Here is a 144,179-nt window from a genome sequence, read left to right as displayed (position 1 = left end):
CTCAGTTTCCTTTAAAATGACGATGCCAGCGGTGAGGGTTAGGTGAGGCAATGCCCGGCACGTCCTAAGTGCTTGACTGACATTCACTGCAGTTAGGGTATAATTGCTGCTAGGATGGCTGAGCCAGGGCCTGTCAGAGGCCGGCTGGGGTTTGGAGCCTGGGACACACATCCGTCACTCACGCCTGCGGGTGGCCCGGCGCCGCAGCCGGTACGTGTCCTTCCCATTGCACAGGTGGTAGATGAAGGAGCCCAGAGCCTCCTTGTCACTGACAAGCTCCGTCACCACCATCTCCTCCTGGATGATGTACGTCTGTGGGAGGTAGGTCCCTCTCTGCAAAACGGAGGAGGTGGGGGGAGTATGTCAAAGCACGGCCCTCAGGCCCCTCCCACTTTCCCCTGGGGCTCCCCCACACCCCTGTGCTACATCTGAAATGACCGCTGTCCAACACACTGCTTTCTCACTCCCAGGAGCCCTTTGCTAGCCAACGCTGGCACCTGTCCTGTACTGTGGTGAGCTTTGGCATGTGCGCATGTCTGGCCTCCCACTTTAAGGGAAGCGCTCCTGGAGATAGGGCCTGCATCCACTGCCCTCACTACTGACCCAAAGCATGCATCTGAATGCCAACTCACTTGGCATTCTGTGAGTTGGGGAGAGGAAAAGAGGAAAAGAGGACGTGGCTAGAGAATGGCGGAGAAGTGATCCTTTGCGGGTGCAGGGACATGTCCCAGACTCCCCCTTTAGGCTTGGTCTCCTCAGGGGAGGGGACAGGTGTGAACAATAAGAGGCTGCCCACCTTCACATTCATGAGGAGCTCCCAGAAGTTTCGAGGGGGTAGCACAATGGTGGTGTTGAGTTCGATGACGTAGCACTTGTCCAGGGAGATGTCGTGGTAGGCAGTGAGACCCTGGGAGGGAGGGAGCATCCGTCAGTCTCTGTGGAAGGCAAAGGCCTGGACCAGGCCAGCCTGCTGAAGGTTTTCAGCCAGCAGAGGTCTGAATCCTACCGGGCCATCAATGGGGTCTGGGATCTCAGGAGTGGTGCCCTCCCCCAAGTTCCTGGACATCCAGCTAGGGAGTGCCTGCTCCTCCTGCTCCTCTCTAGGCTGGTGGATGTGCCACTTAACAGGCAAGAGCACACTGGTTGTTCAAGGCCTCCGTTGCTACAAACGGTCTTTCTGGGGTTTGCACAGCCAGGTGAGGTTAAGGGCACACGATTATATCCCACTATGCATTTCATCAAAATGGTGAGGACTAGCTGTCCTGGGGGAAAAAGGACCCTTATGGGACATAGGAGCAAGGTTCTGGCCACCTCCAATCCCCAGCAAGGTCCCTTGCCTCAGGGAGGCACGCTACACCCCAGGGATCCAGAGGCCACTGCTACAGAACACTCAAGGAAGCGCTAGGTTAACACAGATGCTTGGAAGGCCTAGGGGAGAAGACTGAAGCCTATGTCTCACTGATCTCAAAAGCGGCCGGGGACAAGAGTGGTGACCTCAAGGAGGAAGGAACTGATTGGAAAAAAGCAAGAGGGAACCTTTCTGAGTGCTGGCGGGGAGCCTGACTTTACCTGGGTGTTGTCACACAAATGGACACCCGCTTGGCTGTACACTGTGATGGTGGCTGTACAAATGCAAACAGATCCAGGACCCTTGGCCTCACAGGGACAGCTGACCCCTGTCACTGTCAGACAGCCCAGGACAAAGCAGTCCACCCCGACCCCAATCTGCCACTGGCAATAACCAACAGTACTACCTTCATAATAAAAGCAGATCTAACGGCCAGTTACGGTGACCAAAGACACCTGCCGTACAGTGTACATACGACCCTTGTTGTTCTTACTCCTTGCTCTGGGTCCCCAGAACACATTCTACTGCCCCACCCCAGATCCCAGTCACCTACTAGCCACCCTCAATCAGCCTCACCCGCTGGAAGTCATGGATAATGTCTGCAGGGTCCCCACCACCAAACTGGGGCACAGGGACATTGATGCGTTCATAGTTCTCCTCAAGATAGATTTTCACATCTTCCTCCAGTTCCATCCGAGTCCGGATCTGGGAGGACAGGGAGTCTTCGTAGAGCACGCCACAGTGGAAGAGGTTATCTCGGGCCAGCTGCACAAGGTGAGGGGAGAGACACAGTCACGCAGGGTGGTGAGCAGGCAGGGTGGAACCTAAGACTTTCCCAGAGATGGGGAAACAGAAGAATGGGGAGGTAGGTCAGAGTCCAGGTCTGCTAGTAAGGAGAGAGAAGCTGGATCTCAGAGAAGTCACTTCAGCCTCACAAATGGAGGGCAGGATAAACAGGTTCCTAGGTGGAAGACTACTCTGAGCCTCAGTTTCCCTATCTGTAAAGCATAAAATCCCAAAGGCCTACCTGGTCTCAAAGTCTTAGATCTGTGAAATGGCCAGGCAAATAAGAAGAGGACCCACTAGCCCCGTGGAGGGACAGAACAGTAAATCCTATAGAAAGCTTGAGTAGGCAGGAGGGAGAAGCTAAGGGATGAACAGGCTGGGCCTGTGGAACACCACCAGGGGGTGCCTGCCTGTAGACACTTGGGTAGAAGATAAGATGGGTAGGTGAAGAACTCCAAGACAATGCCACTCCATACCCATGCTCTTCTCATGGATAAATCTCACCCCACTCCTGGCCTTGCCAGGCAGATGGCTCCATCGCCCATCATCCAGGGGAAGTAAGGTGGTATTATTCGTGATAAGGTCACCACCCTGTTTTCTCTAGAAACTCAGAGGCTCCTAGGGACTCCATGACATGTACTGGGCAGAATTCCACCCCCCTTCTTAGTCTGAGGAGAGACTCTGCTTGGATGATGGAACATCCCGGCCACATGGGAGCCCTGAAGGCTTGAGGAAGCCAGAGGGAGACTAGATGCCAGGGCAGACCCGACATGGCTAGCAGGCCAACCGTAGACTGTCCCGAGAAGTGGGGTGGGGTGAGGAACCCTTCAAAAGCACACGTAAGGTCTGGGAAGAGAGGGGACAGAGCAGAGGCCCTGCAGGAAAAGGCCAGGAGAGGGTCCTGCCCCAGAGAGCGAGGACACACCTGCAAAAGGCTAGCCTTGAAGGTATAGTTAGTTAGCCTGCTTTCCGGGGAAGTTCCAAAGGTGAGAGAGATGTGGGAATTGAAGTCCCCAGGGCGCGAGTCCACAGAGCACAAACTCCCGGGTAATGTCTAGTGTGGGAAACTAGGTGACAACAGCCTTAAAAGCTTAGAAGATGCAAGGGTCAGCTGGGTCCACAGTGACTGGAAACCCTAGACTGTAAGACACCCTGAGCTTCCCTGCTGATCCATCCATGTTTTACCTCTCAAGCTACTTATACTTCAGTTCAGTTCAGTGCTCAAGTGTGGTGACCCTTCCTCTTCCCCGGGTCTGGGTGATCCAGCTTTGGGCCTCAGTCTCTAGTGGGTATGTGTTGGGGAAGACAAGCGAGCTCCCCTGTAGACCTGCCATTCCTTGAAGCAGGCTGTGGTAAACCATGCATAAGCTGCCCAGCACTCAAATCCAAATGTCCACACAAGGAAATTACAACCCCTAGATACAAGGTCTGAGCTCCTGGGAGATTCAAAACCCCCAACCTCTCTCCTGGTGACAGTGCTTCAGAGCAACACTGGCCATTGGTGGGGGTAGGAGTGGGGTGACTGGATCCTTGCTTGACTCTCTCCAGAATAGGAGGTGAGGCAAGTCAAGGGAACACTGGGAAGGAATGAGGACTGTCTTCTAGGCATGCCTGGGCCCGGGTCTTCCTGCTCTCTCCCTCCATGTGACCCCCATGCCCTCAGCAGACTTCCTTTACCCATGTCTTGGTGCTAGCCTTTCCCCATCCATCTGCCTGGCTCCTCACCTGAGCAAGGAAGAAGTATCTGTAGATGTAGACGGAGGCAAAGACAAGGCCCATGAGCAGCACCACCATGCCCATAGACAGGTAGCACACGCCACCCACGGAGCCCCCTTTCCTGGAGCGCTGGCGAGGGGGGCGTTCCTCCTGTGAACAGAAGTGCTGTGGTCAGCGAGATGCCCCAGAGGGTACCACTCTTCTGAATTCTTCATCCCCTGGGGCGGGGGTGGGGGACAGAAGGACAACACAGATTGTCTGAAAGGAGGAACCAGCGGCAGGGGCTGCAACAACGGCTTTGCAATGGCATCCTGTGGTCACACGTGACCCAAGAAAGGTCTAGTGGCCCGGCGTGGCGGCGGCACACGCCTTTAATCCCAGCACTCGGGAGGCAGAGGCAGGCGCATCTCTGTGAGTTCAAGGCCAGCCTGGTCTACAGAGAGAGATCCAGGACAGTCAGAGCTGTTGTTATACAGAGAAACCCTATCTTGAAAAAAAAAAAAAAAAAAAACCAAACAAACCAAAAAGGTGCCTAGCTTAGAAGCAGGAACGATTGCCCTTGGGGCACAATACACCCCAGGACCACACTGTATCTATGTGGTTGGCACACAGCCACTGGGTCCAGAGTAGGGACGGGCAGGGACTACCAACAGGACATCCACCCCGAGGTCATCTGAGGTGACCAGCCTCCAGGGATTAAAAGAGACAATGAACCTGAAAGCTCTTTGTAGAGGACAAAGTATGGGATAAAAATAGTAGCTCAGTGGGCCAAGCCTTCCCTTTTAGGCCGCCATTGCGGCCAGCTGTTGAGGCTGCGTGGGGGGGGGGCATTCTTTCGCTCTTGTGTTTCTGGAAAACCAGAAAAGCTGGCTTTGGAGAGCTAGCAAGGAAATAAAAGAGAAGTGGGGGAGGGGCCCAGCGAACTGTGAGAAGAGTGTGCTGTGCACATGAAAACCACAGCCGAGCTCAGGCCTTCCAGCCCTGCACCTGCAAGCTCTGGCTAGTCCAGGTCCTCACGGACTTGGGGAGGGGGTGGACACAGACTTCTCGAAGGGAGGTAGGGAGAGGTCAGTGAGGACTTGGCAGGCAGGAGTTGAGGCTGCAATGGCCCCAGGTGAAGGAAGAGTGGTCATGTGTAGATCTGGCCAGGACCCTTGACTGGAAAGACTGGGGATCCCCTCATCTTACCCAGCTTGGGTGGTAACTATATACATTTAGTAGTCAGAACAATGAGGGGGATGAAAATATTCCACTCTCAATATCTCAATATATTTCTTTGATGGATTCACAGACCTGGCAGATGTGGGCGGGCTCTGAAAGCTGTTCTTTTTCTAGAAGGAATTGACATCCATCTGCACCAGAGGAGTGCCCAGAGGCCCTGTCTCTCAGATCCCATGCCTGTCTAGGAAAGATCTTCGGGCAATTGGGCAGCAGGGACTGAGCTCAGACACCCAGCTTGCCCTGCTTGGTCTCCCTAGAGGTAACTGTTACCTGGGAAACATTTTCTGAAGATGTTAACCTTGCCCCCATGTGTTCTCATCCCCTCCATGACTTGCATGGCCCCTCACCAGCTGCCTCAAATCCCTGTTTCTTCCTGTAGCTCATTATATTAAGTAAGCTTCAGCTATCTGGCCTTTTCTTTAAGCCTTCACCTTTGTTTATGGCTCCTGTATTGATGCATATATAAAATTTAGTTTGTTTTTCCTGTGAATCCGTTTCCTGTCAGTTCATTTCACGGTCTAAAATTATCCAACCCTTCAGAGGGGAAAAAGGAACGCGTAAATCTTCCCTGTGCTAACGATGGCTCTTGTTCACCTCTTGTGACACAGAGCTGGCGGCTCCATCATCTCACTGCCCATCCAACGCTGCGGCCTGTGGAACCAAACCCTCAGGAACACGGGCTGGAAGTGAGGGTTGGCAAGGAAATCTCGGATGTCTCCACTTGAGGATAAAAAGCCCAGTGCTGCTTTTGTCTGCGGACAGTCAACGCCAGGGCTTAACTTCCAACCCTGGAAGGCTTGCTGTCCCCACTGGGGGGTCACTGTAGACTGTGATCTCACACAAGCTGAGACCTTTGGAGTCGAGGATCATGGGGTAGCAGTGAAGGGTGGCCAGCTAGCCTTCTGGTGGGGATAGCCTCTACTCTAGCTGCTTCCCTGCCTTGCCCTGCTGCAGACCAGAGAAATGTTGCTCTCCCTCCCCCATGGAACATTTACCAACAGCCAGGCACTGGGGGGCTTCCCTTTAGAAAGCGGAAAGATGGTGCATAGTGTTTCCAAGGCAACAAGCCCTCTGAGCAAAATGCCTCTCTGCACACTCATGTTAGGGATGTGAGCCAGACGTCTGGGGACCCGAGAGGGGCCTGGGCCTCAGCCTTCAGGCTTTCCTGGAGCTTTCAACAGGGCTCGTAAGATAATTAGCAGAGCCAGGGGCAGAATGGATAGAAAACCACCAACTGAAACATAGCTCAGCTGAGATACAGTTCAAAGGAGATAGCTCTGTCTCCTGCCCCTCAGTAACAATGCCAAAATACAAGTGGATTTTGCTACAATTGAAGGATACTTGGTGGGAAGCAGGGAAGCACGGAGACATGGACTTTGCAAGCACAGATGAAAGGCTGAGGACTGTCAAGCGGTCTCCACCCCAATCCTATCCTTGGCATTTTCTCTTTCCTAGGCTGCAGGCTGCTGTTCACAGAGGCAAGGATGCCAAAGGGTGTGTGTGAGACAGACCAACAGACAGACTGAACCCTTGCTGGGGGTGGGAGGCGGGCGAGTACCCACTGTCCCTGAGCACTAGTGCACGGATGGTCAAGAAGCAAAGTCATCCCCTGAGTATACGCCACGCATCGCCAAGGCTCAGAGGTTTCTCATCAGAGACCTCCCACCCCTACCCACTCCAGTCTGAGGCCTCCGGGGGCAGGCTGCAGCTATGAGGATCCCTGTGTCTGGCTGGACCCAGAATTCTCTCTCCTCCTCCATCCAGACAGTGCAGGCTTCTCTAGAAAACAAAGGCTCAGAAAGGATCTGAAGCAGAAAGAAACAAGGCTGGAGGCTGGAGAGCTCTTCTCACTCACAAAGAACCGGACTCCCAGGACAGAGGGGAAAGCCCAGCTGTGTGGCTGAGGTTTTAATCATAAACATTTTTCCCCCTTGGGAAGAGAAACTCCCCCTCATAAGCAGTCTGCTGACAGCCTTGAACAGCGGAGCCAGGGGAAGACAGAAAGGAGAGGGAACCAGCAGGGGGAAGGGGAGTGCAGAAAACACCCGGCAAGGCAACAGGGCAACTCTTCTTTCTGGAAGTTCCCACTCTGCTAACATGGGGAAGGACACGGGCTGGACTGCCTCTTTGAAGGTCATTATGGCCCAGCCCTCTCAGCCAGGAAGACCAGCTCTCCTAGCTGGCAAGGGACAGACAGACCCTTCCTCCTGCCAAGAGCCTGAGGACAGGGACGACAACACACACACACACACACACACACACACACACACACACACACACACACATACACACACACAGAGTGAAATCTGACCCACAGGTATGTGGGCTGAGGGAGGGGGTACTCAAGGGCCATTAATCAAAGACAAATGCCACCGAGAAAATTACAGAGCTGAGAAGACGGCTGAATTGAATGGGTTTCCTTCTGTGCAGCCCCCATGCCTGGGGCCTGTCTGTGTGCACACATGTGTGTACAGTCAGCCGGTGGGAGAGGGCCGAGAGTGGGCCTCCAGGGGAGGAGGGCAGGAGGGTCTCAGACACATGCTTCAGTGACCAGCTTCCCACTGGGGCCATGCCATGGCTGCAGGTTCCTCATTACTGAAGTCTGACTGACATGTGGAGATGCTGGGGAGCTGTAGGTCCAGCTGGCTCCCCAATCCCACCCCTCCCCCAAACAGCCTAGGAACTTCCTTCTAGTCTGAGGTCTGGGGACAAATCTTGTTTCAGTATTTGCTCAGGAGGGGCAGGTCTTGTGGGGAGGCTGCCCTGCTGCAGCTTTCCCTAGCCACCCCCCCACACACACACACACACCCGGCCTGGACACAGGCGGCCAACAGCCCGAAGGCTCAGCTCCCTCATCCCCTGAGTGGTCCTTTTGGGGACCACAGGTGTTGAGTCAGTCAGAAGGAGGGACTCCAGGGTCATTCACAGTTAAAAGAGACCTTCTTCTAAGCTGTCTCACGGCTGTCATCAGTATGGGACAAAATCCAAAAGCCCTGCCTTGATAAAATAGCTCCTGGGCCTCTGCATCCACCGACCTGCCCCTCTAGCCTCCCGGCTCACGTCTCGGGGCACTGACAGTGGCTCACGTTCCGTCCTGAACTACAGCTGTGCGACCGGCCTCTGCCTGCTCTTACTGCCATGCCAGGCACCGGGCAAGGGGAAATACGCCTGCTGGCATGGGAGAGCACGAAGAAGCTTGCCGGAGTGAACTGTCTTTCACGGTCCTAGCAGCAGCCGAGATAGACAAAGCTGACACTCAATATCAACGGCCCCTTCACACCAGCTCAGAGCTTGGGCAAGCCATGTAGTGTGAGTTTTGTCTGAAAGTGTAGGTATTTTAATCCCTCTTCCTGACTGCCCAGCCCGCGCCCTCAGCTCCCTCCAGCCCAATAGTGATAAAGGAGGCTGCTGGGCAGGCTCCAGGCCATGACTAACATAGCACACAGGGCAGGGCAAGGTTGACATTTCCATTTCACGCTGGGTGAGGGCAGGGTGGGCTGCTGAGCTTCAGGAGTCTGATAAAAGCAAGAAGCTGGACATTGGTTGTCGCTTGCGTTGTGCTGGTGGGAGAGATCAAAACCAACACGCTGCCTATCGGGAAACGGCTATCGAGAGGGGCTGCAGATGTGGAAACAGCATTGAAAAACCGTTCTCAAGGGGAAAAAATGGCACGAAGAGCTTTTCAGGGATACAGGCAGGCACGCTCCCCCTCCCCTGCCCCAATGAGGAAGGAAAGATCTTTTCCTAAGAAAACATTGGAGTGGGCGCTTGCCCACAGAGACAACCATCGGTGGTCTTTAGAGGGTTGCTGCCAGGGAGGTTTTGCTTGAATAATAAAACCTCTTTTGTTCCTGGGACACCTTTCTTTCCCTCACCTAGCCTCTGATCCCTCACACTACATAAAAACCAACTGCCTGGTCCTTCGAGGCTCATATTTTCTGTATGGCTTCTTCATTATTAGCCTGTGTTTTGTGTTAATCTGTAGACTGCCATCTTATTGCACAGACTTATATAACCAAGTCTTCGGAGGTTAATGAGAAAACTTGTAATTTCCTCACACTGGGCTCAGCCATCCTATCCACACCATCAGCAGGCTGCCCTAGCATGTGCCCTGGGCAGAATCCGCTGGGACTTCCTTCTCAAGGGGTGATAATGACATTCTCAGAGCTGTTCGACTTAGTCCTCCCCCTCCTCAGAGCTGTGGCATCAGGCAGTTGGGTTCCAGTTCCAGGTCTCAACAATCTGCCACTTAACCAGTTCCTGGGGCCCCATACCCAGACTGAAAGGAAAGGAGGGCCCCTCCCTGAAGTAGTAAAGGAGGCTTAAGAGCCTGGGGCAAACTTTTAAATCTGCAAACCAGTTCAAGTATCTAAAGACTCCATCCAGTCTTCAGACGAAGCTGCTCATGTGGGGGTGTCCAGGGACCCAACCCCGACCTGGGTGCGGCCCACGTCCCAGTCATAGTCTGCTCGGACTGGCCACTTCTGCATGACCCTCTCTTCTAGATCATTCTCCAAACGCTCGCTAGGGCAAGACTGAAACAGAGCTTCAAAACTTGATCTGTGGAGGAGGAAGTGGAAGAGCTTTCTTAGTTCTGCCTGGATGGAAAGGCCGGGGCTTGGTGTGCCCTAGAACCGCTTGGGGGCGTGTGCAAGTGGCCAAGAAAACACCCTTACTGGAGCAAAAAGAAGCTCAGTCAGGTCAGCGTTCCTTCCCCTGTCAGTGATTGCCGTCAGTGATTGTCCCCACGACACAATCCACACAGCAGACACTTTTCCATGGCGGAAACAAGTGGGGCCCCCTCAGCCAGGGGAAGGCGGGGCACACCGAGGCCACTCCGCACAAAGCCAGCTGAGTGGCTAGGGATGCCGAGGGCACCGGGCAGTGGGGACCCCACGCAGCGGAGAGAGAGCGCAGCTGCAGGCCGGAGAAGGAAGCCGGGCCCGCAGGTGTGAAATGGGAGAAGGTTCATCACGTAAGGTCTGCCAGTTCCAACACCATCCCCCACCCACCACAGCCCCCCTCCCCCCGTTTGGGGACCAAACCAATGTCACCTCCCCTTTTGTTACTAACCGGTTTCCCCAGCTAATTCCCCAACTAATGAGGTCCCATCACCCCACTTTAGGGAAACTAGGCTTAGCCCTCCCATCCCCCACCCGGGGACTGGCTTCCCGGCCCCTCCCCCTTGATTGGAACCAGACGCAAACCCCCATCAACATTCTCCAAACTTTCACGGGCCCGCCACCTTCCTTTATCTTGGAACTGGGCACCGCGGGGCCCTCACATTTGGAGGAGACCCGATGTGCATCCCCACTTTAGGACTGCTTTGCTTTCGACTGCCGCTTTGGAGAAGGACCCACGACCCTTTCCCAGTTAGGAATAGGCCAGCCTTTTCAGACCTCTGTCCCCGACTCCGCTCGTGGCTCCGGGGTCCCTGGGGTCCTCGCGGCCACTGGGGAGTGCCTAGATCCCTCGACACCCCACCCCCCAACCTGAGACCCTGTGCGTCTCACCCTCGCTGGCGTCAGCAGGATCTCCGCGGCCGGGGCAGATGCCGAGGCCGGGCCAGATGCCGCTGCCTTGTCGGCCTTATCGGCCTTGATGCCCGCCACCGCGGGCTGGAAACTGATCTTCACCATGGCTGCGCTGACCGGCGCCTGCTCCCTGCAGCCTCTGCCTGTGCAACCTCGAACAGTGCAGCTGCCTCTTGCTGCGCTGCAGGCACCGGAAGTTTAGATAGCTCCGGAGTCCTAGCCTCTATCCCCGCCCCGAACCCGCCCAGCCCCGTCCTCCACGGAAGGACCTGGCGCCTGCGCCGAGCTGCATCGCTCAGCACTGTAGCTGAAGAAGGTTGGGGCTCCTTCCACCTCTAGTTCATATTCAGTCAGTCAGTCGTCGCGCAGGAATTTGGTCCCCTGCCTTCTCTCTGCCTATGACCAGCATCTCCACATGTCGGTCAACACGGCGTTGCCTGGCAACGTGCTTCTAACAAACTGCATCTCCCTGCTCCTCTATATAGCCTCCTCTCTGGAGATGCTGAGGCTCCCCACCCCCCACCTCCCATAACTGCTCTCATGTTTTCCTCCTCCAACATTTGTTAGGCAAGAAAAGGGATTTCAAACCCAGGCGCCTAACTGCTTGCCTCTATCGTGAAGTCTGCATCCATCCCCTCCCCCTTAATTCTCCACCATGCCTCTTTATCCTTCATCCTGCAAAAACTTCAGGGGGACGGGGTAGGGAACTTGTAGTGCACAAGACCAGTGATGCCTCGCAGGAGCTAAGTCGTGACTTGAAGACAATGAGAAGAATTACATAGGGCTGGATCAGAGGTTTGGGGTTCTATGCACGATTCTGCTCTTGCAAAGTATCATGGGTATTGGGGAGAAGCCAAGGATTGTGTTTCAGGGCCATCTCTTGACATCAAAGCCCTGGATCTTTTCTCACTGTCCCTACTCCAGGCCGTGAAAGCACCTAGCATGCGGTACTTGGTGTCCATTCTGCTATGGTTGCTGATAATGGAAGGCAGGGCATTTTGCCAGCTTATTGAGGACAGTTCAGTAAGTTCCGCTGACCTCACCTACCTGTCAGGGCTTGGACAGTTGCCTTAGGCCTTTGGTGCCCAGGTGCTAGAATAGTATATCTTGGTTTAGATCTTGTATAAATCAGGCAGTCCGGAAGACAGACTGCTTAAGGCGGTAGAATATGGCCCTGGAGGAATTGAGAAAGAGAATGGAGAGGTGTATTACATGCAGGAAAGGCAAAATCCATAACCAGAATAAGTATCTACCCCAACCAGGACTAAACATTACCCTTTCCACGAAGGAAGTTGTCCAAAGTAATTAACCTGCCACTGGGGTGCTGGCTAGTTACGCCAGGGAATGGTGCTCAATGTTGGTCCCTGCTTCTGGCATATCTGGCATTCAGCCACAGCTGCAGCTAGATTGCTTTGGTGAGTGGAAGTCCATGTGGCCGAGTCCAAGCATAGCCTCCATCTCTGTCACCATGGCCACTTTGTTCATGGGTGGGCCCATTGGGCATGGACAGGAATGTCTGGGTGTTGAAGAATATTATTTAAGGTGTGTTACTTTTGTTTATGCTTTGGAATGTTTGTTTAATGATGTAAAGATGTGTTTAATTAACTGAAATTCACCTATGGTTTGAAGGTTGAGTCTGCAACTAGCTGACAGGAAGTGGTAGGGAGGAGCCAGGTGAAAAAAGGGTTTATAAGGAGGGGAGAGGAGACGCAGGAGGCCTTTTGAAGGATGAGAACAAGGAGAGGAGGTGAGCGACTTGCTATTCAGCCTCTGAAGAGCGGAATTCCACCTTAACCTTTGAATCCTGAGCTCTTTAGAGGGGCAGAGGTTTAGTTCCCTTCTTAGCTGTGGAAGAGTCGGAGCCTGAGGGAACGGAATCCCCTCTGGCTGTGGTTTTTACAGCCCGACCCTGCTGGTAGCTGCCGAGTTGCAGTTGCTGATTTGGACAGCCGTGGCTTAAAAGGCAGCAGCAATTTAAAAAAGGACAGCAGCTGGGGGAAGAGGCTGGCTGTCCACAGAATGGGTCATCCTAGCTACTAGATTACTGAACTCCTCCTCAGCTGAAGTCACCTTTTGATGAGCATTTACATGGAGCATAAGTATCTTCACATGCTTTGTCCATTTGGAGAGATCTATCTACACACTTTTCCCCCAGATGTCTCTCTCACCAATTTCCCAATCATGCTCTTTCCAAGTCCCTGACCATGCAGCCGATCCATTGGCTACAGCCCATGAATCAGTGAACAATCACACATTTGGCCTTTTCTCTTCCCAAACAAAATGTATGACCATGTGCACTGCCTGAAGTTCTGTCCTCTGTGAAGATTTCCCTTCCCTGGCATCTTTCAGAGTTGTCCCCAAAGGAGATGTAATGATGCAGCTGCCCACTTCTAGTGCCTGGATTTCGTGGAAAACTGTCGGTAAACAAGACGGTACTCATCTCTTCTCGGTCTACCTGTCACAGGACACCACTGTAACTTGAGTAAGTTCGCCCTCTGGAGTCCACTCCAAGATTAAAATCACTAATGATGCATTATCCAGATGTGTTCCTATTGCTGTGTGTGGCTTTCTGAAATTTCTAGGGCTGGTTTAACAAAGTATCTCACCAAGAGACAGGAGAGCATTAACAGACACATTATGAGCCTAGATTATTTAAATTTTTTTTCATACACATGAATCTCATGGTATGTGACTTTTGTGCACGTGTTTGGATCCTGAACACTAGGATTGTGGGAATCTTTCATGTAGTGGGAATCAGTAGCCAGGTCATTCTCATTGTGTGATATTCTAGTATGCTCCAAAATTTGTTTCTCAATTCCAGAATTGGGAGGTGTTTGGATTGTATCTAGGTTGAGACTACCATAAAAATGCTACCACAGACAGCTGTCACAGCTGGCCCTGGTTATCAATGAACATTTGGACAACTCGCTGTGGGGCTCTTACCTGGGAACAGAGTCTCACTTTGTGACAGATGTTCCAGGCAGGTTTGCAGGCCTGGGTGACAGAGCAGGCTGCTCACACTTCCCATTACCATCTTGTCACACACTGGTCTTGCGGCTAATCCGCAGAGCTAGGCATGTGACTCTGGACTATCTGGTAAAAAGGCTTTAGAGAGGCAGATACGGTGGCTCCCTGGAGATGGAAGATCAGATCTCTATACCCACCACTTCCTCACACAGGGGCCTCCTCATGACGTTTCTTAATCTCCCCAGAAGGCTGGCCTGTAGCAGTGATAGGCAACAGTCACACTGACCCCCGTTGCTCTGGCATATACCATTGGTACCATGAAGCTGGAAAAGCCTCAGGCAAACAGTTCCCTTCACAGTGACTGTGAAGGTGACTACAATGTAACATTTCTTGGAATTGTTTTTATTTTATTTTATTAATAAGTGGGGGGGGGCTATATGCACACGAGTGCTTGTGTGTAATACATGTGGAGTATACGGTATGAATATATGCAGAAGCCAAATATTGACCTTGGATGTCTTTCTCTATTACTCTTCCCTATTCTTTTAAGGTGGGATCTCTCACTGGACCTGAAGCTGGCTGATCAGTGAGTTCCCAGGAGTCACCTGTCTCTGTCCCCTCCACTCAGATACTGGGTTTACAAACACACGCAGCGTTTCACACGCGCTCTGGGGTTTTACACTCAGGTCCGGATGCTTGCATAGCAAGTGCTCTTACACACTGAGCCATCTCCTCAGTCCAGCAACACACTTTATACCTAAGTGTTGTTTTGTTTTTGATTTTTTTCGAGACAGGGTTTCTCTGTGTAGTTTTGGAGCCTGTCCTGGAGCTCTCTCTGTAACCCAGGCTGGCCTGGAACTCATAGAAATCTGCCTGGCTCTGCCTCCTTCATACTGGATTAAAGGCGTGCATCACTGGCTTCTAAATTTTGTTTGTTTGGGTTGGTTGTGTTTCTTGTTTTGGTTCTGTTTTTTAAGATTTTGTTGTTGTTGTTTAAGACAGGATCTCTCTGTGTAGCTATGGCTGTTCTGGAACTCACTCTGTAGACCATACTGGCCTTGAACTCACAGAGAATAACCTAAATTTTTAAAAGGCGCAAAATTCCACCAAGGATTTATAATACAAGTGGGTGGAGAGATACCACATTCTTGGAAGGGAAGAAAATAAAATTGCTATCTCTCCATCTCAAAATAAGCAGATGTGATCAAAACTCTGAAGGATTTGGAAGGACAAATAAGGGGAGAATGGGAATTCTGTCTTGAAAAGCCACACACTACAATTGTCAGGAACTGAAAGAAAAGAAATTATGGTGGCTATTCTTGGTTGTCAGATTGACTACATCTGAAATTAACTAAAACTCAAATGACTGGGCATACCTGTGAGGGATTTTATTTCTTCATTAAATCTTTGGAAAAGGGAAGACCTATTTTTAACCTTGATGTTTTGAGGCAGGAAAATCTATCTTTAATCTGGGCCACACTATCTGCTGGCAGCCTGTATATAAAGGATATAGAAGAAGGAAGCTTGCTCTCTTTGCCTGCTTGCCCTCACTCTAGTTGGAAAATCCATTCCTTCACTGGCCTTAGGACTATTTCTTTGGGATTCTGGTGTACACTGAAGACCAGCTGAGACATCCAGCCTTATGGACTGAACAACTACTGGATTCTTGGATCTTCCATTGTTAGACAGCCATTGTTGGATAAGCTGGACCCCAGCCTGTGAGCTATTCTAATGATTCCCCTTTATATGTGTACACACACACACACACACACACACACACACACACGTATGTATATACATACATACATACATACATACATATATACATACATACATACATACATATAGATTTCTCTAGAGAACCCTGACTAATGCAGAAGTATTGATGGCTGGAAATGCTGAGGTAACCAAAGCAACAGTGTGAGAAGGAAATGCCAAGAAGATAAAACACACACTGGGGACTTTCCAGTTTTACCAGAACTCATCATGGACGCTTGAAGTCTGAATAGTTAATACCGTGTAGATGTAGTTTAAAGGTTCATGTGCTGGAGGCCTGGTCCCCCATATGGCAATGTTGGGGGGAGGGGTAGGACTTTTAGGAAGTAGGGTCTGGTGGGAGGTATTTAGGTCCTAACTGGGGCATTACTCTTTGTAGCTGGAAGTTTCTCTGGTCCCCCTGGTCCTGCCTGGCCCCACAGTCCCACTCAGCCCCACGGTCCCACAGCCACCTATAAAATAATCACTCAAAGGCTTATATTAATTACCAACTCTATGGCCTATGGCAGGCTTCTTGCTAACTAGCTCTTTAATCTTAAATTAACCCATTTTTATTAATCCAGGTATCATCACGTGTTCTGTGGCTTTACTTGCATCCCATTACATGTTGCTACTTGGATGGCAGTCTGGTGTCTCCCCACACGCTTTTTTCTCCTCTCATTATCTCTCTTGGATTTTCCCACCTGGCTCCATCCTGCCCTGCCATAGGCCAAAGCAGCTTTATTTACTAATCAATGGGAACAGCATATATTCACAGCATACAGAAAGGCATCCCACAGCACTTCCCCTTTTCTATCTAATAAAAAAGGAAAGTTTTAGCTTTAATATAGTAAAATTATATATAACAAAGCAGCTATCAAGTAATAATTACAGTTACAATATCTAGTCTATTTATATTTGGCAAAATTAGAAAATATTTTACCATCTAAAGACCAAAGTTTAATGTACAAATTAAGGGTGTTATATTAAAAAAAAACAAAAACAAAAACAAACAAACAAAAAAAACAGCCACCAACCATTCAGGCTGTATACAAACAGAGCACGACTGTTGTTGAACTCTCAGAAGTACCAACAGCCTTACCTTTAAAATGGCTAACTGATAAACCTGTCTGGGTTGGACAATGGCCTATGACAAAAGAGAAACTAAAAGCTTTAGAACGGCTGGTTCAAGAGCAGTTAAATGCTCAACACATTGAAGAAACTACCAGTCCTTGGAATTCTCCTGTATTAAAAAGAAGTCTGGTAATTGAAGAATGCTGACAGATCTGAGAGCCATTAATAAACTAATTCAGCCTATGGGCTCCCTATGGAGTGGGATGCCCTTGCTCTATTACCCAAGGAATGACCTCTTATAGTTATTGACTTAAAAGTTAAAGACTTTCTTTACCATACCTTTACAAGAAAAGGATAGAGAAAAATTTGCCTTCAGAGTTCCTAATTATAATTCCCAGCCAGTCAAGAGATGTCAATGGAAGGTCCTCCCACAGGGAGGGTTAAAAAGCTCTATCCTGTACCAATATTTTGTGCAAAAACAATTGGAAATAATTCATGTGAAATTTCCATGATCTATAATTTATCATTATATAGATGGTATCTTATTAGCTGATCCAAAGTTAGGTACCTTAGAAAGCATGCTTGAAGAAGTAAAGAAAGTTTTACCTCACTAGGGGTGGTGCTTCAAGGTTGTAGCTAAAACAGCTACCCACTACAGCTCTTAGGGGAATTTAGGTATTTCTTATGAGACCCTCATCCTTTCTCATGAGAAGGCTGTCAGGGAAGCCTGAACCTGGCTCTACTCAGCCTCTCTGGCTTTGGGTTTTCAAGATGCCTAGGTGCCCAGGAAGCTCTCACCATGAGCAATGTCAGTGCCATGCCCGTGATTCTCCTTTCTTTATGAAATTAGCCTGCCTCCGGTATTTTGTTATGATAATAAAGAACAGACTAATGCAGTGGAACACTGGAAGAGCTCATAAGTATACTGGAGATGGAGTTCTTTTGAAAGAATCAACAAAAGAGATAATCTCTAGGAAATATAATTAATAATGAGAGAAAATGTCAATACAAAGAGAATGATTTTAAACCATAGATATGGTTTAAATTATAAGGTCCTTTTACATACAGTCCTCTCTAATAAACAGAAACATTGTAAAGTGAGTGATTCTTTTTTCAGAAAAGTATAAATGGCCAAAATGGACTAGAGAAGAAAAAAATCATAATGGCTTATAGTTGAGGAAACTATTGAAAAACATTCAGGCAATTGTCTCTTCCCAAATGGCTCTGAACAGGCAAGCCATTTAGCTGGATGCCTCTCTCAGAAGAGAGGAACAGCTAATTCTACTGATGTGCCAATTAATTTTAGGCAAAGATACATTCCGACAGAAAAATCCGACAAATACAAAAGAAAAACACCAGCCTATCGCTGTAGAGAGTCACAGTCATTGGAGCAGGGAAGAGCATTAAGCAGGTCTCCTCCAAAACATGGCCACAGACTTCATGTTTGAGAGTCTGAGTGGGGAGAAGCATTAGGATAAAACCCACAATAGCACTGTTTATAACACCTCATTGTTTTCCAATTAAAATTAAAATATTTTGAGACAGGTTGCATTTGCCCAGGATGGCTTCAAACTTGCTAAATAGTATAGAATGACTTTGAACTCAAAACATTAAAAGAAATTTTTTTACTATTTTATATGTATGCATGTTTTGCCTGCATAAGTCTGTGCATCGTGTCTATGCGGTGTTGGAAGAGGCCAGAAGTGTGTTGTTTACCCTGGACTGGGGTTACAGACCTCCTCGAGGATGCTGGGAATTGAACCCCATCCTCTGGAAGAGCAGCTGATGCTCTTTGTTTGCTTGTTTGTTGTTGTTTGTTTGTTGAGGCAGGTGAACCGCTGTGAGTTTGAGGCCAGCCTGATTCACAGAGCAGCCAGAGCGCTCTTAACCGCTGGGTTCTCTTCAGTCCAAACGTTGAATTTTTTATCTTCTTGCCTCTCTACCTCTTGAACGTTCGGAAAACAGGTGTGCACCACATATCCAGGTTTTGTGTACGCCAGGGATTGAACTCAGGACTCCTGCATGCTAGGTAAGCGCTCTGCCAACTGGGACGTGTCCTCAGCCCTCTCGGATATTTTTAACTCTTTCCCCATCAGCATGTGTTTGTACACTGTTTTTAATAGTGTGTGTGTGTGTGTGTGTGTGTGTGTGTGTGTGTGTGTGTGTGTCTGTGTGTGTGTGTGTGTGTGTGTGTGTGTGTGTGTGTGTGTGTGTAATTCCCATCTTGGGGCTATTCTGATCTCCCCCATAGAGGGCACTTAGCGATATTTAGACATTTTCAGTTGTCTCATCTGGGATGTAATATGAATTAATTATCTCTCATGGGTAGTAGCCAAGAACATTGCTGAGCATCCTATAATGTGCAGGATGGTCGCCAGAGCAAAGAATCATCCAGTCTAAAATGTCAATAGCTCCAAGGCCAAGGTACTCGGATCAATCTCTTGGTCCGTTCCTCTGTAAGATGTCTCAGCCTCACCCGTGTCCCTGCCCCACTCCTGTCCATGCTCGGCATGCTCCTCTTCCCATGCTGCACTCTCTGGAGCCTGAGAACTGGTTACCTAACACGGTGGAAAACTGCGGATGTCATTCACTCATGAAATTTAACAGGAGGCGAATAACCTACTGCAGCCAGGTGGATTCGCTCTTACCACACACACCCCTGAGGGCAGAGAAGCTTCTCTGGCTACAGTGAGGGACAAGGCAGAAGCCAGAGCGGGGAAGCCTGAGGGCTTCAGGCTGCATCACCTATGTGAAGATGGATCCAGCAGATGAGGGGTTGGAGACACACTTGTCCAAGTGTGGCCAGAGGCTACTCACTGACTCCTGGGAAACTGGGCATCCATCACAGGCTTTTAAATCAATATTACCATTTTCATCTTCAGGAATCTTTCTTCTTCTTCGTTGGTTTAGCTTATCACCATATTTGGTGACACAATTTAAAATACGCATTTGTTAGGCATAGTGAGGCATCAGTAGTCCCACTGCTCCAGAGATTGAGGTAGGAGGATATTTGACCTGGAGCTCAGGTATGAGCTCTGAATCTGCATCCATGTAGTGGGGCTTCCCTGGAGCAGGGACCCCAGGTTGCCTAAGGAGGGGTGATAAAGTCAGAAATAGAGCAGGTCAAAACATGCCCTTCAATCTGACAAGTTAGAACGTATGCTGCTGTAATCCCAGCTAGTTGGGAGACTGAGGCAGAAGAATTGAAAATTCAAGGCCTGCCTGTCCTACAGAGTCCAAAGCCAGCCTGGCAATTTAGTGAGATCCTAGCATGTGCAAGCCTTCTAGGGTGTGAGCCTGTGTCACAAACAAACCAACAGACAGACAGACAGCAAACACCCCTATCGATATTGTACTACTTCTGTTTTGTTTGTTTTAGAGGCAGAGTTTCTCTGTATAACAGCCTTGGCTGTCCTGGAACTCACTCTGTAGACCAGGCTGGCCTGGAACTCACTCTGTAGACCAGGCTGGCCTGGAACTCACAGAGATCCTCCTGCCTCTGCCTCCAGAGTGCTGGGATTAAAGGCGTGTACCACTGTGCCCGGCTGTGCTTTGTCATTATTTTTTTTAATTAAAATATATTTAAAGTGCCAGATATTTACAGATTATGTGTGTGGGTGTGTGTGTGTGTGTGTGTGTGTGTGTGTGTGTGTGTGTGTATTTAAAACCAGTTTGGAGATTTATTGATTTTCTTTTCTGTTTTCTACAATTACTTCAGTTCTGCCTAAAAATCTAATTTTTTTTCTTTTATCTTCTATTCTTTTTTTCCTAATTTAAAAAATTGTTTGGAGGGATGAACTTAAAACAAAAAATTAAACACACACACACACACACACACACACACACACACACACCATGTTCACTAGGTCTCTGTTTACAGTCTGAAGAAAACATTTCTTATTTCATGAAATAGTGGTATTAGCATTAAACAAAATAATAAAGACCATTACGAGATGGGTCAGCAGGTAAAGCACCTGCTGCCAAGCCTGAGGACCGGAGTTCAATCCTCCGAACCCACAGTGGTGGAAGCAGAGACCGGACTGCCACAAGCTGTGCTCTGCGCTCCTCACAACGAACAAATAAATGTAATAAAATGTTTTACAAGGAAGGAAGGAAGGAGGGAAGGAAACAGGCATTAAAAAAATAAACAGCATAGAACTTGGAGGTTTAATAACCCACATAACTTCCTGTGTTGGTGTCTAGTTTTCACTATTGTAAGCGACATTGCTATGACAGCCTCATTAACCTTCACTGAGAGCGTCCTGGCAAACCGCGCACACCTCTGCTGCTGCTGGGCTAGTTCCTTCCTATGCGTCCCTCCCCCTCCCCGGAGTGCTGTGAGTCTTTTTTTTTTTCCCCCAATTTGAAACATTAAAAAAAACAAAAAACCTGCAATTTTTAGATACTGCTCAGAAAACAAAAACAAAACCAAAAACCACCCACAGGTATGGAAATTTAAAATACATTTTGAGGCAAGTGGTATTTTGGTTTCTTTTTTGTTTTGTTTTGTTTGTCTCCTTAAGTGAAATTGGAGGACTCAATTTTAAATTAAAAATAATATTTAAATGGAAATAATTTCTTTTTCTGTGGATCAATTAAATGAGTGCACAGAACAGACTTTTCAGCCGATGTGGAAGTCAGCTTACATTGCTGAAGGCTAACAGGAGGGCAAGTCCACAGATCTGCAGACGGGGGTCTGTGTTCTGGAGTGCAAGCAGGGCAGGTCCTTCTCTTGCCTCTCGGGAGCCTCTCTCCCAGACCTTCCCACTGGAGTTGCCAACTGTGAGTCCTAGGTGTTGGTGTGAAGCAGAGACCCCTTGCCTCCATCGTCATCCTCCCGGGGTGTGTCTGGGACCCGCTTTCTTCAGAACCTCGGGTTGGGTTCAGGCCTTCTCCAAGACGACTTTTTAAGCAAGGGCATTTGTAGTAACTTTTCCTAGGGCACTCAGGGGTCCTGGGGACTAGGACACCAGCATAGGACCTGGGTGTTGGGAGAGAACTACACAGTGAACTCATTGCCTTACTCCCAAGGATGGCTGCTGTCTGCAGCCTCGCTTCACAGCTGCCGGGTTTTCTTTACACGCCTCTGCCCACTTAGTCAAAAGAAACTGCACAGTTTCTCTCCCCTCCCACCCCCATTTCTTCCTTCTCCACCCGTCCTCGTTTGTGTTTGTTTTCTTTTGTTTGGGACAGAAGCCGGCCATGTAACCCAGGCTACCTCAAACCCACCGTCCTCCTGGCCCAGCCTGCTGAGCGCTGGGTTTACAGGCATGTGCTACCAAGCTGGGCAAGTCTCTCCATCTGCTTTTGTCCCGTAACTCAATGTTCTGAACACTGTCTGTCGTCACACGTGGACTCTATTTTAATGATCGTTCAGGCTTCTAATTTTTGATATGCTGTATTTTGTTGACTTGAAGAGTGTCTATGTTCTCCCAAATGCTTTCTCTGACAAGCGGAATAGCTGTGGAGATACCTGTGAACACGTCATATTCCTTTTTTTCCCAGTCTGCTGTTTTCCTAAGGTTTAAATTGCTGTTCATGGGTTCTAAATCAGGATCTTCATGCTGGAGAGACATCCCTTTAGTGATAAGCAGTGGCACAGAGTAGAAATGAAGGTTTTATTATTTATAGGTCCTGGGGTGCACAGCGCCCATCCAGATGCTTCATTTATGTGTGCACACACAATGAGGTCAGAGAGTACACAGGAAAGGTACCCTGGGCTTTCCTGGGGTCCCGGAGGGAGAACATTAGTCAGGGGAGCCACCCAGTGGTTTGAAGCAAGCTGACAGAAAACCCTTTCCTGCTAGGGCTGTTATCTTGAAATCCAACTGGCCTTGAGGCTGAGCATGTGAGTTCAGAAAGAGAGAGATGGAAAAAAAAATCTAAGATGATAGCTCCACAGAAAGCAGATGCCAGTGCAGCGAGTGTTCCAGAAATGCCAGTACAGGGCACATCTTGCAAAATATCTGACTGGTGTTGATGGCATGTTCTTCAGAAGCCTTGGCTCGCCACACTCGCCTCCACTGAAGTCTTCCCCTCCACACCTGCTCCTGTCTCCACCTTCCCTGTTTTAGGGATCCGGCTGGGCTGCTCTAGCAAACCTTGATGTAGTTCTTGCCGCCTCTGTCTCCCACTCTCCACTCAATCTCCAAGCCTGTCTCCTGGACTCCGCCTCTTCCATCTATCCAGAGCTGCCCACTTCTCACATCTTGGTCTTACTACATCATCTCTCTTGGATCATCTCTGCTGTTGTAAAACATCTCCCACCCAAAGCCTGTTCTTCTTGAAGCTGGGGGCTCATTCTAAAATGTAATTCAGCTCTGGGTAGATAGCTCTGTCAGAAAAGCACTCACCTGGCGAGCATGAGGACCTAAGTTTGGATCCCCTAAGACACACACAAAGAGCTGGAGGTAGTGACAGACTCTCGCAATTTCAACAATGACAGGGTGGGAGGTAGGGGCGAACAGATCCCAGGAAGCCCACCGGCTGGCTAGTCTATCCTAGCCGGCAAAGTCTAGGCCAATGAGAGACTCGGCCTCATACAAAAGCTAGCCAACACCCAGCCGCCATGGTTGTCTTCTGACCTCTGCATGCACACACAAACCCACCTGAAGGGAGATCCTGCACAGCAGGGACTCCCTTCCAGACCCCGGATCAGACACAAACCCCTCCCAAACACCTGTTTGCTGCGGGCCGCAGGAATATATCATAAAAACTCAGCTGGTTATGGCAAAGTCACTACTTGGAGGGATCAGGGAATTCCTCCAGAGGAAGCCAAATCCCAAGGAGTTTTTGGTGTTACTTGGCTTGTTATATATCAGCTGTCTTCTGTTATGAAAATCATGTGTGCCTTCATAGTTTTCCCAATTGACTTTTCCCTAAGAAGGGCTAACAGTGTGGACTGATCACTCTCTGGACATACACATTGCAGGTATTTGGAGAACAGCCTCAGGAAAGGCTTTCTCTGGAATCAGATTATCTTCCTGGCCACTTTCAAGGACTACAGGAAACACCACCCAGTTGGGCGCCCATTGTTAGTCCCAGGTGGACTAACAATGATAACAGCCCACATACAAGTCTCCTGACTTACGGTAAATTCCACAAGGAGACACCGCCTAGGAGAGGTGGACATTAAGTAATAGCTTTACACAATTTAGCTCGGACCCTCCCTTTATATACGGAGACTTTCAGGGCACGAGAGGAGAAGAGAAAAGAGAATGGAAGAACTAGATGGGTAAGAACTTGAGAGGAACGAACTGAAATGGGGAAGAACTAGATTGAAGGGCTAAAAGAGAGGACTAGAGGAACGAGATGGAAGATGAAGAAGATCCAGATGGGGAAGAACAAGATGAGGAAGAGCCAGATGAGAGAGAAGGAGATGGAGAGGAGCTGATAGGGGAAAGAACTAGATAGATGAGAACCTAGAAGGGACAGAACTAGATGAAGGAATTAAGATAGAACCTAGAGGGGACAGTAGATAAATATAGAGAGAAATCAGGCAAGAAAGGAGCTAGACATGAGAACAGAACTGAAGCTGTGTATAAAGGATATTATGCCAAAGGAATTAAAGTAAGTGGACGATAGAGCTCTGTGTGCTGAGATTCTATTTCCTGAAAATAGTCCTCGCCGTTAGTAGTTCTCTCTCCTGAGCCCCTGGGATGTATAATATTAAGGCTGGTTCCTCTAATATTATACAAGACCTGTTTTCACACATTATTTATTAAGCAGGAAGAAAACTTAAAATGGCTGCTTTCTGACTCAGGAAGAAAAACAGCAGCCAATGACCTTGCAGGTGTCATTCCTGAGGGGAGGAGAAGAGGAGGTCTGTGTTAGGATGGGCTGGATGCAGTGGGAAAGGAGATGGAGGATGAGGGAGAAGGGGAGGGGACAAGGGAGAGGCTGCAGGGATATTTGTCCCAGGGGGCCGAAGGCCGCCTCTGGATCGTGAGGAGAGACGTAGCACACAAGCAAACAGCGGTTTATACAGGCAAAGGGGGAACCCCGTGTTAGGATGGGGTGTTTAGTTTTGATTGGCATGTTAGTAGGTGAGCCAAAGGGGACTTCTGATTGCTGGACTTCCAACACTTTGGTAGCTGGACCTTTGTGGTCAGCCTCAGAAACAGGAAGTAGCCAAATAAGGGACTAGACCTTGGGGGCAGCTTTAGGACTGTAAGCAGTTTTTAGCAAGGCAGAGGGAATGGGGGAGAAGGGCAAGGCCGGCCAGAGCCACGTGCTCGAGTGGGCTAATGTCCCTCCACCACCCACATGAACACATAGATACATCGATTGATTAATTCATAACAGAAATATGTTAGGCCAGGCCAGGCCTCGCCTCTGCCTAGACCTCACTCTGCCTTTTCACTTCCTTCAGAATAAATCCTAAGCCCCAGCCTGGGGACCCCAGACGCCACTGTGTCAGGTCTGCTGACCCCAGCCTCCTTCCCGCCACCTTCTACTTCTGCACACACTGGCCCTCCTCGCCTGCTCACGCTTTGCCCTGGGCCTGCCACATCACGCAGGGCTCTACCTCTCTGGCTTTTGAACAGTTTCTCTCTTCCATTCTGCATGCGTGTGAATGAATGTGTCTGAGTTTCACCTTGAGAAGTGCCTAGGATATCAGCTGAGTTCTGCTCTGGCTGTGTCTGTGATGGTGTTGCCAGAAAGAACAAGATCACAAGGGCTCTGATCTAATCTACAGTTTAATCTATCCGCAGATTCAGAATCAGATGCCATCATCAAGAGGTGGGAAGTGGGACTGGAGGAGGTAGGTCACTTGGGGCTTGTCCTTAGGGGCTGTGGCTGCCTTGGACTCCTCCTGTATCCCTCTCCTGCTTCCTTCCACCAAGAAGCAAACAGTTTTGGTCAGGACTCTCGTTGCCATGTTTTGCTCACTTACATAGGTCCATGGGGCCTGTGAAACCATGGTCCATCCTTGTTTCTGTCAGGGATTTTGGCCAGTGACAGAAAAAAAATTAATACAGTCTATTAATCTTCAACCCTTGGTAAATCTTTGTGGTTTTATTTATTACAGTATATTATCATTATTATTGACTTTTATAATTTATCAGGGCACCTAGACAGTCCTGACAATGGACTCGGAGGCAGGCAGGCCGTAGGAGACCTGGGCAGCACTGGGGTACCCACAGATTTGCCTGCGATTGTTGGGTATCGCCCCCTTGTGGCACTTCTGGAGCCTGGCTTCTGCTAAGCTTTAAGTCCACTCATTTCCTGCCGCCTTACTGAGACACTGGAGTCACCTTCTAGGGAAGGTGGATGCTTTTCAAGGCTTTGGATTCAGAAAACTGTAAACACAGCTTGAAAGATGAATGTTAAAACGGCCACTTTGAGGTCAAATCTACTCTTAGATACGTGGAAGTTTCTTCATCCAACAGGCCTGGAACATCTGACCAATCAGGCCTGTGGCATTCAGATGTGAACAGTGACAGATGAGGGTTCCACTGAAGGGTGCAGGTAAAAGCACCTTGGCCCGAGTACTGCCATTTTGACTTCAGACTCCGTTTTCCTGCAGGGTGAAAGAAAGATCAGGTTCCCAAGCCTTAGGGGAGCTGAGAACTTTCCAATGGCTGATCAACTTCCTCCCTAAACCATAGAAATAGTTGTTATACATCTTTAGTTCTTTAGAAACATCATGGCTGTTCCTAACCACAGAAGAAACAAATGAATCTGATTGGTTGGACTGAAAGGCTTGCGTTGTATGTCGATTGACAGTGACGGAACATTCAAGGAAGCCTCTAATCTCTAAATACTGGTTGACGAAAAATTGTGACCGTGACTTGGCAACAAATGCTTGTGAATTTCATGCTTCTAAACCCTGCTTCTGCCCCTGCTCAGGGCCGTCAGGAGAAACAAGGCTCCTGAGTCCTTGTCCTGCAGTCCTGATGGACCAGTGACCCGCTTATGTGGTGAATTATTAAAACCTTTGGGCCGGGCGATGGTGGCGCACGTCTTTAATCCCAGCACTCGGGAGGCAGAGGCAGGCGGATCTCTGTGAGTTCGAGGCCAGCCTGGCTCCAAAGTGAGTTCCAGGAAAGGCGCAAAGCTCGAAAAACCAAAAAACAAAACAAAACAAAACAAAACAAAACAAAACAAAACAAAAAAAACCTTTGGAAGCCGTCAGTGTTGAGTCTCTCCTTCCTCGTGACGTATAACAGGTAGGTCTGACACCTCACTCCCTCGCATTTACATTCTAGCCAAAGAGACAAGAGTGAGCGCAGACAACCAGTGCTGAGAGGACAAAACAGAGTGACAGCGATGGAGGTCTGGCAGCCGTGGTGGGGTAGTCCTCTCTGGGGCGACACAGTGGTAAGCAGAGGGAGGAGGCCTAGGGTAGGAAGTTGACAAAGCCATTACCCATGCAGGCCAGGCTTCAGAGGATTGTCAACACTTTCCTGGGGGGTCTGAGTGAGGGTGTTTATGGATCAGTGTGGGAAAAGACCAGAGACTGTGGCTTCCCTGCTCCGGATGAGATCTCCCACAGAGACCAGCTAGCTCCTGTCCCCCCCCCCCCCATTGCACCTAAGGAACAGTAGGACCCCACCCAATCCTAGCTTCACTGTGTGTTTTCAGTGTGTGCATGTCTTTTTTCATTCCCTCGCCATCCCTAGTCAGGATTCTGGAACCCACCCACAGCTAAGATGGAGCTTCCCACATCAGCTAAGGTAAGCAAGACGATCTCTCACAAGCATGTCCAGAGGACCCAAGAGCTCAGGTGCTCCCTAAGACAATGCATAGAAAAAATTTTGAAATTCAGATATGCAACAAATAATTTTTAGTATTAATGTCTTTTTGTTGTTGTTTGTTTGTTTGAGACAGTAGCCCTGGCCATCCTGGAACTCACTCTGTAGACCAGACTGGCCTTGAATTCACGGAGATCTGTCTGCCTCTGCTCCCAAGTGCTGGGACTAAAGAAGTGTGCCACTACCACCCAGCAGAATATTTTCCTTTTTTTTTTTTTTTTTTTTTTGGATTTTCGAGACAGGGTTTCTCTGCGTAGCTTTGCGCCTTTCCTGGAGCTCACTTGGTAGCCCAGGCTGGCCTCGAACTCACAGAGATCCGCCTGGCTCTGCCTCCCGAGTGCTGGGATTAAAGAAGTGTGCCACCACCGCCCGGCAATATTTTCCTTTTTAATTGGTTACCACTAATCCACCTGACAATTCAACTGTCCTCTACCCAGAGACTATTTGGAGCATCAGGGATGCTAGTGCTCTTAATTTCTACCTTTTCTCCTCCTCCTGGTTCCCTTCCTCCTGTGTGTATGTGAAGGTCAGAGGTCAACTTTTGGTATTGTTTTGTGACACAATCTTTCACTTGGCCTTGGCCTTGCCAATCAGGTGCGGCTGGCCATTCAAGCCAGGGATACTGTCTCTGTCTCCATAGCTCTAAGATCACATGACATGCACCCTACACTCAGCTCTATCTGTGGGTTCTGCGGATTGAATTCATGTCTTCAAGATTGCACAGGCAACATTTTACCCGCTGATCTATCTCTACAGGGTTGATCCCACTGGGCAAGAACGAGACTGCCACCACAACTTTTGAGACAAATTCAAAGCAAGTTTTATTAACTACCGGCCAAGACAATGGACACTTGCCAGGTCTGTACCCAGAACTGCCAGAGAATGGCTGCCAAATACATTAGCCAGGTGCTTATAAAGGCAAACCCCACAAGACTACCTACTTCCTGCCTTCATCCAATTGGGGACAAGCACACATCCTGATGTACTTCCTGTCGATGTAGTTCCTGCCTATGTGTGATCAAGTCTATCCTGTGCAGTTGGGGCAACCAAACTTCTTACAGAAGTGTTATCTAACATGAACAACAGCCCCCAGAATTCTAGGAAGCTATTTGTCCTTGGACAAGTGGGGCTTGCGAGTTTTGTTTTCTAGATCCCTTAATTTAAACTTAAAACATAACTTTAGCCCTCACACCAGCCCCTTTTTTAAATTTTAAATTATTTTATGTATTTGTTTTGTCTACTGTGTAACTTTTCTTAAATGACCAAGGTTCCTTGCAGCTCGAGGGGTTCTCAGTCCATTGTCATGAGTTTTCTTCTCTCATAGGAAGCAGGCTTGCTTCAGTTACAGCCCATGCTTCATCTGCTTTTCCTGACAGCATGTTGTCTTGTGCTCTTGGAGTGTCCAGCATGGTTAATCTTACCATCTGCTTTGGAACTAGTCTCCTTCGGTATTAAAGGGTAAATTCTCTCTCTGTTGGGTATCTGGTGAGCGTTCACTGCATTTTTTTGAATCCAGAAAGGACTTGATGTTCCTGATGGAGCTGTTGTCCACACTCACCACAGCCTCCCTCACAGACTTTACGTAAGAAGGCATCAGTTAGACTGTTTTAAAGGATCTCTTTGACTTGCATGTCCCTTCAAACGCCTCCCAGGAGGCGTCCATTTTTGAACGGGCTACTTATAGCTGGTTCTAAGCTCCCACCATCTACACTGTCTTTTCTCCCCTCCAAGGCCTCCCAATTGCACCCCTCTCCCCCAGTGGCCTCCCCCATGATTAATACTTCCTTCTGATTTCTATCCCTGCTCACTCTCCCTTACCTAGCTTTGGCTGCATCCCTGGAGGTCACCCTTTCCACACCAACCCTAAGGGTCCTCTTCCCTGCCCCATACACCACAAAGGCTGTTCCAGATGAGTTTTCTAAAGGCTGCTTTTTGTAATCTCACTTTTTTGTTTGCTTGTTTTTTGAGAGGGGCGGGGGTTCTCTAGTGCTCTAAAATTTGATCTTGAATCTGGTTTCCATTAAAGCTTTTGTTGTTGTTTATGTTTTGAGACAGGGTTGTTGGTTGTTTCTGTCAATTTGACACAAAGAGGGAGAGATACCTAGCTCTGTAGTTTAAATAATAATGTCTCCCATAGGCTCAGATATTGAATACTTGGTCCCCAGTTGGTGGTGGATTTAGCAAGTGCAGCCTTGCTGGAGGAAGTTAATCGCTGGTTTCAAAGCCATGTACCATTTCCAGTTCCCGTTCTCTGGTTCATGTTTGTGGTTTAAGGTGTGAGATCTCAGCTTGCTGGTCCAGCTGCCATGCCTATCTGCTGCCAGGATGCTTCCCTGCAACGATGGTGACTCTTATCCTTCTGGAACTGTAAAATAAATCCTTTCCTCTATAAGATGCCTTGATCATGGTGTTTTATCACAGCAATAGAAAAGCTGACTAATCCCTAGGAGGAGGACGTCTCGGTTGAGACCTTGCTCCCATTAGATTGGCCTGGAGCATGTCTGCAGAGCTTCTTAATTCACGATTGGTGAAGGAGTGCCGTCCTTGGGCACTTGGATCTGAGCTGTTGAAGAAAGTGGCTGAGCAAGCCGGGGGGAAGCAAGCCAGTAGACAGGAGTCCTCCAGGGACTCAGTTTCTGCTTGAGGTTCCTTCGGTGAGCTCCTGCTCTGGCTTCCCTTGATGATGGACTGTAAGCTGTAGTCTTTCTTATCCAAGTTTTTTTTCCCCCTAAAGATTTATTTATTTATTATGTATACAGCATGTGTGCCTGCATGCCAGAAGAGGGCACCAGATCTCATTATTGATGGTTGTGAGCCACCATGTGGTTGATAGGAATTGAACTCAGGACCTCTGGAAGAACAGCCAGTGCTCTTAACCTGTGAGCCATCTCTCCAGTCCCTCCAAGTTGTTTTTGGTCAATGTTTTATCACAGGATCCTCCGCCTCCTGCATCTGAAGTACTGAGATTACGGCAGGTACCACCACACCCAGCTTTAGTTTCCACAAACGCTGAGCAAGCATTTCCACCCACTGATCCACACCCTGCCCCATTAATGTTGATTCAAGGACTTCTTAATCGTTTTCCACAAAATCGACTTTGCGAATACTTGATGTCTTTTCCCTAGGAAGGCGGAAACTCCAGTGGCCAATCTGTCTCTACCTCATAATGAGACTCTAGGACCCCAGCAACTCCACCATGCCCAAAGGTCCCCAGGAGCAGAGCCTGGTCCAAGGTCCCTTTGCACTGCAGCTGCCGCAGTGTGGGACTACAGCTTTGGGATTAGTGTGACACAGAGCATTGTGGCCGTCTGAAAAAACCATGTGGCCTGGTGTCTACTTCAGAGTCCCTTAGGTGGGCAGGACCCACAGGATGCAAAGAGCATTCCACATAGACCACACCAGGTGATGTGACAGTGGCTGACTCCAATGGAGGAGAGACAAGGGATGAATAGAATGGGTGTGACTGATGCTCCAGAGGAGCCTCTGGAGGCCTCATCTTGCCCACCACAGAACATGTAGCACTCCTGAAGCTCAGTTCCACCTTGGTCGGAGGCAGCAAGTCCTGAATATGTCAGGAGGGATGCAGGAGGAATTGGGTGGGGGCCTTATAGTGGGTTTTGTTTCACATCACCAACTTCCCATTAAACACTAAGGAAGAAGTAAGTGAAATGCTTAATTTTTCTCTTTCAATAATGAACAAGGAAGAAATGAAATTCAACTCTGGTGACAGTTCTAAGTCTGTTTTAATGGGTGCTCATCTGGGCATACCAGATGTAATTAGTGTTTGCATATTCTATTTAAGACCTTTGCTTTAACTTCTACATATATCTGTCTATATAGTATTGTATGTGCACATGAGAATGCCTACATGTATGCAAATGCATTACATGTGCCCCAAAACAACGTCAGACCTTTTGGAACTAGAGCTACAGCTGTGTGTGGTGCTGGGGACTGGACCAGAGTCCTCTGCAAGAGCAGGAATGCTCCTAACTGCTGAGTCTCCGTCTCCACCCTTGTCTGTGTCTTTATATTGAAAGGGCAACTGTTGTACACAGAATAGAGCTGGGTCCCGCTTCTCTGCCCTTGACATGGAGTCTTAAGCGGCTTTCATCTGAGTACGTAGCTGTGGTGGAGTGTTCAACTATCATCTTGCTGGCTAATTCGACATCCATCTTTGGCCCTGGCCAAATATAATTTACCAGCACTATGCTAAGGAAATATGTTATCATTATTAATTTCTCAATGAATTATATTTAGTCAATAGAAAAAAAGTACAAACTTCCTTTTTATGCAAAAGTGTTACCAGATTGAGACAGATGGGTAAAAGCAGATGAGTCTGTCAAATCTTTTAAAAAGTTTCAACTTGATGCTTTTAGTAAATTTGTAGAATTGAGAAACTATTTTAAAAATTCAGAGTCAGAACGTCTTACTTGCTCCAAAATGTCTTCTCCCATTGTTTGTAGCCAATTCCTGGTTCTGCCCTCCAGATGCAGGCTCTGTCACATGAACGGGTGGCTGAGATACACGGTCTCTGGCACCAAGATTCTCCCTTCGTGCAATGCTTTCCAGGCCCCTCCATGTGGCTGCAGGCAGCAGTCAGTGTTCCCTGTAGGGACTGGGCACACTCCAGTCACGTGTCCATTAGCTGTTGGACAAGTAGACTGCTCAAGCCTGTGCTTCCGCAGAAGGCTGCTGCAGACACTCGGACATGGCATTTGGGGACTCATGCTTTTGTTTTCTTCAGCAGGAATCTGGCCCTCCTAATCAACTATCAAGGAAGGAAATGCCCCCGCAGACGGACGTTGTCACAAGCCAGTCTGACGGAGGCCCTTCCTCCCCAGAGAGCCCTCCCCCAGGTGTGTGTCTGTTGCAGGCCACGGTGAGTTCCTGCTTTACTCTTTCCATGTCTCCCTTCCTCTGCCCTTGGATCAACCTGCTTGTCTTTTTAATTTTTTTTTATTTTTTTTACATAAGGTCTCATTCTAAAGCCCAGGCTGGTCTGAGACTGTTACATAGACCAGATTGGCCTTAAACTCCATCATTTGTGTCTTTGGATCTGAGGAATGACTCTTTTTTTTTTTTTTTTAAGATTTATTTATTTATTATGTATACAGTGTTCTGTCTGCATGTATGCCTGCAAGCCAGAAGAGGGCACCAGATCCCATTACAGATGGTTGTGAGCCACCATGTGGTTGCTGGGAATTGAACTCAGGACTCTAGTATTTATTTCTTTTGAGCAGTAGTCTCTATTAATTTGAAAATGTCCTCATTTCACCTTTACTTTTAAATCGTTTTCAATTCCATTTATTTGCCTGTGCACACGTGATCGGTTCCTCCTTCCACCCTGTGTGTACCAAGGATTAAACTCAGCTGACTTCACTGGCTGAGCCATCTCACTGGTTCCTGGGCATAGAACTCCTGGTTGATTGCTCTCTTTGCTTTGAGCTTTAGCACTCTAGGCACATTATTATTATTGTTGTTGTTGCTGTTATTTTACCTCCTCTGGCTCCTATCCCTATAATTGAGAAACAGTTGTATCCTTGTTGCCCTGAAACTTTTTTTTTTTTTAATTTTGTTTTGAGACAGTATCTCACTATTTAGCCCAGCAGTCAGATCTGGAAGTCTCTCTCCATTCTCCTGCCTCAGCCTCCCGAATGTTGAGATCACAGGCAGGTGCCTCTGGCTCGTTTCTCCTATTTGCAGCTCTGTCACAGTTGCCGGCCTGCTCTGGGGACCTCCGCACTGATCTGAGAGTCCACTGAGTGTCTTGGATGTGCTGAATAACAGTGTTGTTACATATGGGTGACTGGGAACCGACCTTCAGGTTAGAATGCGATCATCTCGACTTGTCCATAGCTGTAACTGTGCCCAGTGCCTGATATGCAGTCTGCAGAGTTCCAACCTTGTATTCTAGTTGAACCTGGAGTTGACCGGTTGCTATTTTACCTCTTCTTGGTTCACCTTTGGATCTGATTCTGGCAGGATGGTAGGATCTACTCACCTCAGGAAAGTTCTGGATTCTACAATGGACGTAGTGGCAGACATTTGTAATCCCAGTATCTGGGAGGCGGAGGCTGGAGGATGATAAGAGTTGCAGCCAGCCTGGATGACACAGCAAGACCCCCAACAAACAAAACGAACAGCCAAGAATGTCCAGGATCTGCACTTCCTTCTACAGCCCGACCCCTACTTTCTTGGTAAAATGTGGAGGAGGCTGTTTCTGGGCCAAGTGTCTATTCTTATATTCAGGGCTCTTCCAGACCCTAACCTGTCATATAAACTCAGAGCCCAGCTGATTTTCCCTGTCTTCCTCAACTTCTCTATGCTTAGATAAAGCATTTCTTCACTAGGTGAGGCATTTGGGTGAAAGCCTCTGCCATCATGGGAATTCATTTGGCTCCCTTTGCCTCCACTTTCAGTGGGTGAACAGACAGATGTTGCTTGGGTTCCTTTTGTTAGCTCAAGATCAGAGCCTCAAACCTTCTGAACAGTGATTGGAAGAGAGGCAGAATCCGGACATTTTGTCTCATGTTTTCACAACCACAGCCAGATTTAAACTGACAGATCTTGACAGTGAGACAGCTTAAAACACTCACAACCATAAGTCTGGGTCAAAATCCCACATCTTCCATGGGGAACAGAAGGAGTTGGAGGAGCTCTACAGATACACCCTTCTGTGCCCATGGGGGCCATGAAGAGCCAACTGCCACCCAGATAGCCTGCTCTCACACCTATGGTCGCCTCCTTCTCTACAAGGACCCCAGGGACTCTGGGGGCTATTTAGATGCACATAAGAGAAACCATGGCTTTTCATAAGCCTCCTAGGGTATCAAGGCCTGGGATGTTTGCCCTGCTGTTCTGGAACTTTGTCTTCTAGGTGTGGGGAGTAGGGCATAGGGGGGTATCTTGTCTTTACAACCAGCAGGCCCTGGTCTGTGGGGACCAATCCCGGAATCATAGTAGCCCAGGCTAACCTCTTAGTACGGGTGCCATGAGACATTCAGAGGAGAGCATGTCCAGTCTCGGATGTTGTTGCCTTGTTCTCAGCCACCAGTGTGCTCTACAGGAGTATGCCTACATGTAGCCCACAGGAACGCCGGCTGTTGGTTCCCTCTGCACTGCCCCAACACACTTGGAAAATGAGGAGGGCTTTCAGGGTTTGCCACTCAGCCTCTAAAAACCAAAGAACCATGTGGAGGCTTGAACCGCTGCGAAGCCCATGTCAACAGCACACATTCACTCAGGGCTTGCTTCCTCCACACCCACGTTTCTATAATCCTGTCTACTCTCTCTTGATTGAAAATGCTGTTCAACCAGGAAGCTCCAGGCTGCCCAGCACAGGACACCCCCAGGCTTCTGGGTCTTTTCAGTCAATGCCTAGGTAAAGCTGCAGCACTAAACCAAGGAGCTACACTGCCCTCCAGTGGGTTTCAGGTGTGAAAGCAGCTCTGCTTGGGTCAGAGTGAATCAAAGCTGGTTAGCATGGTGGATGTTGGGGCTTCCAACTCCAGAGGCAGGTGAACACTTCTGAGGTTGAAAGCACTGGGTCTTTCTCTTCCCACCAGCCACAGCTGTCACCATCCCTAGGGCAGTTGCTGGGTACAGTCACTCCTATACTTGGGTCCAGAGGAGGGCCCTGTGGCCATCACAACACGGGGGAAGTACAAGGTACTGATGGTCCTGGACAGGTTGGTATCCAGCCCTGTCCACTGACTAAATCCAGCCAAGGGACTGCTGGAGAGCGGCACCCAGGAGTTTCCAAGGGCTTGCCACTCATTGGTCACTTCATCTTGGCATCTCAACTGAAAGGAAGTCCCAGCCACTACACAGTGTATCCATTCCCACTCCTACCCCATGTGTCAGCTCCAGGACCCACGAGATATAGGTGGTAACAAGCTATTGCTAAGTTTTAATTCTGATCAGCCAAAATTATACAACCTGCCGCCTGTGTGGAAACATGGAAGCATGTGTGGAGTCTGTAGACACCGACAAGAAAGGCACTTCCACTGCAGAAAGAAAATTAACTGCAGAGGATATAATCTGTCTAGGAACCTGGTGTGTGTGTGTGTGTGTGTGTGTGTGTGTGTTGTGTGTGTGTGTGTGTGTGAGAGAGAGAGAGAGAGAGAGAGAGAGAGAGACAGAGAGACAGACAGACAGACAGACAGACAGAGACAGACAAGGAAGGGTGGTTGGTGTGACATGAACATCATGCTGTACAAAGGGGCAAGCTGGGAAACCTCATGCTGGGTGCATTAGCTCTTGAGTAGGCAAAGAGTGTGACGTAACTGTTTCCTGTCCAGTCTTTAACAAAATGTGTGCTTTTGTATCTTGATGGGACTCTCCACAGTGACATAATTTGACTGTCTAAAGGACATCACAAGGCAGTTTCTCCAAAATTTTATTTTAATTTAAATTACAGGGCCAGCCAGATATTCTGATAAGAAATTCACTTTTCCTCAGGAGAAAGGAAACCCTTCCATGTCATTAACAATTGTATACATCTCCCACTTTTTTTTAAAGGGTTAAAAAAAAAAATTACATTAAGTAACTGCCTTAAGTAAAATTAACCCTTTATAACACCAAAGAAACCACACCCAGGAGAATCGTTTTGGTAATAGGAACCTAGTAAATGATCACACATCAAATGCAACTTTTCAATTTTGAATGTTTTCACATTGTTCTGTTTTAAAAACAATCCAGAAGTCTTCTCTGCCTCCAGCTTCCAATGCATTAGTAACACACATTTCTTTGACACACCACACTTTATCTTGCACACCAGGATTCTAGCACTACTTCATGTTTGCCCAAGTGGACACTCTTTTCTGCCTGAAGTTCTAAGAGCTAGCTGGCAAGGAGACACCCCTTCCACTTGGTGTAAGGACTGCTGTCACACTAAATCCTAATTCACAGCACTGGAGGGCAAGGACTGGGTCAGCTCGGCTGGCTCTGCCTCCTGCTGAGGATTTCTTTGTCCAAGAGACTGAATACTTTCCCTATTTCTACTAGCGAACATGAATTCTCCCTCTCCTCTCACACACACACACCCTGGTGGAGAGAGCCTTGGAAACTCTTCATTGTAGACTGCCATCTAAATGAAACAGAACACACCTGTACCTTCTAGAGTGGTTTTTCTGACTTGTGTTCCTTGAAGGAAACCTTAAAACCTGCTAAGACCCCAGCTGGGAGGCTCCTTTTACTGGTCAATGAATCGGTTAGTAAGAGAGGCTAGCAAAGAATAATGATGTCAATTGTTTAGTCAGCTACAGCCATGATGCACTAGATTGGGCAAACTCTGATTTTAAGTTGTTAGTTGTGATTTGTGTGTCACTGAGACACCATTCTAGTCACTTTATGTAGATAGAGTCTAGGAGATATTGTTCTGCTGTGGTCACAGTCACAAAAAGTGGTGCAAAATCAGTTGCTTTATAAATACTGATAATTTGCAGCATTAAGGAAAAGGACATTAAAAACAATCAATCTCCCCAGAGGACACCTAGGACTAGGGCTCTTCTTTTCCTAAGAAAAGCCAAAGTTTTAATTATTCAGTTTCACGACTACTGTACTGGATATTACTTACTCTAAGAAAGAAAGGGTGCTCTACAGAGGCCCCCCAACCCCACAAAGAATCAGCATTATTAGCATAATCTGTATCATTCATAGATATGGCAATCTTAGGACTCATTTTAAATGAATAAGGCCAATATTCTGCAAGTCCATGTAGTGGACCGAGTTCCAGGACTGTAGTTCCGCCTGCCAACGGCGCCCCACTGGTTCTTCTTTTAGTGCTGTGATCCTCAAATGGTAAAATCAGCATTTCCATGTGATCTCAAGTATTCAATTACATATGAGCATTTTTTTTTTTTTTTGCAAAACTCAGGTAATAGTTACATACTACTACAATAACATTCCTCTGCTGTACAAATTAAACGATTTAAAAGAAATGAGCATTCTAAGAATTATATACAAAAGAAACCTGTAAGCAGTGTTGAAATGAAACGTAGGTGCCGCTGCTAGCTCTACTGTTTAAAATTCCTTTCAACACATCCAGGTTCACGAGTCTCAAGAAAATCAAATGTCAAAAAGTTCTAGAAAGCTGTGAAAAGCATATATACACTTTCCTTATGACCTTATGAAGCTCCACACTTGAGAAGTTGCTAAGTTTCAGTATCAATTTATTTGCATGTCAACTTTATGTTCCCCAAAGCTCACACTGGATACAGTTCCCCTCTGATCTCCAAAAATCTCTGTACACGCCATGTTCCTTCGGCGATGGTGGATGATCTGGTTCTGGGATGCCGGGTGTACCCATGCCATACTGCAGAGATCTGCAAAGAGCAGTGACGATGTACAGGTGTCAGCTGATGGCGCTTTCATCGTACATTTGCCACGTTCAGAACTCCTGGAGCAAATGGAGTCTGTGAGTTCTGAAATGACACAGAGATCAGGGAAAGGCCGCGTGCGCTCTAATGTGCAAGCAGCAGCAGCAGCTACGCTCTCCAACCTGGACTGAAAAACAAAAAGGTAAAATGAAAACCGTTCACTTAACAGCAGATTAGCAGTAATGTTCCTCATGAATCGATAAGAGTGCCTGATGCTGAGTAGCTAACAGCAAGTGCTCAAGTTGGATGGGATACTGAAGGTGTTTATTGAAATTAGGCTTCTTGCTGAGCTGGTCTCTTCAAATCCCTGATCTGTTTGACTAAATAGGTCTTCTCATCATTGAACTGCTCATCCTCCGTCCTGTCGTTCTGAAACTTGCTGAGGAACTCAATGAGTTTGGTCTGGTTCTTGAGGAGGATGTCTAGGATGGGCTGTGTCTTGTTGGGGTTGGCCACAAACACCTGTGTAAGAGAAAACCATGTCTGTCAGAGAAGCAAGCTCCTGGGCAGATAGAAACTTTACCTGGGCAGGTAATTGGTTTTTGCTTTAGAAGAGCTTATTTTTACATGATACAGAGAAATATTAATGATTACATGTTTTAGCACAAAGATCGCCAAGCTCATTCTGCCAACTTTGAAACATAGTCAGGACTAAATACTGGCTTTGATTTTAAAATCAAATAAATTATTTCTGGGCACAAGTTAGATTAGATCTTAAGAGGATACCCCTTCCATCCCCAAAGCATTACACAATACTTTTGGCTTTGCATTTGCCCTCAATCCGATGCAGATAGCCTGTGAATGGGAGGCCAGCCTCAGATGGGGTGGATGGGGGAGGAGGGCAGCAAGGGAAACACTTCTCTCAACAACCTCTGTGCAAGCTGTTTCCTGCCCCCTCTACTCTACTTTCCTAGTCTCCGGTCCAAATGGCCCGCCCACTTCCAGGTCCCAGCTTCTGTCTAGACACTGAACTGAGTACCACACTGGTCACGGTAATCAGGCAGTTCCTTAGGAATTGTAATGAACAGCTTTGAAGGAGAGCACTGTTTGGCAGTGTAGCCCACCTTGAACACGTGAAAGGCCTCAAACTGGATGTTTCGGCTCTTGTCTCGGAGGAGGTTCATCATTAATTTGAGGTTCTCAGGTTTACTGATGTATTTCGTCATAATCGTGAAGTTGTGTCTATCTAACAGCAGTTCACCAAGAAGCTGAGAACACATTTATTAAATTAGTAAGCCTTAAAGCAAAAAACAAAAAACAAACAAACAAACAAAAAAAAAAAAAAAAAAAAAAAAAAAAAAACCCCAAACCCACTTTATAGTAATCAGGAGACTAGAGACAGGTTTCAAGAAACAGCAAAAATAAAAAATAAAAATGAACAACACAATAAATAACCACTACCCAAGAAAGTGGTCAGAACAAAGGATACTAGGAATTTCTGTTCATTAATCTTAACTAAGCCCCTCTCCCCTACATGTTTTAAATTATATTTAGCAGGGCTTTCCAAGATGAAGGGTGATGTCTGCCTAAACACATGCTAAAGTTTTCCTTTTCTCACACCTGCCCCACAGAGCTCTATGTCCAGCGGAGGCTCCCCAACAATCCTGACTGTTAAGGACTCCAGCAGTGAGCTGAGACCATCTCTGCCTGTTCCAGTGCGTCCTCGGCAGACCATATAAACTCACAGCATGTGAACGGTTACCGCTCAGTTGAGCTCTTCCTCTGTGTGTGGTCGTGCTGAGCTCAAGTGTGCCCAGTGTGTCAGCTGTGAACCCTGCTAGGAGCAGGCATCAGCACCGTCTTTGTGTCCTGTGCCAGCCTGCCTGGATTCAGACATGTAACCTGGAGTGTGACTCGCCTTCTTTGTGTGTTATCTTCATGGTGTGTCCAATGAGGTCGGGATGGGACTGACCTCTGGAGAATGCAGTGAGACACTCAAGTGTGATCATATGGGGACATAAGCACAGAACTGTGCCTGATGGCAGCTGCTTTTTTAGCAACCAACCTGGTTCCCAGATGAGCTCTCTTGACATTTCCTAACAACTGACCTCTAGGTAAACAGCTTCTCATCATACAAAAAACAAACACCAAAAACCAAGACTGAAAAACTGTGGTGCTGGCTGGAGACATGGCTCAGTGGTTAAGAATACTTGCTGTTCTTGCAGAGTTCCTATCACCCACCTGGGCTGCTCAGCTGTTCCGTAACCAAAGCTCCAGGAGGATTTCACATGTTCTCTTGGCCTCCCCTCCAGCACCTGTATTCATATCCCTCACCCCCGAATCTGTTGGTCAGGAAAACTAATCTATGCTACCTAAGATTCATAAAGAATTGATAAAACTTAGGTTTCGGGCCAGCAAGATGGCTCAGTGGGTGAAGGTGCTTGCATATCAAGGCTGACAGTCTGAGTTCGATCCCCAGGACCCATGCGGTGGAAGGAGAGCACTGACTCCCTAACTTGTCCTCTGACCTCCGCACGTGCCCCATTCCCCACATAACAGAAGTGCAGTGTGACAGTTCTTGTCCAAGAACTCACTCTGTAGACCAGGCTGGCCTTGAACTCACAGAGATCCACCTGCCTCTGCCTCCTGAGTGCTGGGATTAAAGGCTTGTGCCAGCAATATAATAATTTCTATAATTAACAACTTCAGGCTTCATATTACTGAGTCCTATAATTACTAATTTTCAATGCCTGCCTGCATTCTATGAAGACTCACAATGGGTGTTCCGGATGTGGCTTTCATTGCGTTCACCATCTATCACAGAAGCTACAGGCATTCTGAATCAAGACTAGCTGCAGTTTAGTTATCTCAAACAAGATGACTGAGAACTCGAAGGCTTTGGACACTGAAAATGAAGTTTTACCCAGGGATATAAAGTCGCTGCCGGCAGGGAAGGAATAGTGTCTCATCAATACAAAATCAGGTACTTTTGAGGAATTCTGAGCAAAGTGGAATTTAAAATACATCCAGTAAACATTTAAATGAGATTCTAAATCCTTGGAATTCCACCTCCAGGTCCTGTAGAACTAACTTCCTGACAACTGGATGTGTTGCTTCATAGTTAATAACGACCATAAGACATACAGGGGCCTGCATCTGTCCTGTCAAGTCAGACAACACACATTTTAAACTTGGTAGGCCATATGATCTCTGTGACAACCACTCGAATCTGTTGATACAGTTTCAAACAGCCAAAGACGATGTATAAATAAATGTCTGTGTTCCTATAAAACTTTATTTACAAAAATCAATCAGTTGGCTGAGTTTGGACTCTAGGCTGTAGTTTGCCAGCTGCATGTGTGTGGTTTACAAACATGCTGATGTGTGTGTAGGCACACACGTGTGCTGTATATGGATAGATGGGTATATGGGTGTGTGTGTGTGTGTGTGTGTGTGTGTGTGTGTGTGTGTGTGTGTGTGTGTGTGTGTGTGTGTGTGTGTGTGTGTAGGCCAAAGACCAATACCTGTGTCTGTCTTAGCCACTTTTCCACTTGCCATATTGAGGCAGAATGTCTTTTTTTAAAGATTTATTTATTTATTATGTATACAGCATGTATGACCAGAAGAGGGCACCAGACCTTATTACAGGTGGTTGTGAGCCACCATGTGGTTGCTGGGAATTGAACTCAGGACCTCTGGAAGAGCAGTCAGTACTCTTAACCTCTAAGCCATTTCTCTAGCCCCGAGGCGGAATGTCTTACTCGAACCTAGATTTGGTTGATTTGGTTTAGCACACCGGCTTGACCCTAGGCTCCCGTCTCCACCACCCAAGCACAGGCTGACTGCTGTGGTTGCCCAGCATTCAGGTAGGTGCTGGCATCTGACTCTAGTCCTCATGCTTGCATGCAAGTACTCGGCCCACTGAGCTGTATCCCAACTCCTTAGTCTGCCAACGGTTCACTCTTACATCTAGCAGGATGTAAGAGTTCAAATGGAACTTAATTCCATATCCTGTGTTGATAAAAGCAAGCAAAGCTATGCATTTCAGCTTCACTATTCACATGCTGGCCCCCCAACCCTTACTGCCAAGTCTATACCACATGTGGTGTACGCTTTATCTAGTTGGCACGAATCCATTTAAAAGTATGTTTCTGCAAGGCATGATGGTCCATGTTGTGGGATGTTCTCTATGCTGTGAATGTACTGCTATGATTGACTGATAAATAAAACACTGACTAGCCAGTAGCCAGGCAGGAAGTATAGGAGGGACTAGCAGAGAGGAGAATTGGGGGAACAGGAAGGAGGGAGAGGAGGAGGTGCTGCCAGCCGCCACGATGAGGAGCAGGATGTAAAGTACCGGTAAGCCACAAGACACATGGCAAAGTGTAGATGAATAGAAATGGGTTAATTTAAGATAGAAGAACTAGATAACAAGAAGCCTGCCACGGCCATACAGTTTGTAAGCAATATAAGTCTCTGTGTGTTTATTCAGTAGGGTCTGAGTGGCTGTGGGACTGGCGGGTGAGAGAGATTTGTCCTGACCGCAGGCCAGGCAGGACTGGAGAAAACTTCAGCTACAGGTCCACGCTTGTCATTTCACTGGGAGGCTAAGACAGAAGGATTCAAGCTCAATTTTAGCTATTTAGAAAGACCCTGTCTCAAAACCAAAATGAAACCAAAATCAACAAAAATTTCTTTTCTTGGGGGTTTTTTTGAGACAGGGTTTCACTGTGTAGCTCTGGCCATCCTGGAACTCAGAGAGATCCACCTGCCTCTGACTCCAGAGTGCTGGGATTAAAGGTACATGCCACCACTGCCCAGCCCAATAAAAACTTCAATCCCTATAAAAATATTTCAGAATCTAAAATACTGCACTGTTAGGAGAGAAAATCCTCCACCATCTCCTGTTATATTTCCTTTTGATGTCTCTACCTTACATGTGGGCATTTACCCCATAAAGACTACTAAAATAAACCCCAAACTCTGCAAAAGTCCTGATTACTCCCAAATCACAAATGTATTTTCTCCTAAATTCTACACCAACATTCTCCAAATTCAAGTTGCAAATACACAATGAAGAGGAACAAATGACACAAGAAAGAGAATCAGACATACCTTCAGTGACTGTCTCTTTGTCACATAATTTTCTGAATGAAGTAGCTTCTCATATTCACTGAAAAACTGAGACCAGAAAACATACATCAAGGTTAAGGAAAAGGAGGAAAGACAACATAAAGTTCAGGGCCGACTCTGAACATCAGCAAAGGCCCGTGCTCTCTAGATACTGACAATGGTGTCAAACCTTCCTTCCTTCCTCTGTGCCGCTCCTCTATGCATGGAGCTCCCGGGACTGGTCCCTCCAGGGCCTAGCAAGATCCAGAGACTGCTCTGACAAAGTCCTCCTCTGCACCCTAAATCATCTGTATAAAGCACTAACTCCTCCTCACAGTTTCCACACTCATTGCTTGGTGTTAGACTAGAAAATTCCTATTTGTTTTATATACAGGGACTCAATTCATCTAAACAACAAAGAGAAAAATGATGCTGTTCTTTCAAGGTATAAAGTTGAGGAGAAACCCAGCAGTGTGTTAAGCAGAGGTCTGGGAAGGTGAGAACTGGGTTCCAACGTGAACGGAGCAGCACTGCTTAGAAACGGGCAGAGGGAAAGATATTCCTGGAAGAAACATAAAAAAATCATCGCGGACATTCAGGCCCAGCGGCAGCCCACAGAGGTAGACGGGCCCAGTGGCGGCCTGCTGAGGTAAACGGACCCGGCGGCAGCGGCCGACAGGGACATTCAGGCCCGGCGGCAGCCGGCAGAGACATTCAGGCCCAGCGGCGGACCACAGAGGTAGACAGGCCCGGCGGCAGAGACAAGCAGACGCAGGTAGGCCTGCGGCGGCCCGTGGAGGTAGACGGGCCAAGCAGCAGCCCGCTGAGGTAAACGGGCCCGGCGGCAGCGGCCGACAGAGACATTCAGGCCCGGCGGCAGCCGGCAGAGACATTCAGGCCCAGCGGCAGCCCACAGAGGTAGACAGGCCCGGCGGCAGAGACAAGCAGACGCAGGTAGGCCTGCGGCGGGGGCCCGTGGAGGTAGACGGGCCCAGCAGTGGCAGCCGACAGGGATACTCAGACCCGGCGGCAGCCGGCAGAGACATTCAGACCCAGCGGCAGCCCACAGAGGTAGACGGGCCCAGTGGCGGCCTGCTGAGGCAAAAGGACCCGGCGGCAGCAGCCGACAGGGACATTCAGGCCCGGCGGCAGCCGGCAGAGACATTCAGGCCCAGCGGCGGCCCACAGAGGTACACAGGCCCGGCGGCAGAGACAAGCAGACGCAGGAAGGCCTGCGGCGGCCCGTGGAGGTAGACGGGCCCAGCAGCAGCCCTCTGAGGTAAACGGGCCCAGCGGCAGCGGCCGACAGGGATATTCAGGCCCGGCGGCAGCTGGCAGAGACATTCAGGCCCAGCGGCGGCCCACAGAGGTAGACAGGCCCGGCGGCAGAGACAAGCAGACGCAGGTAGGCCTGCGGCGGGGGCCCGTGGAGGTAGACGGGCCCAGCGGTGGCAGCCGACAGGGATACTCAGACCCGGCGACAGCCGGCAGAGACATTCAGGCCCAGCGGCAGCCCACAGAGGTAGACGGGCCCAGCGGCGGCCTGCTGAGGTAAACGGACCCGGCGGCAGCGGCCGACAGGGACATTCAGGCCCGGCGGCGGCCCACAGGGGTAGACAGGCCCAGCGGCAGAGACAAGCAGACGCAGGTAGGCCTGTGGCGGCGGCCTGTGGAGGTAGACGGGCCCAGCAGCGGCCCGCTGAGGTAAACGGGCCCGGCGGCAGCGGCCGACAGGGACATTCAGTCCCGGCTGCAGCCTGCAGAGACATTCAGGCCCGGTGGCGGCCTCCAGAGGCAGACAGGCCCAGCAGCAGCTGACAGGGACATACAGGCCCGGTGGCGGACTGCAGAGGTAAACAGGCCCAGGGACGGAGACAAGCAGACGCAGCTTGGAACAGGGACGCCCCTAACCCCAACATCTGGGGAAGAAGCTATCTCGGTGGGTCAGAACCAGAACGAATCTGAACACTCCGTCTGAGAACAACCCAGGGCCCAGCTGCTGATCCTGTGAAACCCAACAATTTGGAGGTGTTGGTGAGACTACCCTGCTCAGCTGAAACCCATCTGGGAGAGGATTCAGATGCCTACAGTTTAAAGTCTGAGGAATCAAGATCAGCTGAGGAGTTGACAAATGAACAAAACGTGACCTGGGAACACAGAAGAAGGCGCTACCCAGACACCAAACCAGATCACCAGAATCATAAGTATATAATTCACCGATCGAAATCAGCTGCCCCTGAAGAAATAGCCCAATAGCACCAATTTAACCAAGAACCACTACTAAACCAAGACTAAAAATTAGAACAAGAGAGGCACTCTCAGACACAGACACCACCTGCACCTCACAGAGGAAGAGATGAGTAGACGCCAGTGCAAAAATACAAGCAACAACATAAAGACCTATATGGCAACATCAGAACCTAGTGATTCTACACCTGCAAGACCTAAACATACCATGACAGAAGAAACAGAAGAAATCAACCCTAAAAATGACATTAAGAAGATGATAGAGGCCCTTAAAGAAGAAATAAAACATTCCCTCAATGAGGAAATAAAAACTTTCCTTAAAGAGGAATTGAAAAACTACCTTAAAGAGGAAATAAAAACTTTCCTTAAAGAGGAAATAAAAAACTCCCTTAAAGAGGAAATAAAAAACTCCCTTAAAGAGGAAATAAAAACTTCCCTTAAAGAGGAAATGAAAAACTCCATTAAAGAGGAAATAAAAAACTCCCTTAAAGAAATGGAAGAAAAAACGAACAAAAAATGGGAAGAAATCAAATCAAGCCAAGAAAAAGCAATTAAACAGATGAAAGAAACATTCCAAGATCTGAAAAATGAATTTGAGACAATAAAGAAAACACATGCTGAGGGAATGCTGGAAATAGAAACCCTGACAAAACGAACAGGAACTACAGAAACAAGCATAACCAACCGATTGCAAGAAATGGAACAGAGAATCTCTGACACTGAAGACATGATAGAGAAAATAGATTCGTCAGTCAAAGAAAACAATAAAGACAAAAAAGTCCTAACACAAAACGTCCAGGAAATTTGGGACACCATGAAAAGACCAAACCTAAGAATAATAGGGATAGAAGAAGGAGAAGAATACCAACTCAAAGGCACAGAAAATATATTCAACAAAATCATAGAAGAAAACTTTCCTAACCTAAAGAAAGAAATACCTATGAAGATACAAGAAGCTTACAGAACACCGAATAGGCTGGATCCAAAAAAAAAAGTCCCCTCGCCACATAATAATCAAAACACTAAACACACAGAATAAAGAAAAAATATTAAGAGCTGCAAAGGAAAAGGACCAAGTAACATATAAAGGCAAACCCATCAGAATAACACCAGACTACTCAATAGAGACTATGAAAGCTAGAAGATCATGGACAAACCTCATGCAGACACTAAGAGACCACGGATGCCAACCCAGACTATTATACCCAGCAAAACTCTCAATCACCATAGGCGGAGTAAACAAAATATTCCAGGATAAAACCAGATTTAATCAATACCTGTCCACAAACCCAGCCCTACAGAAAGCACTAGAAGGGAAAATTCAACCCAAAGAAGCTAAACACATCCATGAAAAATCAAGCAATAGATAATCCTACACCAACATACACCACAGAAGGACAACACAACACAACCAAAAAAATAACAGGAATTAACAATCACTGGTCATTAATATCCATCAATATCAATGGTCTCAACTCACCTATAAAAAGACACAGGCTAACAGAATGGATAAGAAAACAGGACCCATCCATATGCTGCATACAAGAAACACACCTTAACTCCAAAGACAGACACTACCTCCGAGTAAAGGGCTGGGAAAAGGTTTTCCAAGCAAATGGACCTAAGAAACAAGCTGGTGTAGCTATCCTAATATCTAATAAAATAGACTTCAAACTAAAATCAATCAAAAGAGACCAGGATGGACATTACATATTCATCACGGGAAAAATCCACCAAGATGAAGTCTCGATTCTAAACATTTATGCTCCAAATACAAAAGCACCCACATTCATAAAAGAAACACTACTAAAGTTTAAAACGCACATCAAACCCCACACATTAGTAGTGGGAGATTTTAACACACCACTCTCACCAAAAGATAGATCTACCAGACTGAAACTTAACAAAGAAATAAAGGACCTAACAGATGTTATGACTCAAATGGACCTAATAGATATCTACAGAATATTCCATCCTAACACAAAAGAATATACCTTCTTCTCAGCACCCCATGGAACCTTCTCAAAAATTGACCACATGCTTGGACACAAAACAAATCTCAACAGATACAAAAAAATTGGAATAACCTCCTGTATCTTATCAGACCACCATGCCTTAAAATTAGAACTCAATAACAACAAAAATTATAGAAAACCCACAAACTCATGGAAACTGAATAATGCCCACCTGAAACATCAATGGGTCAAGGAAGAAATAAAGAAAGAAATTAAAGATTTCCTAGAATTCAATGAAAAGTACAACATACCCAAACTTAAGGGACACTATGAAAGCAGTGCTAAGAGGAAAATTCATAGCTCTAAATGCACACATAAAGAAGATGGAGCAATCCCACACCAATGAATTAACAGCACAACTGAAAGCTCTAGAACAAAAAGAAACAAACTCACCCAGGAGAAATAGACGCCAGGAAATAATCAAATTGAGGGCTGAAATCAACGAAATAGAAAACAAGAGAACAATACAAAAAAAAAAAAAAATCAATGAAACAAAGAGTTGGTTCTTTGAAAAAATCAACAAGATAGACAAACCACTAGCCAAATTAACCAAAAGGCAAAGAGAGAGCACCCAAATTCACAAAATCAGAAATGAAAAGGGAGACATAACAACAGACAATGAGGAAATCCAGAGAATCATCAGATCATACTTCAAAAACCTGTACTCCACAAAAATGGAAAACCAGGAAGAAATGGACAATTTTCTGGATAAATACCACATACCAAAATTAAATCAAGACCAGATAAACCATTTAAATAGACCGATAACCCCTAAAGAAATAGAAACAGTCATCAAAAGTCTCCCAACTAAAAAAAGCCCAGGACCAGATGGTTTCAGTGCAGAATTCTACCAGACTTTCAAAGTAGAACTAATACCAATCCTCTTCAAAGTGTTCCACACAATAGAAACAGAAGGAACACTACCAAACTCTTTTTATGAGGCTACAATTACCCTGATACCCAAACCACACAAAGATGCAACAAAGAAAGAGAACTACAGACCAATCTCCCTCATGAACATTGATGCAAAAATACTCAACAAAATATTGGCAAACCGAATCCAAGAATACATCAAAACAATCATCCATCACGACCAAGTAGGATTCATACCAGGGATGCAAGGATGGTTCAACATACGGAAATCAATCAATGTAATACACCATATAAACAAACTGAAAGAAAAAAACCACATGATCATCTCCCTAGATGCTGAAAAAGCCTTTGACAAAATCCAACACCCCTTCATGATAAAGGTCTTAGAAAGAATAGGAATACAAGGAACATTTCTAAACATAATAAAAGCAATTTATAGCAAGCCAACAGCAAACATCAAATTAAATGGAGAGAAACTCAAAGCGATACCACTAAATTCAGGAACAAGACAAGGCTGTCCACTCTCCCCATATTTATTCAATATAGTACTAGAAATTCTAGCTAGAGCAATAAGACAACAAAAGGAGATCAAAGGGATACAAATTGGCAAGGAAGAAGTCAAACTTTCACTATTTGCAGATGATATGATAGTATACATAAGTGACCCCAAAAACTCTACCAGGGAACTTCTACAGCTGATAAACTCCTTCAGTAAAGTGGCAGGATACAAGATCAACTCAAAAAAATCAGTAGCCCTCCTATACACAAATGATAAAAGGGCTGAGAAAGAAGTCAGAGAAACATCACCCTTTACAATAGCCACAAATAATATAAAATACCTTGGGATAACACTAACTAAACAAGTGAAAGACCTTTTTGATAAGAACTTTAAATCTCTAAAGAAAGAAATTGAAGAAGATATCAGAAAATGGAAGGATCTCCCATGCTCATGGGTAGGTAGGATTAACATAGTAAAAATGGCAATCTTACCAAAAGCAATCTACAGATTCAATGCAATCCCCATCAAAATCCCAACACAATTCTTCACAGACTTGGAAAGAAAAATACTCAACTTTATATGGAAAAACAAAAGACCCAGGATAGCTAAAAGAATCCTATATGATAAAGCAACCCTTGGAGGCATCACCATCCCGGACCTCAAACTCTACTATAGAGCCATAGTAATAAAAACAGCTTGGTACTGGTATAAAAACAGACATACGGACCAATGGAATCGAATTGAAGACCCTGACATTAATCCATGCACATATGAACACCTGGTTTTTGACAAAGGAGCCAAAACTATACAATGGAACAAAGAAAGTATCTTCAACAAATGGTGCTGGCATAACTGGATGTCAATATGTAAAAGATTACAAATAGATCCATATCTGTCACCATGCACAAAACTCAAGTCCAAGTGGATCAAAGACCTAAACATAAATCCAGATACACTAAACTTAATAGAAAAGAAAATAGGAAGCACTCTTGAACGCATTGGCACTGGAGACCATTTCCTAAATAAAACACCGACAGCACAGACCCTGAGCACAACCATTAATAAATGGGACCTCTCAAAACTGAGAAGCTTTTGCAGGGCAAAAGACACAGTCAATAAGACAAAAAGACAGCCAACAGATTGGGAAAAGATCTTCACCAATCCCACATCTGACAGAGGATTGATCTCCACAATATATAAAGAACTCAAGAAACTAGACATCAGAGCACTGAACAGTCCAATTAAAAAATGGGCTAAAGAGCTAAACAGAGAATTCACAAAACAAGAACTACAAATGGCTGAAAGACATTTAAAGAAATGCTCAACATCCTTAATCATCAGAGAAATGCAAATCAAAACGACTCTGAGATACCACCTTACACCTGTTAGAATGGCTAAGATCAAAAACACCAATGACAACCAATGTTGGAGAGGATGTGGAGCAAAGGGAACACTCCTCCACTGTTGGTGGGAATGTAAACTTGTACAACCACTGTGGAAATCAGTATGGCGGTTTCTCAGAAAATTAGGAATCGAACTACCTCAAGACCCAGCCATACCACTCTTGGGCATATACCCAAAGAATGCTGATACATACCATAAAGATACATGCTCATCTATGTTCATAGCAGCACTATTTGTAATAGCCAGAACCTGGAAACAGCCTAGATGCCCATCAACGGAAGAATGGATGAAAAAAATGTGGTACATATACACAATGGAGTACTACTCAGCAGAGAAAAACAATGAAAGCATGAAATTTGCAGGCAAATGGATGGAACTAGAAAAAATCATCCTGAGTGAGGTAACCCAAACCCAGAAAGACAGTTATGGTATGTACTCACTCATTGTTGGATTCTAGATATAAAATGAACAATCAGACCACAACCCATAGAACCATAAAGGCTATATATATATATATATATATATAGCATGGAGGTCCCTAGGACGACTGTGGCTTATAATAAATTTCAGTTTTACTCAATTATTGAAAAAAAATAGCCAAATGAATAGAAACACATGAACTATGAACCAAAGGCTGAGGGGCCCCAGCTGGATCAGGCCCTCTGAATAGGTGAGACAGTTGACTGGCTTGATCAGTTTGGGAGGCAACTAGGCAGTGGGACCAAGTCCTGTGCTCAATGCATGAATTGGCTGTTTGAAACCAGGAACTTATGCAGGGACACTTGGCTTAGTCTGGGCGGAAGGGACTGGACCTCCCTGGACTGAGTCTACCAAGTTGATCACAGTCCTCGGGGGAGGACTTGTCCTGGAGGAGGTGGGAATGGAGGGTGGGCTGGGGGTAAGGGGAGGGCGTGGGAGGGGGGAGAATAGGGGAACCCATGGCTGATATGTAGAATTGAATGGTATTGTAAAATAAAAAATATATATCACAAAAAAAAAAAAAAAAATAAAAAAAAAAAAAATAAAAAAAAAAAAAATCATCGCTTGAGACACTGGAGAGTACAAAGCTGTAAACCAGAGCTAACAAGAGCCCACCAGGTCTTCAAAGTGGCAACACTAACAAGAACATGTCACCAGGGTAGGAGCCATTAAAGCCAACCCATGCCAGGCAATCTGAGTCCCCTTCAAGAATGTCAACAGAAAATTCGGAGCAACCAGTACACATCTTTTGGTCTTTTAATAAATTGCTCTCCCCATGCTTTAGTCATTTAAAAACAAAAACAACCTAAGTGCTCAGGATTTTAGGAGCATGTACTTTATTTGTTAGGACTTCAATCCCTTCTCCCTCAGATCTGACTGTACTTTACACATTTCTGCTAGTTGTCTCTTTCTAAAATCTTACTAGCTGATGTCTCATCCACTAATAATACATAGAAAACTATTTTACTTCAACATTAAAACAGACTTCATCGCGTATAGGAAGTTTCTTTAAATAAGGTAGTCTATGTGTGGGAGGTTTTAAATTAAGATAGTAACTTGTAGTAATAAAGGTCCCGATTACTAACTGCTTATAATGTTCTAGCATTATCTCTGTGAGCTTTAGCATCAGAAGGCCACACACTATTAGTAGGCAGGTGCTATTCTGAGGTTAAAGAGGTCACAGAGAGTGACCTTTGGTCTTACTAGCACTTGAAACCAGACTCAGGCAGTTTGATGGTAGAGCAGTGTTCTCCACCTTCCTAATGCTGTGACCCTTTAATACAGTTCCTCATGTTGTAGTGACCCCCAAACATAAAATTATTTTGTTGTTATTTCATAACTGTAATTTTCCCACTGTTAGGAATCATACTGTAAATATCTGATATGCAGGACATGTGGCAGCTCACAGGTTGAGAACCACTGTGTTAAAGCCTGTAAGCCCCAAGGCAAAGAAGGCTGTCGCCTCAAACCAGACACACACAAAAGGAAACATCCGTGTCCAAACACTCATGGCAGAAATACAGTGCTGTCAATGTTTCAGCCATTTATGAGGCTGCTTGCTTAGCGACATGCCATGACGCTGCTGGGAGAGGGGAGAGAAGCAGAAGGAACATACGAGGAAGCACAGGTTCTGTCTCTAAAAACCTTATGATGGAGTGGACTAGGAAAGCAAATGATGAGCCATCAGCAACATTTAAAACAGCAAAAATTTAAACTACTAGGAGAATTAAAAAACTAAGGCGAGTCTTGTGGGACAGACAAGAGGTTTAAGAGGACAGGTATTCTAAGTCTCTAAATGTCCCATCTGCTCTGGGAACTACTGTGGCACACACAGCGAGATGCCCAAGCACCTGGGATCACGACAGCTCTCTGGAGGTCACTGACAGAGCTGAAAGCAATGTCCCCATTTTATGAACGAGGAGGATCTCTAAGGCACCCAGCAGTAGGTGCCTTGGCCATGGCCACAAGGATTACGCAGGGAGGCAGGAGCAAAGCTGCCGTCCTGCCAACTCAGGCCAGCGCTGCTCAAACCCAGCAGCTGCTGCCTCTTTCTGTTTGTACGGAGCAACTGATGGAAAAGGAAGAAAAAGTAAAAAAAGCCACACTAAATTCTCTTTGCATCTTAGCTAGATTATCATTCAGGAGCAAAAATGACCATTTCCTCTTCTAAAATAAGAAAAGACACAAGGGCAGTCAGTGTATGAATCAAGGCTTAGCAGTACTCCATGTTGTTTCAGTAAAGCAGTAATTACCATTTACAAACACCGTAGAGTCAAATACTCTGATACAAAACCTACCTTAAATCTTCAGTTAATTTCTGTTAAAAGTTAGAAATGTTATTTAAAATATGTCACATACTTACTCTATCATAATGCTGTTCCAAAAATTCTGCACTCAGCAATTTATGTCTTGTGAGTAAATCCTAGAAAAAGAAAAAGATGTATTTTTATAGTTGTTCTCCATTAATGTTTTCCTAGGAAAGAGAATTCTAAAATATTCTGTGCCAAATTGCCTGATAAACGGATGTTAAATATTAGCAGACAGTATTTAATATTTCATTACGAATTTTACTCAGGACCATAAAGTTAGCCATGATACAACCTTGGTATCCCTGGGTCAGATACCTCATTTTGGCTCTCTGGAGCTGGCTCGAGCACATGGACAGCACTCCAGCTTGAGTTCTTTGTGGAGATAGATATACTGGGACTCCTGATCTGCAGAGGACGGATCTGTCGCTCACCTCCTGATAACCTCCCTTCACAGAGGCTTTCTGCGCGTCCGTCCAACTGTCTGCTCCTGACCCCCAACTCTGACTTGACATCACTTCCTCAGGAAACCTTTGCTGACTGGTCATAGATGTGACTCTACATTTGTTTGTGGGGTTATTTAGTAAAGCCCACCCCCCTTCATTACACTGTCACTTCCATAAACACACGACGGATCACACTGATTTTTACAAGCTTTGAGTTTCTGGCACCTAAACACTACCCAGTAATAGCAAGGGCTTAGTATCACTAAATAAATCAACGAACGAACGAACCAAGAAAATCAGAAGACATGTCTGGGAAAACATGACATTAAATGTTCTTCACAGTATGCTTTTTAAGAAGGCTTCTAACCCCACCTCCAAGATTTACAGCTACTCAAACTGCTGGATAGGGTTTGTGCTGAATTCCCTCACTTAAATAAGGATGTTCAGGAAACTGGTCATTTTCCCCAAGTCTCCCATGAGAATTAAACAGGTAAAATAAAAAAGAATTCAGTTCCAGCATTTTTGGAGATGCAGTAGTCACTCTGTAGAAACCTTCAGCACACATCTGTTGCCTAGCCTGACTTTACATACAGGACCTCCACTTGGCAGATACCCCCAACTCTGCTGTCGTAGGCAAAGAGGAAAGTGGTGGTGTGGCCAGTACTTCAGCAAGTACCAGTGGCTGCAAGGCAGAGAGGAACACCATGATGACAAAGGGAGGCATTAACGGAGAAACCATCCAAGCCTGCCTGTCAAAGAGAGCACTCTCCACCCCTTAGCCTGCTACCATGCTTGGTACCACAAGGTAGATAGGTACCACAAGGACAGGGCTTAAATATATGAGTCACTGCTGAATCCCCAGACCTCAAAACAACACCTAAAACAAGGCAGTACTCAGAAACTGGAGGGATGGATGGATGACGGACGAGTGGGTGGGTGTAGTAAGAGGTGTGTCTGTACACAGTCAGTGCCATTTCTTTTTTGTGGCTGAATAATTCTTGTGGACAGTTTGAGTAAGTGCAGCCAGAGCCTGCTGCTCTCTGGTCACAGTCTACAGAAGACTAATAGAGGGGGCATCTAAGAGGTACTGACGCTCAACCCAGCCTGGAGTTTCAGAACAGGTCAGTACAAAGCATTTACTCTAAGATGCAAAGGTCTATGGTATAAAGAGGAGCAAGAGATGGACAAAAGGGCCACATGGCAGAAAGGGAGATCCCCAACATCTCTCTACCCACGTGTTATCATCTGGGAACTCGGACTGTGGTCAATATGGGAAACAGATTTCTATGGTGTCAGGGTAGATGGGACCGAGGGGGGTACTTTAGGCAGCTAACGCAGGAGTTGGACCTTACGTATAACAGCATGAAAGCCTTCTATGAAGACGTCCAGGGCCTGGGATGGCAGAGGATTTGTTGGAAATGAGAACTTGCTAAGAGCTGGCTAATATTACAGAGGGAAAGGAAGAGACAGGGTCGCTGGAAGTACCTTCATCTCCTGGAACAAGGAAGGAACCTTAAACTGGGGTAAGATTAGGTGGCAGCAAAAGTGAAGGGAAAAGGACTTGCAGTCAGCGTGGGGTCAGTGACTTAGAAAACTTGGTCTAACCTGAGGTAGACAGAGGGTGGTGGCGCACGCCTTTAATCCCAGCACTTGGGAGGCAGATGCAGTCAGATCTCTGTGAGTTTGAGGCCAGCCTGGTCTACAGAGTGAGTTCCAGGACAGCCAGGACTGTTTCAGAGAAACCCTGTCTTTAAAAAAACAAAAAACCAAAACCCAAACCCAAAAAAAGGATCCGTCCCCAACACACCTTGGGGAAAGGGGTGTGTGGATTGTGTCTGATGTCTAGCAGAGAAGAGAGAGCAGTCACATTTTAAGATGGGCTAAACCGTCCCTTAACTCCAGGCAGCAAGTGACAGAGATGACCCTGGAGCTCCCGAAGGGCTCCTGCTACCTCCCAGGAGGGGTGCTTATTTTCACAGAGCCTTGGCAAGGAAGATGGCCCTAGGTTCCACTTAATGCTTGACCATGTCCAAGGACATGGAACTCAGTTCTACCTGTGCAGTTCACCCCTTTGAGGTCACAGGGTCATAGAGTTCTCTGAGCTAGAGTTAAACTTGTCCCTGAGTCATTGTCAGCAACTGCTGGAGCAGACAGGCTGGGTTTAATCTACTTTCTAGAAGACCCCACTTCAAATACAAGCGCATCATGGCAGGTCCCCATTCCTTCAGCTACTCCTTGAATGACTGGGATCGGAGTCCCTAATCACTTTCTAAAAGTCACCTATTTGTCTAAGCATACCTGGAAATAATGTGGAAAGGAATATTTACCTGAAAGTGAGACAATGGACTGCTCCTGATGTCATTCATCTGTGGTCACTCTGGGGATGCCACCACATTGTATGATCTCTGCACCTACTCTCTGACTACTACCATTTCCAGGTTCAGTTTTCTCACAAAGATGGTAAGACTCTTGAATAGGGGTAATTACAGACTAGTTATAACCGTACTCAGTAACTATTGCACTTAGTAGTGACTGGTTACTATTATGCTTTACCTCTCTGGGTCAAGGAATGAGCAGTATAAAGACAGTCATAGAAAGACAGAAGACCCTTAAAAATGTCTATTACTACAGAGAGCATGTGGTTTGTGCTTGTTTGGCACCGCTTTTAAATGTTTTATTTAGTATAATGTTGAAATAGCAGATTTCATTCACAATTCTGAATCTCTGACTTCTGTAAAATTTGTCTCTAATAATTTGTGTCTGTATTCCTTGGCCCCCCAGCTTGTACAAAACAATAACCACCAAGTTATTTACTTTACTCCCTCATCCTGTAATTTATAAGGTTAGATACTCAAGTTATCTGCATTTAGTTTCATCCTGTTCTATACTGGCTTCTCAAGATCTTTAGCAATCTTAGGATCCAGTTTCTGGCCAGTGTCTACATACTTGATGAGTATACATAGTCACCCTTTAGTCATTAATAAAAAGTTCAGCTGAGCTGGGTGGTGTTAGCGCACGCCTTTGATTCCATCACTCGGGAGGCAGAGTCAGGCAGATATCTGTGAGTTCAAGGCCAGCCTGGGCTACAGTGAGTTCCAGGAAAGGCACAAAGCTAGACAGAGAAACCCTGTCTCGAAAAACAAAAAACAAAACAAAACAAACAAACAAAAAAAGGTCAGCTGAGCTGGCTGGGAGAACCCATAGGGATCTGTTACATAACTCACCTTGAGTGGTAGCACTCAGTTATCAATGATATGGATAAGCATTTGCCCAGTTAGTTGTAAGCTTACCTCCCTATCTCCTTGAGAACATCTGTAGGACTACTAACGACCCACCATGCCCTCAAGCTTCTCGGAAGGCGTCACCTAACAGCAACTTGCTTGCTCTACACAACGTGGCAGTGCTATGTACTTGTATCACCTAACTTTTAACTAGCAGATAAAAAAAAACCCTTAGCACTCCTGACCTGGGGGCTCTGAGCATCAGCAGACTAAGCTCCCTCTTAGTGAGCCAGGCACACCGTCAGCAAACAGGTTCCCTTTCATGCTTACAAATCATCTCTCTGGAAACACTCTAGACCTGTCACAGGCACTGTCATCTCAAGCTCCAAGCACTACTCTGTCTTCCTAGGCTCCTTTAGTCTGAAAAATACAACTATCTGTCAGCTTCAAACGTCTCTCCACCTCTTTCATCCCCAAAACAAACCCCTGCTGGTTACTAGCAGGTAATTGGCCACCTGGTTTGCTAGCTCAGTACTCATTCAAGCTCTGGATCCCAGACACTTTTAGAAAGGATGGTTTTAAGCCGGGTGGCGGTGGCACATCTCTGTAAGTTTGAGGCCAGCGTGGTCTACAAAGAGAGTTCTAGGTCAGGCTCCAAAGCCTTTCGAAACCTTGTCTCAAAAAACGGGGGTGGTGGTGGTGGTGGTGTGGTTTTAGTGTGAAGACACAGCACCTGTCACACAAGCTCCCTGTGTCTGAAAACTGTGCAGAGTATCTTTTCTTAAAAGGCAACATGCAGAAAGCCACCTCTGCAGAGGGATACCCACAAATAGGAAAAGGAGAAACCCTGCTCTCTTCTCACAGGCACCTTCGTCGGGAAAGTGCTGGGCTGTCTCGGGTGTGTGTGTGTGTGTGTGTGTGTGTGTGTGTGTGTGTGTGTGTGTGTGTGTGTGTGTGTTCTCCTGCTCCGACCAGAATTATCGTCAGGGAATAAGGTAGCTTGGATCTGTCTGGTACTTAGCTAGTCTGAGATTAGAGGGTAGGTGTCTCTCTTCCTTGCACATCTATGGTCTTGTCTATAGGCCATGCTCTGTTCACTACTCAGAGCCTCTCATGTGCTCTCTCTTTCTGTGTTACCAGGAATCGAGATCCAGCCTGGCTCAGAGCTGTTTTCTGGAGTGCACCCTATGAATCCCAACTGGTTTTTGAAATTTCTTTTCTTCAAGGAGACACCACCTGCCTGGCTCTGCCAGACCCTTCCCTTTCTTGCTACCATAACCTGAGAGGGCTGTGTTACCCACAGTGTTACCTCACCATCTTATCCTTGAGGAGAGGTAAATGGAAGAAGCAAACCTAACTGAGATGAGATTACCAGCAAGGCCACACAAGACCGTCAGGTTTCACACTTCCGGCATGTAGCCAACACATATTCCTCACCTTGGAGCCAGTTTGGCCATCTGTGCCAGGAGCATGTCATCCATGTCCTCCATGTGGTGAGGAAGCTGGCTGCATTCTCCCATACCACTGCTGCTCCTCAATCCTCTTCCCTCACCCTCCTGCGCCCAAAGTGCTGCCACTCTCGGGATCCTGTCTTTCCACACTGGTCTCTCCTTGACACAGGGGCTGCTACTACACCTCCCTTCATGCCGGGTCGCTGTTCCTGAATGGGACACTCCCTTCCATCGATGCATTCTAATCATGAGTCCTATCCCACCACTGCCGTGACACCTAAGACATCATAGTGACCACTCCATGTTATGAGCTCAAATTCACTGCAGTTACGTATATGTATCTGAGGTCTTCCCTAAAGCTTCTGCAGAAGTTGTACTGATTCTGGGAGATGAATCCTGGGCACCACTCACACCATGGCACTATTCTCAGCCAGGGTGAAACCCTACTGGCCAGTTCCCAGGCCTTCCTCCTGTCCCAATGTAGTCATCACCCTCACCTATGTCCTCACCTCAGGTGCTCTTTATTAAAAAGCTGAGCTCTTAATAGGGAAGTGAGCTTTTCTCACCGTGTAAGTGTTCATGGCATCTGAGTGTGTGTGAGCTACATGTAAGTATACTAAACACGAATTCAACAACTTATAAGGTCATTTAAGGGGATATAATACATCAAGATTTATCATCATGGGGGAAAAAAGGAAAATATAAGATTGCTGCTTCATTTATATACCATAAACAGAAGCTTGCAACTAAAGAAACTGGCAGGGTCACACACATGCATTCAGTATATGAAAAGGCACAGGGAGGTAAGTTAGTCAGATGGGAATGGAGGGAACAGTAGAGATGATACTGCTCCTTTGCTGTGACTCAATTATGCTCTGGTGTGAGGAAGTGAACCCTGCCTTGGGCCTGTCAACAATAGTGGGTTTCTCCATACTGAATGTGGTTCTTATATTAATAACATATATTCCAAAAAATATGGCCTCTGAGCAGAGGCAATCACATCACCTCATCTAGTGCTAACCAAAGGAAGTACTGCAGAGAATTCCCCCATCACAAGAGAAAGCCTGGTTGGTGGGTATTCTGTATATTATCCATGCCACATTTAGTGGACGATTTAACAGGAAAAGTGCAATTTTGACCTTACAAGACTTTTGCCTTTCCAATGAGATAGGAGAATTTAATTCTCCCACCTTTTTAGGCTGTTCTGGTATGTGTGTGTGTGTGTGTGTGTGTGTGTGTGTGTGTGTGTCAGGGTGGGGGGGGAGGCGGGGGTTTACTACAAATACCTAAAACATACCAATTCATATAAAATACATCTTTTTTATTTCCACTAGAGGGCAGTCGTGTATAGAGTAGGGGAGACACAAAGACTGGGAAACTGCAAAGCTGATCTGACTTGCAAGTGTGTTTAGAATTCAATGTTACCTTGAACGTGGCAAATGCATCTGAAGCTATGTCAAATGTTGACATTTCAACATATCTGAAGAAATCATAAAACTGTTCCGACCACAAAATGATTTTTGCAAGTGGTTCATGTCTGATGCATTCTCTTAACATTATTCCACAATTAAGGGCTATTTCTGGAGATTCATACCTGTAAAAACAAAACAAAGCAAATAAAGCCATATATGATTGTTCTTTCAAAACAGCAAAAGTGAGCATTTCAAACTTTCTTAACAGAAGTTTCAGACACTCCTAACTAAGTGACCACAGCAGGTTACAAAAGGTATTTCTCTCAAGAGTACACAGCAGGGTCACTTAATCTGGACCCTACAGCTGTGTGCAGAGATGGATAGCTGCCTTCAATGAAGAAAAATCAGCTACGGCAGAAACCACAAGAGCAGAAGTTCCGTGTCTGAAAACATCTAGAAAGAACCGGACCATTCGATCCATGTGCTTAGCTTTTACCTATTGTGCTCACAACAACCAGAAGAACCAAAAAATTGAATAGAAGAGTAATACAGAATACTCTTTCCAACTTCAGGAATTCGGTATAAACATGGTATAAACATAGGTCCATCAAATATACAGCATTAATACTGTATTAATAATCATTGTTTCAACAGTTCTTTCAGACCCTTAGAAACATGTAAATCCTATAAAACTGCAAGCCTCGGGATGAAGAGATGGCTCAGAGGTTAAGAGTACCAGTTGCTCATCCAGAGGCCATGAGTTCAATTCCCAGCAACCACATGGTGGCCTACAACCATCTGTAATGAGATCTGGTGCCCTCTTCTGACCTGCAGGCATACATGCAAGCAGAACACTATATAATAAATGAACAAATCTTTAAAACAAACAAACAAACAAACAAACAAACAAAAAAACCCTGCAAACCTCACCTCATTCCAAGGAGTTTACAGAACATCTCTACCACAGAGAACCTGGGGACCCTAAGAGTACACAGGGGACCCCAAGACCCTGGAGCCTCCTCAACAACTCTCCAAACACAGCCTTTCTCTTTCTTCTCAGCTCCGTCTCGGCATTTCTTCTTCCCTTCTCAAGCACACCACCGCCTTTCACAGGCTGACACCTGCTCATACAGGCTGCTCTCATCTTCCATGCTACACTCACTGGCTCTAGCTCTTTCCCACTGACAATCTCCCATAGGTTTTTTTGTTTGGTTGGTTTTTGGTAGTCAGCATTTCCCAATACTCTACTGAAATAATTACTTGGCCAGCAGAGACTTCCTCTTGGCCAAAACAGGACTAACCAAGCTCCATCTGTGTAATGTCCTGATAGTATTCATCTTTGCTTGGCTTTCTCTTTTTGGTTTTGGTTGGTCAAACCCAAAGACCCGTGAATGCTGGGTAAGTATTCTATCACGGGGCTAATCCACCCCCACCCCAGCACTATCCCATCTCTGAAAAAAAAATAGGATAGAAAAAACTCCTCCCAGTTCTCCTTTTTCTCTCCCTGATGGTTCCCCTTTCTTTCTGCTGAGGTCTTCACCTGCTAAGGAGCGCCCACAATGTCATGGCCCCCACCACCATAATGAGTTTCCTTTCCCAATGTCTCTGACAGCCTCAAGTAAAGGTCGACATAAGCTAAGTGCATCTAACGTGAAATCTCATCCCTCCGTTCCACACCAGGACCCCACCCCCTGCCCCTCAGGTCTCATTTTGGCAGTACTGCTTTGTCACCAACACCTAGTCTAACAGACCGTCCATGGTGGTGCGATGTCTGTCATGTTGGCTACTAAGCCATGAGCATTTGAAATGTGGCTAGTGCAAAAGAGGGATGGAATTGCCATAATTTAAAATTAAGTCATTACACATGGTTAATAACTACTCCATTAGATAGTGCAGTTCAAAAACTTCCCTTCTTCCTATCCCAGCTCCAAATCTCCAACTTTCAAGAACTTCCTGTTTTGGAATCATCTGGACTCTTTCATTCTTCTTTTAGAGTCTCTTAGCTTTGCTACCTTCTGTCTATTCCCACTGCTGCCTTCACTCGTGAACGTTCTAACCAGCAGCACGTCTGCTCAAGCGCGGCCTTAAATCACCTACCCAACAAAGAAGCTTACCACCAGCATTTCTAGTTTAGCAGTTCAAAACTACAGCCAAACCGACTGCTGGGCTCACGGTCCAGTCTTCCACTCACTGGATCCATTGCTCTGGGACAGGCCATCTCCTAGCCTGGCATAAAATGCTGCTGATCACATGGTATTCATTCCTGCCCTGGACCTTTACACCAGAGATATGCCACCAGGATCCTTTGCTTTTAGTGACCCTTGCAAACCCACAGACCTTGAGATCCTGCAGTCTTAACTTGTTGCCTAGCAGCCCTATCTTTGTCCTCTCACTGTACATATGCTCATGGATCCTCAACCAGAGCAGGCCTGCCTTCCTCTGCCTCACTTAGGGCACGGCATTCAGCATGCTGACTGGCTCTTATTTGATTAAAATTTCTGTTCACAAAATAATAGCTGAGCACACCATTGATCTTGCTTATCTCTAATAAACAGGAGACTAGCAGGACAAGTAATGCAGTCCGGTACAAGTTTGACAGGTTTTGATGGGAGTTTGTCAAGCTTGTCTCAATGACTAAACCACAAGCCAGTGAGTACAAGACAAACAGTTACTCTGCACAACCTGTTAACACTAGACTAGAGATCACAGTAGATTAAATAGCCAGTAAAATTCTACTGTTTCCAAATCCAGGCCGATGCTGGTACTTCCCGTATGCACACTAGAACTAGCAGCACAACCAGCCAATGACAGGTACCTTAAAAGATGGCTTACAGTGGCTTCTTAAAGAATGCTACCTCCCAGGTCAGGCAGGCATCATATAAAATGAGTAAGGGAGCAGAAAGCAAAGAAGCCATCACAGAACAACTGGACTCTACCAAAAGAACAAAGGGGCCAACCAAATGAGCATACAGTGGCCTAAGATGAGACAACTTAAATTTAAAAAAGTAATGTTCACAATGGACCACATGTTTATGATGGTTAATATACTGACAGTCGACTTGACAAGATAAGAATCATCTAAGAGGCAAGCCTCTCAGCACACCTGTGAGGAACGATCTAGACCAGGTTAGTCTCTGGACATGCTTGTGAAGGAGGATCTTGACTGTGTGAAGTGGGAAGACCCTCAGCTATGGTCAACACCACTCCAGGACTAGGTCTGCAGTCTTGGACTAAATAAAAAGGTGAAAGTGAGCCAAGTGCCAGCACTCGTCACTTCCTGACTGTGGTGCAATGTGAGCAGCGGCTTCAAGCTCCTTCACCATGGCTTCCCACTACATCCTTCAACTGTGGTCACAAAGTCAAACCCATCCTTCCTTCCTTAAGTTGCTTTTGTTAGGATTATTTTAGTATAGCAACAGGAAAGTGCCTGATACAACATCCAATATCTATTCAATGTGTATCCAAGTTAGTAGCTAGAGCACCAATGAATTCAAGGAATGGCACTGGCTTTCCCCAGACAGACTGTATCAGGAGCTAGCCAAGTCATCACTGTTGAGAGGTTCTACTTTATTGGGGGGTTGGGGGAGGACCAAAAACATTTAATTAGAAGAAGCAATACCAGAATCTACAGTGAACTCTCATTTATTTATTTACTTATTGACTGGAGGCAAGAACTTGCTATATAGCCCTGGCTGGCATCAAACTCATGGAGATCTACCTGCCACTGCCTCTGCCTCCCAAGTGCTATGATTAAAGGCCTGTGACACCACATCTGGCATAGTAAACTGGTGTTTTAAATCAGGATAATATCCTTGGTAGATATAAAAATCATCTAAATTCATATAAAAGTCCATGGTGAAAGTTTGATAGCAAACTTCAAAACGAACAGACAAGATCTGTATCCAACCAATGATTACTCTCAACTTCATTTTCAGTGAGACAATGGTGCTTATAACATGTGACAGGCAGTACATGGCATCACCCATGATGCTTTGTTCAACGTGAATCTAAATCTTACCCATCAGTTCCAAGGGATAAGAGATGGTGAATTATGCTAAATAACATGATAGGAATGTAAATTTAAAATATAAGACAAAAATAATTTTTCAGAGACAGTCTCATTATGGAGCTCAGGCTGGCCTATTAAACTTTCTATGCAGCACAACAAAATGACTGTGACCCTGGGGGAGCCTCCTGCTTTTGCTTCCTAAGTGATAGGATAGCTTTCTACAGAACAAATGACCCAGTTGCTTAATAAATGGCATATATTTTTTTTAAATGAGGGGATTAACTATTATAGATTAACTAAGAGTTTTATCTATAAAATTCAGTTTGTAAACCTTGTTAAAAAAGAAAACCAATTTAAACAAACTCATTTTGTTAAAATCAAGGATATACAGAAGCTGGGCCCTGGGTTGTAGCAGGTATGTAGAAGGTACTGTGGTTGTTCCAGCCTGCATGGTACACACACACTGTATGTGCGTGATGACCATGGATGAACAAGGCCATCATTGTGTGTAAGGAAGAAAGAGTGAGGACCATAGCAAGCAGGGATGGCGTAAGTTAATTAATGGCTCTGGTGAGGTGTTCTGGGTGGGAAGGTCTGCTGTCTTTTCTTTATGGTTGTATGCTCAGTTCCCTAATAAAGTGCAGTGGAAGGAAGGTGGGTGTGGGTCCCAAGCCGAGCTCCACTCTCAGGCTTTTCCTTCTTGCTGAGGATTCTGCTCTGACCAGCTCAGGTGAGAGCTTTAAACTTTAAACTGTCCTTCACAAATCTTATTTTAGCCTAGAGTTAACAGTTCACGCTTTTAATCTTAACATTTAGAAAGCAGAGGTAGGTGAATCTTTTAAGTTCAAGGCCAGCAAAAGTTACACAGTGAGACATAAGTTGTGTGTGTGTGTTTTAAATTTTATATACTGTCTAAAAAATATTTACATCAAAGTTGTCATGAAATAATAGGAAGTGTTAACTAATTTATAGATTTTTAATAAACCTCCGGCTTTTATGGCAAAGGAAATTCTGGCTTCAATAACACATTTTTAAGAACACCCAAATTTCAGGCTACTCACACAGCACATTTCCACAGGGACACTGGACAACAAAAGTTCTGTACAGCAACACATTGAAGAGGCAACATGGATGGGTAGAAACAGAAAGGAGGAAGCAGGACGCTGGCATGTGACATGCCATTGACTCATGCTTTGTCTAAGCAAGTCTGAACTTGGGAGAAGTGTTAAACCACGTAGATACAAATCCTCATGAGGTAAGCTGTAAAGCTAGAGGGAGGGGAGCAAGCTGATTCACGCCAGCAGTCATGCCAGGAACATGCTTGCCCACTAGTTTAGCAGAACACTGACAGTGCTGGGATGGTCCTGAGAGCTGGCAAGCACTGCTGGCATGGAGCAGGAGACTGACTACCTTGCTAGCCAGGTGGGCTCAGTACTGAGAAAGAAGAACTTTTTACTTTTTTTCTAAAATGCACAACTACCCAAATCATAAATGCCTGCATGCTTAGTTTAGGATAACTCCTGGAAGATGCACAGTGATGACCCCATAGTGCATGCTCTGTGGAGTGAGGGTGAGGAGCAAGCATACCCCACTACGATTCTTTTGCTGCTGCCAGGTGCAGAGGAGGCGTCTCTGGACTCACAACTTGGCTGGGATTTCAATGGACTTCAACCGTTTCAACATTATAGACAGAAATAAGGCTCTATGTCTTTCCTAGGGGTTCATAATTCACCCAATTTTAAGCTTACATCTACAGGGCATGTTTGTGTTAGTTTACAGGTCAAAAAGTTAAAAGGGAAGTATGTTCAAGAGCTACAGAAAAGTGAGCTAAAACTATACAGAAAAATCTTCCCATATTCACCAGCCTGGTTATCTATCCCCACCCAAACAATTTTTCCTTTTCATTTTCAACTAAGGATATAAACTTTATCACATTGTACATACCCTTTCAATAACATGAACAAAATATTCTGTTGGGTGCAGATGTATTCAACAGTAGGAGTTCTTGTACCAATTTGTCTTCTGAGAATATTGTTGAAAATTTGAGCCACGTCTTTTTTGCCCTATTAGGAACACAATCATTAAAATATTTACCTGTCTAAATATTAAAATGCCCATCCACCCTTCAATATAAAGTCAAAAAGCCATTGTGTATTAGGTATGACTGAGTATCTGACTTTACAACATTTGTAGACATTAAAATTCTTATTTTATCTAGTTATAATCCCAAATTTTTGGTTTTAATAGTGTACAATTTTTAAACACAATTTTATCGACAAAGTAAAATCTCATGACAATCCATACGTGATTTCAACCACCACTAAGGCTCAAAAGCACACTGACTCACTATGGAGAGCAGATGTTGATAGTACACTTACAACCTTACACAAGTGGATACTTCTGTTGTGAATAATACAAAGTGTACATTTTCTTCTACAGAAATGGAAAGGGAACAGAATGTACTCTCAATGTAATGACTTCAGAGAATTCTGTAAAAAGCTGAGCTTTAATAGCAAGTAGATAATCTCTATTAAGTTCAGTCACTTAGGAAACACTTTATATATAACTATATATATATATATAACTTTATATATATATAACTTTATATATATATATATAAAACTATATTAATAGGAAAAGCATTAAGTATCACGATGCAGTAGTTCAGAGATGAGAACTTTCCAACACCACTGCACAAAACAGATAGATCACCTACTGAACCTTAACAATCAGAAAGCTGCCTAAGAAATCAATCATGGACAACCAGTCTTCAAGAGATGTTTCAGAACAGCCACTCTCACAAGGCTGAGAAAGCCCAGAGAGCACTGAGGTCCACGGACTTGGGGCCTGTGTTGGCTCTGGTGCAGTAATGGTAATTTCTCTAAATCAGTCCCATGGCACACACTTAAAACAAAAAAAACCCTGATGTCTCTAAAGTCTCAAATGGGGAACAAAATGGGTAGAGACAAAGGAGAAGGATCAGATATCCCAAGTGCACCCCTCAAGTTAGCAGAGAAAATAAACTGTTAGAATTCGATGAACTATTAAAAATACATAAAATCAGACGTATAAATGGAAATATCAGTTCTATCTTCTCTATAGTAGGACAAAAATGTTTTTCTTTATTTTAAGGATTAATGAAGTATCCACCCTTCCCTTCTTCAAACTATATCATATCATCCCCCTCCCCGACAAAACCTGCACAGACATCTAATCACTTGGGCTGATAGACACTGAGACTTAAAGCACTCTCATGATAGCCAAAGAGGCTGCTTTGTGACCATGCAGAGTTTTTCAGGCTGGAATCAAGGGCTATCATCTTCATGAACTCACTATACACCTAACACGCCATGATACGACTGCGTAAACTGAGGCAACAAACTGAGGGTGGGGGTGGGGGGTAAAGCAGGCCCCTAGAGAAAAAGCAAGCTGTGCTGTCTGCAGCTAGACCAAGAGTGAATGAATGGCTTGTGGTTGTTCAGCTCCAGCCGAGGGCTAATGAGTACAGACCCAATATTACCAGAGACAATTTTACAGAAGTCAGAAATGCAGAATTGTCAATACAGTCTGCTATTTCACACTACACTAAATAAAAAATTTAAAAACAGTGCCAAGCAAGCACAAAACACAAAATACATGACCTCTGCTCTAACAGACATTTTTTAGGCTCTTCTAACATTCTACAACTTTCTTTAGACTGTTCATTCCTTGACCCAGAAAGCAGCTGTTTATGAAATACAACCTAAATGAAAGGGTATCACAAACACCCAAGAAACTTCACATACACTGTGGTGAAATGGTTAACAGGGATCTTAAAATGTCCCAAAGGATAGAATGTATGGAAGGGGACCACAGAGCATGTTTTGAAAGCTGAGAAGCGGTTTCTTACCTCAAAGTCAATGAGCTGTAAATCAGCCACCAGAGTGCTAAGGAGTCCACTATTGTACAGCTCTTGAGCCAGCTGAGCTACCGCTTCTGTCTGAGGTTCTTTTTCATTTGTGCCGTACAGAATTTCTTTCATGGCAACCAAATTTTTGGAAACTTCTTCTGTAGCCTGATTTTTGGGAGGAAGGTACAGAGAGAAAAACAATTCATTTAACAAACAGATAGACATATCTGTGTTAGCTAAAAATCCATTTTCTATATTATGTACCCTCAGACCTATGTGCAAGCTCCATCTCTGACCTCAGGAGCTGGATAGTGTACACGAAAGAGAACAGCATGCACTCCCCATAGGAAAGATAATGTGTACTGAGTATAAAATGGAAAGCCAACTAATGTATAGTAGAAACAGGAATGACAAGGCTGGGTTCCTCCTCTCACTCAGAAAACTACTGCGGAAGAGGCATGTGAGCTGATAGGGGATGGTGTGTGTGTGTGTGTGTGTTGTGTGTGTGTGTGTGTGACTAACAACTGAGTGTCAGGGGGCATGAGCAGTACAAAGCAGAGATGAGGAGGAAGAAGAAAAAGTACAGGGTCTGTATTATAGTTTGGATCTCAAGTATCCCCCAAAAGACTCATGGGTGAAAAGCTTGGTTGTAGTTGGTAAGCTTTACGGTAATGATTGGATCAAAAGGGCTCTAATCCCATAAGTAGATCAATCCACCGATAGATTAATAATTTGATGGCATTTCTGAGAAACTAAGGCCTAGTTGGGGGAAGGTTACTGGGAATGTGCCTTGTCCCTAGACCCCTCTTTTCTTACTATTTATGATTCTTGACTGCCACAAGGTAGGCAGCTTTCTATCAGGATCATGTTTTTGGCTTGCCTCAAGTCTAAAAGCAATGAACCTCTGAAACTATAAACCTGGACTGGTTAGTTTTTGTCAACCTTATACAAGCTAGAGTCATCTGGGAAGAAGGAATCTTAATTGAGAAAATGTCTTCATTAAACGGGCCCTTGGGGACATTTTATTGATTAATGATCCATGTGGGAAGGCCCAGCCCACAAAGGGTGGTGCCACTTCTGGGTGTGTACCTTTGTGTGGTGTAAGAAAGTAAACTGAGCAAACCGTGAGAGTAAGCCATTAAGCAGCATTACTCCATGGCCTCTGCTTGAGGTTCTGCTGATTTCCCTTCATGATGGACCGTGAGCTGTAAGATGAAATGAAGTCTTTCCTTTCCAAGTCACAGGGCACCAAGTAAGATGGCTTACTTCAGTAGTTACACAAAAGGAGCCTAGCCTACATTCTGCTTTCATCTCACCCAACAAAGCTTAACATCCAGTTTGGAGAGAAATTAGAAATACAAGCAATCAAAAGAAACAACAGATAATAGACTGGGGGAAAAATCACTATTAACTATAGCCACACATTCACGAAAACCATGGGTATTAAATAGAGAATTTGAAGACATAAAGACTTAGAAATAGAAACTGTAATATTTGAGGTTAAAACTACAGTGGATATTAACAGCAGATAAGACACTGAAGAAGAAAACATTGCTAAGGTGAGTAGTAATAACTATCCAAAAATGAATCATGGGAGTGAAGGACAGGGGGACATCACATTTATGAGCTGTAGGGTAACTTTAAGTAATATATATAACTATAGTCCCCAAAGCAGGGCAAAAGGCAGACAAAATATTTGAAAATGTGATGAATGAAAACAATTCTGAATTTGCCAGGTGCACACCTTTTATCTTAGCACTTGGGAGGCAGAGCCAGGCAGATGTCTGTGAGTTCAAGACCAGCTATCTCTACACAGCTCCAGGATAGTGAGGACTATATAGAGGGATCCTATCTAAAAAAAACCTAAACAAACAAAAAATATGAATTTGATTAAAAACTGTCAAAATAAATATTGATAAAAGGTAAATAAATATCAAGTGTAAGAAATAGGAATAAGGTGGCTGGAGAGATGGCTCACTAGTTAAGAGCATTGGCTACTCTTCCAGAGGACCCAGGTTTGAGTTCTAGCCGCAGTCTGGTAACTCCAGATATAGGTGATATGATGCCCTCTTCTGGCCTCTTGGGCACCAAGCATGCATGTGGTACACAGACATACATGAAGGCAAAACACCCTTACATATTTAAAAAAGTAAAAAGAAATAAGATTATATTCAAGATTACAGGCTAAAGAGATGGCTGTGGTTAAGAGCATTTGTTTTGCAATAATGAGGACTGGAACTCAGATCCTACCACCCACATTATGCCTCTAGCTCCAATTCAGAGGGCTCCAACACATTCTTCAGGCCTCCACATGTACACATGTGTACATGTATTGTAGGGTATTTGTACACTGTGTGAAGGTGTATTTGCTATGATTGGTGTAATAAAAATCTGAATGGCCAATAACTAGGCAGGAGGTATAGGTGGGATTTCCAGGGAGAGAAAAGAAGAGATGAATCTAGGCATGCGAGACACCAGGAAACAAGGAAGAAGCAGGATGCAGATTAGTAGAAATGGATTAATTTAAGTTATAAGAGCTAGTTAAAAAACCAAGCCTAGGCTAAGGCCAAGCTTTCATAATTAATAATAAGTCTCCATGTTGTTATTTGTGAGCTGACGGCCCAAAGGAAAATCTGTGTATACACATGTACTGAGACACAGACAGATACAGACCCAGAGGAGAGGTGTGCACAGATATTCAGAACAATGAAATGTTTTAATGTGGTGATAGAGAAAATCTTAAAAGTAGCTGTGGAGGAGTGGGGGGTGAAGGGAGTGGGGTGTGGGGAAGACCACAGACAAAGAAAAGCAAAGAATGTCGACAGACTTCTTGGCAGAAACACGTAGTTAAAAGACAGTGGAGAATTGCTTGAACTATGGAGAAAAAATACAACCAAGCTATCATCCTAGAATTTTGTACTCCAAAGAAAATGTTTCAAAAATAAAGATAATTCTACATAGTGAGTTCTAGGATAGACAGAACTACCTAGAGAGCCCCATTTCAAAATAAAATAACAACAAGAAAAATGAGTTTGAGATGTATTAAAGTTAAAAGATACAAATGAGGAGAAGAAAATGTGAGTAAGGGCTGGAGAGATGGCTCAGAGGTTAAGAGCACTGGATGCTCTACCAGAGGTCCTGAGTTCAATTCTCAGCAACCACAATGTGGCTCACAGCCATCTATAATGAGATCTGGTGCCATCTTCTGGCCTGCAGGCAGAACACTCACTGTATACATAATAAATAAATCTTAAAAAAAAAAAAAAGGAAAAAAGAAAATGTGGGTAAATATGAAATTTTCCTTCACTATTAAAGAAAATTTGGTTGCTGAAAGCAAAAATAGTATATTCTAAGGTTACTGCATGTAGAACAAAAACGCACGACAGCAATACCTCGAGAGGTGTAGCCAACACAGAACCGTATTTCTTAAAGTCTGGTTGTTAGGAGTTAGAGATGGTATGAACATATGCCTTAAAGCAAACACTTAAAGAAAACCCCACACAGATAAAGGTGGTAGCAAATGCTTATGATCCACTACTTGGGAATCCAAGGCAGGAGGATTGAGGGTTCAAGACCAGCCTGAGCTACAGTGAATTCAGGGCCAGCTTATATTATTACATGGTATGAAGCTGCCTCATAAAAACAAACAAGTAAGCAAGTAAGCAAGCAAGCAAGCAAACAAAAACTAAATCCATCAAAATATAGAAGGCTTGCTATAAATCAACAAAGGCCCCTTAAATGGATTGAACAGTAAAACATAAAGACTGTAAAAACCTACATAAAAAGAAACTAGAAATAAACCTCAAAGGTCAAGTTAATTCAGATTTATAGGACACCAGCCCCCAAGGATCCCTTTACAACCAAGCATGGAAACTTCTTACCAAACGATCACACAACTTCACCCTGCCTATCGACTGCCTCCAGTAATGCTGTACTAGCAGATCTCAGAATCAGACAAACATGGCCTCAATATTGTCTGATGATGTCCCAAGCAGTAACCTCTCTTCCACTCAAAGGTCTATTTGCAGTAGTATGCCCGTCTTCCTTTAAATTATCATCTCCAGAAAACCTCTTCTCAACTTTGTAAATTACTCTTCTAAGAAAGGGAGGGTAATGAATGTCCCACCCCTGCCCCCGATGAAATGATACAGAAGATCTTGCACATGGCACAGCACTGCTTCCCTGAGAGATGCTGACACAGCTTAAGGGAATCTTTAAAAATTTGGGCAATCATAAATGCAGGGAAGAACTTAGCATGGAGTGAACCTCTGCCTTCCATGGCTGCTACAAGTTAAGGCCAACTGGAGTGCATGAGACTGCACTGTAAGGCTTTCACTTTCCCCACGTCACCATTCAACTGCATTATCATCAGCCCAACACCTGGCTGCATTGACATCTCTGTGTTCTGAAGGACACTCAGTAAATTGCCTATTACACTATTCTTACAGTTGAATCATCTGTCTAGTTATGCCCCTGTGGCCTGCCTAAATTGCTAGCCAAAACATCTAGAAGGAAAGAACCACAATTGGGCTTATATCATATCTTTGAACTACCCACTCTTTTCAGTAATGATTTGATAATTTTGGGGTATGGCTACTCAGCACTATTTGCAAATTGTATTTATAAAGTTTTTTGTTAACTATCTTGATAAAATGGCATTTCTTTCATATTCTGACTGTAAGAAAATAAAATGAAGCTAATTTAATAAAATCTTTGCACTAAACCATTTTGACCAGGTGCAGTGGTCCGTGCCTTTAATCCTGGTAGAGGGAGGCAGATCTTTTTTGAGTCCCAGGCCAGCTTAGTCTACATAGCAAGCTTCAGGCCAGCTAGGGTTGTATAGTGTGACTCTGACTTAAAAAGTAACTATCAAACCTATTCTGATTACTAAGGCTTTCCCCTCTAAATGCTTACAAATTGCCCTTCATCAATCCTACTATGAAATCTTAAGTATCTATGTTCAGCAAAGCTGACCTTTTCAGGTCTAGTATCTACCTTATTATCTACAGTACTTAGATTTCTGAATAGTTCAACACCTCACATGCAATAAGGAACCCTGCTGTGGGATGTCTTTCTGTATGCTGTGAATATGTGTAGCTCCCACTGGATAATAAAGCTGTTTTGGCCTATGGCAAGAAAGCTTACAGCCAGGTGGGGAATCCAAGCAGAGATACAGAGAGAAGAAGGGTGGAATCGAGAGAGATGCCGGCCACAGCAGAAGGAGCAACAAGATGCCAGTAGACTAGGAATGCCACGGCCACGTGGCAACATATAGATTAATAGGAGTGGGTTATTTAAGGTGCAAGAGTTAGCTAGCAAGAAGCTGAGGCCATCCACCATATTGTTTGTAATTAATAAGCCTCTGAGTGATTACTTTATAAGTGGCTGTGGGACCGCAGAGCCAGGTGGGATTGAGAAATTTCTGACCACAGAACCCCAAATGTAATTTTTCTGGACCAAGAGGAAACCGTTTAACTGCAGGACTGACTCTATTATAATCTGTTTATATGCACTGCCTTTTCAGTTTCATCTCATTAACCTTTATTCCAAGTGATTCTCAATGACAAGAAAAAAAAATCTGCACTTACTAGGGTTTCTGAGTGTATTCCTTGGTAGTTTTATACCCATGATCCTAAATGGCAGGTCTCCTTTAGCCTCCTTTGCTTTCTGGTTAGACTCAAGTTTTAATGCTCTTAGACACTCTTAGTTCATCCCTTTTGAAATCATTATGATTTTAAAGTTTGAATTCAGGTCAAATCCCATGCTTTCTTCTGATGGCAACAGCTAAAGGCCAACAGTCTCACTGTGAGGTGACGAAATGCTCTGGAACTGACTGCAGTTAGGGTCACTCTATCCATAAACAAACTAAAAGGACAAGGAATTATATACCTTAAAAGGGTGAACTGCACAGCAAATCCTATCACAATAAAGCTGTCTTTACACAAGAGAGGAAGGAACAAAATAGGAGCCTGTGAGCCGAAAGCCCCTTCCTTTTCAGAAGACGTACTACCTGCCACATGATGGGTGGAGAGCCAATGACAATGGAATTACACCCGTCCACCTCTCAATGCTCACTTGCTTTTGGATTCTGATGCCCTCCTGCCCTCTTGGGAACCCCTGTTTTATCTCTTCTTCTTATACAGCCAATTCCCAATTCATCCACGGTTCAGTTTTTACACATGGTCAAGATTTCCCTTAACAGAACCAAGTAAGCTCTTCCTGGACACCACAACTCCTCCTGGCTACACCTCACCCATAAGTAAGTCTCTCAAATATCTGTCCATGTTTTCCACAATCCACATCTCTTTCCTTGTTCATGGCACCTACCCTACACCTGATTGCTTCTGGCTAACCGGACAGTGACTTGCACCCCGCTAAGAGCAATCCCCCACCTTCACTGTGTCTGGGCTCCTGCAGAGGCTATACTTCTGCTTACTCCACCTGTCCTATCCTAATTGTTACCTTTCCCACCTCTCTGGTGGCTTCTTGGTCTCCTTTTCGGGTTGTCCTCCTTAACAAAACCTTTAATTATCAAACATTTCACAAGGCCAGGTATGAGGTCTTCCTTCCTTTTGTCATTCTGCAGTCTCTCTCTAAATGATCTCATCCACACCCACTGCTTTAATTAATTCCTAAAGGCAGATGCCTCACAGATTCCTATCTCCAGTTCTCCCAGGCTTTACCACTTAGCAGTCAATAAAAAATGTCTCTATTTAGATGTCTTATGGTACACTACCTACCTCAAACCCAATGTACCTGAAACAACTCATGCTGCTGTCCACTGCCTGGTATTCTTCTCTTGTCCTTAGTTGAGGTAGCAATACAGGTGTTTCTGCACATGTCAGAAACTCAAGGTTCATCATCAACCCTTCCTTCCTCTGAACTAATCCAATGGCTAAGTCTCCAACTCTCCCAGATCCAGCCATCTGTTGTTTCCTGTCATCACCATCAAAGTCCTGTGACTCCTGCCGAAACTACTCCACAGCCTACTGACTGACTTCCTTGCATTCCTGTTAGACTCTACATGCTTTTCCACACCCTAACAAATGACAAAGGCATTCTACTTAAAATGCTCCAATGACTACTCCTCTTAGAATAGTACAAACTCTTTCTAAAATGACCTATAACCCCTACAAAGTCTGGCCCTCCTGTCTAACCTAGACCTGCACTCTAATTTCTCCCCCTTCTACCCACAATGTTCTGGACATAGATGTCTTCCCTCAGAGTCCTTGTGTATGTGGTTTCATCTATGCTCATGTGTCCTTTGCATCCACCTCTTGGCCAACTCCCTTTCTCCTGCAGTATGGTACAGGATCACTTTTTCACAAGTTTTCCCAGGTATATTCATTCTGTCACATACTCACCGACTATCAAGTTTTGCCACACATTCTTTCTCACAGCTGCGTGATTCTTCTGTTCCTTGTAATTTCCCAGTTACTGTTCCCTTTTGCTACACTGAGAGCTTGTAGGTGCTCCATATGTGCAGCAGACACAGGATCTCAAGGGCAGAGTAACCCTGTAAAACCCCACTGAGAAGGCATAAGCAAGAGTACTTACAAGCAGCAGCCTAGATTGTGAACAACTATTTAGCTGGGGGCGGGGCAGCTTGCTTGGTTTACTTCTTGAAAGAATCCACTAAATTCAGACGCCCCCACTTAACTTCCCCAGCACTACCGTTTCAACAAATAGGCAAAGCAAATTAACAACTAAGCTAATTTTTAAGGAAGAAAGGAAGGTGGTACTAAAATTAGGAATCAAATGCTGTCTGGTACTGGATAAGAACAGACTTGACTTTAATGATGAACAAAGAAACAAATTATCTGTGATGGGGAAAAAAGAATTGTAATCAATGGAAGGGAGTCAACAAATTAATTATAGCAGTATCTGCCTGACCAAGTTACAGTGTGAGCAAGGAACAGACTGGCTGACAATAAGGCTGCCATTTCGCTTAAGGACTAAGTACTCTAAACTTGGCTCCTGGTGTGCATATAGTCAGTGTGGACACCTCCCCAAGCTAACCCCAAGAAAAGCCAATTTCTGCATCTGGTACTCAACTAACTGAAGTTGAGTACCTGTTTGTTTTCATGAGAACAGTTTGTTTCCATGCTGGCTGTTTTGGAAATCTTGAGTCACAGCACACCCACACTGTGTATTACTCTCTATGGGAAACCAGTAAGTTCAAAGGTAAGTCTGTCTTTTGCTCAATTTACAACCTAGTTCCTATAACTGCAGTCTAAAACAATGGTTCTTAACCTTTGGGTCATGATTCCTTGGGGGTCGAGTATTAGATACTCTGCATATCAAATATTTACATTATGATTTATAACAGTAGCAAAAGTACAGTTATGAAGTAAAAATGAAATTAATTTTATGGTTGGGGCTCACCATAAAGGGTCATGGCAACAGGAAGATTGAGAGCTACTAGTCTAAAGGAACACACATCAAGTTGAGTACCATCTGCCGCCTCCTCTTTACTTTTCACTCACTCACTCTTTCAGACTTCTTTGAATGTTCTGCCAATTTATCACTTGTTTATTTTATCTATTTACTGTTTGAGTATTCATTGATACAGTGGGGATCAAAGCCAGGGTCTTAATTATTTCAACTATGTTTGGTTTCTTGAACAATTTCCAACTGATTAAACAAAAGCAAGCAATCCCCTTCCCCACTCCATGGTGGTGGTGGTGGTGGTGGTAGTGTTTACGAGGCTAGGTAATTCAGCAAGCATTTACTTGTCTTATAAGACGCCACAGAGAAAGCTGGGCAGTGGTGGTATGTGCCTTTAATCCCAGCACTCAGGAGGCTGATTTACAGAGTGAGTTTCAGAATAGCCAGGGCTACATAGAGAAACCGTGGGGGGTAGGGGAATGCCACAGAGATAACTGGTTGGTCATGTTTGATCTGACTGGTGTCCTTATTGTGGCCACACCCAACTCTCTGGAGGGTGTCCACTAGTCAGTGTGTAGTCTGCTTTTCTCACCACCTCTCTTGCTCGTGTCCTCACACTTACGGAGCAGCTATTCACACTTGCAGCACCTCTCAACACTCCCTGCTTCAAGCACCCAAATCCCCTTGTCACCTGTGTGCTAAGGCTGTGTCAAGGCTGCCCCCCCAAGAGAGCGATGCCTCTGGATTCAGTACACCCTGGACAACTTATCCACACTTTCCTGCCCCAGGTCCCGGAGCTGTGACTGTAAAGCTGATGGAACTCTTGCATATGTGGTTTACTAGTGATCTGTGCTGCTTGTCTGACTTCAATCCCGCTCAAGCATTCCTGTCAGCTGGACTGATTTCCCAAGTACTTAACTCCTAGGATAGACATTTCAAACAGCTGCACTTCCCTCCAGTTTTATTTAGTGTCCTACTCTGGATATACACACCTAATGTAGGGAGAAGGGGCCAGCCAAAGAAACCCACCCTGGCCCTGAGACCAGAGCCAGTGAATGAAACACTTTAGTCCTGAACCCAGAACCTAAGAAACACCCTGACCCTGAACCAGTGCCAAAGAAACACACTTTGTCCCTAGAATTAGAGCCAGTGAAAGAATACACCCTGGCCCTAAAATGAGAGCCAAAGGCTAAACAGAACCAGTGAGTATGCCACCTTCTTGTGTGCAGCTGTGTGAGCTGGCATGTACACAGGGTCTGTGCTGTGGTCTGCAACTGGAGTGAATAAAAAAAGAACAGGGCATGGACCCCCTAGGACTGGAGTTACAGATGGTTTTGATCTGCTACGTGGGCTCTGGGAATCAAACTCAGGTCCTCTGGAAGAGCAGCCAGTACTTTTAACTGGGGAAACATCACTCTAGCCCCATTAGTAGATTTTCAAACAAAAAGTTCAACAAATTAATAAACTGTCCACTTATTTACTTTAAAAAAAAAAAACAGTGAAAGAAACACAGTTTGGCCCTGAAATCAGGTCCATCTCTGCCCCTGACCAACTGACCTACAAAACCAACCAATCTCTGAGCAGGAAAACTAACCAATCCTTGAGCAGGAAGTCTCTCTCTGGAGACACTCCACCCCTAAGAAGCCCTATATAAGCCCCTCGGCCTGTTCAGTTGTGGGCTGTGCTTTCCCACCCTGGCAGGGAGAACTACTCTCCTGGATTCCTCCTTGCCAAATAAATCTCCTTCTCAAAAGAGTCTTGGGTGAAGATCTTCATTCACCAGCACAGGAAAAAAAAAGAACCTTGCTGAGATGTCCCCTTAGGGGGCTGAGCAAGGTGGAGCAGAAAAAAACTTTTTTCTGGAGCCGGGAAGAAGCACATCTTGAAGCAACATCTTGAGCCAGAGAGAAGCGGAGATCTGCTGGGAAGCCCCCTTAAGGGGGGGGGGGGAAGCTCTCTAGGAGAGGAGCAGGATTTGCTATCTCCTGCGGGGAGACCATCCCCCACTGCACCGCACTCCTGCTTCAGATATGGCCTGACTTCTGAGACAGGGTACTTCTCCCTCCCGGGCTGAGCTGCCCCACTGCAGGCTCTAGGTACAGCCTGGCTTCCCAAAAGTAAGGATCCCTTTCCCTCCAGAGCTGTAACTCTCACACTGGCTTTACTCCTCTCTGATGAGACCTTCCCATGGAAACTTTCTAAACGCTGTTCCATATTGGTCATTCCTTTTTATTCAGTCCTGGAATACATGCTGTCCCCTCAATACTCTTTCTTGTTTTGAGACATGGCCTCACTCTGTAGTGCTGGCTGACCTAGAATATATAGTCTGAATTAACTTAAAACTGACAGCAATCTCCGGCCTCACTCTCCTGGGATCACAGGCATATACCACCATGTTTGGCCTAAAACACAACCCCACCTCCAGTACGAGCGACTGAACCCAGTTAAGTACTCTACCACTGAACTTAACCCCAGCGTACTTACTAACTACAAAAACAAACCAGCAGTTTTACACTGTATACCATTTTGACCAAGTGCTGCTATGAACATTACCAGTTATGAAAGACACTGAGTCAACTATCTCCTGACAGGACGCCCTTCACAGGGCGCATTACTTCTGTGGGGCTCTTGCTAAACTGCCCAACCCACACTAGCTCGTGAAGAAACACCAGCAAGACCAAAATCAGTGATCCTTCTGTAAACATTCAAGTATTTAAGTCACAAAGATTAAAGAAAGACTGAGAAGCTGTTACAGATTGAGGCAGCTGGGGAGATACAACTAAATGCAACATGTGACCCTAAGCTGGATTGTGGTTCAGAGGTTATCTGAAGACTGCATCCATTACCATTCCTGCATCACATGACTCTGGAGTTCTAGCTCCTTCTGTGGGGATGTTAAATGTAACCTCTGTGGAAGTGGGGGAGAGTCTAACAGGTTTACTACCCCTCTTATTTGCATTTTCTTCTCAGGTAGGGGGCATCTCATTTCAATACCAAAATCTAAGGCTCTATCTCTGTGTGCTGCAGAAACGGCTTTTAAACAAGGGGCCTCAAGGATATCCTTTGTGTCTTAGAGGGTCATCTGATCCAACTGACTTCAGAACGCAAGTAAAGGTCTTCAATTCTTTTTTAAAGATATAATTTATTTTTATTTTATGTTCACTGGTGTTTTGCCTGCATGTGTGTCTGTGTGAGGATGTCAGAAGCCCTGGAACGGGAGTTACATACAGGGATGAGCTGCCATGTGGGTGCTGGGAATTGAACCCTGTTCACCTGGAAGAGCAGCCAATGCTCCCTCCAGTCCCCTAGGTCTTCAATTCTTTTGTGCTGTCATCTACTTTCATTCTCACCTTGGACATCTTAAGCTCTTCTTCTCCAGGTTCACACTCCTCCCTTTCTCTTCTAGATATGTTCCAACCCTGCCCTGCTCGCCTGCCCTCCCTCCCAGAGCATCATTCTCCCCTGATATCTACCAGCAGCTGCGTCTTCCTTCAGTTGCCAGTCTTGCAGCGCCTCTTGCTTCCTTAACATACTCGAGGGTTCTGGAAGGGCTCACTCAGTCCTAGCTCTGCCTGCATTCTTGTCCAACAGCAATTTACACATGGAATGACCTCATGATTTTGTTAGCTGTCAGAACACTCTTCAAGTGTTCATCAGTTGGACATGGTGTTCCAAGGCATTGATGCTACTCCTGCATGACCAGGGAGCCTCATATTAGGTTTCACAGGCAGACTGCTTTATTAACCGTAGCCAACTGTTAATACTTAGTCAAGAATATCCCTTGTGACAAGCTACTCATTTGACTGGAAAATGAAGTCACACGTCCTTCACTGCTTACTCTGTGGGGTGAGAGGGAAAGGTCTTAGTTGTTTCCTTGGGACTTTTGAGAAATGACCTATGAAACAGCTGCAGATAGCAGGGGCTGGAGGTGGAGCTGAACAGAGTCTGGGCATGGTAGTTTCTTGGAATTCAGGCTCTGAGGTAGAAAAGCAGAGCTTAAGTCCCTTGGGAGGTAGGCAAGTGACTCCTGAAGTAGGAAGGTGCCCTAGCACCCACAAACAATCAAATAAGAACTTTCTTTAGCTTTAGGAATTATTTTTAAATTATTTAAGTTATTTGATCAATGTAAACAGAACCAGTATCTCAAAATTCATACCTAATGCTAGTGTCACTGCTAATGTCTGTATCATGGGTGACAGTATTAGAACAAGACTTCCTTCCTACTCAGGGTAGGAAGGTAGGGATGTTCTTCAACCTTAAGGTAGTGTCCAGTATAACCTCTCATGGTGGCTCCCAGGCTATGAGACTTTTCCCTTAAAATGAAGTTGGGAGGTCAAGGCAAAAGGCAGAGGAAGAATTCAAGGCCAGCCTGGTAACAGAGTGATGCCTGAGGGTGAATGGGTACATGAAGTGGAAAGCAAGTCCTCAGGAAACTAAACTCTTGTGCACCTACCTATCTCAGGACCTCCTCAAACCAGAAAGCCTCTGCCTTAAACCTGACATCCTTGTAACACTCCTGTTTGTGCTGCTGCCACACAGGCCATACTGTGGCCAATGAGCAAAGAGATAGCATCACACCAGCACCAAGCAGAGGGAAGATGGAATAAGGCCACTCACTGCCCACTGGGCAAAAGCAGGAAGAGATGCACCTCATTTGTATGAACTAGCAATTTCAAAATAAATATTTAAAATAAAATGCAGTAGGGGGTGGGGGTGAGTGCCTTTAGTCCCAGCCCTTGGGAGGTAGAGACAGGCAGAACTTTGTATGTTCAAAACCAGTCTTGTCTACACGGCAAGTTCCAGGACAGTTAGACCCACACAGTAAGACCCTGTCTAAAAACAGAAGAGGTGGGGTGATCCAAGTTCTTATATAGAAAGATATAAAGATAAGACAAAGATGTAAAATGGGATCTAAACATAAATTAAGGTCAGAAAGATGGCTTATCAGGTAGAGAAGCTTGTGAGCAGGCCTGAAAACCTGAGTTGGAGCTCTGAATCCCACAATGTGGCAGAAGAACCAACTTCTGAGGCTTGTCCTCTGATCTTCATGGCATGTGCCTTCTCTCTCTCTCTCTCTCTCTCTCTCTCTCTCTCTCTCTCTCTCACACACACACACACACACACACACACACACACACACACACACACACACGAAATTGGTATAGTTACGAGTGGTTTATTCATGCTTCTGGTTATTTCCTGATGGGCTATTACACATAAAACTTCTATAAATATTCACAAGTCATTGTATAGATATATATTTCATGTTTTCTTGGGTATATTCTTAGGAGTAGCATGGTTAGATCATATGGTTGATATAAATTCAGCTCTTTAAGAACCTGCCTGTCGGGGCTGGAAAGATAGCTCAGGGGTTAAGAGCACTGCCTGTTCTTCCAAAGGTCCTGAGTTTAATTCCCATGGTATCTCACAACCACCTATAATGAGATCTGGTGCCCTCTTCTGGCAGAACACTATTTATTAAAGTGGCTGTACCATCTCATACTTCCAGCAGCTCCATTTGCTCTGTATTCAACATTTGCCATAGTAAATATGTCCCATGTTAAACATTCTAAAGCTCTCTGGTAACTAATTTTTCTTTGGTGCCGGATTTCATTCATCCATAGTTTTCTATTCTCCTTGTCAATCAAACAACTAGTTACAGTTTTGATTCCCCTCAGATAAATTAATCACAATTTAAGTTCAGGGTTGAGGGCTATATCTTGCAGAAGATCACAGGAACCGTGAGATTAAACCCTGATTCAGAGTTATTAGGCATATTATTATATTTATCTAATCATGAAAAATATTTTCTGACCATCCTTAACTACAGGGAGAGAAATGGAAACTGTAGTGGTCTGAATGAGAACGCTCCCCCTCCCCAAGACTCATATATTTGCATGCCTGGTATCTAGTTAGTAGAACTGTTTGGTAAGGATTAGAATGTATGACCTTGTTGGAGGAAGTGTTTCACTGGGGGTGGTCTTTAAGCCTTCAAAAAACTCCTAGTGTTCTTCTCTGCTCCTGCTTGGGGTTCAAGATGTAAGCTCTTAGCTGCGGCACCAGCCACCTGTCACCATGCCTTCATTCCACCATTACAGACTCTAACTCTCTAGTATCATGAGCTCAATTAAAGACTTTCTTTTGAAGTTGACTTGACTGTGGTGTTTTGTCACAGCAACAGTGAAGCAATCAAGACAGAGATATAACTCAGCAGAGATACTAGCACAAGACAGTGCTCTAGGTGGCAGCATATTTAAGAAAAATATGGCTCTTGGTCATCTTTAATCGATCCAAGGAATCACTTGGTTACAGCTCCTTATTGTTAGTTACATACTAAATGTGGGCATTTTATCACATTCAGCAATCATTAAGGGCTAGATGAGAGGAAGGTGGCAGCAGTTTGCTTTAACTCTGCTTTCTATTCAATCTTCAATAAATACAAGTATTTACTGAGGTCTATCTTTGGAAGGTTTACATTCTACTGAGGAAGAAACATAATTACATATATTACACAAGAAAGAGAGAGCAAAGTTTCATTTCAAATAGTAAACTGGGTGAAAGGGTGAGCAAAGACTTGAAAAAAGATCCTATGTAAACCACAGAGCGAGCTAGGAAGAAGATCCTTAAGAAAGGGAAGAGTCAAATGCAAAGGCTTAAGGCAGGACTGTGAGGGGATCAAGAAGGAAAATGGCTGCGTGCGTGCGTGCGTGCGTGCGTGCGTGCGTGCGTGCGTGCGTGCGTCTTAGGGCACTAAGCTCAGACCTCAGTGTAATAGGTCAGGGGCAGCATTATTTTTTGTAAATGTGAAGGTGTTAACCTTCAGGTTTATAGGACACATACAAGTTCTATGTCATGTACGTGGTTTTGTTTGTTCATTCAAGACAGATTCTCACACAATCCTGGCTGTCCTGTAACTCTAGGCTGGCTTCAAACTCACAAAGATCTGCCTGCCTCCGGAGTGCTGGGAAAACAGGCTGGATTACCAATTCTTAAAAATGTAAAAACTATCCTTTGTTCAAAAATCTTAGAAAAATAGACTTAGACAAGATATGGCTGCAGAAAATAATTTAGGCCCATGTAAGGACTTAATTTAAAATAAATATTATTTGACTTACTTTTGAAAAGATCACAATGGTTATAAACACTGTAGAAATCCTAAGCAAAGTGAAGGATGGCTCATACCAGAGATAGGATTAGATTCTGGGTTTAAAAATTATTTTCGTTGGGGCTGGAGAGATGGCTCAGTGGTTAAGAACATTGGGTTCAAATCCCAGCACCCATCTGTCTGTAACTACAATTTCAGGGGATATGACACCCTAACACAGATAGACATGCAGGCAAAACATCAATGGACATAAAATAAAAAAATCAATGAATCATTAAAAAATTAAAAGCAAATTTAAAAAACAACTCTTTAAAAATTATTTTCTTCAAACAACTGATTTGGGAAGAATAACAGGTACTTTTGACCTGTGCCTACAAAAATGGAGTCATGCACAAGGACCGTGTGAAGACTAAAGAGAAGAGGGTTGGGAGCATGCTTTCTTTCAGAGTGGAGTCTCTATTTGTCAAGTCTCCAAAAGATTCTGTTATGATCTGAATAAAACTGTTTTAGACTCAAAAATGGCACAGGGAAGAAATGGCATCTGAAGTGCATCTCACCTCCTTATCCGTAACATGGCTCCAGCATTCTGTGCTTCTGAATAGGGTTCAGCATACTTCCTGATTAATGTATTCCTGGACAGTCTGTACTTTCTGTTATAGTGAATGAGACAGACAGATGACACTGATATGGACATAGACACACTCTTTTCTGCAGCTAACATTTAAAGAAGGCTGGATAGTCTACTCACTTAGCAGTCCTGACTTTTCCTATCATCTCTTGCATTTTGTTTGTTTATTTGTTTGAGACAGAGTCTCTCTATATAGCCTGGAACTCACTAGGTAGACCAGGCTGGCCTCAAACACAGAGTCTCCCCCAAGTGCTAGTATAAAAAAAGTGTCTGTTACCATGCCTGAACTTCTGGCCTAGCTCTTCTTGCATTTTGTCAATATTTATTAATAGCTTACTATTGTTAATCCCCCATCTTTATCTGCAATAGTTGTATTTTAAATTGGTACACCATTTTTTTTTTGTGTTGCTCAGAATCTCTAGTACAATGTTAAAAGGTTACATCCAGTTCCCTAGTTTAATGCCTCAGCCTTGTCCTAACAGTGTGTTGAGCTCACACTTTTAATACTCAGAACTTATCTTGCCTCTACTTTCATGTCCCAGTTCTCTCCTTCACCATGTGCACTAGTTGCCATTTTCTTTTAGACACTGACAAATCAGTCAGAAATCTCACGTGTTTTCTCCTCTTAATCTGTTTCAGAATAAGTAATTTACATGGAGTTATTCTGCAGAAATCCCTATGTTTGTTTTATACTCATAGCAGGTCTATTCTTGTGTAATGCTGGCTTATAGTGGGAGTGCTCAACCTCCACACTAATGACATTTCGCTGGGTAATTCTTTGTTGCTGTTCTAATTTTAGCATCCCTGGCTTTACTAACTGAATGCCAGTAACAGCCTTCCCCTAGTGCTATCACCAAAAATGATCCGGGTATTCCAACTATCCTCTAAGAGAACAAAACAGCTCGTGGATCAAAATAGTCATTGATTCAGTCAAGCAGAAGATATGGATTCTATCACTTTCTTCTCCTTCTTCCATCAAACCACTCTTAGTTAACCTTTTTCTCTGGAACCTTATCTAAATTAGGATAGTCCCCCATCTCTGTAGCCAGTCCCCTCCCTGCCATAATTCCCATGAACTATCACAGTGCGTTGTGACTCTTGGACTCCAAGAGACCATCCCACAAGGTCTGAGGTTTTCACATCAACGATAAGACATCATTTGCCTTGTCCCTGCTGCACTGCTATTGACATAAAGGCACACAGCAAGGAGGTGCTAACAGAATACAGTAACAGTTACTTAAACCTGCATGACTACATACTTAGTCACAAGACTGCTGGTTTCACTCAAGAATGCCGAGGAGACCTGTGCACAGGGCACACACTTGTAATCTCAGTACTACGGAAGTTTGGTGGTGGAGGATCACAAGTGTGAGGAAAGTCTGAGCTAAGGAAGAAGGTGGAAGGAGAGAAGGGAGAAAGGAATATCGATGAAGTATTACAAAGTCATTAATGTTATTAAATTTTGTCCTTAGAGTACATAATTTGGTATGAAAGATGTGAAATATGTTTGGTTCTTTATAAATGTGACAGAGTAATAAGGAAAAGTAAGCGGCAATTATCAAATTCTCATGTGGTATCAAACATTCAAAATTATCTGAAATGCTATTAAAACAGCTTTCTTTCTTAAAAATTTTCTTGTAAAAAATATGTATGTGCATGAGTTTACCATATGTATGCAGGGGCCCACAACAGAGATCTGGAAGGGGTGTCAGGTCCCCTGGAATTGGAATTACAGATGGTTCTGAAATACCAGGTGAGTGCTGGGAATGGACCCTGGTTCCTCTGCAAGTGTATCAAGTGCTGAGCTAGCCCTAGGCTTCTCTTTTTCATAAGAGGTTTGATACCCATGTAAATCTATGAGGGGAGAGATTTTTTTCTTTATATACTTAAACCAACACAATGTGTAAGGGAGCGATGCCAGCCCAAGCATGAGGATCCAATGGCTTTCTAACAGCACAGTACAAGAGATTTAAAAAACTGCTTCAAAACAATGCTGCTCTTCTCCCCGAATTTTTCATTTCAGATGATATGGTTTATTTTCCATAAAATATTATTTGTTAAACTGGAATGTGTATATTACTTTTGAATGAGTATTTAAAACTTTCTTAGCCTGGTGTGATGGTGCACGCCTCTAATCCCAGCACTCAGAAGGCAGAGAAAGGTGGATCTCTGAGTTCAATGCCAGCCTGGTCTACAAAGCGAGTCCCAGGCTACAGACAGGGTTTTGGAAACCCTGTTTAAAAAAAAAAAAAAAAAAAAAAAAAAACAGCCGGGCAGTGGTGGCGCACGCCTTTAATCCCAGCACTCGGGAGGCAGAGCCAGGCGGATCTCCGTGAGTTCGAGGCCAGCCTGGGCTACCAAGTGAGTTCCAGGAAAGGCGCAAAGCTACACAGAGAAACCCTGACTCGAAAAAACCAAACACCCCCCCCCCAAAAAAAAAAAAAAAACCAAAAAAAACCAAGAAAACAAAACAAGGGGCTGGAAAGATGGTTCAGAGGTTAAGAGCACTGACTGCTCTTCCAGAGGTCCTGAGTTTAATTCCCAGCAACCACATGGTGGCTCACAACCATCTGTAATGAGATCTGGTGCCCTCTTCTGTATACATAATAAATAAATAAATCTTAAAAAAACTTTCTTGATTTTAATTTCTAGTGGGGTAATATCAATATCCCACTTAGATGAAGTTTTTTAAGATCTTAAGTCGAGAGTATAAAAAAGATCAAAAAGTTTAAGAACTATTAGTCTGTCAGTCCATTTTATTGCTTTTGTGAAACGTATTTCTTACTACTCCTGAAATTCTGGTTTTAGTATGTGTCCATCATCCATCCTTCTCAACTAGAATGGAAGCTCTACAAAGCAGAGACCTTATCCATCTTGTATATATTCCTAGTGCAGAAATGGAGTAAGTTTGATGCGAGGCTGTGGTGTAGCTCAGTGGCAGTTACTTACCCAACATTTGCAAAGCCCTGACTTAATCTCCAGCATCATACGCACGCACGCACGTGCACACACACACACTCAATTTGATGAACAGAATGAATTTAAGGAATGGACTGTATTTTTAAGGAACAACAAAAGAAGAATCATTTTATGGAACACACACATACTTTCAATGACGAACAATTTAAGGATGAAGGAACAGCCACTGAGGATGATGATACAGGTATGAATCACTCTTCGATGGGGTCTGTTCTCCTTCACATTGCCTTCTAAGACAAGCTGGCCAACTCATGTGCCAGCCACAGGTGTCAGGCCTGCTTCTTGCTAGCTGTAGCTACTTCTACCTCATGTTAGACCCTGTGGACTACCAGTACTGCTGGCCGTTTTGTACAATAGAGAGAGAGAGGCCAGAGTATGCAAGCTTACCTTCTGCATTGCGAGTGTTGCTGTGGTTCTGCTAACTGCCCCTTCTAATTTCCTGAGGATACCCGTCCCCATTGTCTGGAACTAGACTTCTACTTTTACATCTTATGAGACACTTTAGTAAGATGGGACAGTTCTATACTCTGTGTACATGCTAGCACTTACCTTATCCAGCAGTTCTTTTAGACAGACAGACAGACAGACAGACAGAGACACTCCTTTACAACTTTAAATCAGTTTGGTTTCTTGGTCCAAAGGGCAATGGAAATATTAAATAGAATGAGAAAACAAAAGGAGATGGGATAAGGCTAAGATCAGTCAGCCATAAACCAGAAGACACTGGTAAAGCCACAGAAGAAAACAGAGCAGAAATGACGGTTCACAGCCAAAGACTCTGGGGTTATTTAAGGTTTATGTTATTTTTACTTGTGTGTTTATGTGAATAAGTATGTGCATGTTTGAGTGTAGGTGGCCAGAGTCCAGAACAGGGACTCCTGGCACCAAAACCCCTAGAGCTAGAGTCACAGGCAATTGTGAGTGGTCAGATTCAGATGCAGTAAGTGCTCTTAAACACTGGGCCATCTCAGCCTCTCTAGAACCAGTCAGAATAGGAAGAACCAGCCATATGTTCTACAGATTGACCTAAAAACATCCATGATATACTACAACATAATATCTGAGAGTAAGAATCTCAAATCAAAAAATGATTACATTATTCTATCTAAAAACAAAGGTAAATTCTAAAGCCTTACTGCTTTAAGAAAACAAACAAACAAAAAAAAGCAGTAGCTAAGTAACCTAACTTTCATCCCTAGACAGGAAATAATTTCTTAAATAAAGTTAAGGTGAAAGATTCCATCTCACCAGTCACTCATAAATGATGGGTATTGAGGCCATTAGAGTAAGACATCCTATGGAGCATAGGGGACAGGAAAGACAGTGCTCAGAGCTCTCAGACCAGTAAGGGGGACAAAATACAAGTTAACAAAGTGAAGACGGTGGCAGTTCTGACATTTCAGACAGGTGCCCAAATGGTGGAGATTTGTTTTAGTGGGCAGGAGTGGGGTGAAGGAAGAGTCTGAGACTATTCTGAGAAAAGGAAATGCATCTGAGTTCTCAGAGATGAATGGGGCTTTGGTGTAAATGGACGAGGGAAAAACAACAAGACAAAGGCACTACAAACAGTCTATTTCATTTTCTGATCTCATGGAGGCTGGAACAACTGCTAAGGTCTGCGAGATAGATTACAAGGATTGTCTTCAAGAAAAAGTAGAACTCACAGGCTCTAGTCCAAGCCCTTTAGGGAGCAGAACACACAGGATTCTTCTGAGAAGAGTAGGTAAGGCCTGACTGGGATCAAAGCCAGGCTTTAGATTGTGGTGATTAGGTAGATGGAGATGCTACGGGTTGAGAGGAAAACAAAGCAAAAAACCTAGAAAACCAGGAGCAGAAAATGTGACTCAGTAGTAGAGCACTTGCCCAGGACACCTATATGTAGCTGTGAGTTTAATGCCCAGTCCCGTCTGGTGCAAACACTGCTTTCCAGAATCCGATCACTAATACTTCAAGAGTGGAGTAAATGAATACTGGGTGCGTGGCTCACACTGGCAATCACATTCCGGCACTCAGAAGACTGCCCCACATTCCAGACCAGCTTGAGCTACAGAGTGAAACCCTATTTAAAAAATAAACCCAACTACATCCAAATGGGAATTTATTGGTTTTCAAGTTATCTCATAGTCTACCTTATATTTGTTCCTTAATGAAGGAGTTAAGCCAGATGCATACCTTTTCTGCTTTTTTGTCAGAAATGTCCTGCTTTTCCAAAACAGCCATGCTCTCCTTCAAGTTCTTCACAATATCTGCTGGAGATTTGTGAGACTTGCCAAACGGGAACGGCATGACGGCAGCACCAGAGGCTTCCACTGCACTCTGCCTGCTAGACCTGCAACACAGCACAAAGATCTTAAGAAAGAAGTAGGGCCAACAGAAGACACGCTTCACATTCTAATCAGTAAATAAAGCCATTGTGGGGGCCAGAGACAGCTCAGCACCTAAGAGCATTTGCTGCTCTTCCAGAGGACAGGGCTTTTGGTTCCCAGCACTCACAACTATCTGACACCCTGTTCTGGCCTCCTCAGACACATGGTGTATAGACATACATGCAAGCAAACCCCCACACACATAAAATAAATGTTTTGAAAACTTAACACTCTTAGCTTTTTAAGCATCATTTTATTTCCACCCCCCCAATCTTCTGTTTGTCTAACCACCCAAACAGGTGCCTGTGGATGCTTCTGACATGTACGGCAGCAGAATGTACATCTGACAGGGCAACTACTACTATCGGATCCGATGCTAAGTACTTTACTCATTCAAATAACCCTGGCAGTCATTACTTCTTCCTTACAGATGAGGTTAGTAAGGTTGACAATCTGGCTCAAGGTAAAAACAAGCTCCAGTTCCTATTGACCTTGTCCTTAATTGTAATACTATGCCTCCAATTGACAGTGTCTATTCTACAGCTGAGGAAAGCAAGACAAAAATCAAGAGATGGAACGCTCAACTAAACAGCAGCAGCAGCAGCAGCAGCAGCAGCAGCAGCAGCAGCAGCAGCAGCACATTCTTATCCCAGAGGTTATGTTGCTCCCCGAAAACAGGCCAGTAGACTTGTCTTATGTGCATCTACTTCTTTGGCATCTGAGTATTTCAGAGCTGGAGGGAACCCTGACAACACCTTGGATCAATCTCCCAACAGATCTTTAAGGCTGTTACATCATGGACTTTCTACTCTTCTAGTGCAGATGTGACCATCCTTGATCAAAGGTTTGTGATGGGGGTTTGTAGTAGTGGAAACCAACATTTCAACTATACAAATCACAATGTTACTTTATCTGAAGAAGGGCTACAGCTATCTAAAAGCTACCACAAAGAAACTCAAGAGGACAGCCAAGCCCACTCTAATTTCAACACCTGGGAGGCAAGGCAGGAGAAGCTAGCCGGATTCTCATAGAAGCTCCAGGCAGCCAGGGCTACAGAGTGAGCTGCTGTCAAAACAAACTTAACAGAACAACAATGGAAGAATGGTAACATGCTGGAAGTCACCAGGCTTTTTTGTTTGCTTTTTCATTAAAAGGACTGAAAAGAAGAGCTGGGAGTGAGTATAGCTCAGTGGTAGAAAACAGGCCTATTATTTGCAAATATTTGCAAAACCCTGGGTTCAATCCCCAGTAACGGGAAAAATAAATAAAAATTTCAAAGTTGAACCAAAGGCATTAATGGACATTAAATAACTTCATATCAAATATAATACTGCAGCCCAGCTTTGTGTTTTCCTTTGGAAACATGCATATTACATTAATACCTCCACTGCACAGCTCTTAACATTTCCTTTGATTTTTGATGATTCATTTGAAAATTTTGAACTTTTCCCCCAATATGACACAGAAAAATGCATGTCTGTTTATAAAGAACAAATAGGGGCGGGCGGGCAGGCAGGCAGGTGCTGCAGCGGCCAAAACACAGTTGCAATAAAGACTGGAAACTGAGCTATTACCCGCTGAAGAGTTAGTGAAAACAAGCTCTTAATCAAGAGCTTGGAACAGGGACGCCTTTAATCCCAACACCCGGGGAAGGAGCCATCTCCGTGGGACGGAACCAAAACGGATCTGAACACTCTGTCTGAGGCCAACCCAGGGCCCGGCTGCTGATCCTGGGAAACCCAACAACTTGAAAGGTGTTGGTGAGACTACCCTGCTCAGCTGAAATCATCTGGGAGAGTATTCAGAACCCTACGGTTTGAAGTCTGAGGAAACAAGTTCAGCTGAGGAGTTGACAAATGAAAAGGTGACCTGAGAACACAGAAGGCGCCGCTCAGCCACCAAACCAGATCACCAGAATCGTTAAGTATACACTTCACCGACTGAGAACAGGTAAGCTCCCATCTCCTGACCGACAGATCAGGTCTCCAAACCCTAGGCCCTACCCATCGGAGTCCCAGAGACCAGACAGCTACCTTTCCCTGCTCCCCCACCAAAAAAAAAAAAAAAAAACCTAAAAAAAAGAAAAAAACCTACCCCCTACGAACCTAACAACTGAACACTGAAACCATAAGCACACCCTGCACCAACTGAGAACAACTGCTCCCTGAGACAGAACCCACTAACACTGATTTGACTGAGCTGCTCCTGGAGAAACAGAGCCCAACAGCACCGATTTAACCAAGAACTCCTAGTGAACCAAGACATAAAAATTAGAACAAGAGAGGCACCTTCAGATGCAGACTGCCTGCACCGAGCAGAGGAAGAGATGAGTAGACGCCAGTGCAAAAATACAGGCAACAACATAAAGACCTATATGACAACATCAGAACCTAGTGATTCTACACCTGCAAGACCTGAACATACCAAGGCAGAAGAAACAGAAGAAATCAATCCTAAAAATGACTTTAAGAAGATGATAGAGGCCCTTAAAGAAGAAATAAAACATTCCCTTAAAGAGGAAATAAAAAATTCCCTTAAAGAGGAAATGAAAAACTCCCTTAAATAGGAAATAAAAAATTCCCTTAAAGAAATGGAAGAAAAAACAAACAAAAAATTGGAAGAAATCAAAGAAAGCCAAGAAAAAGTAATTAAACAGATGAAAGAAACAATTCAAGATCTGAAAGTTGAAATTGAGACAATAAAGAAAACACAAACTGAAGGAATGCTGGAAATAGAAATCCTGACTAAACGAACAGGAACTACAGAAACAAGCATAACCAATTGAATGCAAGAGATGGAACTGAGAATCTCTGACACTGAAGACACAATAGAGAAAATAGATTCGTCAGTCAAAGAAAACACTAAAAACAAAAAAGTCATAACACAAAACCTCCAAGAAATTTGGGATACCATGAAAAGATCAAACCTAAGAATAACAGGGATAGAAGAAGGAGAAGAATACCAACTCAATGGCACAAAAAATATATTCAACAAAATCATAGAAGAAAACTTTCCTAACCTAAAGAAAGAAATACCTATGAAGATACAAGAAGCTTACAGAACACCAAATAGGCTGGATCAAAAAAAAAAAAGTCCCCTCGCCACATAATAATCAAAACACTAAACACACAGAACAAAGAAAAAATATTAAGAGCCGCAAAGGAAAAAGACCAAGTAACATATAAAGGCAAACCCATCAGAATAACACCAGACTTCTCAATAGAGACTATGAAAGCTAGAAGGTCATGGACAAATCTTATGCAGACACTAAGAGACTATGGATACCAACCCAGACTATTATACCCAGCAAAACTCTCAATCACCATAGGCAAAGTAAACAAAATATTCCATGATAAAACCAGATTTAATCAATACCTATCCACAAACCTAGCCCTACAGAAAGCACTAAAAGGGAAAACCCAACCCAAAGAAGCTAAACACACTCATGAAAACTCAGGCAATAGATAATCCCACACCAACAAACAGCAAAGAAGGACAACACAACACAACCACAAAAAATAACAGGAATTAACAACCACTGGTCATTAATATCCATCAATATCAATGGTCTCAACTCACTTATAAAAAGACACAGACTAAAAGAATGGATAAGAAAACAGGATCCATCCATCTGCTGCATACAAGAAATACACCTTAACTTCAAAGACAGACACTACCTCAGAGTAAAGGGCTGGGAAAAGGCTTTCCAAGCAAATGGACCTAAGAAACAAGCTGGTGTAGCTATCCTAATATCTAATAAAATAGACTTCAAACTAAAATCAATCAAAAGAGATCAGGATGGACATTACATATTTATCACAGGAAAAATCCACCAAGATGAAGTCTCAATTCTGAACATTTATGCCCCAAATATAAAAGCACCCACATTCATAAAAGAAACATTACTAAAACTTAAAGCACACATCAAACCCCACACATTAGTAGTGGGAGATTTCAACACACCACTCTCACCAAAGACAGATCTACCAGACTGAAACTTAACAAAGAAATAAACGACCTAACAGGTGTTATGACTCAAATGGACTTAATAGATATCTACAGAATATTCCATCCTAACACAAAAGAATATACCTTCTTCTCAGCACTCCATGGAACCTTCTCAAAAATTGACCACATGCTTGGCCAAAAATCAAATCTCAACAGACACAAAAAAAATTGGAATAACCCCCTGTATCTTATCGAACCACCATGCCTTAAAGTTAGACCTCAACAACAACAAAAATTATAGAAAACCCACAAACTCATGGAAACTGAATAATGCCCACCTGAAACATCAATGGGTCAAGGAAGAAATAAAGAAAGAAATTAAAGATTTCCTAGAATTCAATGAAAAGTACAACATACCCAAACTTAAGGGACACTATGAAAGCAGTGCTAAGAGGAAAATTCATAGCTCTAAATGCACACATAAAGAAGATGGAGCAATCCCACACCAATGAATTAACAGCACAACTGAAAGCTCTAGAACAAAAAGAAACAAACTCACCCAGGAGAAATAGACGCCAGGAAATAATCAAATTGAGGGCTGAAATCAACGAAATAGAAAACAAGAGAACAATACAAAAAAAAAAAAAATCAATGAAACAAAGAGTTGGTTCTTTGAAAAAAATCAACAAGAAAGACAAACCCCTAGCCAAATTAACCAAAAGCAAAGAGAGAGCACCCAAATTAACAAAATCAGAAATGAAAAGGGAGACATAACAACAGACAACGAGGAAATCCAGAGAATCATAAGATCATACTTCAAAAACCTGTACTCCACAAAAATGGAAAACCAGGAAGAAATGGACAATTTTCTGGATAAATACCACATACCAAAACTAAATCAAGACCAGATAAACCATTTAAATAGACCAATAACCCCTAAAGAAATAGAAACAGTCATCAAAAGTCTCCCAACCAAAAAAAGCCCAAGACCAGATGGTTTCAGTGCAGAATTCTACCAGACTCTCAAAGAACTAATACCAATACTCTTCAAAGTGTTCCACACAATAGAAACAGAAGGAACACTACCAAACTCTTTTTATGAGGCTACAATTACCCTGATACCCAAACCACACAAAGATGCAACAAAGAAAGAGAACTACAGACCAATCTCCCTCATGAACATTGATGCAAAAATACTCAACAAAATATTGGCAACCGAATCCAAGAATACATCAAAACAATTATACATCACGACCAAGTAGGATTCATCCCAGGGATGCAAGGATGGTTCAACATACGAAAATCAGTCAATGTAATACACCATATAAACAAACTGAAAGAAAAAAAACCACATGATCATCTCCTTAGATGCTGAAAAAGCCTTTGACAAAATCCAACACCCCTTCATGATAAAGGTATTAGAAAGATCAGGAATACAAGGAACATTTCTAAACATAATAAAAGCAATTTATAGCAAGCCAACAGCAAACATCAAATTAAATGGAGAGAAACTCAAAGTGATACCACTAAATTCAGGAACAAGACAAGGCTGTCCACTCTCCCCATATTTATTCAATATAGTACTAGAAGTTCTAGCTAGAGCAATAAGACAACAAAAGGAGATCAAAGGGATACAAATTGGAAAGGAAGAAGTCAAACTTTCACTATTTGCAGATGATATGATAGTATACATTAAAATATCACCATAAGTGACCCCAAAAACTCGACCAGGGAACTCCTACAGCTGATAAACTCCTTCAGTAAAGTGGCAGGATACAAGATCAACTCAAAAAAAATCAGTAGCCCTCCTATACACAAATGATAAAAGGGCTGAGAAAGAAGTCAAAGAAACATCACCCTTTACAATAGCCACAAATAATATAAAATACCTTGGGATAACACTAACTAAACAAGTGAAGGACCTTTTTTTTTTTTTTTTGGTTTTTCGAGACAGGGTTTCTCTGTGTAGCTTTGCGCCTTTCCTGGAGCTCACTTGGTAGCCCAGGCTGGCCTCGAACTCACGGAGATCCGCCTGGCTCTGCCTCCCGAGTGCTGGGATTAAAGGTGTGCGCCACCACCGCCCGGCTAAGGACCTTTTTGACAAGAACTTTAAATCTCTAAAGAAAGAAATTGAAGAAGATATCAGAAAATGGAAGGATCTCCCATGCTCATGGATAGGTAGGATTAACATAGTAAAAATGTCAATCTTACCAAAAGCAATCTACAGATTCAATGCAATCCCCATCAAAATCCCAACACAATTCTTCACAGACTTGTAAAGAAAAATACTCAACTTCATATGGAAAAACAAGAGACCCAGGATAGCTAAAAGAATCCTATACGATAAAGCAACCTTTGGAGGGCATCACCATCACTGACCTCAAACTCTACGATAGAGCTATAGTAATAAAAACAGCTTGGTACTGGTATAAAAACCGACATACGGACCAATGGAATAGAATTGAAGACCCTGACATTAATCCATGCACAACTATACAATGGAAAAAAGAAAGTATCTTCAACAAATGGTGCTGGCATAACTGGATCTCAATATGTAAAAGATTACAAATAGATCCATATCTGTCACCATGCACAAAACTCAAGTCCAAGTGGATCAAAGACCTAAACATAAATCCAGTTACACTAAACTTAATAGAAAAGAAAGTAGGAAGCACTCTTGAACGCATTGGCACCGGAGACCATTTCCTAAATAAAACACCAACAGTACAGACCCTGAGCACAACAATTAATAAATGGGACCTCTCGAAACTGAGAAGCTTTTGCAAGGCAAAAGACACAGTCAATAAGACAAAAAGACAGCCAACAGAATTGGAAAAGAACTTCACCAACCCCACATCTGACAGAGGATTGAGTTCCACAATATATAAAGAACTCAAGAAACTAGACATCAAAGCACTGAACAGTCCAATTAAAAAATGGTATGCTAAGTGCTAAGAGGAAAATTCATAGCTCTAAATGCACACATAAAGAAGATGGAGCAATCCCATACCAATGAATTAACAGCACAACTGAAAGCTCTAGAACAAAAAGAAACAAACTCACCCAGGAGAAAAATGGGCTAAAGAGCTAAACAGAGAATTCACAAAACAAGAAATACAAATGGCTGAAAGACATTTAAAGAAATGCTCAACATCCTTAATCATCAGAGAAATGCAAATCAAAATGACTCTGAGATACCACCTTACACCTGTCAGAATGGCTACGATCAAAAACACCAATGACAACCAATGTTGGAGAGGATGTGGAGCAAAGGGAACACTCCTCCACTGTTGGTGGGAATGTAAACTTGTACAACCACTGTGGAAATCAGTATGGCGGTTTCTCAGAAAATTAGGAATCGAACTACCTCAAGACCCAGCCATCCCACTCTTGGGCATATACCTAAGGAATGCTGATCCATACCATAAAGATACATGCTCAGCTATGTTCATAGCAGCACTATTTGTAATAGCCAGAACCTGGAAACAACCTAGACGCCCATCAACGGAAGAATGGATGGAAAAATTGTGGTACATATACACAATGGAGTACTAACTTAGCAGAGAAAAACAATGAAAGCATGAAATTTGCAGGCAAATGGATGGAACTAGAAAAAATCATCCTGAGTGAGTAACCCAAACCCAGAAGGACAAACATGGTATGTACTCATTCATAAGTTGATTCTAGATATAAAATAAAGAATAGACTACAACCCACAGAACCATGGAGATATACATATATATATAGCATGGGGGACCCTAGGATGACTGTGGCTTACAATAAGTTTTGGTTTTACTCAATTACTGAGCAAGTCTCAATGAAACATTTCACAATTAAGATGGGAATACATACTATATCAAGCTGATAACAGAAAGGTGGATAAATTGATTAATTTGAAAAAGTGAAAAATGAAAAAAAAAAAAAGAAAAATTTGAACTGTTTAAAAAGGAGCCAAACAAACATATTTTGCTGGAGTAAAAAAGAAAAAGGGGGGGGGGCACACTGGGTACTCATCATCCCTCGCCACATTCTATTCTTTCCCTTGTTTTACATATTTAAAATTTTTTATCGGTGGTTTCTGCTGCAGTATCCACTGCAGATAAGCACTGGAGGTTTCCTGTTGCAAATCACCCTCTGGAATGATGGAAGGATCTTTCTACTAGCACTTGAAGGAGACCGGATCTGGTGTTCGTGTAGGCCCAGGGTTCTGTTTATGTCTTTCCTCAGGACAATGAGGTTCTTCTTGGATTCCTGAGCGCTGTGTTCGCCCTGTGACTGCTGCTGAAACTCAACATGACAGAGACCTACTGGGCTTTAATAAAAAAAACTCTCAACTTCTGATGCCAATGGGGATTGAGAGCCCAATATGGCCAGCTTTGGCAAGCATTAACATAAGCCTAGGAACTGTAGCCATGTTTTTGGATTCTCCAGAAGAGCTGCCAGCCTAAGTTGTGCTGGGATCAAGAAAAATGGGCCTTGGCGGTTCGTGTTCCTGGAGTTATATCCATGCCAGTGGATGTCCACATGCTCCAGAAGAGAATTTTTGACATTGCTGCTGCTGTTTTTGCTGTTATAGCAGTGGCGGCCACTGCTGCTACTATTTCTGCGATTACCGTTTCATAACTGCTTACTACAACTAGCACAGTGGAGACCCTGGCAGCAAAAGTAGCTACAACAGTTAATTAGTCTTTCATTCTATTGGGCATGATAAATTTAATTCAATAGTTATATACATTTTGATTGGCTTTGAAAATTATAAATCTATAAACTCAAGTTCCATTTGCTTTTGGGATACCATCTTACAAGGACTCCAATTAAGGCTCGTTAAGGAAGGGAATGGCTCAGTTGCCTTTAGTCTTTTAGGCTATGGGTGAGATAGGACCTCTATTGGTCTTTTCTGTGTCAAGAACACACAGATTGCAAGCCCAGTTCCACTTTGAGATCTTTGGCAGCAATTAACCATGCAGCTCACACACGATTGAGCCGGTATGATAATGAGTTTTCAGAGACGGGTAATGCCTGGGGGGCACTCACCAACCTAAGACAGAGCGCCTGTGTGGCCTGGGCAGGTGTGTCCATGACGGGTAAGATGACTTGCTGACATCCCACGCAACCTAAGTCAGAAGCTCATTTTTTAGTAAAAGGGGGACCTGTAGGACCCTGGCCCCCGTTTTGGGTAACTGTTGCCTTGCTTGCTGACCTTGACCTTGATATCCTCCCTATGCTAATTCCCTGCCAGGTTCCACCCTCCTGAATGCTTAAGGGAAGTTCCTTGTCTGTGTGTCCTGCATAATGGGCATTAACAGCTTAGATGCAAGATTTTAAAACATCGGTAGCAAACTTCTGCCCTCTGGGGTTCTCCCATTGTGTTGTAAGCCTGTATTTAACACTTCTTCCCTCCTTCAATAAGCAGCATTGGGCATTTAAAAAAAAAAGAGGAAAAAAAAAAGAACAAATAGGGGAAAGAACATGTAGATTTGCTGCTAATATTAAGCCTACAATTAAATCATAAATATATTATTTCTCAACAAGTGTTTGTTTGTTTGTTTGTTTGTTTTTCAAGACAGGGTTTCTCTGTGTAGCTTTGTGCCTTTCCTGGAACTTACTTGGTAGCCCAGGCTAGCCTCAAACTCAGAGATCCACCTGGCTCTGCCTCCCAGTGCTGGGATTAAAGGCGTGCGCCACCACCACCACCACCACCACCACCACCACCACCACCACCACCACCACCACCGACTCTCAGCAAGTTTTAATGTGATCAATCCACTCCCTGTCTCAGTTTCTATTATCTTACAAATCCTATTCTAAGCCTGGTGGTGGTGGTGGTGGTGGTGGTGGTGGTGGTGGTGGTGGTGGTGGTGGTGTACACCTTTAATCCCAGCACTCCAGAGGCAGAAGCAGGTGGATCTCCAAGTTTGAAGCCAGCCTGGTCTACAGAGTGAGTTACAGGACAGCCAGGGTTTACACAGAGAAACCCTGTGGTGGTGGTGGGGAGAACAAAACAAAACACAATCAACCCCCCACCCAAAAAAACCTCAAATCCTATTTTGATCAAATTAAAATGATATCTTCATCAACCAAAGAACAGTTTAACACATGTCCTTCATCATGGGTTCTCACAACTCAAATCCACTTCTAAGCATCTTTTTTAAATAAGAAGTTTGGGTGACTGCTATGCTGTCTCTGATTCCGGATCATTTTCTTCTATTACTGTTCCCTTAAACCCTTTTGGGGGGGTAGGAGCAAAAAGGCTATCTCTGCATACACAGAAGGTCACATAACACAGTCTCTGAAAAGATTATCTTTCTGTACCTGCATTCTGTATCTGGAATTATGCAGATGTTTTCAGCTCTGGCTAGACCATGGAAGAGGTGGTCAGGTTCCAGGAGGTTTAAAGAGTCCTATAGGGTGTTGGTCACAACACAAAACACAGCTGCCAGGGAGATCATGTATATAAAATTCCTCTGTTCAGGAAAGGTGATGAAATAATTATTCTTCTTAACTGATCCACCAAACAAGAACATAAAAACAAATCCAGTGTACTAACATGTACTCAAGACAAGAAGCAGGTATTTCACGAAGGACCCAATCACATCAGGAAGCTTACTCACGATGGACAAAAACTCCTTTATATATTATCATTAAGTTTTTAAAACTCAAACTAGAGTAAAAGTATAGGTGTCTATTTGTGACAGTAATCAGTGACGTGTGCTTGAATCCTAAGGATCTGGAGGTCAAGGGTGATTTGAAAAGGGCGGTATAATTTAACACATCACTTCTTGCCACAGAGAACACGTAGAGCACTGGAGGCTCAACTTGGGACTGCATCTGCTATTTCCTGTTTTGCCTGCTGGTTCCCCACCAGTGGCCTTCCTCTGCATTTATTACTTTTCTGAAATTAATGCAATGACTCATCTTTGCTCTGATGTTAATGTCCTTCAAGGTTCTGGCTGTCTCCCTTGCCCTCTATTTGCTCTGTCAGCCTCATCTATAGTTTCAACAACTGATGTCATCCTAACACCCAACTCTCATCCAAGGCCTGCTTCTTGATTCTTGTGTCACAGCATCCCGCCCCATCCCATCACAACACTTGGCCATGATAGCAGATGCCACTTGCTTAACTCTCCCATATGATCAGATCATAATTTTGAGTCAATTCTATTTTGTAAATCTCTATTTTTTAGGACATTTGGCATTCTCCATATAGGCCAGAGGTTGCAATGGAATCCAGTTCTCGTAGGACCTGATGAGAATTCTTATGCTGCAAACTTAATCCTCCATGCACACAATGAGAGGCTGAAACATTATTATTATTATTATTATTATTATTATTATTATTATTATTATTATTTTAGTTTTTCGAGACAGGGTTTCTCTGTGTAGTTTTGGTGCCTGTCCTGGATCTCACTCTGTAGACCAGGCTGGCCTTGAACTCACAGAGATGCGCCTGGCTCTGCCTCCCAAGTGCTGGGATTACAGGTGTGCGCCACCACTGCCCGGCAAGAGGCTGAAACTTAAATGGGAGGTTTTCATGTCATAAGGATAGAACCTCATGTGCCTTTTTATAAGAGCTTGCACTTTCTTTTGTATGTGAGGATACAGACCTCACCACTTGTTCAACTGAGAAACCTGTTATGAGATTTAGCCTCCAGAACTGTCACAGCAGTACACGATAGAGTAAGACAAGGATGATAAGAATGTTGGTTGTCATGATGACTGAGGTATTACCCGACCTATGGAAAGAGTACTTACTGCCATCATTGAAAAGGAACCATTGCTTTTTGGTTGGTGTTCACATAAGCCTAATCCTGTGAGTTTGCATATTCTCAGATAAGGTATAAGTGAGAATAATGAATATTTCCTATCTGTTGCTGTATATAAGTCCATCACTGAGAAATAAACACGTAGCTTTTAAAGAAAAAGTTCTACTGTTCATTCTGAGAAACTCTACCATTAAGGTTTACCTAAGGAACAATGAGATACTATTAGTGGGTCAAAATGTGCTCTCTTAATTTCTTGTACTTGTTTACACTAGTATCCACCCTCTTCCCCAAAAGAGATGGGCAACCAGAGGATACTAGAAATGGTCACTTCTGCTTGAAACTTTACCAACAAAATATCCAAGTCATTCAAGTTAAGACTGTTAGGTACTACCACTTTGGCAACTGGATTGCTCTGGTTTATGCACCATACTCCTATTTACCCACATGCTAATAAATACAAAAAAAAAAAAAAATCAGATGACCCATAAGTCAGTATCAGGACACAGTCATTCATTCAGTAAGGCACCTCATCTAGTGCTTGCTTTACAGACAAAATTCTGGTGTGCATGGATGTGGGTGTGTGTTTGAAGACAATAATGAAAACTGCTAAATGACAACACATTCCTAGATAGCTGACTTCATAAAACTCTATATTAACATATGTGTTAGATCTGACTCATCAACCTAGTGGTCAAATGCAAACAGTAAAAATGGGAAAAAAGAAAAAAAAAGCCCACACACTGTAAGGTGATTGCATCTGAGGGTCATTAGGGTCACCAATTAAGTGTGCAGTCATAGAAAGTGTGAATACAGTACAAACTCTATGACCCAATGCTATACTACCATGGTTAATGCTACTTAATCCATACAATTACCAAATAAGCTATTTAATAGTACAGGGTAATTATGGAAGGCATAGTGATTAATTACATGGATTTTAAAGATGGTCTGAGACTAGATTCAAATCTTGATTTCACCAGACCTCAACTTAAGACTAAGACCCTTTCCTTACATATGAAATGTGAAAAACAGCAGCCACTAATGTGATGTACAAATAAAAATACTTCAAACATGGACTGGAGAGATGGCTCAGAGGTTAGGAGCACGGGCTGCTCTTCCAGAAGTCCTGAATTCAATTCCCAGCAACCACATGGTGGCTTACAACTATTTGTAAAGAGATCTGGTGCCCTCTTCTGGCCTGCAGGCATACATGCAGACAGAATACTGTATACATAATAAATAAATAAATAAATAAAATCTTTAAAAAAAAAATACTTCAAACACAAGTATTTCCATCACGGGCTGGAGAGATGGGTTAGTGGTTAAGAGCATGTGCTGCTCCTCCAGGACTGGAGTTCAATTCTCATCACCATACCAGGTGGTTCACAAGTACCCACAACTCCATCTCCAGGGGCATCTGAACCCCTGGCCTCTGTCGGCATGTGCACTCATGTGTGCATGTGCAAACACACAACAGAGGCACACATATAATTCAAAAAATAACAAAAAAAAAAATTAATCTATACATCACACTGTAAAGCAGCTGTTGTTTGAAACATAAAAAATTTTGAATAGAAGGGGCTAGCTACCCACCCTTGCCTCTAAACTCTGATTCATGACTACTAATTTCAGAATAAAAACAAACAGGCTATTATCTACTATAGTGTAACAAAGTGAGAGTGTATATCCTTCCCTTTTGTGCTTGTAACTAAAAAAAAAAAAAAAAAAAAAAAAAAAAAAACCTCCATTCAGCTTTTGGAAGGAAGGGAGGTCTGCCTTTCTCAAATAAAATTAAAATTAAACCAGGAAGATCTTTAAGAAGCCAGCTGAAGCCTTGGTTAATTACCAAAGACACCAGAAACGTAACTCTAAACTAACTATACCAAAACTAAACCAAAGCTCAGGAGACACTGGATAGAGTGGGTTTGGCAATTAATAGAGACTTTTCAGGCCTAGCCATGGTAGCCCACACATTTAATCCTAGCACTTGAGAGGTAGATGTAGTAACTTTGAGATCAGACTGCAAAATCAATCAATCAATCAATCAATCACTCTCTCTCTCTCTCTCTCTCCCCCACACACACACACACACACACACACACACACACACACACACACACACCCCTTTTGCTGTTTCCCAAAAAAGCCTTCTCTCCTTATCTTTCCAGATCTTATATAACCTGGCATCAATTTATCCATCTCTCTTCTCTATTATTATAGGTCCCACAAAAGCAAGGGCTTTGTTGATTTCATTGCTTCGTTACACGTTTTTTACCTATGATCTGATACTTACAGGCTATTTAGTTATTTCTTTTTTCCATTTTTTGTGTATATGTGTTGTAACATGTATGTATGCACGTTTGAATGTGTGGTGAGCACATGTGTGTGCATTCACAAAGGCCTGAAGTTGATGATGCAGGGACTCGTACTTGACGCTCTTCGACCTTATTCATAGAGGCCCAGAGCTCACTGATAAGGCTAGTCTTACTAGCTTGCTCTGGAAATCTTTCTGTCTCAGGGATCCAGACCTGGAATTACAGGGAGGCCACCTCAGCCCCCAGCACTTATGTGGAGTGTGGGACCTGAAGGCCAGTCCTCACACTGTGATTACACAGCAGCACTTTCGCCACGGGGCCGTCTCCCCAGGCCTTGTATTATACGTATAAAATAGAGTATTCCTTCTAATTCTTGGAAAAATCAGAGTGGTGTTCTGATACTTCCTTCCTAAGACAGATCCTATTTGATTTCTAGTCTATTCTATATGTGACTAAGAGGGCTCAAAAAGTACTAGCTGAAGCTGAGACTCAGGGTACGTACCTGTAATCCTAGCATTTGGAAGCAGAATCAGGGGGACTGCTACCAATTCACGGCTAGTTGCTGTGCATATGGAGTTCCAGGCCAGCCAGGATAATATGGCAAGACTGCTCTCACCCCAACGAAAAGACAGAGAAAAAAAAGAAAAAACCAAAGACTGAATGGCTTTCCAAATATCATGAAGTCAGAAAAGGAGAAGACCTGGGCGTTAAGAATTAGGTCCTAACCAACTTTTTACACAGTATTTATCAGCCTATCCAGTATCTTTCATGTTATAAACATCTATTCATTATTTATCAGTAATCTTTGGAATAGCCTATTCTTAAATCTAAAAACTCCCTTTACCAAGGTATCCTAATAATGGCTTCTCTACAATTTATGTACAAAGAAACTGACATTTCTTTAAATCAGTCAGAGTAGAATTCTCAGAACTAGAGCCAAATGCTGGGAAATCTAAAATTTATTGTGAAAACTACCTGCAATTTCTCTTAAACAAAAATGTTTGCTGGGCAGTAGTGGCGCACGCCTTCAATCCCAGCACTCAGAGGCAGAGGCAGGTGAAATCTCTGAGTTTGAGGCCAGCCTGGTCTACAAAATGAATTCCAGGACAGCCAGAGCTACACAGAGAAACCCTGTCTCAAAAAAACCAACCCTCACTCCCAACCCCCTGCAAAAAACACAAGTTTAAAATATAAAACTATACATATACTATAATCCTACTTGTGATATTTACGTTGGGGAGGAGGTATGCATGGGAATGCTACAGAATACATGTATTACAAGTCAGAGGACAACTTGAAGGAGTAAATTCTCTTCATCATATGGGTCCTGGGACTCAAACTCAATCACCAGGCCTGGCAGCCAAGTGACCCCACACACTAACACCCATCTTGCCAGACTTCAATCTGTGATCTTTACATTCAGAGTCATATGCTGGCTGAAAAAACACAAAAGCATAGTAATAGGTAATAAGAACTACCGGTTTTCATTAAAGTTAGAAATTTATCATGTACAATGTAACATCTACAAAAAAATTTGTATGTGTGAAGGTATCCATGGAAGCCAGAAGAGGGTATCAGATTCCTCTGGTGGTGCCTGATGGGTGCTAGGAAATGAATGTAGATCCTCTAGAAGAGCAGGAAGCACCCTTAATCAATGAGCACCTTTCTAACCTAGATGTAACATTGATATAGTAATTATTTCAAGATAATTTCCCACTAGAAGGAACTACAGAATACTAATGAAAGAGTGGAAAATAGGTAACAATGGGCCTGGGACATGCCAAAACACATGTACAGGCCTAGGATTTCACAGGTCACTTTGGACATAAAAATAAAATAATAATAATAATGTACTGACATGTAATAATGCACTGACATGCAAATTAAACACCTGCATACAGAAAATATATATTTAAAAGCAATACAAGTACAACAGTGAAATTCATTGTAAGTATGAGCAAGGCTGGGGAGGTAACTCTGTGAGTAGAAGAACCTGCAGCTCAAGCCCAAAGAGATGCCTGGGGCACATACAAAAGCTGAACACTGAGGACAGCAAGGTGGAGTGGGAACTGCACGCCTTTAATCCAGCACTCGGGAGGCAGAGGCAGGCCAATTTCTGAGTTCTGGTCTACAGAGTGAGTTCCAGGACAGCCAGGGCTACACAGAGAAACCCTGTCTTAAAAAACCAAAAGGGGAAGGGGGAGATAAATAAAAAGGAAGCAATATCACATTTATTCTACCTTTTTTGTACAGCCCATTATTTCAGGGCTGACGAAGTTCTTTAAAGACAATCCATATAGCTAATAAACTACTGTAATCTTTGCTGGGTTACAGGAACACAATGGATCTAACAACACTTACCAGGGTCATTAAGCCCTAGCCAACTGTTTTGTGTCTTAGATACAGTACAGCCTCCCTGGAGTTCCTGAGTGAGTGAAGACAAGAATCTGAACTCTCATCCTCTTCACAGCCAGTCCTGTCTGAGTCACTGAGTTGATGTCAGCTTCCTGGCCTTTATAAAAATTGAGGAAATGAATGATTCCTGACCTGCCCTCCTAGAAATCGGTTCCTAAGAAATGACTAAACAGAGGGCTGTTCTGGCCAGAGAAAGTTCTGTATTACCAACTCAAGTCATGGGCGAGTGTGAAAGGAATTCAGATAAGCAGCACTTTGAGACTATCAAAATAAGAAGGTTATGACTATAACCCCAGCACTTGGTGGGCTGAGGCAGGAGATCACAAGTTCAAGCCAGTCTGGCCTAGAGTAAATTCCCAGGTCTACAGACCTAAAGCATGAGACCCTGACTCAACAAAAGCCTTGAGCTCCCTCGTGTTTCCACCCCTCTAACCAATTCCTTTGACTAGTTTTGTTTTTGTGGTTTTTTTTTTGTTTTGTTTTTTTGCATAGCCCTATTACCCATTGTCTTTTTCTTATGGATCTGTGAAATATTGTGCACTCCCCCTATTATTTTTACAAATATGCTCTCCTCGTCTGTCATTTGTACATCAACTTAATGTCACCTAATGTACAAAGTTTTCATTTTCTTTAAAATTTCATCTATGTATGAATGTGGGTGAGTTTGGGCAGTGCTCATGGAAGCCAGAAGAGGCCATCAGATCCCTGAACATGGAGTTACAGGTGATTAAAAGCCCCTCAATGTTGGTACTGAGAACCAAACTCAGGCTCTCTGCAAAAGCAGCAAGCACTCTAACCTGCTGAGCGAGCCATTTCTCCAGACTTGGTTTTCATTTTTTACAGCCTTACCTATAAATCTTTAGAATAAGTAAGTTTGGATTTCCTACTAGACTTACAACAGCATGCTGAATATGAAAGATTTTTTTATGTCTACAGTTATCAAACATTTATAATTAATGGTATCTTTTTTAACAAATATGCCACTCTAATGGACTCCCATTTATATCTCATTTTATTGTCCAGTTTGATTTCTTTCATTAAAGCACTGCTTGGTTGTAAGGAAGAATAATCAACTAAGGAATCCACTATGTCACATGAATTCTGGGATTTTATGCAGTTAACCACCTAATTAAGTTTCTCTGGGGTGTATAGTATATTTCTACATGCACTAACTATACTTAAATACATATTAAATAAATAAGTATGATGTTAAGCAAAGTCATTTACATTTGAAGCATTTTTCACAATTAGAAGCCTCTGATTTGAGGCTATTTAAAATTTTATATTGTAAATGAATTCTAATGATAACAAACAAACAAAACCCTCCCATTTCTAGGCTTCATTCTAGGACAAGAGGTAAATCCTACAAGTCATCAAAATACATCATTAAAAGTTAGGGCAGCTGCTGGCCTGGTGGCACATGCCTTTAATCGCAGCACTCAGGAGGGAGATTTCTGAGTTTAAGGCCAGTCTGGTCTACAGAGTGAGTTCCAGGGCAGCCATTTCAGTGGGTAGTAGACAACAATGAGACATGGGATAGAGAAGACCTGCATCCTAGGATGTAGAAATGCAGGATTACAGGAAACAAGATGAGAGATGTCATGAAGACAGCATTTTGAACAGTCAAATCAGATGTGTTAATACACACATTAGCATCTCCACGCTAGCCTATGAGCTGTCTGCACAAGATTTAGCCAAGTTAGCAACAGCATACAAGAACCATTCTTGTATGGTTCATCTAGCTGAAGTCTGGTTACAGATAAAAATGATGAGCACTGGGGGAGCTGGTGCAAGCAGGGATTCCCTTGATTATTCTCCAGATATTCTATGACTTCAACTATTTTTCTCCGAGTGTGGTGGTCCACATGTGATCTGACCAGCCAAGACCTGATCAACATAACTCTTAAACTTAGTCTTGAACCCCACTGCTGTCTGAATAGCCAAAGGATACAGCTGACAAACTTTCTGAGCAACTCCGTCAACTGCAGTCTTTCATGGTTTGTTGTTGCTGTTGTTTGTTTTTCAGAGACAAGGTTTCTCTGTGTGACAGTCCTGGCTGTCCTGGAACTCGCTCTGTAAACCAGGCTGGCCTCAAACTCACTGAGATCCGCCCGCCTCTGCCTCCCAAGCACCACCACCACCCGGCTCATGTGTATTCTTATAGCAAGCTACATCTTCACTTGTTTACTACTACATTTTGGAATGAGCCCGTAGGAATGAACATTTATTTCTACTAAATGTCCTCTGATTTAGATCCACTATACAGTCTATTTTAAATTGCAGGGTGGGAGGGGAGTAATGAGGGGGCTCAGCAGGTAAAGGCATGTTGCCAAATGTGATAGACTGAGTTGGTGGAAGGACAGAACTGACTTCCAAAGCTGTCCTTTGTCCTCCATGCATACACACAGAGACCCAACCACCCCAGACATAAAATAAAAATTTGTTTTCTCTTGAATCTTGATTCTGTCATCTATGATATTACTAGCTTCTCTATCAAATTTCTGTCAACTACAACTTTGATGAGTAAATCACATAGGTCTTCCTTTACTTCCTGTTAAAAGTATAAACAGGCCAGGCAAGACACAGTACTGGAACTTTCCAGTAAAAACCTGCTATCAACCTCTTTTGTGTAGTTACTGAAACAAGACCACCAAGATACCTAACTTTATTCCTGTTACCAATGGAGGCTTACAGAACCCCACAACACACATTTGTTAATAAGAATCAAGTATAGTGAGTGACATTAATCTGTAACCCCAGCACTTGAGAGGTAGAAGCAAGGGGACCAGAAATTCAAGATCTTTCCCAGCCACTGAGTTCCAGGTCAGCTTCGGAAAAACTGTCTGAAAAAAACCAACGAACCAGCCAACCAATCAACTGACCCAACAGACAAATGTCAAAGAGTACTTACTTACTGTTAACAGGTAAAACTACTGTCTAATTTTGTTATTTTATCATAATTTTATACTTTCGCTCTGTATTCTGTTCCAGCCTGCTCCTTCTTCTAAAGGCTGGTGGTAACTCACATTAAGATGATTTCTCAACCTACCGATGAGACCTGAAATAAGAAAAACAAAGAGTGGAAATCCATCTGAAGGGTCTAGAAAGATGGCTCAGAAGTTAAGAACCCACACTGCTCCCACAGAGAACCCAAGCTCAGCTCCTAACACTCATGTCCTAACACTCATGTCAGGAGCCGGGAGAATATGACCACATCTTCTGGCCTCAGCAGACACTGACACATATATGGTGTGCACACACATGCATACTATACATGTGTGCATGCATGTATACACACACCAAGTAAACAGAAATAAAAATAAAAACAATTCTTTAAAAGTCAATCTGAAAAAGCTTTGACAGCTTTCTTATTCATATGCTGGACTTCTCAAACAACCACAAAGATTTTTATATAATGAGCCTGGAAATTATATAATAAAAAATATTATTTATAAACATCTGTAATATATGACTGCTTTCTTTGATTTTTTTAAATCAATAAAAATGATTCATAGATATATTAAGGAATTAAAGGTACAGTATTGTTATTTTAGAACTAATTTAAAAAATGTGAATTTCAACTATTTCTAAACAAATCAGTAGTATACTTTTAGTAGGTAAACCAACTCCCACATTTAAGAAAGGAAAACCAAAAAAAGAAAGAGAGAGAAGAAAGGAAAGAAAAGAGAAAAAAATGAAAAGCTGGGCAAAGTGTGGTACATGCCTTTAATCCCAGCACTAAGGAGGATCTCTGTGAATCTCTACAGCGTGAGTTCCAGGACAGCCAGAACTACACAGAGAAACAAACAAAGAAACCTGGGGCTGGAGAGACGGCCCAGCAGTTAAGAGCACTTGCTGCTCTTGCAGAAGATTCAGGTTCAGTTCCCAGCACCACAGTGTAGCTCACAAGCATCTGCAACTTCAGCTCCAGGGACTCGAACACCTTCTTTAGGTGTCAAGAGCCACCAGGCACCCACATAGTACATACATACACATGTAGGCAAAATACTCATACACATGAAATAACAAAGAATGAGAAACTGGGTAAAGGCACTAGCCACCAATCCTGACAAGCCTGAGTTTAATCCATAGAACCCACATGGTAGAAGCTTCTGCAAGCTGTCCTTTGACTTCTGCATACACAAAATGAGATCGATGTAATACACATAAAGTAGTGAAGAAATTTATTTTAAAAGAACGAGAAAGTATCAATCTTCAAGAAACTGCAATCTACCTTTTCTCAAGGTAAACTTCTTACTTGCTCTGCCGCAAGGCTGTGCAAACACAGTCCATATGATCATGGGCAAACATCATGGTCTCGCCCACATTTTTGTAAATAAGAAAAGCAAATAGCCAACCCTGCCCTTTAGAAAGCGAATTCCTGAAGAAGGATGCAACAATCAAACTTGACCTGTAACAGATGAGAAAAACCTGAAACAAATTTCAAGTATGGTCAGACAAAACTACCTTTAGGAAGATTTTTTTTTTTTTATGTTGAAGTAATAGTGTATTAGAAATTGTGATTTAAAAAGTCATACTTGAAGCCAGGCGGTGGTGGCGCACGCCTTTAATCCCAGCATTCGGGAGGCAGAGGCAGGCGGATCTCTGTGAGTTCGAGGCCAGCCTGGTCTACAAAGCCAGTTCCAGGAAAGGCACAAAGCTACACAGAGAAAGCCTGTCTCGAAAAACCAAAAAAAAAACAAAAAAAAAAAAAAAAAAAAAAAAAAAGTCATACTTGCAAAGGCAATTTCTAAATTTGCCTTTAGTCATTCTGATGAAAAACTGTATTTTTAAAAAACCTTAAACTCACAGCTTTAAATATCTACAGAATCAGATATAAACGTGGGGAATCGCTCTCCTTCAAGGTCTGGACTTACTATTTTTGTTCTGGCCAAATGCCCACAAAAGCACAAACATACTGCAAAACCTGCCTAAGCTGCACCACCATAGCTGGAGATTTACAGATTTGTTTTCTTTTTAACTACCTGAAGGCTGTCAAAAAGTGGTATTTAGTGTAAATAAACTTTTTTTAGCAAATATTTTTGGAGAAAGAATGTACAACTGCATGGTACTTTAGACGTAGGATCATATAAAGCAGTGGTTCTCTACCTTCCTAATGCTCTGACCCTTCAATACAGTTCCTCATGTTGTGGTGACCCCAACCATACCATTATTTTCATTGCTACTTCACAACTGTAATTTCATTACAAATCATAATCTGATATGCGTCCCCAAAGGGATCGCAACCCAAAGACCGAGAACTATTTAGGTAGAACCACATCCTACCTAAGACGACCTTTCTCCTACCTACCCAGACACCACATCCTTTCTACCCTCCATGTCAACACATTAACTGGCATATGAAGGCTTGATCCTAGGTTGAGAGAAGAGTTCTCAATGAAACAATGAGGCTAAACAGTGTTTAACATCAGAGGAAGCAACTAGATCTTGCAGCTGTCACTAGCTGGCAGGATCACACAGAAGCTGGCGGTTACTTGTGATTTTTTGGAGGAAATAAAATGTTCTACCACATACCAACAACTCAGCTCAGGGATCTAGAAAGAAGAGGTCATGGTACAAAGTAGAATAAGAAGAGAGGTACACACAGAGCAGACTTCAAATCTACAGAACACCAACAAACACCCCATTACTACATCCTAAATAAAAAAAAAACCCTTACCAGTACCAAGTTCAGAGGACAAGCAAGGCATACTGCACACTAAAGGCAGATATCAAGGTGAAGATGCTCCCTGAACTGGCTCTTAGACACTGATACTTTTGGGGGAAAGCCAAAAGTTGGCTAGAGAGCTGTATGCCACAGTCTAAAGTCTGATATGGAAACAAAACTATTTTGTAATTTTGTCAAGCTTTGTGGGTAATAAAGCATGTAGTGGAAAGGAAGGCAAAAGTTGAAAAGCTCAGTGCTGTTTACAAAATGGCCACATGCCTTCTTTTATTGCTCAAAGAACATTTCACTCCTGATGTGTTGACAGCACAATACAGTCAAACTGGAAAATCTGCCTTTTCATTTGGAATCTCTATCTCAAATGTAAGAAACAGCTTCTTACAGCCAAGGGACCATAAGATGTTAAGCTGAGAGACACTCCAACCAGGAAAAGCTTCTTACATTGAAAACTTTCTTCCCTCTGTAAATTTTCAACATAGAATTTTATTTTTCCTTCCCTATTTTATAAGTGGAATGCTACTAACCCAAGTATCTACAATGACTAAATATCTGAGTGCTATTGCACACAAAGGAACAATTCAAGCATACAGATTATCATTCTTGTATGCAAATACCCCACATCTTTCATCTTGATTTTTTAAATTTCTTACTTTATTTTTTAGTTTTTCAAAATCAGTCTCACAATTTAGCCCCGGAACTCAGATATCTGCTTGCCTCTGCCTCCTGAATGTTGTGATAAAAGGCATGTACCATCATGCCTAGCCTTTTCTTTCTTTTTGTTTTTATTTATTTGTTTGTTTTGCCTGCACGCATGTCTGTGTGAGGGTGTCAGATCTTGGAGTTACAGACAATTGTTAGCTGCTATATGGGTGTTGGGAACTGAACCCGGGTCCTCCAGAAGAGGTGCTCTTAACCACTGAGCCATCTCTGCAGCCCGATTATTTTTTTTTTAACTCTTCCAAATATTGAGACTATTGTTAACTAAAGTGTCTGAATCATAGTGGTTAGAACAGGAAGTTACAATGATGAAAATTGGATTCCCACAGGTGTTCTAGGGGTGAAGCAAATAGGGTGAGCTTGTTTCAAAACAATGGGAGATAAATGGTGCAAGCAAGACAGAGATGTCTTCAGACTGAAATGGTGTTAGCTACGGTGCTGACCGCAGCTTTCACACCTGTACTAGCTGAGTTCTGGAGTGAGAGGTCAATTTACTCCAGCCTAAAACATTTTATTCCTATGGTTTTAACATAGTGGACTTCTATGTTGTGACTAGAACTAATCTGTTTTTAAACCAAAGCCTTAAGTATCTAACCTCTCAAACTTATTATCCTCTCACTCTGTCTCCCAAGTACTGGAATTACAGGCAGATGCCAAGACCTAGCCCTTCAAATCAATGTAGGCACCTAGTTTGAAATCAAGCTCTGGGCAAGCTCTTTTCTTTTCAGAGGCAGCTATTAGTACTGTCCACTAGAACTAGCCAATTGTTAAAGCCAGAACCTCAGAGTATAACCTTGAACCTTTCTGGTATCTAACTTCACTAAGACATTCAGAGGCATGATTGGAAGGCCACTATGACGGTTCCAGAGCATCATAAAGCCAGTGACTTTAACGTGTATAGTGGTGTAAGCCTACAATCCCAGAACTCCAGAGGCTAAGGTGGAAGAATCACAAACTGGGTCAGTCAGAAAAAATACTGATATAATAATACTGCACTCCAGGCCAATAGTATCTTTTAGGTTTTAAACTAAAGTATCTTACACTTAAGCCTGAATAGCTAAATAGACACTATACTGACATCCTTAATTCCTGGAAGTCATGCTTCTCTTAAATGACCAGTTTGTTTTGTGTCTTACATACAGTCTTGCTTGGAACTGACTCTCTACCCAACTCAAAGCCAAATGTGGGATTTCACCTAACAGTACACAAACATGTGTTTATTTGTGTATTAACCCCTACTCGAGTCATTTGTCCTGTTTTCTACATTCCTTATCTTGTTTTCTATGGATAGTAGTCAGTAAAGAAAGAGAGAGAAGGAAAAATACTAATTTTTTCCATTTCCTAAAATGGTAATAGGTGCCTGGTCAGCTTTTCATCACTGTAACAAAACTGCCTGGGTCAGGCTAACTTGAGAAATATGTTTATTTAGCTCAGTGTTGGGGGTTCAAGGGCATGGCACCGTCATCAGTGCAGTTCCAGTGAGGGCCTCTTCGATGGTGACACACTAACTGTATTAGGTGACAATGGCAGGAACAGCAGTTACTGGTGTCATTTCAAACAGCAGCAAAGAAAAAGGAAATGGGTTCCTCTAACAAGAACTTCACTCCCTTCACTAGGAGCACTAGGCCCACTTCTTGGTGGCCTGACTTGTGATCCACTGAGTCTTCCATTTGGATACTTGAGGACTAAATCAAATTCAAACCATAGCAGCGAGGGACAAAAGAATCTAAGCTTAGCATATGGGTGCAAACATAAGCTGTTAATCTCAGCACCATTACAAATTTGCTTAATACTACATAATCCAGTTAGTTATCTCCATGAAGTAAGATTTAGAAACAATGCTAAGAAGATCCTATGTCAAAAAAGAGAAAGCACATTAAGGCAATCGATATGTACGGTTTATGCAAAATCAAAATAAGGGACTATGTTTTCTTAAGAGTCAAATTCTGGCTCTGAGAGTGGTCCAGCCTCCTCAGTAGTGTAAAAGGGCAGACCCAGCACCTTCACTGTGTACACTGTCTACTCATTTATGTATCTGTTCAGTTCCCATCAATCTCCAAGAAAAAACACAAGTATTTCCAAGCTTATGCAACATACTGTTCAAGCTGCTGTTACATGGAAGGCACTGAAGAAACTGAGTTTTAAATGTCTGCTTTCATAGAAAATTATTTTTATCAGGTATACAAAATATATTCTATTCAAGCAGTATAAAAATTTCCATTCTTAAATTAAAATAACAGCTAAGCTGTACTTGCATATCATTTTCATAGTCTTTTCTCATCTCATCAAGGGCATTAAGGAAGTACCAAGAATATAAATGAAGATGAGGTGGCAAGCAATAGGCAAAGAACACAATGTAAATGGGAAACAATAGACAAATGATGAGGTAAACAAAAATGCTGCCCAATCAACAAATACTGGTTTCAACCAAAGACAAAGAGTTCACCTCCAGTCCTTCCTGCTACACTACCAGGAACACTGAGTAAAAATGTAAATCCTGTGACTTTTAGTGATGGTAGTAGAGAAAGGGACTGAGTGCCTGTGATTACATATGGTCCATTCTTTGTATACTCCCCAGGGACCTTGAAGATATAGGCATTTATAAAACAAAGCCTGCTTTTAAGGTTAAAATCTGAGATAAAGGACAAGAAGCAAATAGCAACAAATAACTAGTCTGAGGCAGATAAATAACCAAGAAATCTATTACACTATCATCCTAGACACCTAAACAAGTCAGATTAACACACCAACAATCCTCAGCTAGAAAGGTCATAGGTCACGCTTTTAAATTTTATTATTATTTTGTTTGTTTATTTGTTTTTTCTAAGACAGGGTTTCTCTGTGCAGAGAACTGGCTGTTCTGGAATTCATTCTGTAGACCAGGCTGGCTACAACTCAGAGATCCATCTACCTTTGTCTCTCAAGTGCTGAGGTTAAAGGTGTGCACCACTATTCCTGATTCATAGTCACTCTGTATCATCCACTTATGTCCTTCTACCAATCCCTCTCCTGTCACAGCTCCAGTGGTACGTTTGACAGTCTATAGGAATCAATTCCCTGCTGCCCTGCAAGGTAACTGGAGGAGGCAAACTGGATGTTTAACCTGGGAGACCAGCCCCTACCCAGAAACCACTTATAAAACGCAGGTGTGACCAGGTGAAAACTCTGTACAAGATGGAATAAGCAGAGTAATACAGTAAAAACAGACTACCTGAATGTTTATGGCCTGCTTCAGCTGTCTGTGGATCCTGATACATCTGTTTTTTCCATGCCCGAAGTATTTGAGTTTCATTTTCCAAGATACAATCTTACTAAAATCCCTGCTTTGTTCCAATTTGTGGGGGGTGGGGGCCACGGAGTTCACACGCACACGCGCACACGCGCACACACCCACACCCCTAGGTTTCACTGTTATGGATAGCTTTCCACAGAAGGGCAGCTCTAAGCACAGGGTTGGCATTTCTCCTCTGAACCTCACAGAGATACACCCGGCCTAGCGGTGAATGTGACATCATCTCTGGCTCCCCCATATAATCTGCAAACCCACTTTGGGGGCTAAAGATGTGTCATTAAAGTTGTGAAAAACCAAACAGACCAGGATTGGCGCTCAGGGGTAGTGTTTGTCTGGAATGTTCAAGGTCCTAGGTTCAAGCTCCAGTGCTGAACCAATAAAAATAAACAAAAAACTACTATTGTCTGCTTATTTTCACAAAGTAAAAGAATACTGTTCAAGATATAAAGAAATGCAATTTTTCCCTCATGATCATCCTAAACTTAACTCTGAAAATGACCTTGTAAATACATACCCTTTGGATATATATATATATATGTATATATATATATAGATATATACATATATTTTTTTTTTTTGAGACAGGGTTTCTCTGTGTAGCTTTGCGCCTTTCCTGGAACTCACTTGGTAGCCCAGGCTGGCCTCGAACTCACAAAGATCCGCCTGGCTCTGCCTCCCGAGTGCTGGGATTAAAGGCGTGCGCCACCACCGCCCGGCCCCTTTGGATATATTTGCTTACAGATTCAGATGATATATAGACTAATCAACTAAAAATTATATAAATATGTAGGTAGGTGAATACAGGCACAAGCGATTATTTGTAAGAGTTACAAGGTATCAATATGAACCACTTGAAAACTGGCATTATTACACTTGCCACTTGGGAAGCTATGGAAGGAAGCATCCTGAGTTTGAGACTAGCTTAGGCTCCATAGGAAAAGTCTGCCTCTAAAATCTAAACTCAAGGCCCAATACAACACACCATCAACTGGGGAGACGGCTCTCAGTCAAGTGCAAACATGAGAGCCGAGTTCACAGCCAGCACCGTATTAAAACATTGAGCTGGTGGTGAAAAGTCTGTAACTCAAGGCTGAGGGGGGTGGAGAGACAGGGAGAGACAGGCAGATACCTGGAGCTCACTGGCCAGCTACTACTATACCAAGTCAATGAGTGCCTGAGGCTCAGTAAAGTCTTTTTCTCAAAACTAAGTGGAATGAAGCCAGTCTGGTCTAAATAGTGAGGCCCGTCAGGACTACATAGGGAGACCCTACCTTTAAAAAAAAAAAATGCCCGGCGGCGGCGGCGCATGCCTTTAATCCCAGCACTCGGGAGGCAGAGGGCAGGTGGATCCCTGTGAGTTCGAGGCCAGCCTGGGGTACAGGGTGAGTTCCAGGAAAGGCACAAAGCTACACAGAGAAACCCTGTCTTGAAAAACTAAAAAAAACAAACAAATAAACAAACAAACAAAAAAACTCCACTCCACTTCACTCTCAAAATATATATAATGCAGATTAATGAGGAAGACACCTGAAACTGACACATGGCCCCAACCCTCTGACAGCATGTGCACATGCGTGTATGGGGGGGGACACACGACTCACACATATCCTACATATACATACACAAAATTACAAACAAGATAAATAAACAATAGTCATCAACAACAAAAACACCATAATCTCCAAATTCTCTTTGTAACAACAATTCCTGAGAAGGATGCAATACCAATGGAAGACAAAATACAGGCAGATACTTAGAATTTCTCCTTTCAAGACTGAAAGGGCTAGGCAGAACATTTTATAGTGAGACATACTGTAACATCACAGCTTTCATTCTGAGAAGTGAATCTCTTAAAAACTGCTTTGGTTTCAAAGGACTTGTGAGCCGGGCGGTGGTGGCTCAGTGAGTTCGAGGCCAGCCTGGGGTACAGGGTGAGTTCCAGGAAAGGCGCAAAACTATACAGAGAAACCCTGTCTCAAAAAAAACAAAAAACAAACAAACAAAAAACAAACAAACAAACAAACAAACAAACAAAAAAGGACTTGTGAGTAGACTGACTCCAGAATTAATGCCTTAGAGTGAAACTAGGTGGAGACAGCATACTCTTGCATCACTTAATGGTAGAGGACACTCTCTTCTTTCTACACCATGGCAATCTGGTGAATTGAGAGAGATAACTGAGCAACTGTTTGAGGACGAACACAAAGGCATACTTTCCCTAAGAAATTATGGCATTTGTTTATCTCCTACCAACTACCTTGATCTAGCCAACTTTCCTGTTCTGCCCTGTTCACATTCTGATCTAGCAAGAGCAAAGGGCCCTCCACAGACAGGGTCACCTGTGCCTAAGTATTTCTTAGTGATGACAACAAGTCTCTCTTGGCAAACATGACAATTCCTTATCTTTCCAGGAGCATATGCCCAGGTTCCAACTCTTTAATCTCCTCCCATCCACCCATCCTGGTGGTAGACTGGATGACATTTTCCCCTTGAGGAACAAGTCCTAATGCTTCAGTCTCCCATCAGCAACCATCCACTCCAGACAGTGGACTGAATGCCATTTTCCCCTTCGGCACACTCCATCCTTTGCATTTTCCTCGCGCTACCTGCACTCTTTTCTGGTGATGCTGGCAAGTGAATCCAGGTCTCATGCATGCTAAGCACACACTCTTCTTGTGAGCCCTCAGGTCTACACTGACTGAACTGCACTTTCCTCAAAGCCCAGTGTCTTCACACGATCTCTCTTCAACTCCAAACTGAGCTATTCTATGTTCTACTCTGGCTTATGAACCTCTGTGTTTGCTTGGGGAAAAAATGTAAATACATTTCCATAAATCTGCCTGGAGTGCAAAGGCCATCCCATGTGCTTTTCACAACATAGAAGACTACATGAAAGCTAACAATGAGATATGGTGTTTCTGTGTGCAGCATCTGATGATACCAAGTGTCTTGAACCCAATGTTCTGGAATTCACTATTCAAGAGATGATTTCACGAGGCTGCTTAATCAGCTCTCTCTCCTTTATCACTAAGGTAGTAACACAAACTTCAACTTCCACGTTTATGACATTGAACCAAATACAATACACCAACAAAGCCAGGGTGACACAAGTTGGAAAACTACTTCTCAAATATCTTTAACAATGGAAATATTTAAAAAGTCAAAACATCTTCTTCCACTTAGCAGTTAAAGTAACTACATATTTTGAAATAACAGTTTTACTGAGATATAATCACAAGTTACCCATTTAAAGCATACAATTTAGTAATTTTCAACACATTCAGAGTTAAACTACAACCCCACAACCAGTAAGAATTTTTATAAGGGGACTTTTAATTGGCAGTCATTTATAGTAAGTATGAAAAATAAAATGTATTTTACTGGTTTACATGAAATGAACATGCTGTGGATGATTGCTTGATAAATAAAACACGGATTGGCCAGTAGCCAGGCAGGAAGTATAGGCGGGACTAGCAGAGAAGAGAATTGAGAGAACAGGAAGGCGGAGAGGAGGAGACACCAGCCTGCCGTTCAGGGAGCATCATGTAGAGGCAGCAGGTAAAAACACAACACGTGGAGACATACAGATTAACAAAAATGGGCTGAGTATAAGAGTAAGAGCTTGACAATGGTAGGCCTGAGCTAATGGCTGAGCAGTTCAAATAATATAAGCGTCTGTATGTTTATTTTATAAGTGGGCTAAGGGACTGCCGGGGCTTGGCGGGACCCAGAGAGAAAAACTCTAGCTACATGAACATCTTAACAACCTGCACACACACTAGGCTGTGGTAGTTCCCAGAGAGCAGCTGTCCAGTCTGATCCCTAGGACGCACACATGGAAGGGGGGAACCAACTCCTCCACTGTGCCTTCTATCTCCACAGGCACACTCCAAGCGCTTACACACATAAATTGAATGCGTGTACACTAAATAAATACAATTTAATGCACAAATATGAAAAGTTTTCTTGCTTAGTCTTCCCACTTTTTCTTAGGATTGTACAGTTTCTTAAAAGTTTATTTTTTTCCAGCAATTCCAAATATTTCATATTTAGACATTTCATTTTTTTCATAGCAGAGTATTTCTGTTCTGACATTTATAATACTGCTAACAAGAAATCAATATCTTTGTATAAAATATGGCTACTGGGCTGAACTCTTTAGCTCTTTAACTGACTGTATTCATTTTACTAAGTTTAGGATTATAACTAGCTGAGTGCACTGAAACATGCTAATAATCCCAGCACTTTTCAAAACGGCTCTAGAAACTATAAAATACCATCAAGTTTAGTTAAACAGGAACTGTTAAGAGGGTGACAACTGGTATTTACTGTGTGCTTGGTTCTGGTCTACTCATTTCACATGTACTACCTCACAGCAAGCCCGAGAAGATTATTCTTCTAGTCACACAAATAGAGCAATTCTGAGTAAGAGCTTTAGGCTGCAAGCCACCTAGCCTGGGTCTGGCACTAGTGGACATTTAGCCTCAGGGTTTCTCAGGCTGGCATTCTCCAACAAGAGAGTGCTAACTAGACCGTTCTTCCTGCCCACAGCTCTTAGAAAACAAGCAGGAGACAAGGACACGTACAGCTGGTGCCTACTGCTGTCCCGCTGTCCTGGCCAGGATAAGAACATGCTAAGTTAGGGAGGAACAGCAATACTGGAAGAGTTTCCTTTTAAAGGTAAAATCTCACTGCAACCCAGGCTGAACTCAATCCAGTGATCCTCCTGCCTCAGTCTCCCAAGTGCTGGGAAAATGCCTCACAGATTTGACTAAAGGCTAATCTGATTTGAGGGCATTTTCTCAATTGAGGTTTCTCCTTTCCAGATGACCCTAGCTTGTCTCAAGTTGACAAAACAAACAAAAACAAATAAAACAAAAACAACCTAAAGACCTAACTAGTAAAATAGAATCACTTCGTTAAAACATCAAAAATATTCTAACTTAAAACCATCTGAATGTTTTCCTTACTTAGAATTCTGAAAGAAGGAAAATAGCTAATGACCTGGAGCTTCTAGAAATCAACACCTGGCTGTGGCGTACGGCAAATGTACCAAGTTCCAGCTCTATGGTTTGTAGACTTCACCTTTCCATTCAATGGAAGAATAGCACTTGAACTTTCTCTAGTCTTCCTGTAAAACTCCATTTCTTCTCCGCTCCTTAATCAGCACTGATGGTAACTCAGTAACACACTGCCTGACCAGAAGGCTTGGCTTGGCTATGTTCCAGGATGGGTCTACAACCCATCAAGACAAAACTATACCATGTACACAAGGTTAAGCTCTGCACTACAGTTCTGAATGTAGGACCCTTTCTAGATTTACAACTGAGGCTATTGTTTCATTTATTAAGCACATGAAAACACTGGGTTCTTATAAATGGGCTGAATACTTACATAGGTCTTGACAATGTACCAGCAACTGGTATACATGTGTAGGTTGGCAAGTACTTTGTACCTCGATTTTCGTGCTTGCACCAGCATAGAATCCAGGTGCTATTTTCATACTGAACTGGCATGTGACAAGGATATGGCTGCTGCTCTTAGTTTAGCACCTCTTGCATACCCCCGACTAGTGACTCCACTGACTACTCGCTGTATTTAACAGAGAAGCCCTTCTCGGGTGCACCAGAACTCCATAAAAAATGTTCACCAGGGGTCTAGAGAGATGGCTTAGCAGTTAAGAGTGTCTGCTGCTCTTGAAGAGGACTTGAATTCAGTTCCCAGCACCATGCTAGGTGGCTCACAACCTCTTGTAACTCTAGCTCCAAGTGTTTCTTTACCTCTGCCCCAGGAAGGCACTTGAATGTACGTGCACACTCCAACATTCAAATACACTACAGTTGAAACATATTTTTCTTCCCCGAGACAGGGTCTCACTATGCAGCTCTGGTTGTCCCGGCACTCTATGTAGACCAGGCTGGTCCCAAACTCACAGAGATCCACCTGCTTCCCAAGTGCTGGGATGAAAGACATATGCACCACGCCTGACCTTTCTTTTTTTTTTTTGGGGGGGGGGGGGAACTTAATTTTTTTAAAGTCCGGGGAAAAAAAGTCAAGTGAGGAGGAATTTACTCTGGGCTAGACCACTCAAATGTGTTGTGGGTCACATAATGCATGAAGTAGTCAGCTGTGGATAAGACAGTAGTTGATCTGGTGTCCACCATTACTGATCTGCTCTGTCTCTTTTCTTGTCTTAAGGCCCCAGTGACAGTAGAAATATTAAGAATAGGAGAAGTAAAAATAACCTGTAAAAATGGGAATAAAACAAGAAACATCAACTTTTATTTTTATTTTAGTGAATTAGAACTACAAGAAACAGGGTTGGGGATAACTTGGTGGTTAAGAGTACTGGCTGCTCTTCCAGAGGACCTGAGTTCAATTCCCAACACCAACATGGCAGCTCACAACTGTAACGCCAGTTCCAGGAGATCTGACACCCTCTTCTGGCCTCCCTGGTACCTGTAGACACATACACAAAAACCATTCAACTATTACCTGCCACATGGCTGCAACAATCGCACCTCCATGAAATCCTGTCAGTTAAGCTGGAGAAAGAGAGATGGCCAGATACCCTCACACAGACATACATCCAGGCAAAACATCAATGCACATAAAATAAAAATAAATAAATCATAAAAAAAAAACCTACAAGAAACTAATCATTGTAGCAAGCACACACACTGTTTAGACAGGGTCTCACTATTGTAGCCCAGGCTAAATTCAAATGTGTAAACCTGCCTCCTGCCTCAACATCCTGAGAACCAGGATTACAGGCATGCACCATAATGCTGGGCTAGTATGGATACGTTTGTATTTAATTACATGCTTATTCAAGGAATTATGTAAAAGAAACTTTTTAATTGTGCAATACTGTACAATAAAGCTTATATAACTAGGAGGTAAAACTTTTAAGTGTGTCCTTTCTGCTGACGTCACAACAAATAACACATTCAACTACAGATCAAAGAGTCGGCTACTTAAAAAATTTCCAGAGTCATAAAATATCCTGAACACATATATGGCACAGAAAAAGAGCTCTGAGAGCGTCAGTCACTGTAACAGCTACTCTGTACTTGGAACACGCCAGATAGTGTGCACAGTGTTTTCTTACTGAGCCTTCACAGCTTCTCCTCAGACAGCAGTCTGCTCTTACTAGTCTACGAACAGGAAAGCAGGGAAGAATGGGCCTACAATAGGATCCCCAGCAGCATAAACTAGGATTTAAGTCCTTTCTTACGGCCTTGAACACTGAGCTTTTGAGCTGTTCCACTACAGAACTATCTCTATAGCACAGCCTCACTATTATATCTCCTACGTTTATAATCCATGTAACTTAAAAATGTAGTATCTCAAATTGCACGGTGAATTGTTTCTAATAGCTTATAACAAACATTAATAAATCTAGAATACTGGAAAGCATCATACACGATAAGGTTTAAAAACTGCTTCACGGGCTGCAGATATGGCACAGTGTTCTTCCAAAGGACCAGGGTTTGATTTCCAGCATCTACATGTATCTTTGGTTCTAGGGATTCTGACACCTCCTTCTGAACTCCATGGATACTAGGTATGCATGTGGTACACATACATGTAAGCAAAATACTCATTTCAAAACAAAAATATTAATTCTGATAAAAAGTTATCTCCCAGCTGGGTGTGGTAGCACACGCACCTGTAAACCTGTGACAACTCAGGAAGCAAGAAACAAAAACTGCCAGCCAGGCGTTGGTGGTGCACGCCTTTAATCCCAGCACTGGGAGGCAGAGCCAGGCGGATCTCTGTGAGTTCCAGGCCAGCTGGGTCTACAGAGCGAGACCCAGGACAGGCACCAAAGCTACACAGAGGAATCCTGTCTCAAAAGAAAAAAGAAACAAAAACTGCCAAAAGTTCTAGGCCAGCCTAGTCTACCTACCTAGCAAGTTCCAGGCCAGCCAAAGCTACAAAGCAAAATTGCTATTAAAAAAAAATTAACATCTTTATCAGAAAGTATTGCTATGATCATACCAGTAAGTATGCAAAGAGACCATTTCTCAAACTATTCCAATGGAACCTCTCTTAAGGTCTTTGTGGGTCTTCCCAGGGAAAGGGACATTATGACCAAATAACCTCAGCATGTTGGGAAGTGTTGCCAATTGTGGTGCCTTTGGAAAGGGTCATAATGTACACTGTTTTTCTCTGACAAGCTCTACAGAAAAAAATAATCACCTTTAAAAATAAAAATCTGGGCCAGACGATGGTGGTGCACGCCTTTAACCCCAGCACTCGAGAGCCAGAGGCAGGCAGATCTCTGTGAGTTCAAGGCCAGCCTAGTCTACAAAGCCAGTTCCAGGACAGGATCCAAAGCTACAGAGAAACCTTTTCTTGGAAAAACAACAGCAACAACAACAACAAAAAAAAATCTGAGGGTAAGGCTAAAGCCTGATGGTAGAGCATCCATCTAGAATGCATGAAGCCCTGATATCAATCATTAAAACAAAACAAAATAAGCTGTGGTACATGCCTGTAAGCAACACCTGGGAAGCAGCAGCAGAAAAATCAGGAATATAAGGTCATCCTCAGTTATACAGAAAATTCAAGGCCAGCCTGGACATGAGACCCTGCCCCCGCCCCATAAAGACTCACAATAACAGCTACTGAGCTATCAAAGACTAATAATACTCCACAAAACACAAGTTGATAAACTTAGCGGGAAAGGAGAATCCTTTAACTTTCTATTACAATCTCTTCTATTATGTAAATAACTTACAAGTGCAAATACAGCAGGGATAGATAAGTGAGCAGGAAAATGTACTTTGTTTAAGCAGTTCATCTCAGCTGACTACAAATTTTATCATACTATCATATGCTTGTATCATTGATTATTTACAGAAACATTTTATTCCCTAAAAATACAAAGTAAAGCAAGAAGAGACCTTAAAAAGTTTTTCAACAAATAGATCCATATCTGTCACCACGCACAAAACTCAAGTCCAAGTGGATCAAAGACCTAAACATAAATCCAGTTACACTAAACTTAATAGAAAAGAAAATAGGAAGCACTCTTGAACGCACTGGCACCGGAGACCATTTCCTAAATAAAGCACCAACAGCACAGACCCTGAGCACAATAATTAATAAATGGGACCTCTCGAAACTGAGAAGCTTTTGCAGGGCAAAAGACACAGTCAATAAGACAAAAAGACAGCCAACAGAATGGGAAAAGATCTTCACCAACCCCACATCTGACAGAGGATTGAGCTCCACAATATATAAAGAACTCAGGAACTAGACATCAAAGTACTGAACAGTCCAATTAAAAAATGGGCTAAAGAGCTAAACAGAGAATTCACAAAACAAGAAATACAAATGGCTGAAAGACATTTAAAGAAATGCTCAACATCCTTAATCATCAGAGAAATGCAAATCAAAACGACTCTGAGATACCACCTTACACCTGTTAGAATGGCTACGATCAAAAACACCAATGACAACCAATGTTGGAGAGGATGTGGAGCAAAGGGAACACTCCTCCACTGTTGGTGGGAATGTAAACTTGTACAACCACTGTGGAAATCAGTATGGCGGTTTCTCAGAAAATTAGGAATCGAACTACCTCAAGACCCAGCCATCCCACCCTTGGGCATATACCCAAGGAATGCTGATTCATACCATAAAGATACATGCTCAGCTATGTTCATAGCAGCACTATTTGTAATAGCCAGAACCTGGAAACAACCTAGATGCCCATCAACGGAAGAATGGATGAAAAAAATGTGATACATATACACAATGGAGTACTACTCAGCAGAGAAAAACAATGAAAGCATGAAATTTGCAGGCAAATGGATGGAACTAGAAAAAATCATCCTGAGTGAGTAACCCAAACCCAGAAAGACAGTTATGGTATGTACTCACTCATAGGTGGATTCTAGATATAAAATAAAGAACAATCAGACCACAACCCATAGAACCATAGAGGCTATATATATAGCATGGAGGTCCCTAGGACGACTGTGGCATATAATAAATTTCAGTTTTACTCAATTATTGAAAAAAAAAATAGCCAAATGAATGGAAACACATGAACTATGAACCAAAGGCTGAGGGGCCCCCAGCTGGATCAGGCCCTCTGAATAGGTGAGACAGTTGATTGGCTTGATCAGTTTGGGAGGCAACTAGGCAGTGGGACCAAGTCCTGTGCTCATTGCATGAGTTGGCTGTTTGAAACCTGGGGCTTATGCAGGGATGCTTGGCTCAGTCTGGGAGGAAGGGACTGGACCTCCCTGGACTGAGTCTACCAGGTTGATCGCAGTCCTCGGAGGAGGACTTGTCCTGGAAGAGGTGGGAATGGAGGGTAGGCTGGGGGTAAGGGGAGGGGGTGGGAGGGGGAGAATAGGGGAACCCATGGCTGATATGTAGAACTGAATGGTATTGTAAAATAATATATATATTATTTTACAATATATATATATATATATATATATTAAAAAAGAAAAGAATAAAAAAAAAAAAGTTTTTCAAGCTGGAAGTGGTGGCACATCCCAGAACTTGGGAGGCAGAGGCAGAAGGGTCCCTGTGTTTGAGGCCAGCCTGGTCTACCTAGTGAATTCCAGGACAACTAAAGCTGTTATACAGAGAAACCCTGTCTCAAAACACCAAAAAAGGTTTTCAAAAGTGAGAACAAACACCAAAATTTTCAATTCCAACTTACAACCAATATACCTAATATAATTTATTTATTTATTTCCCCCACCCTATACCTAATATAATTTATAAAGGCTGAACAAAGGATAAAGCCATCTTGTAAAAGGGTTGAGAACCAGATTTGCATAGATTGTACCAGTGAGTCAAGTTCCTGCCTGCCTGCCAGAAGTATCTAGAAAAACAGTTTGCCATTAAAGCAGAAAAGAGTTGTTTAGCTAGATTAACAATTTCCTGAGGCCAAGCACTTAAAAACAGCAGAAAGTTTATAGCATGTGAATCAAACAAAAGTCACCAGGGAGTTGTTCCTCGTTTGGGTCACCTTGTCTTTGGCCACCGTTATAATTCTAGTTTGGCAAGGAGTGGTAGCTCAGCTGGTGGAGAAGCTTTATGCAGGTAGAACATCAGCACACATCTGCCAGGAACTGCCTCAGGACTGACCTTGCTATCTCCGACCTGACCCTCCAGGTCTGATCCTTCCTTCCATTCACTGCCTCTGGTTCAGTCAGGTCCGTCCGTCCGTCCGTCCGTCCGTCCATCCGTCGTCGTCCCCAGTGTTGGGGGCAACAGCTCATAGGTCTTCACAATTATGACAATGTAACTCATGGGAGGCCTTGAGAACTAACTTGTTAATCATTATCTGACTGACTGAACTTGTACTTTACTACCCATTTTGTAACTAAGGTAGAGAATTAGAAAACAGACTTCTTGTTCTTCACCTTCACCCTATGCTGAGGACTTAGTGTGAGATAACTCTAGGCACCTGACTCACTGGGAGAAACTACGTGCAGGTGCAGTCAGTCACACGTCTTTACCGTTCTCATAGAGAAACAGCCTTCAAGACCACAAACAAATCCCCAGAGGGAAAAAAGGTAAGGCACACCCCCACAACACCATCACAAAAAAATACAGGCAATATAGACTTGAGGGGCTTCCAACCCTGGCCTCTCGGTAGAATCAAGGATGACTGAAGCCCAGAGTGACATTATTCGTCATCCCATCAGAACCCAGTCCTGCCTACTGCCCACATGCCTCTCATCCTCACAGTAGGAGTAACATAAAAATAAATGCTACCCACTGGACTAACTAAACTATAAACTACTAAGCAAGTATAACTATACAACTAAACCATTTAAATCCAACCATCTTTTTTTGGGATTATAACATGTGGCTATTGTTTAGAAATGTATCAAAAATCCTCAACTGCCTTTATTAATAATAAACCTTCATTTAAAAACACTAACTCAAAAATGCTCAACAAGAAACCAAATCCTTACTGAGAAAAACAATTTCAGATGATGAAGTAATTTAGTCCAGAGAGTTCCTGTTTTGAAGTGGGGCGGGCCTGGTTCCCAATCCCAGCTCAACTGCAGTATTTGTATGCTTAGAAAGTCTCCCATTTGGTTTCCCATCTGTAATGATGGAGACAATAAACACTATGGAGGCTGGTCTAACATGTCAGCAGGTGCGGTAGTCAGGTACAGTTTATCTAGTAATTTTTATTCATCTCCCTTGAGTCCTAGTTCACCCTCAATCTTCACACTGCCACCCCAAACGTAATTACGAACCTTTGTGTGCTAAAGCAAAAAAATGCATACTATATGCTAAAGAACATTTAAAAAAATAGGTTCAAAAAAGACATTACTGGATAAAGTACCAAAATTTCACTCAAGCAATCTCCATGAAGAACAAAGAGACCCAGCTCCAGTTGTGGGGAGAATTCCCACAGAGCTACACCTGATTTGACTCCAGAGTGTTAGCACCTAGCCTTAATCTGCCTGTTGTGATTGCTGCCTTTTGTTTCTTGGTATCCTCTATTGATTCTGGTCTGAGAGTCTTCTGAAGATGGAAAGCCTATGTAAATCTGGCTGAAGAAGAACCAGGAACACTGCAGGCATTCTTTGGCCGAGGAATTTGCATTTGGCATTGTCCCTTTGGGAAGCTTAGATGAGAAGTGTTGGGGTGCAAATTGGAGAACAATAAAAGAGTCCTTTGCTAGACTGCAGTGGTTCCGTCCAAAGAGAGACCTGCAGCTGGAAAGGACTAGAATCATCCTTGAGGTGCCTGTCTCTTGAGTCCATGAACCTTTGTGAACCTACCCACACACCCGTCATACAACACCAGTTCCAGTCCCACAGCTCATAAGCTGTACAACCCTGGGCAAATGGCTGCACTTCCCAGAAAATCCTACCTGCAAAGTTAACCAAACATTGCCTCCAGTTTCGGTGAGTTTCAGTGTTTCCATCTGCAGAAAGAACCATTCTGACTAGACTGTTTCTAAAGTCATAAGGTTTCTTCCACCCAGAACAGTGTATTATTAGCATCACAAAACTTACGATGTCTGGACAGTTAGTATGTGCCAGGCCCACCACCCCTACAAGCCTTTCAGATGTAGTCCTACCATTCCTATCTAAGGAATCTAAACTAAAAAGGAGTTCAGGAACTTGCTTTTAACCCCAAGATTAGCCCTGCCCTCCAAATCCCATAAACCCAAGAATGGCCCACACAGACTTATAAACCACAACCTGTTGAGGCTGTCTTCCCCTGCGCTTAATACAGCAGGTTCGTAATCTGTGGAGGAAGAACAGGACCTTGTTAGAAGGCAAGCTATTGGCCATTAGACAAGACTATAAAAGCGGCGACTTTACACCAAGCCACAAAAACTATGTTTTGTTTCTCAGGCAAATATTTTATCAAAATTAATCAATGAACTGTACTTCCTTGGTCAACAATATACCCACAAAGAATGATTGCTCAATAAAATCAGGCTGCTACTAAACATTGGCGAATTCATTAACTAGGCTCCCTTTCTTTGTAATCTGCACTGAAAATGCACACGAACTCCCCCCTCCCCTCTCTCTCACACACACACACACACACATACACACACACACACACACACACACACACACACACACACACTTGAGTGTGGTGGTACATGCCCGTAAGCCAGTACCTAGAAAACCGAGGGAGGAAGCTAGACTGGTCTAACAGTGAACTGGAGGCCAACCTAGGCCACAATGAGACACTGTCCCCACTCCCCCACAAAACATATACCTATAAACAAGCAAACATAAACCTACAGCTTAAAACAATCCACTGGCTCTGAGTACCAAGAGTAACAAGGTCTCAAGTTAGAAGAAATAATCAAGGAATAGGTATTCGATGAACACAGTCTACATAAACGGCCTGGGCAGGCTTGACCACTCTCCTTCTGGGCGACTTCACACCTGACTGACCTCTTGCAATTCTCTGCATGCCATTCCCCCTTCCTCTGCCAGTTTAAATGCACGGCTGCTATAGATCACAAGTCTATCTTCTCTCTCTTGCCTTCCTGGGGAAAGTTAAAGTGACAGCAAAAGCAAGTTCTGTAAGACAAAAATGGCAGAGGACTATACACACCAACATACGCGCCTGTGCACACGATGCTGACGGCGGCAATGAGCCATTAACCTTCAACCTAAACTGTTACCAAGAACCTCAATAACTCTTCTCTTAATCCTTGGATGGTCTGAGAAGTAGAAGCAAAACGCTTCCCATTTTATTTCCAGACTAGTCTACAAATAATGGTAGTGAAAACACTGCCTCCATCGGCTGCCTCCACCTCGTCCCCTGGATTGATCCGGTGATTAAACTATGTGTGGTGGCTCCTGCCTTTAATCTCAGCCCTAGAGAGGCAGAGGCAGAGGCAGAGGCAGGCACGTCTCTGTTTAGTTTGAGGGCAGCCTGGCCTAGGTTACAAGGCAGCCAGTGCTACACACAAAAACCCAATCACGAAACAACAAAAGCAAAAACAAACAGCCAGTTCCAAAGTCAAGACTCCTCAGGCACAATAGCACACGGCATGTCTAAGCACCCAAGCACTCCAAGGAGGATGAAACACAAGGACCATGTGAGGCCACATACCTGGACCCTAGATAAAACAAACAAGAAGCACAAAAATAGAACCACACCAAGTTTATCACGGGGTTTCTCTGTGTAACAGCCCTGGCTGTCCTGGAACTTGCTCTGTAGACCAGGCTGGCCTGGTCTCACAGGGATCCGCCTGCCTCTGCCTCCCAAGTGCTGGGAGGATTAAAGGCGTTCACTGCTGCTGCCACCACCGCCTGGCTCTCTTTTACTAGAGGTTCAGAATCAGTCTTTTCTGACAAAAAAAAAAAAAAAAAAAAAAAAAAAAAACCAACAGAATGACTATATACCCTTGTGACAATTCAGCTACTTGGATTGCTCTGCGCGCGCGCACACACACACACACACAGTATTTTCACACCTCTGGAATGAAACATCCAAAGTCAGAAGGGATCTAGTCCAGGGATCCATGGAGATTTCATTTTCCCAAACTTTATCATATGACAAAATTTTGTCTACAATAAAAATTTTGCTACTATCCAATTATCTATGACATTCCTATTTATATAACACATAAGAGTACTCATAAAGCAAACACCTTATTAAAATGACCAATGAAAAAGAAACAAATGGATTTTTTTTAAAGGTAAGCTTTCTAGATGCTAGATTGTAAAACATCGGTAGCGAACTTCTGCCCTCCGGGGTTCTACCATTGTGCTGTAAGCCTGTATTTAAGACCTCCCTCCTTCAATAAACGGCATTCGGCATTTAAAAAAAATAATAATAGTGACAATAAATTTTTATTTATTTCTTATGTGTACATAAGTGAGGGAGAGGGAGAAGGCATGTGTGGAGGTCAGAGAACAGCCTTTGGGAATTGGTCCTAGGTCCTCTCCTTCCATTGTGTGGGTTCCAGGACTTGAACTCAAGTCAATCAATAAATAAATCATTAAAAAATAATTTTAAAAAAAAGGTAAGCTTTCAAATTTCAATAATAGTAACCAAAAGACACCACCTGAAATTCTGGTCTACTACTGGATTTTATCTTTTATGCTTGTGGGAAGGAGAGTGTGATTTCGTGTCTGCATCTATACTTAAATATTTATACAGCCAGCAGGACAAGTATCAACAGTGATGAACTTCTCAGGAAAATTATGCCCTTGGTAAAATATAGTAATTGCTACAAAAATCTATACTTAACAAAAACTGACCAAAAGAAAATCTTTGAGTATTAGAAAATAACAAATATGCTATATAGTATACACATTTGCAATACAGAATAAAGATTCACATAAGACAAATTATAAAACCAAACCCAATAAGTAACTGGAATTTTCAAACCATTTCATATTAATCTTATGAAAACTCAGATCCTGCAGTGGTGACACACATATGTAATCCCAACATCCATCTAAGGCCGAAAGATTACCACAAGTTCCAGGCCAGCCTAGGCTACAAAGTTCAGGCCCCTCAGTACAAATGAGACTCTGTCTCAAAAAACAGGAACAAAGCCAGGTGGTGGTGATGCATGCCTTTAATCCCAGCACTTAGGAGGCAGAGGTAGGCAGATCTGAGTTCAAGGCCAGGCTGGTCTTTTAAAAAGAAAAAAAAAAAAGAAAAAGAAAGAAAGAAAAAGAAACAAACAACAAATCCAGCCTACTTTATCATCTCATTTTCTATGATGTTAGAAAAAGAAACAGGGACTGTATAAATACATTTTAGAATGTAAAACACAAAAGGAATAACCGATTTAATTAATACAAGGACCTAGTCTAAAATGCCAATAAACTAAACAATCTTGAAATTAAAAAAAAAATACCCCCCATTAATGATAGCATATCATTTCACTAAGAAATTTTATATGCCAACAGACACTATATTCAGCCTGAAGCTTTCTAATGGCATGCTCAAAAAGCAGTTACCTGTGTGGACAGCCCTAATACAGAGACTATTTTTTTAGTAGTAGGTAGAGGGTAGGAAGGGCCAAAACATTATAATGTTCTTGAGACAGTGTATCAGCCATGAATATAATCTTTCACAGTGCCCTTCCTCTTAAATTTTTTTTTAAAAACTGTATACACACGTAGGTATGTGAACATGAGTTCTGGTGTCAGTGGAAGACAGGAATGTGTGGAGCTAGCTGCTAGAGCTACACAGACAGTTGTGAACCAACCTGGTCGATTCTGGAAACCCAACAGGAACAGAACTCAGGTCCTCTGCAAGAACAGTATACACTCTTAACCACTGAGCCACCTCTCCAGGCCCTCAGTGCCCTTCTAAAAGCACCTCTGCTGTGTGCTCTCCTCCATTCCTCATGATCACATATATGCGTTCTGCCGAATAAAACCATACTCAATAAGCAGCAATGGGGTTCACAATTGGAAGAGAAGCTAATAAATATACTTCAAACAAGAAACTAAATAACAATGCAACCTTGTAAGTAAAAGGCAAACAAAACACTTAAGGAAAACTTCCAGACTGGTGCTATTGGTTCATGCTTGAAACCCCAGCATTTAGGAGGCTAAGTCAGGAAGACTATCTGGAGTTTTGAAACTAGTGTGGCCTCCACAGCAAGTTCCAGGACAGCTTGAGCCAGAGTAAGATGCTGTCTCAAAATGCCAATAAATAAACAATAAATAATGTACATAGTATATCTCTTTGTGTAAAGTAAATATACACAGAAAAAGACCAAAAAGGAACTATACAAAAATGCTGACAGCAACAAAATCTAAGAGATAAGAATAAGAAAATAACTTTTAAAAAATCCAGTTGTTTTTGTAATCCTAGCACTTAGAAGCCCAAAACAGGAGGATGGCAAATTGGAGAAGGACCTGAGCTACCCAGTGAGACCCCGTTTCAAAAGATGAGGGAGCCAGACCGCAGAGGTGCACACCTTTAATCCCAGCACTTGGGAGGCAGAGGCAGGCGGATCTCTGTGAATTCGAGGCCAGTGTGGGCTACAGAGCGAGATCCAGGACAAGAACCAAAACTACACAGAGAAACCCTCTCAAAACAAACAAACAGACAAAACAAAAAAAGATGGGGGTAAGGTGGGGGAGATGAGGGACGTGGAGAAAGGAGAGGTGGAGAAAGGAGAGATGGACTCCTACGTTCACATTTCAAAGAGCATAACTTAATTTAAAAGAAAGGAAAAAAGACAGGGTCTCACTGTAAATCTATCTGGCTGGTCTGGAGTTCCTTATGCAGACTATGTTCCTTATGCTCACAGAGATCCAGTCTCTGCCTCCCAAGTGCTGGACTAAAAGTGTACACCACCACCACCACCACCACCACCACCACCAGCAAGATCATGTCTTACTTTAATATAAAGAAAAGTGTAAAACTGAAAAAATTGTATTTCCTTGTTCATACAAGAGTTTACAAAACCAATACTAGGTTCTAAGTCAGTTTCACAAGTCATATATTGTAGGCTTCTAGCAGCTACTAATTACTTGCTAGGATTATTATTATTATTAACCTATGAAATAGAGCTTAAAAACTTTCACTTCTGGCTCTCCAATATTTTCAGAACTAAAAACTAACAAAAATTGTACCCTTTTAAGCAGAGAGTGTATGTTCAACTAATTGCTAAGGTTTGTTTTTTTTTTTTAAATTTTTATAAACTGGCAGTTTAAATCTCAATTCCAACACACAGGTCCAGAAGTTCTGATGCAATTTGAAAGAACTCACCAACACGAACACCTTGTGTGCGCAGAGGAGGTTAACTTAGGCACCTCTTTCCATAACTTCTAACAATCATGGATCTAGTGACACTTTCGGCAAAAGGTATTTTCCTTGGCTTGGACAAAGATTGCTTAAATATCCTGGTAGCTGTCAAAATCGATCTCAAACTGCATTATACTTAAGGAACAATGTCAACTCCTGACGGTGGCTTTCTTTGCTCTCCTGTCTTTCACAAGAGCGTCTTTAATATGCCCTAGCATACATTTCCGGCTTCATGAGTCACTGAAAAATGAGTTCTAAGTTTTCCGTGGAAGGTCGCTCAAACACCTCCTCTACACCATTCAAAGATCTGACCCCCAACTGCCTCTTTTGACTACCTCACCGATCGCCGCACTCGATGATGGAACTAGCAACATTCCCATGCTCTTTGTACCTTTGTCCTCTACAGCTTGGTTGCCCCTCCACGCCCTTCTCTGCAACCTCCTTCTCCTCCCAAATCCAATCGAGCCTTCTAGACCCAGTTTAGCACCGCCTCGCCCAGGAAACCTCCCAGATTCGTGGGAAGGCGGAAACAAACGATCGACAGGTCTGGTCTTTCCCGAGCACCTTTCCAGCAATTGGTAGTTCCTAAACAGGACTTATCTATCCCTCCTGCCTGGTGTCGTGGTTATTTGTGTACTCGTCTTATCTCTCACATCACAACGTTAAAGCTCCCCGGGGGAGGCCACCTCCCGGCCAGGTTCACCTCGGAGTCGCTACGGCACCAGTACGCAGTCGGCGCTTTGGATTGCTCCAACCGAACCCGGGAACGCGCCGACCGCACAATTCCTAGCCAGAAATCAGTTAGGCATTTTCCCGAAAGGTTCCCTTTAAAAGATAGTGTCTGCGTCCTGCTAACAGGGAGGCTGCGCGGGGCTCGGGAGCTGGGTGCTCCAATCCGCGGCGCGGCGGGAGTGACAGCTGGCTGGACGGGCTCCCCCCCGGTCAGCTGCAGCCCCCGCCGGCAGGCCCCGGGAGCCGAGTCCCGGCGGGGACAGGGGCGGTGCCCAGGACTCCGGCTGACCCGGGCCGCTCCCGCCGCTGCCACCCGGGAAAATGGAGGCGGGCCGGGCGGAAGCCGGCGGGCGTCCGCATCGCGAGCAGGGCCGGGCCGGGGGGTCACTCACGGGGCTGGGCCGGGCCAGGGAGCTCCCTCTCCGCGTCGTCGCCGTCCCCTTCCTCGGCCGCCGCCGCCTCGGGCTGCTCGCTCGGTCCCCGCGGCGCGGCTCGGGCGCTCCGGCCCTCCGTTGTCCTCCGCCCGCAGCTGCTCCGGGCGACGGGCTCCCGCGGCGGCGGCGGCGGCTGCGCGGGCGGACGGTGGCCCAGGGGTTCCCGCGGTGGCCGCCGCGCTGCTGCGCTCGATCCGGCTGCGGCTGTGGCTTTGAGGCCCGGCACCGCCTTCGCCTCGGAGGTCCCCTCAGCCTTCGCGCGGCTACCGAAGCCCCGGACTCTCTCAGGCCGCGCGGCTCCTGGCGCCCCGCGCCCAGCTCCGGCTCGAGCCCGGCTTTGACGTGCGCACTGCGCAGCCGCCGAAGGTGCGACGTCGGGCGGCGCCGCAACGCCCTCTGCAGCCTCAGGCGCCCCCGGGCGGCCGGGAGGACTCAGGGCGCCTGGATCTCAGGCTGGAGAAGAGTTGGCGGCGCAGAAAGAGGCAGAAGCCAAGCGGCTCCCGCTTGCTGGTTGGTACGCAGTCCCTCCTGGGCGGCTGAGCCCTTTTCCTAGAGGAACACACGCCCGACTCCTCAAGTCTTAAAACTTTATTTCAGTGGAGGGCTCAAAAGTGTTCAAACGGATTCTTTCACGCTTGGGAAGAGCCTGCAACTTCATGTTTGCATCTCCTGACAGGAAAAAAAAAAAAAAAAGATAGAATATTCCAAAGAAACAGGATTCAACCAGAGTACAAATCCTGCTTCCAGAGAGGAGTGCAGAGGTGCATGGTGGTAATCCCAGCACTTGGAAGTGAATTCAGAAGGACTAGGAGTTCAAGGTCATTCTATGCTACAAAGGTCCGGGCCAGCCTGGGCTGTGTGAAACCCTGTCTCAAAAATACAACTAAATAAAAATACAGATGCAATAATACAGTAACTGCCAGTGAGTATACCCAGGAATGAAATAATACTTTACCAAGGTCTGATGTCAGAGTCTGGTATACAAAGTGCCGCACGTGCGTCTTTGCTTTAGATTTGTAATTTAACAGGATGGTTGAACAGCCACAGTGTGCTAGGGACTAATCTAGGTGGGGAAGGAGGGTTGGACCTTAAGCAGTCCTTGCTCCTGTGATAAAGTGAAAATAAACAAAGCAATAGTATGTACTAATGAACAGTTTGTGTGTTTGTTTATTTATTTTGGTTTTTCAAGACAGGGCTTCTCTGTGTAGCTTTGTGCCTTTCCTGGAACTCACTTGGTAGCCCAGGCTGGCCTAGAAACTCACAGAGATCCACCTGGCTCTGTCTCCTGAGTGCTGGGATTAAAGGCGTGCGCCACCAACGCCTACCTTAATGAACAGTTTAAAGCACAGGATGAGGAGGAAAGATGGTGGATATTGCTATTTCCAGTGGCTCCCCAAAGAAAGAAAGGTGATATGAGCCTACTGTGAGGGCTTTGACATCTTTAAAGGGTTTTTTGATCACTGTGACTGTGGTACGAAGACCAGAGGGAAGAGCCTGAGGAATTCCACAGGGACAGTAGTTAGAAGCCGTTGAAGCCCTCTAGTAGGCCTGGGGGTGTAGCTCAAGTGTTGAGTGCTTGTCTCGTCTAATATGTGGTAGGTTCAGAGAGCTGAGACCGCGACGCGGGAGACTGAGAGGGTGGCACATGCCTGCTGACACATGCCTGCTGTGATGCATCCACCAGAGATCACCACCTGGACCTGGGTTCAAGCCAGTAGAAAGTCTTTATAAGGAGCTGGTGGCAACATTGGGTGTCCAGGACCCAAGTGCCGTCCCAAGCCTTTCTCAGGATCAGCTTTTAAGAACAGAAATCCTATCCTGGATTGACACACCTAGGTTAACAAACTAGAAGCAGAACTACAGAAGCCAGCTAGTACATTTATGGACTCTCCCACAACTATGGACTTTGATGAATTAGGTCTTTGTTCTTATTTTGGCAGATGTTGCTGCCTATGTCCTGGGTTTCAGGCCTGAATACTACTTCCATCATGGTGTCAGTTATGCTAGGTCTGGGGACCTGTTTTACTATAATCCCAGTTCTAAGGAGGCAGAGGCTGCAAATCTGAGGCCAGCATGATCTACATAGTGAGTTCCAGGGTTCCAAGACCACATAGCAAAATCTTGTCTCACACCACCCCCCAATTGTGTGTGTGTGTGTGTGTGTGTGTGTGTGTGTGTGTGTGTGTGTGTATAAGCAAGGTATAGTATGCACACCTATAATCCCAGCAATTAACAGTGGCGGGAGGGATGAAGAATTGAGGTTATTCTTGGTGTTGCAGGGTGGCCACGTCTCAAAAAACAAACAAACAAAAATCAGCATGTTAACACTTAAAATCCATTCAACCAAGCATAGTTCATCTCAAACACCCTGAAAGCTTCTTGGGAAAACTAGCTAGATTCTCCAAGAGGCCTCCAAGTTTCGGGGAGGCAGCTGACCAGCCTCCTCTCTGTAACTGTTGAGGGGTGAAGTGGGTACAGCCTCTGGCCCTTTGCAAGTGAAATCCAAGGGAGAACAAATTACCTAAGTCTGAAACTCAGTTCACCAAAGACTTTGCCTCCCACATGGTTCTGGTTTTGTCGTTGCTGGTGTTTGTTTATAAGGCTTTTGTCAATAGTGTTTGGTTGGTTTTGTTTGTTGAGACAAGGTCTTATTTCATAGCCCTAGATGGTCTGAAATTTACTATATAGACTAGGCTGGCCTTGAACTCACAGTGCTGGGAATCACAAAGTGCACCATCCTACTCAACTCTCTTCTGTTTTGGTTTGTTGTTGTTGTTGTTGTTGTTGTTTCGTTTTGTTTGAGACAGGGTTTCTCTATGTAGCCCTGACTACCCTGGTCACTCTGTAGCCTAGGCTGGACTCAAACTCACAGAGATCCGCCTGCCTCTGCCTCCTAAGTGCTGGGATTATAGGCGTGTGCCACCACTGCCTGGCCCAACTCTCTTTAAGATAAGAGTCATTTTTCGTCTCAGTTGTCTCCATAAAACATGCCAAGACCCAATTCCCACAGAACAAAAGAATGCATAGGGTGGGTAATTCTGTGTGCAGAGTTGTGAGTTCTTCGCTTGGCAGGTCAGACTAGCATTCTTTATTAACTTCTTAGCTCGGAGAAACCTACAACAGCTGAGAATTATACCATCAAGACAGTAGAACTTTCCAGAACAGGTATTGTTAAAAAATTCTGGCCACTTGAATTTACACTGGAAAGATATTTTCCGTATTCCGTTGTGGGGGTCTCTGGAAAGCTCTTTTACTAGACTATTTCTCTGTACATGCTAACTCTCTCAGGGGCCCTTCATTTTCCTGTGCTGGGTCCACAGAGCACCAGGGTCAGAAGGCTGAGTTGTTGTTGTTGTCTCCCCAGAGTCAATGATGATCCTGTGCAAACCTTCCATCGCCCCATCTCTTCCTCTTCCTCTCTGAGGCTGGGCTACAGGATGGAGGTACTTCCCTGCCTTAATTAGACCATCTAGGAAAGGACTTTGGAGCCTGACTCATAGCTTCCCTCCCACCCCACCCAGTGCCTTCATACACCTGGCTATGTCACTGCGACTCATCTTATTGGACACGGTCCCTCACATGCGGTCCGGATGACCTTCACTTCCACTCCACTTCAGCAGCCCCGCCCTGACACTGCAGTTTCCAGAATGGCTCTGCTCTTGAAGTTTGAACTTTACAGCACTCCTGTTTGCTTCCCTTCTCATCCGCCCACCTGTCCACACCCTCAGACTCACCAAACCTGCTCTAAATCTCATTAGAATTTGTTTATTTGACATAATGGTTCTTGAGAGTAAATAATAACCTCCAATGATGGGAACGAAGCATTGGCATCTGATACATAGTTCCACTCAGCGTCCAGCAAAGACACTTGGGGCAAATGGCAATTATAGGGGATTGAGACACAACGTCTGTAAGGGATCTAGTAAGGTGAATGATGGGGTTAATGTTATGTTCAAGGCAAAACATGGAAGTAGCTCGAAACGCACAGCGAGTTTGAGGACTGCTGGCGTACAACTAGTTGTGTACACAGAGCTTGGAGTTGGGGACGGGGAAGGATAGGAATGGATAAGATTGGAAAGAAGCAATTGTGTCATGAAGAGCCATGTCCCCCATGCTAAGGGACCTGGACTTTAGTGTAGATGTACTGGGAGGGTGGGGAGGTATACACTGAAACTTTATGCCATTGAATGCCATGTTCAGATGTGGGGTTTTGGGGGGGTTGTTTGTTTGGGGTTTGTTTGTTCGTTTTTGCCCTCAGTGCAGTATTTGGGGTGAAATCCAAGGCATTGTTCATGCTGAGCAAGCAGTGTATACAGCACCACTGAGCTATATCCCCAAACCACTTTCAGATGTGCACTTTGGAATTCCAAACACCTCTCTAATCAGACATACACAGAAGGACAGGAGGGCCAGATTACAGATGGTGAGGCCAGGAGGCAGCTACTCTCTCTCATTCGGGCAAGAGGTAATGGCGGTCTGAGCTAGGCTGACTATTTGTAAAGGGTAGTGGATAATGGTTCGATGAAGATAAGAAGGACCGAGACTCCGGGAAGAAAACCGGTTTTGCTCTGGAAAAATGTTTGGATAATACGGCTATTTACTTAAATGGGCTTTATCTGGGAGCAATCAGAAGCCAGGACGAAAACCAGGAAAGCACTGTGTCACTCAGGCGTGACTCATGCAAAGCCTGATGGGCAATCTAAAGCTTCTAGAAGGGGAAGAGCTCGAAGGCCTGAGGAGAACCTGCTGGGGCAGCAACAGCTTCAGGGTAGAGTCCTGAGTGAAGAAAAACTGATGTGACAGGAGATGTGACAGAAACAACAGAGGATGTCCATGACAGAAAAGTCGTGGAGCACAGCTGGAGAGGACGACTTGCTAAGAATGTTTTGGAAGACAGAGGAGCCCTGGGAATGGCGGAGGCTCACAGATTCTCTACAGAAGGAGGGGGCTGCAATAGCAGAGATAAAAGAGAATGAAGTTCAACATGAGGGGGACATGCGTGGAACAAAGGGGAAGGGCCTGGGACCTGGGGAAAGAGCGGTACTGTTGTCCTGATGTGGATGACTAGTTGTTCCAGAGGAAAAGCACAGGACATAATGTGTAGAAGATTCTGGGAAAGGAAATTTTTGTCATGGTCAGTTCTGGCTAAGGTTTTAATATGCTTATTTTTGAGAGACACAAAATGTTTTATTTATTTTTATTCAGTATGCTTGTGTGTGTGTGTGTGTGTGTGTGTGTGTGTGTGTGTGTGCCCACGCATGAGTGCACATATGTATATGCTCTCTATGATGCACATGTGGAGACAGTGTGCATTGGTCAGTTCTCTCCTTCCATCGTGACAGTCCTGGTGCAGCTTAGATCCTCAGGCTTGGTGGCAGGTGCTGAGCCCTCTCTCTGGCTTTATTTATGAGACTTAAAAGGAGCTGGAGGGGTTGGATAGATGGCTCAGCACTTGCTGCTCTTTCAGAGTGTTAGGTCTTAAACCTGGAACAAATCGCTGAGTTGCCATTTAACATATCAAAAAGGACCTGGCCTCCTGGTTCTCCCAGCTTTCCCCACCCTCCCGATCCCAGTACCTACCTGTTATAGGGCATGGCTGGCACTTCTCTATATAATCTAGACATTTTGGTCACCAGATCCTTTTCTCTACCCTTTACCCTCCTGGCTTCTTGGTCTTCTGGTCTCCTGTCTCTTCCCTCTCCCTTCCCTGCTCTCCTCACATGGTCCAACTCAGGGTCATGTTCCTCCACTATACCTAGGAGCAATCATGTCCTCCATTTTTATTTCTTTTTTTCCATTCACAGAGGACCTGGGTTTAATTCCCAAGGTGGCTCATAACCATCACAACTCCAGTTCCAAGGGATCCAATTGCCCTCTTCTGACCTCCGTGGGCACCAGGCACACACATGGTTCACATACATACGTGCAGGCAAAACATTCATACACATACACATAAAATAAAATAAAAACGTAAAATGAACTTTAGTCTCACATCTGCTGATGCAAAGCTAGAATTTGGATGTCTGTTAAAATGAGAACATATTGGTTCTGCTTAACTGTGGTTGTCCACCCACAGATGTCCAAGCCCTCACCCCTGGAATCTGAAGATACCTTATATAGTAAAAAGAAACTTTGGAGATGTTAAGGACCTTGAGGTAGGGTTCTCTTCTCAAGCCTGCAGGAGTGTGTCCTGAGGCTTGCTCCATGTTGGCTCAGTTGCTCATCTGGTCCAATCACTCATGTAGTGAGTGTGTGTTGTTGAAGCCTGGAGATAACCAGTGATTTGGTACATGAGCAAAAGGAAATGAACAGGAGTGAGTTTCTGAAGGGCTTTTTTTTTTTTTCTGTGCAGTTTGCCTAAAAGACAAAAATCCTATGTTTTATCCAAATGATATTTGTTGGTTTTGACTAACTTTGTGGTTTTCTTGGTTGCTTAAGAGTAACCAAGCTGAGGCTGGGCGGTGGTGGCGCACGCCTTTAATCCCAGCACTCAGGAGGCAGAGCCAGGCGGATCTCTGCGAGTTCGAGGCCAGCCTGGGCTACGAAGTGAGCTCCAGGAAAGGCGCAAAGCTACGCAGAGAAACCCTGTCTCGAAAAACCAAAAAAAAAAAAAAAAAGTAACCAAGCTGGTTGTGGTGGTGCATGCCAGTAGGATTTGCTGAAGGAGGCAGAGGCAGGAGGATCACGAGTTTGAGGCCAGCCTAAGAATTAAAAATATTGTATCCTGACTTGAAATAGTCAAGTATTGGTTTACAGCAACTGGGGATCGTGCTTGGCTCAAGAGTCCATGTCACCTGGTAATTTCTGGTACTTTACATTTCCCAAACTGTTTTTTGTTTTGTTTTGTTTTGTTTTTTGAGACAAGGTCTCACTATGTAGCTCTGACTGTCTTGGAACTCACTATGTAGACCTGTAGCTAGAGTTTTTCTCCAGTCCTACCTGGCCCATGGTCAGGACAAATCTCTCTCACCCGCCAGTCCCGTAGCCACTTAGACCCAACCGAGTAAACACACAGAGACTTATATTGCTTACAAACTGTATGGCCGTGGCAGGCTTCTTCAGAGACAGGAAGATTAGGAGTTTGACTTCATCCTCAACTACATAAAGAGCTTGAGGCCAGCCTGGGCCTCATGAGACTTAAAAAACCCAAATAAGAAAGTATAGTTTGAGACTGTTTATTGAGGTTGCCAGGCAAATCAAACTTAAGACTATATGATAAATCTCTGTGCTTCCTGTTTCTGGGAAACAGTGACCCAAACTAAGGAGAAAGGCCTTAGTTTGTGATGGAGAAGAATCTTTCAGAAGAGACATTCAGGCCCGGCGGCGGCGGCGGCGGCGGCGGCCCACAGAAGTAGACAGGCCACTGGGCGGAAACGGGCGGACGCAGGTGGGTCCGTGGCGGCGACTCGCGAAGGTGGAAGGGCCCGGTGGCAGCGACCGACAGGGACATACAGGCCCGGCGGCAACCGGCAGAGACATACACGCCTGGTGGCAGTTCGCAGAGGTGGATGGGCCCAGCAGCAGTGACGGGCAGGAGTAGGTAGGCCCGCGGTGGCAGCCGGCAGAGACATACAGGCCCGTTGGCCGCCCGCAGAGGCAGACAGACCCAGCGGCAGCTGACAGGGACATACAGGCCCTGCGGCGGAGACAAGTGGACCCAGGTGTGCCTGTGGCTGCGGGCCACAGGGGTGGACAGGCCCGGGGACGGAGAGGGGCGGACGCGGCTTGGAACGGGGACGCCCCTAGCCCCAACACCTGGGGAAGAGGTTATCTCCGTGGGTCAGAACCAGGGCGAGTCTGGGCACTCCGTTTGGGGACAAACCAGGGCCCAACTGCTGATCCTGTGAAACCCAACAACTTGGAGGTGTTGGTGAGACTACCCTGCTCAGCTGAAACCCATCTGGGAGAGGATTCAGATGCCTACAGTTTGAAGTCTGAAGAAACAAGATCAGCTGAGGAGTTGACAAATGAACAAAACGTGACCTGGGAACACAGAAGAAGGCGTTACCCAGCCACTAAACCAGATCACCAGAATCATAAGTATATAATTCACCGACTGAAATCAGCTGTCCCTGAAGAAACAGCCCAATAGCACCAATTTAACCAAGAACCCCTACTAAACCAAGACTAAAAATTAGAACAAGAGAGGCACTCTCAGACACAGACACCACCTGCACAGAGGAAAAGATGAGTAGACGCCAGTGCAAAAATACAGGCAACAACATAAAGACCTATATGGCAACATCAGAACCTAGTGATTCTACACCTGCAAGACCTAAACATACCATGACAGAAGAAACAGAAGAGATCAACCCTAAAAATGACTTTAAGAAGATGATAGAGGCCCTTAAAGAAGAAATAAAACATTCCCTCAATGAGGAAATAAAAACTTTCCTTAAAGAGGAAATGAAAAACTACCTTAAAGAGGAAATGAAAAACTCCATTAAAGAGGAAATAAAAAACTCCCTTAAAGAAATGGAAGAAAAAACGAACAAAAAATGGGAAGAAATCAAATCAAGCCAAGAAAAAGCAATTAAACAGATGAAAGAAACATTCCAAGATCTGAAAAATGAATTTGAGACAATAAAGAAAACACATGCTGAGGGAATGCTGGAAATAGAAATCCTGACAAAACGAACAGGAACTATAGAAACAAGCATAACCAACCGATTGCAAGAGATGGAACAGAGAATCTCTGACACTGAAGACATGATAGAGAAAATAGATTCGTCAGTCAAAGAAAATACTAAAGACAAAAAAGTTGTAACACAAAACGTCCAGGAAATTTGGGACACCATGAAAAGACCAAACCTAAGAATAATAGGGATAGAAGAAGGAGAAGAATACCAACTCAAAGGCACAGAAAATATATTCAACAAAATCATAGAAGAAAACTTTCCTAACCTAGAGAAAGAAATACCTATGAAGATACAAGAAGCTTACAGAACACCGAATAGGCTGAATCCAAAAAAAAAGTCCCCTCGCCACATAATAATCAAAACACTAAACACACAGAACAAAGAAAAAATATTAAGAGCCGCAAAGGAAAAAGACCAAGTAACATATAAAGGTAAACCCATCAAAATAACACCAGACTACTCAATAGAGACTATGAAAGCGAGAAGATCATGGACAAATCTCATGCAGACACTAAGAGACCACGGATGCCAACCCAGACTATTATACCCAGCAAAACTCTTAATCACCATAGGCGGAATAAACAAAATATTCCAGGATAAAACCAGATTTAATCAATACCTGTCTACAAACCCAGCCCTACAGAAAGCACTAGAAGGGAAAATTCAACCCAAAGAAGCTAAACACATCCATGAAAAATCAAGCAATAGATAATCCCACACCAACATACACCACAGAAGAAACAAGCTGGCGTAGCTATCCTAATATCTAGAGAAAAAGGATGTTTCAAAAGAGAAGAAGTCTTGTGGCAATGCCTCAGTGGTCCAGGTAACTACCAGAACTTGGAAAAGTTGGTTGAACTTGGGATTGACTGGGAGGCCAAAGATTTAAAAAGCAGAAGATTCTCTCAAGACATAAGTTGTGTGATAATAGTGTGGTTTGTGTGTGTGAATGAGAATTTGTAAATGTTGAATTCTAGGCTTCGACAATCATTGTCAGTGCAGATTAAGCTGCAAGTATTTATGTTCTAAAACTTAAATTATAAAGCTAGTTACGTCTTTCTAACAACTAGTTTTAATGTTCATGAGCATATTTTACCTACATTATTTTTTCAGGATGTTGAGAAAGCACAGGCTGGAGGCTGGGGGCTAGATGGTTTTGAGGAAGAGGTCTTGGTGGACTCTTTCATAGAGCAAAGGGAAGCAATGCCTTCTGGGAAATGAGCTAAGTTTTAATCTAGTCTTTAAGATTAGAAGTCAAAAACAAAAATATTAAGGAAAGGAAAACTTAATTGATCTTTGAAGTATTGTTATGTGGAATTGAGTGCGACTTTTGAGGCCTTTCTTCCAGAAATCAAGGACTTGGTTGTCAGGCCTATATTAGGCCTAAACCTTGGTGCCATGTAGTTGTACTTAAATCATTTCAATGGAAAGTGTCTTAGTGATTGGATCTTCTAGTGCAGTTTGGAGTTCTTCCATTTGAAAAATGTGATATTTACATGGGATTGTTTGAATTTTGTTTTCTAGTCCCTCCCCATCACCACCCTCATAATCTGAAGGTAGATTTTTCTCTTGATAAAGGAACAAAAAAAGGTGAACATCTTGTTTGTAAATAGGTATCTAGTAACTAGTGGTAAACTTGAAATGGTAGAATTCTTTAAAGCCTAATTCTAGGTAGC

At 43.8% G+C, this 144,179-nt stretch overlaps 2 protein-coding genes across 3 annotated transcripts in view; both read right to left on the bottom strand.

Moving 5' to 3' along the window:
* The window catches only part of Itm2c (integral membrane protein 2C), a 12,205-nt gene extending 1,380 nt beyond the window's left edge, over window positions 1–10,825 (bottom strand). The window contains exons 1-5 of the mRNA XM_028876207.2: window positions 10,585–10,825; window positions 3,860–4,000; window positions 1,925–2,113; window positions 797–907; window positions 183–333 (exon numbers count right to left, since the gene is read on the bottom strand). Of these exons, the coding sequence (XP_028732040.1) occupies window positions 183–333; window positions 797–907; window positions 1,925–2,113; window positions 3,860–4,000; window positions 10,585–10,710 (718 nt within the window). The 5' untranslated portion in view covers window positions 10,711–10,825. The remainder of the gene's footprint in view (window positions 1–182; window positions 334–796; window positions 908–1,924; window positions 2,114–3,859; window positions 4,001–10,584) is intronic.
* Window positions 10,826–35,539: 24,714 nt separating this feature from the next.
* Cab39 (calcium binding protein 39) lies at window positions 35,540–134,203 on the bottom strand. Of its 2 annotated transcripts, none has more exons than XM_028876206.1 (9): window positions 133,823–134,203; window positions 88,114–88,270; window positions 66,842–67,006; window positions 64,897–65,015; window positions 58,957–59,125; window positions 52,470–52,529; window positions 42,593–42,658; window positions 38,602–38,745; window positions 35,540–37,999 (listed from the first exon to the last, which is right to left on the bottom strand). In XM_028876206.1, the coding sequence occupies exons 2-9, from the start codon at window positions 88,225–88,227 to the stop codon at window positions 37,811–37,813; spliced, it is 1,026 nt and encodes a 341-aa protein (XP_028732039.1). In that variant the 5' UTR covers window positions 88,228–88,270; window positions 133,823–134,203; the 3' UTR covers window positions 35,540–37,810. The 2 variants fall into 2 exon arrangements, with proteins under 2 accessions (XP_028732039.1, XP_037065933.1); XM_037210038.1 differs by lacking the exon at window positions 133,823–134,203 and adding an exon at window positions 82,892–82,984 and having other exon boundaries at window positions 37,783–37,999; window positions 88,114–88,272.
* Window positions 134,204–144,179: the final 9,976 nt, after the last annotated feature.

The sequence above is a fragment of the Peromyscus leucopus genome, chromosome 13 (genome assembly GCF_004664715.2).
Source record: "Peromyscus leucopus breed LL Stock chromosome 13, UCI_PerLeu_2.1, whole genome shotgun sequence".
NCBI lineage: Eukaryota > Metazoa > Chordata > Mammalia > Rodentia > Cricetidae > Peromyscus > Peromyscus leucopus.
Note: the sequence above shows the minus strand (reverse complement) of the source record. Positions and strands in the feature narration are given on the sequence as shown.

Coding starts and splice junctions, on each gene's coding strand:
- Cab39 (XM_028876206.1), bottom strand. CDS start 88,227: ATGCCGTTCCCGTTTGGCAAGTCTCACAAATCTCCAGCAGATATTGTG. Junction 67,007..88,113: donor CTGACAAAAAAGCAGAAAAG/GTATGCATCTGG, acceptor CCCAAAAATCAG/GCTACAGAAGAAGTTTCCAA. Junction 59,126..64,896: donor TTGTTCATGTTATTGAAAGG/GTATGTACAATG, acceptor TTGTTTTTACAG/GTATGAATCTCCAGAAATAG.